The following is a 144,179-nucleotide window of genomic DNA, read 5'->3' as shown; positions in this document are numbered from 1 at the left end:
ACATCACCAAAAGGACTACTCACCATAAAGAACGCGTTCCTGCAGTAAACATACACATATAGGATCAATAAAATTAAAATCAAAATCAAAACACACAAAAAGGATGAAGGGCACACACATCACATAAAACTTACTCATGGTATTTGGTTACAAAATCTTTGCTGAGAACAAGATCCTTTATTTTAATCGCCTCATCAATATATTTGAACCTCGGAGGCTTCAATTTCTCTATAGAGCATCTCAACTTAAAAACCCTCTCACATGCCCTCTTGTTCGAAAATACTTCAACCTCATCCACAGGAGGACGATTAATTGCTGCACTCCTAGTCCTAGTGACACGTGCACACGGCGTAACAAAATCATCATCATCAACATCATATACATCATGTGGAGAGCTAGGTCGAGAGACACTTCCACCATCAGGTCTAGACGCCACATTTGTGTTCAAACCATCTCCAGCCAAAGAACCAGAATTATCTGGAGAGATTTCAATGACACAATCCTCCATAACCACCTCGGAACCCTGGGACTCAAACAGTGACGTACAGCCTTCATGAAGCCCCCCATCAAGACCTAAAAACGTGTAGAAAAAACATGGAAGCACTCAGCACAAAATACAAAAACCAAAAAACATGTATACAGAAAAATAGAATGCAGTCCACTTGTATACAGCTATGCAGCCCACTTTTCTACAACATTGCAGGCCATTTCTCTACATCAATGCAGTCTACTTGTATACAGCAATGCAACCCACTTGTCTACAGCATTGCAGCACACTAGTCTACATTAAATGCAGCACACTTGTCTACATCAATGTAGCCCACATATAAAGAACAATGCAGCCCACATATAAAGAAAAATGCAGCTCACTTGACCATAAGAAGCGGAACCAAGCAGTAGACAAAAAATAAATAAAGGAAGGATAAAGAAGTTCATTAAAACAACCTTTATATGCAAAAATTAGAAGTTATGTTAAATCAAGGCAACACTTCCTCGATGTGAGCCAGCTATAGAGCATGGCCTTTCTAATGTAGCCAATGTGCTCCACCCCAAACTTAGCAACTCGAACACCATCCCAGGTCTGCAAGAATTGAAACATATAGAATCCACAATCATGCCTGCAATAAAAGAATAAAAAACATCAGTTTCATAGAATGAAGAAAAAAAAACTTGAGCAGTATGCTGGAGAAGGGTTGTACAGTACACACCCATTTGGCTGCATTGGGACAATGACATGTTTCAACACAAATCCATCAAGTGTAGGAGGATTTAGCGGCTCATCAGAACTTGAGCTTCCTTCTTTCCATGCACGCTTGATATTTTTAACTATCCTCCTAAAAACCCTGACCGCATTAGGGCTGCCAGGTTTGTTGAGCGAGTCAAGAAATTCAAACCGCCTTTCTTTCACATTTAACGCAACTACAAAATAATGACCAACACCATCCCTCGTATCTGGCGGATCAAAAGTTGCAAAAAGGACCTATTGGAAGCACGAATAAATAAATAAAATTATTATAAGAAGAAAAAAACAAAACACTATAAAAACAAACACACAAAATATAGTTTTCAACACATAAAAAAGTTTCTCACCATATCCTTTTTATCAACACGCTCCTCGGCTTTTGAGGAGAACATCATTTTAACACTCCTGCCTACAGTACCACCATTCCAAATATTTGTCTGCCGAAACAAAACCAAAAATCAAATAGTGCTCAAGCAAATAGGTCATCGCACGAAATCAGAAAAGAAAATCAAAAAATAAAACAAAAATTTCTGCATTCTTAGACAAATATGGTACGGGGCAACCATTCTTGGAGATCGCTTAAACTTATCTACCAGCAAAGAAACCCCAAGATCTACAAGCCTTGTAGTGAGCATCCCTTTATCCCAAAAGGATTGACCAACTTCGCCAATGCTAATATCACCCATCTCAGTTCTAAAAGCAATCATGTCCCTGATTTTTTCATGAAAAACTGAAACATAAGATACTAAAAAAATAACAACAAAGAAAAAGGGGTAAATACCAAAATTAGAAAATACATATGAACAAAACAATTTCTAAAAAACCATACTTCTTCTTCTTGTCCTTCCGAGCCCTCGTAACAACAGCGTACAACTCATTGTATCTTTTCAGAAGAGCTGGATCAATGCTCGACGGTGTCACAACAGGAAGTTCGTCATCTGTAATAAAAAAGATGAAGTTCACTTATCCAAAGAATGAAGTTTAAATATTAAGATAAGGAAATTCTGCTATCTATTCTGAAAATCATAGACAAAAGATCAAGTTTCACTTATCATTAAACATCTAATACAGATACCATAGTAGTTAAACAAAATGAATGAGAAAAACTTCAACTGCATTGTTAAAAAAAACTCTTGCCTTCAGTGTCAGAGTCTTCAGGCTGTTGTTCTTCACAGCTGAGCAAAATATTTTCTTGGATACGTTGCGACAAATTCACCACAACCTCACTGGACTGCCCTTCTGCAGCAACATCAGCATTCTCTGGATTTACAACTGTCTGGTCAACGGCAACGTCCTTAGATACTTCAGCTACATGAGGCTCCAGAACATCGTTGGACACCAGACAAACAGGGGAAGCAACAATACTAACAGCAGGACCGACATTCTCCAGTGGCTTTTCAATGTCAACATCAGAATCTTCATGCCGACTAGTGGGAACAACATCATGGGATCCTTGAGCTACAGAAGGATCTGCACAGTCAACGGCAACCGATGCAGAAGCATCAACACTTCCACCGCCATCAACAGCACAACTGCCCTGATTCAGATCGTGAACTTCCACGTTTTCTTCTCCAACCTGTGGAAAGTTTAAAAAACACACAGTAACAAAAAAATGAGCGTGGGGATAATTAACACAACAACACACAGCACACTTATGTCAAAGACTGCTGACAACATACATAGAACAACTATAGTGCACATATGCAAAACAACTGCAACACACGTGTGTCAAAACAACTACAACTGCAACCCACATATACGTAAAAAGGAACTGCAGTTCACTTTGTCAAGCGCTGCAGTTCAGTTATGTTAAATACTGAAGCTCACGTATGTAAAACAATATGGACCACGCATGCGAAAAGAACTCCAGTTCACTTCTGTCAAACAATGAAGCTCACACATGTAAAACTATTGCAGCTAATATATGTAAATGAAAATGCATATGAGTGAACATAACAACGTACATCAAGTTTATATCAAACAACAAAAAATTAGATTACAACCCACTAACAGAACAAGTAATACACCTATACCTTATCAGCTACAACATCCAGAGGGGACGATGATCAGCCAAGACCTCATCCTTTCCAGAGCCATCGTAGGTCTCTTTGTGCACATCACAAGTAGCAACACCAGTCTACGGGCATAGAACAAACCAAAAACGAGAAATAAGATGGTACCGACCAAAAAAGAAAAAACTTCAACTATGCACAAGCAGTACACACTTTACAACAGTGAAGTACACAAAAAACAATAAAAATGGGAAGCAAACAAATGCAAGTTTAAGAAAAGGGACGCATGGCAGAACAGACATGGCAGAAGTACTTGTACCTAACCAACTCCATCGTCTCTAGTTCCATCAACACCAGAAGATTCCACTCTAGCCTATAACAAAAATACAAAAATAGTGAGGAGCAGTCAACATAATACACCAAAAAGAGGTTCAAAGCCACAAAAAGCATAGAACATACATTGTCAGCACCAACGCCAGCGTCCTGACGAGTCATTGCGTCCAAAATATGCCCATCATCCTTCTCATACCGACCACAATTTTCTTCCTGTGAATGTCTCAATTGAGCATACGAAGACCGAACATTCGTCACTGCAATCTGCAGGCTTTCAATCACGCCACAATCAAAATTGTGAGCAGCAACAATATCTTCATCTCGTGGGCCATGGCCAATAGGGAAAAAACCAGCAACTGTCCTCAACCTGTCACCAAAGGTTGGCAAATCTTTAGTCAACTTCAAAACCTTCAGAAGAAGCTCATCAATCTCCTCGTGGTTTTTGCAGCCAACAAATGTCTGTTTATAAGAGCTTATATTATCAAACATCTGTCGAGCCATGAAACCACGAGTATGCGGCACCTCATCATCACAGGCAGGAAGCTGGCTACAGATAGGCTCATAAAACCTAGCATGAGTGCTAGGCCCCGCATCAGAGCTGCCATGTACAACTGCAATAGGACGGTTGTACACAATATCACCTGACGCCTTCCACTACAAAAAAGACAACAAGCAAAGAGAAGTACACATGTGAGTACTAGAAAAGTTCACATTTATAATGGCTGCACATTTTAAAAAAAAATCTGATATTAAAAAATCAGATGCACTAACCGGCAGCTTCCCAAATTTGTAACTTTCCAAGTAAATCTTTCCCTTCACAAGCACATCCTCATTGTACAACTTCATCAGGTCCTTGGTCGTCAGGTATGACGCACGTGGCGTCAACGTGTGCATGACTGAAAATTTGCGAAGCTTCAAGCAGTCAAGATACATAATCAAGGGGATAATTGCATAACCCTATGCACAATTCTGCTTGCTGCCTTCTGTTTGCCACCTCACCTCAACTGCCTGCAACTCATCAATGACAAGCTGGCAAAAGTCCATCTGAGCCATAGCCGCATAATCCATGTTCTCTACCATTGCAGCAACTCTACCCAAACGAACTGCAGGCCTAGGGCATAGCAAATTATGGTAAAGTATCAAGAAGAACACCTTCACAGCAAGGTCAACAGTCACATAATCATCTTCCTCCACCAACACCTTCAACTTCTCAAGAAAGTCCTTGACACCTATACTTTTTGAACGGTTAAAGCCAAGCTCATCCTTGAGGGCAGTCAACGATTCATCATGATCGCTGGAAGCAGGCATGGGTGCAGTGTGACGTCCCATAGGTAAATAAAAAATGTGATGAACTGCATCACGATTGATTCGAAGAACCCTGCCATTCCCAAAGTCCATTACCATGGTGGCAGGGTCAATCACTCCCATCAGATAGCACATAAGAATACGCGACACATTTTTCTTTACTATCAGATCAAAGACAACACCAAATCCAGCATCCCTAACACGACTACAATGCGCCTCTTTCAACAAAGAAGCAGCCTTGCAAACAGTGGGAAGCAACAACCGTACGGTCTTGTTAAATCGAGAATCATCTCCCTCAGCACCATCTTCAGTTGCATTGCTCTTACTAGACTTCTTCCTCTGTGTAAAGGGAAATGCAGTCCACATTAGAAGACTAGCCATAAAAAAAGAGACATAGAAAACACAGAAAGAATAAAAATGAAGAAAAACAAATGCAGTGCACTTCAACAAACCTTTGGAGCAGCATCCACCTCCTCGCCAGAGTAACCACCAACATCTTTATGGACATCATCACGGGCACGGTTGGGTAGACTCTTAGATGAACCACAGTCTTTGCGTCTACAAGGATGAACACCCTTCACATAATCAGCAAGCAGAAAGTCATCATCATCAGAGTTGGGACCTTCAGTGACATGTAGTCGCTTGCGCTAAGGATCATCATTTCCACCAGCTTCAGCAGTTCTCTTGCCAAGATTCTTCTTCATTCCAGCAACACGTGGACTCCGCCGAGGTGTACCACCTTCCTCAGCAATAGTACTCAGCCTCTTCCTCTGCAAAGAAGGCCGCTTCACCATGTCAAATTTGCCACCCTTGGCACCATCTGCAACTCTCCTCTGCTTCTCCTTCTCCGCAAACTCTTTTGACTCAATTTCAAACCTCAACTTCTTCTTGCTTTGCTTCAACTCATATTGACGAAGCTGTTCTGAGACCATCCAATCCTGTGTAACTTCCTCTGTACCATCAACATACTGCGATTGTGTTTCAGACAAGACGGGACGTCTCTGATCAAAGCTCACACCAACATTACCATCTGCAAAATAATGGTCAATCAATTGAGTAACCTCCTCAAACCCAGGCGCCCCAGCATGGAAAACAGATACTGCGTCAAAATGAAGTTTGACTATGCTCGTTAAAAAGCGCACAAAAAAACAAATGCAATACAGTTAGACATATAAATGCAGTGCTCCAACCATAAGCTCAAAACAAAAAATAATGCATTGTACAAAAAACTTGAATAAAACAACAATGCAGTTCACACATACATATAGTGGAGTTCACATATACAAATAAATGCAATGCTGCATACACTAACTTCACGATTGTTCCCAACAAAATGTCGGACTAGATAAAAGAAGGCAACACCAATTTGTACAACATCAAGCAACCAGCATACACAAAAATAAACAAATCAATCACATACCATAAGGAGGGGCCACACTTATGGGAGAAGATTCAATCGGCGAATTCACTTGATGTCCTCCCTCGACACCATGATCCTTACCACCAGGACAAGGAGAGTCAATTGGTGTATCATTATGAGCACTACAATCACCTACTGGATTCAAAAACAAGCAGAAAACAGAAATTACAAAACATCACATGACAAAATAATGAAAACGAACGCTGGCAACTAACAGAGCATAAACCAATATGCAGGATGAATTAGGAAACTAGATAAACATCAAACAAAATAAACAAAGCCTAAAATAAGCACTCCACATACCGTGAACTCCTCCTCCCACTCTGCTCGGCGAAGACATGGCGTTTGCCTACAGCACAAGGACGAAGTGACAGACATAAGCAACAAAATTGGCGAAAATCTCACGAAACCCTAGATCGACATTGCTACACACGACTATCGACTTCAAAACAAGATAAAATCGACTACTTACGGAAAAATTACACAAGAAAAAAGAGCAGCAGCAACTACGAGAATCACAAAACAAGACGAGGGGACGATCAAGACCGAGGCCAAGCGGAACTTACCAGAAAAAAGGGTGCGGCGATGGAGGCGGGAAGGGGGGGGCGGCGACAGGAACAGACAGGAAAGGGCTGCGAGAGCGCAGCGGCAAGGGCTCGCGGAGCGGATGGCGACGCATAATGCAGCAATAAGGACCTCTTGAGGGTGGCGGGTCCTCGGGCGACGGTATTTGCTGTGGGCGACAACGGTTTTGCTCGAGGGAGAGATGCCTCGGGAGAAGCTGCAAGAGAGGAGAGGGGATTGTTCTCGGTCTCTCTCCCTATCAGCGGAGCGGTGGAATTGCCTAGAAGGGATACGTAGGAGGCCCGCCTGTCACAAAATGGTCACACAAAATGGGGCGGCCCAAAAACGTCCCGGATAAAATAAGCTAGACTACATCAAAACGCACATATTACTCAAGAAAAAAAAAATCAAAACGCACATGATGCAGTTCTCTGTGAAGAATCATGAAGTTCAGACGGTAAAACAAAATAAAATACATACAGTTCGTAAAAAAAGTTAAAATAAAAAACAACACGCACGTTAAGAAAACGTATCCGAAAAAAAGTCTACCTTCAAATAAGTGCCACATAAAAAAAAGTGGCCCCCCCAACCCCCCAACCCCCCCTCTTCCCCTACACCTCCCGTATAGTGCAGTATGCACATGCAAAAAACAAATGCAGTATGCATCACTAGAAAAATGCAGTGCATTTCGTTACGCGATGCAGTACGCTATAGCAATCCAGTTCAATTACGTAGATGAATAAATACACATCATAGAACACAACGATGAAGAAAAACGCGAACACGGAAATAATAAATGCAGCGCAGAAGTATATGAACGTGCAATACAGAACCATAACCAATGCAGTACAATTGTAATTTGCTAAGCAGTGCTGTCCTATACATTGATTTTTTTTTACATCAAAGCAAAAACACGGAAACAAAAATGAGAACTGTACATGCAGTACGGAATGCGTGCACATGCAGTACATAACCCTGATCAATGCATTACACGGATGATTTACTAAAAGCAGTGCACGCCCCGACATTGAAAAAAATACAAAGAAAAGAAATTGACCACTCAGGTGCTACCGGCCCTATCCAGACTCATAATAGGTCTGCGTCCATAGAAGGCGAGTCGTTGTGAGTCACAATGCATGGGGCCGGCCACACATGGGTCCACATGTCAGAGAGCATAGAGCTGCGAGCGCCGTGTATAAGCGCCCAAATAAGTAACCAGAGGAATTCAACCGGTATGCCTCACTGGCGCTTATAAACAGGTCGAGCACGCCTTCCAACGGCGAGGTGGGACTAAACATTAGAGCACACACACAGCACAGCGGGAACCAGCCGTGTTCATAGGCCGACTTGGGCCCAAATGCGTCTCTTCACTACCCGAACACAGGCCCAACAAGGCCGACTAAGAAAAAACCATAAGTTCGAAAAAAAGTGGGGGCCCCCAACCCCCCTTCCCCTACCCCTCCCGTACCATGGACTGCAGTAAGTACAGGCAAAAACAAGATGCAGTACGAGGCAGTAGAAAATGCAGTGCACTTTCTTACACGATGCAGTTCGGTGTAGCAATCCAGTTCTGGATTACCTACATGAATAAATACACGACATAGAACACAGCAAAAAACACCAAGGCCTATATCAAGGACACGCAAAAAACGGTGAAGTACACACATGTAGACACAAGTGCAGTTTTGCGTTGTATGTGATGCAGTGCGGAAATATAAGCAATGCAGTTCTGTTATCACGCATTATACATATATAAAACGTGACAAAATGCCCGTTCGCACAGAAAAGAGGTGGTTAAAAAAATTTACTGATCAAAAATAAAATAAAACCACCTTAAAAAAACCCACGTTCGCATACAACCACCCAATCGGAGCAGTTCCATCGCCACAAGCCCACGATCACAGATGCAAGACCAACCCACGATCTGCACAACCGCATCGTCAGCGAGATCGTGCAGTTCATCTTATGATGCCATCCCACCCCGTGCCCTCCCCTTAAACTCAGACCCCTGCCAAAGGCCTTCTCATCCACAACAACACAAGTATCCATTACGCTGCCACCAAATCACTCCATATCAATGCAAAAGCACCAAGCCCTGCTACCGGCGATGGCGTTCACCGACGAGTACAAGGGGGACAAAGCCGTGGAGGCCCACGGCAACACCAAGTTGCACGTCATCCACACCAACGACAAGAAGCAGATGGCGATCTTCCTCACGCAGTACGAGCGCCACCTCAGCCTCCAGCACCACAAGATCATCGACATTGATCTCGAGTATGACAACGAGCCCGAAGCGATGTAGAAACCCGCCCTCTGCTAGCTCTCCATCGACAGGAATCACCCGATGCTGCTCTTCCAAATGAGCGCCTCTGAAAGGTGCACCGTCTTCGACAACTTCCTCGCCGACCCCAGGTACACCTTTGCAGGCTTCTCCATCGACGGCGACAAAACCAGGCTAGAGCGCGTCAAACAGGAGGTCGCCAACTTTGTCGAAATCTAGAAGGAGTGGAGGGTGCCCGAGGCAATCAAGGTGTTGGACTCCCTTGGAGACGTCTCCGGCATGCTCATCGACAACTACTACAACAACATAGAGAATAAGATCACTGACGACAGGCACATGCGTTGGGCCACCCTGCCTTTGTCCATGAGGCACATCGAGTACGCGACAAAGGATGCCTATGCATCTTGCGAGATATAGAACCGCATCACCCTCACCTAGGACGGCCTTCGCCGTGCAAAGCTCAAGAAGGAGGAGCCCCCCAAGAAGCGCGCCAGGAGCAGCTGGGGATGGGAAGAGCCTAACTAGTGAAGAAGAAGATGGTGCCGGCCAAGAGCCAACAATGCCAGCGTCGTTTTAGAATTATCATCAAATTTGCTTTATGTTGTTTGCTTATGTATCGTTAGTTTGCTTGTGTGCTGAACTTAGTTTGCTTGCCATGCAGAATCACTTGTAATGATGAACTTTGATTATGTTAGATTGCTTTCTGTTCAACTTAGATTGCTGGTGATGAAATTGTCGTACAGAATACCTGTGATAATTTGTTTTCTATTGTTTGCTCATGTATCATTAGATTCGAGTAGTGCACAAAACGAAAATAAGTTGCATTGTGCAAACAGGACACATGGAGTGCAAATTGTATACGAATGCAGGGCAGACTCTCTCAAATGAAGTTTTAACATAACCAACAAAGCAGTGCATGAACCTAAATTTGAAAAAAGAATACATAAGAGCAAAAACACAAAAAAGAAAAACGCAAACACGTAAAAAATCAATGCAGTGCAGGAATATACGAACGTGCAGTACACAACCATAATCAATGCATTACACGTCTGATTTACTAAGCAGTGCACTCCCATACATTGGAAAAAAAGATTACATAATAGCAAAAAACACGGAAACAAAAAATGAGAACTATACATGCAGTACAGAATGCGTGCACATGCAGTACATAACACTGATCAATGCAATGCACGCCCCGACATTGAAAAAAATACCTAAGACAGAAAAATACAAAGAAAAATTAACCACCCAGGTGCTACCGGCCCCAACCAATCTTGTAATAGGTCTGCGCCCACAGAAGGCGAGTCATTTTGAGTCACAATGCATGGGGCCGACCACACATGGGCCCACAGGTCAGAGAGCATAGAGCCGCGAGCTCCGTGTATAAGCACCCAAATAAGTAACAAGAGGAGTTCGGCCGATGTGCCTCGCCAACGCTTATAAACAGGTCGGGCGCGCCTTTCGTGGGCGAGGTGGTACTAAACATTAGGCCGCACACACAGCGCACCGGGAACCAGCCGTGCTCATAGGCTGAATTGGGCCCAAATGCGTCTTCACTACCCGAACACATGGCCAACAAACCAAAGAGAGGCCACTGAAAAAAAATCCTACATACCATACACAAACACAGGCCCAACCACGCGTTCGCAGTTCGTCGTGATATAACAATGCGGTTCGCTATTTTCAAGTAAGCAGTCCTATTGCTTCTCAAATGCATTCGTGTACACTGAATCAGGAACCAATCCACTACCTAACACCAACCACAACATTTATTACTTCCATTGCTCAATTGGTTGCATAAAAACATATCCATTTGTGCTCCAGACTAACACAACTCCTCCCCCCGTTCCTCATTTTCTTCAAATCGTAGATCTAGGGTTCATCCCATCCACAGCTCTTCTCTGGAATTCCACTAAACCCGCCATGGACTGTAAGTGCGGGTGTTTGGCAAGGATGGTGCCGGTAGCGGACACATGCGTGTACGCAAAAGGTCTAGAGCTCACCAACACAAAGTGGCGCTGCATGCTCGGGTGCCTGATGATACCCAACAGGGGGTTTCGTGCGCCATTTCTTCATCGCCTCACAACCGTAGATCTGCAGGAAAGTTGGGTATGTTTTTCCCCTCATAATTTTGGACATAATCTAGCCTGCCGATCCACATCTGAATATATAGTTCAATCAATTTGTTCAGTAGTGTCAACAAAAATACAAAACAGAATTTGTATCGTTGTTCAGATTTGTTAGCTATTAAGACTAGATGCTTCCACCTATCTTTCTTCAGTACCACACCAGGTATCAACACTAGTTAGATCAAAATCCCAACACACGAACAACTAAAAAGGGTCTATAGATAAGCGTCGCAGTTATCTTAACATGCTAGCGAAGTACACTATTACTGACATTGCAGTGCAAGCATGTTGCAGTATAATATATATCCTAGTAAAACTAGGGGTCAATTGCATATATAAGTTTGTTCATACATTGCAACTACTTTAGAAAATAGCAGTCATATATATGTAATTATTTAAGTCCACATAAACAGATCATACTAAGTATAAAAGAAAAACATTTGTTGTTTACTTATAAAATTCTTTTTCCACCCATTCCAATATGCAGAAACTTCCATGCACAATAAAATTTCCTGCCCCGAGTTCAGGGAAGGTTACTTTGGAGATAGAACACAAGAATGGGTATGCAGACATGCGAGCTGACTACCACATCGACTCCGAAGACTGCATCAACATAACTACTGGTTGGAAAGATTTTGTCTCCCAGAATGGCTTTGAGGTCGGAGAAGTGCCCATGGTGTTTTTCTACAAAGAAGAAGACTCCATCAAGTTTACAATATTTGCACTCTAGGCTGTCTAATATGAAGCAACCAATATTTCCAATGCTTTGGTTATGTTGTATGCTTTTAAAATTATGTCCATCAGACAATTTGAATGATGCCTATTTAAAGTATGCAACCTCAACTGCCTCATTTTATCATTCTTTTTAGACAAAGTTGCTGTTGGCAGTAATGCAGTTCTCTCAAACACATAGTGTGGTACTAATAATAAAAAAAAGCAGCTCTCCGAACAGTAACAAGGAAATGCAAATGGTCGAAACTTTGCAGTTAACATATCATGTTCAAAAACAATTCTCATAGTATGTAGTTCAAAATAATTCTTATAATAACTATTCAGCTAACAAAAGCGTATAATGGACCATCCATTCTAATAGCAGAATTGAACATTAACAACACTGCTAATGCAGTACGGAAATGCATATTATGCAGTCATCTGGAACACAGAGTGCAGTTAAACAAAAGGAGAAATCTCATAAGCAGTCATAACCACTGTAATGCAGCTACAACGAAGTACACTACCAAAGAAAATGCAGTGCACTACAACGTATGCCATGACTACAAAAAATAAAATTAAAGCAGTAAAAATATAGACATGTGATAGACTAACAGAGGTGTCAATTTCACTCGCAATTCCATAACTCACCTACAAATTGTACAGCCACTAAACTATAGAAAAATAGCCCCGCAAAAATTTACATGGAAGACACGACAACGGGACGAACAACATCAACTTTCATTTCAAAAATGCGATTAAAAAATGACAATTATACCCACAATACAATGAATTCAAACCTATAGCAACAGTAATTACAATATTCAAACACGCATGGACGAGCAAAATCAAAAAAATTGACAAGAACAAAGGAGCGGACGAAGCTCTCCCACCACAACAATCAAAATAACAAAGAATTGAAAACTAACTCCTAAAAATTTACAAATTATAGAGTGAACGGACCGATTAAAACCAACGCAACCGAAGAATTCCTAGTAAAAAATAACATCCGAGCACAAAAAAATCGCATCTCACGCGAACACGAACGAACAGAGAAAGCTCGTGTTCCTAATCCCTCGATTTGCAAGCACTCTAGTAGATTTTCCTGTAAATTAGAAAGAATAAAGCTAAAATGACATGCAGACACAAACTGAATCATCCCGCAACACACGATTCCACACGGAAAACATGGGCGGAACACCAGAAAATGAAGCAGTTCTCCCGTGAAGCATTGAAGTGCCCAATGTCAAGAACATGAAGTTCGCTTCTGTTGAGCATGCAGTGCGGAAGTTTTATCAGAATAACTATGCTGCTAATATTCGCAGAATAGACCGTCTGTATATATATTATATATTATATATTTATATTTATGACTACTTCTTATATCTTATATATCTCTTATATATATATATATATATATATATATATATATATATATATATATATATATATATATATATATATATATCTTATAAAAAAACAGAGTTGGTGATGATGGTGTGCCTGCCATCCTGCAATATAGGCCGTCCAATTATATAGGTCGTCCGATTATATCTGACGGATAGGAAGGAAAGTATGGCAGTTTTGCAAAAAGATACCCGCACCTCTCTCCACGTTTGCAGATAAGGCCTTCCCTTGTTCATCCTTTTCTCCCACAAGATAAACTACTCATACAAATGCATCTTGATGTTCCGTGCAACGCATGGGCATCTTGCTAGTTCTAAAATTCTTTCCATCATTTGCCACACTACTAGTTGTAGATGAAGAACCTATCCAAGCACAGCGCAATAGAGGAGCGACTCACAATTACAAGGTGATATTCTATTGGATAATGCAAGCTATAACCAATTACTTTTATGGGAACAATAGCAACCAGCAAATTTGAAGGGTAGGTATTATCAAAATTGGAACTACACATGTACTGCTAAGAGATTCAATATACACATTACCAATCGAGGAGGAGTACGATGGTCGCGGTAGCCTCTGTGCATCATGGTCGGCAGCGGGAGTTAGTTCATTGTCCATGATGGTGGTGCTTCTACGCTTGGTGTCGGCTTCTGAGAAGCAAATTTGAGAACGTGGAAGACGGTGTTGGGGAAGAGGCTCCATGTACGACGATGACGATGGACCGGCTCCAGTGCGGCGTACGACGTCGTCGACGAGGCAGATGTGCTGCGGTGGACGAGTGTGCCGAAGTAGAAGGGGAGGAGCACGAAGGCTGTGGTGCCATGGAGAAGTCTATTTTGCGGTGGGGATAGAAAATGGGGAGTATTGAGGTGAACTACTCTGGGTGCCGGGGTGGGGTTGGCTTGGTAGGGTGAACCTGAAGTTACCAAAATAGCCCCTACCAACCAGCATCCGTAGGACTATTCCGAAGGGTATGATGGTAACTTCGCACTGCTCGAATCAGGGTCGCGGGAGATTTTCCTGCCAACCTCAAAATTTTGTAACACTGAACTCCCCATTTGGCGTGTTGGGTGATTGGGCTAAGAAACTAGCGAGTAGTACTAGTGACTACTTGTCGGGGAAACTGATCCACCAACACCTATGGGGACAGGGCCCCTTTCGGTTCGGAGGGGGGCGGAGGATGCACAAAGAGCGGATCGAGGCAGTACACGCGAGCAGTTTTACCCAGCTTCGGGCCGCACGGATGCGTAAAACCCTACTGCTGCTTGTTTGTGTGTATTGAATTCTTGCTCAGGAGCGATGGACGCTGCCAGACTGAGCATGAGAGTGTTCCTGATGTTTCGAATGAGTCGAACCCCTTCTACGTTGCACGTGGGCCTCCTTTTATACTTTCAAGGGGTCACCGACAGGTGGCAACGTAGATTAGAAGGGTAAAAATGGAAAAGGATGCAGTAGGCGCAGCTACCGCTACTGTGGACACAGTGCACCCTACCTAACTCTGACGGCAGGGGACAAGGTCATTTAATGCCTGTCTGAGTTGCCTAAACAGTGCAAAAAGTGACCGTTAGGAGCACCACTGTTTGCCACGATGGCCTTCTCTTCATCTCCGCTTGCCACCACGTACCCCTGGCTGCACGGCCTCCTGCCACATGTGCTTGGGAGAGTCCTAGAGCGACAAGTTAGCAGGTGTGCTGGAGCGCGGGCACGAAGTGGGGGTTTCCCGCGGCAAGCTCCTTGCCGCGGTCGTCGTCTTGTCGTGTTTGGGAGCTTGTCGCTCACCGGGCCTTGCCGGGACGCAGGGCGCGTCGCGGCAAGCTTTCTTGGTATGCCTTGAGTGGCCTTCCCGGCAAGCTCCTCTTGCCGGGGTCTTGTCTCTTCGCGGCAAGATCCTCTTGCCGGGGCCTGGGTTGGCCTTCCCGGCAATCTCCTCTTGCCGGGGCCTTGGTTTGACTTCCCGGCAAGCTCCTCTTGCGGGGGCCTTGGTTTGAGTACTTTGTTCTTGAATGGTCTTCAAGGGAACCACGGAGGGTTTTGGCGGTCACCCGGCAAGCCTTGCCGCGGGGCGCTGCAACTGCCCGTGCACGAGTTCGGGATACTAGGGTACCCCTACTCTAGTACACCGACAGGAGCCCCCGGGCCTGGGCCATACACGGTGCCGAGCGCTGTTGGGCCAGGCCCAAAACAGTGCACGGGCACGCGCGGCCTAGGTCACGCCGCATATCTCTCCGCTCCCACCGCGCACGCCCAGAACGGCACGCGTCAAACGCGGCGTCGTGGTTGACGCGGGCGGCGTGCGCGGGGCTAAGCCCCTCGAGCATGCATCAGGCCACGATGATGGGGACGGTTCACGCCCTCCCCCCTACACGGAGGTAGGCGTGGGGGCGTGGTGCATTTACTGGACGGGGCCGGTGCGCAGTTTTCGGGACGCCCACTCCCTGCGATCACGAGGCGGATGGAGGCCGCCTCATCCGTCGCCTTGGTCCTGCATCCCCGCCACGCGGCTCCCATGCGCTTGGGGTCGCGGACGGTGGAAGTGGGAAACTGGGCCGTCGCGAGCAGAGGCAGCGGGTTGGCCCCGACTCCCTGCTCTTCCCGTGCCTTGATTCGCTGAGCGGGGCGGTCGAGCCCCCACCTCGCTCCTTTATAGAGAGCGGGAGGGGAGCACAGAATCCCGCACTCTCTCATCTCCTCCTTTCTTCAACTTCTGCTCCCCTTTCTCTCATTCGCCATGGAGAAAGGGAACCCAGGTCCTTCATCGGTGGCGGCGAGGGTCGCCGCCAGACAGCGCATCTCTCCCTCTCCCGCGCCCGTGGTGGCAGAGCCAGCCATAAGGGGAAGAGGGAGGGGCGAGGTCGCGGACGAGGTCGAGGACGAGGTCGAGGCGCTCCTTTTGCCCTTTTCTCCTCCTTGACCTGCCTCCTGAAGAGAGGGACAGGAAAGGGATTACGGGCATCTTATCTTTTTAATTTGTAAGCCTTCGGGCCTTAGCTGTATCTAAAACTTGTAATCGTCTCTTTCCTGTTTTTCATCCTCTATGGACTGTACCTGAGTGGGATGTTTTTTAATGAAAAGGGGATGCTTGCCGGGTTATTTGTCTCGCGAGTTGAACCCACGCCAAGGAGCAAATCCTTGGTATCCCTCGGATAGACATTTCATCTCCCGGCAACAGGCCCTGCCGCCTTCCCACGTCGCTCGACATTTCTCACACCTTTGACGGAGGCGGGAACGAGGTGGGTGCGGTCTTCTTGTTTCATCCCTTTGCTGCCGCGACTACGACCAAACTTGGCCCCGGGAACGAGCCCCAAGGCCTAGAGTTGAGGGAGCACGGCAGTTTTCGGGAAGAAACGCGGTTTCGCATTCCCCAGTCCATAAGAGGATGCCTGATGAGGGATGAAAGACTTATCTGATATTGCAGCCCCCGGCAACTCTGGTTTGCCGTGGACGATTCTTGGCACTCGCAGCCCCCAGCGATGCTGGCTTGCCGGGGCCCAGGTGCCGGCACGCCCTTCTTCTCCTTTTCGTCCTCAAGCAGTCTGGCCAGGATATGCGAGCCCTGCGAACGAAAGAGAAGCAAAAGGACGGACACTCGACCTCTAGCGTAGATTAGGCCGTCCGTTTTCTTCTTTTCTTGTCGCTGCCAGTCATGTCATGGGAACACTTTATTAGAGGCACGACAAGTTATTTTTGTAATATAACTCTATCTTAGGCAAAAAATTGCTGTGTTACTTCCTTTACTCGACTCTTGGCTTTGTATGGTTCTGCCCTACGCTTTCTAGGGAAACTTGCCGGTGCAGGCACCCTTGCCGCGAGCGCCGAGTGTGGAACTTCAGCAGCCTGTTGGCGGGGTCGCTACCGACAAGAAACCTTGTCGCAACTAGTTGCAGCTCACTTAGGTTGTTGAGCGGACTCAAAAAAAAGTAAGGGCGCTAGCGGCTCACTTAAGTTGCTGAGCGGACTCGAAGCAAAGTAAGGGCGCTAGCAGCTCACTTAAGTTGTTGAGCGGACTCGAAACAAAGTAAAGGCGCAACTAGCTACGAGTTGGTTCCTCCGCGCACATGTTTTCCATACAAAGCACGGTCGTTCAAGGAAAATAACTCAAAATTTTTAAAAAAACTGATTGCTCAAGCTTTAGCAACTTAGCTTTTCCGTCGTCTGCTTCCCGGCAAGGAGAAACTTTCTTGAACGGCCTGGTCCACACCATTATCTTCTCCTTCCCCCCTGGTAAACCTTGTGGGCGAGGGAACCTTCCTTCTTTTGAGAAAGAAACAGAGAAATAAAGTAATGATATGGAGCCTAGGGCTCGCTATTGCTTACCGGGGTCTGGTGCTGCACAAAGTGTCAGATAACATATGCAAAAAAGGATTATAGCATAAAGAAAAACTGACAAGATGTGCGGGGCACATGAACTTTACTGGTGCACGGGGTCTGCGCCCGGCTTTGTACAAAGGATTACATGCAACAGCGGCAAGACTTGTACAAAAGGTGGTTGCCGGAAAAGCTTCCGGCAACCGCGCCCTACGGGTAAAACTTATGAAGATGTTCAATGTTCCAGGAGTTGCTCACCGGAATGCCATCTTCGGTCTCAAGGCGGACAGCGCCGGGCCTAGTGACTCGTTTCGCCCGATAAGGGCCTTCCCACTTCGGCGTCAACTTGTTGGAATTCTTGGCGGACTGAACACGCCGAAGAACAAGGTTGCCTTCCTCGAAGCTTCTCGCTTTAACTTTGCGGCTATGGTAGCGACGCAAAGCTTGCTAGTAGCGAGTGGCTCGCACAGCAGCCTGAAGACGGTCTTCCTCAAGGAGCAGCGCGTTATCTTGTTGCAGCTGCTCTTGCTCGAGCTCATCATAAGCGAGCACTCGAGGTGACCCGTAAACGAGTTCCATGGGGAGAACTGCCTCCGCTACGTAGATTAGAGCAAAGGGTGTCTGGCCAGTGGCTCGATTTGGTGTCGTTCTGATCAACCAAAGAACCACTAGCAGCTCCTCGATCCAGTTTCTTCCGCACTTGTGCAGCCTGTCGAAAGTTCTGGTCTTGAGGCCTCGCAGCACTTCAGCGTTTGCCCTCTCCGCTTGACCGTTGCTTCTCGGGTGAGCAACAGAAGCGAAGCAGACCTTCGCGCCAAGATCTTGGGCATACTGCATGAAGGTGCGGCTCGTAAATTGCGTGCCGTTGTCGGTGATGATCCTGTTAGGAACCCCGAAACGGCAAACAATCGACCTGAAGAACTTGACTGCTGACTGTGCTGTCACCTTCCTCACTGGTTCCACTTCCGGCCACTTTGTGAACTTGTCGATTGCAACGTACAAGAACTCAAAGCCCCCGACAGCTCGGGGGAAGGGGCCGAGGATGTCGAGCCCCCAGACCGAAAATGGCCAGGATAAAGGGATCGTCTGGAGAGCTTGAGCTGGCTGGTGTATCTGTTTGGAATGGAACTAGCATGCTTCACACTTGGTTACTTGTGCAGTTGCATCCTGGAGGGCTGTCGGCTAGAAGAAGCCTTGTCGGAATGCTTTGCCGGCAAGTGCTCTTGCACCAATGTGGTGACCACATATGCCTCCATGTATCTCTGCCAACAGCTCTTGTCCATCTTCCCGGCGAATGCATTTCAATTTCACACTGTTGAGTCTTATTCTGTACAGTGTGTTGTCGACAAACTTGTACATGCTTGACTGCCGGGCTACCTTTTCAGCTTCTTCTTGCTCTTCGGGAAGCTCTCCTGTCTGAAGGAAACGGACAATCTGCTGCGTCCATGCTGGAGCTTGTGGCTCGACAACAAGGACTAAAGGCGTATCTGTTGCTGCGGGAACATCCACTTCCACGGCAAGAACCTGTGGCTCTGCCGGAGCGTGATATTCCCCGGCAAGCTTGCCGGAGCAAAACTTGTCGGGAGCGTCTGCTTCAACGGAACAAACCAAGAGGTTCACTAGAGCAGACTGCTCCTCAGCACTCTTGGCGTCGATCTTGGGGACCTTCTTGGCGGCGGCTTCGGGAAGCTCTGCCGGAAAGTAGTCACCAGAAACCAACTTCCTCTTCTTATTCTGTCCAGTTGATGGTGTCACGGATGGTTGAGTCAGCTTGAGCACAAAGATCCCTGGTTCCACAGGCAACTTTAGTGCAGCGCACTTTGACAGGCCGTCATCAATATCGTTCTGAGCTCGCGGAACATGTTCCATTTGCAGGCCGTCAAAGTGTTCTTCTAGCTTTCTCACTTCATCAACATAAGCTTCCATCAATGGACTCTGATAGCTTTTGTTTACTTGGCAGACGACCAACTGCGAGTCCCCCCTTACAATGAGTTTCTTGATCCCAAGGTCGGCAGCGATTCTGAGGCCGGCAAGCAAACCCTCATACTCTGCAGTATTGTTCGTTGCTTGATCCTTGGGAAAGTGCATCTGGATTACATACTTGAGGTGCTCTCCGGTGGGTGCGATAAGCAGCACGCCAGCACCGGCGCCTTGGAGCGAGAAGGCACCATCAAAGTACATCAGCCACTCTTTGCTTGTCTCCTTGACGGGGATGCTCGTCTCTGGAATTTCTTCATCTGGAGTTGGCGTCCACTCTGCTATGAACTCTACGAATGCCCTGCTTTGGATCGTTGCAGTGCTCTCAAACTTGAGGCCAAAGCTTGACAGTTCTAATGCCCACTCGACAATCCTGCCTGTTGCTTCTGGATTCTGCAGTATCCTCTTCAGCGGAAAGCGAGTGACAACTGTGATCTCGTGTGCCTGGAAGTAATGGCGCAGCTTTCTCGAGGCCATGAGAAGGCCGAAAAGCAATTTTTGCACACCAGAGTACCTCGACCTAGCCCCCTGGAGAAGGGAGCTGACAAAGTAAACTGGGCGCTGCACCATCTTCTTCTGCACCTCCTTGCATGTCTGCACAGACTCATCTTTGTCGGGACCAGAGCTTGTCGGAGGAGCCCTCTGCTTGTCGCTGGATTCACTTGTCACGGTCGCTGGCTCATCATCCGCCTCCCTCTCTGCTATTAACGCAGCACTAACCACTTGATTGGTTGCCGCTAGGTACAGCAGCAACTTCTCTTGTGGCTTAGGTGCGACAAGTATTGGAGTGGAGGACAGGTACCTCTTCAAGTTCTGCAGCGCATCCTCCGCTTCCGGAGTCCATTTCATTGGACCTGCCATTTTCAATATTTTGAAAAACGGCAGGGCGCGCTCAGCAGACTTAGAGATAAACCTGCTGAGAGCAGCCACGCAATCGGCAAGCCTTCGCACATCCTTGACGCGCTTCGGTGCTTCAATCTGCTTGTTGGCCTTGATCTTGTCGGGGTTGGCTTCAATTCCCAGCTGAGACACAAAGAACCCGAGAAGCTTGCCGGAAGGGACTCCAAACACGCACTTCTCGGGGTTGATCTTGAGGTTGATCCTGCACAGATTTGCAAAAGTTTCTTCTAAGTCTTGGATCAGGGTAGCCTTGTCCTTGCTCTTGACCACTATATCATCCATGTAGGCTTCCACATTTCTGTGTATCTGTGGCTCAAATGCGACGTGGACTACCCTTGCAAATGTTGAACCAGCATTCTTCAACCCAAAGGGCATCCGTACAAAACAGTATGTGCCGCAAGGAGTGATAAATGCGGTTATTTCCTCATCCTCTTCTGCCATGAAGATTTGATGGTATCCCGAATATGCATCAAGAAATGAAAGCAAATCACATCCAGCTGTGGAGTCAACAATCTGGTCAATGCGCGGCAAGGGAAATGGATCTTTGGGACAAGCTTTATTGACATCAGTGAAGTTTATACAAAGCCTCCATTTCCCGTTCGCCTTGCGCACGACTACAGGATTGGCCAACCACGTGGGATGGAGCACTCCTCTGACAAGGCCTGCTGCTTCCAATTTCCTAATCTCTTCTGCAATGAACTCTTGGCGCTCCACTGCCTACTTCCTGACTCTCTGCTTGACGGGCCGCGCATGAGGACAGACGGCAAGGTGGTGCTCAATTACTTTCCTGGGAACACCGGGGATATCAGACGGTTGCCATGCAAACACGTCGACATTCGCCCGCAGGAAATCAATGAGCGTGCTTTCCTATTTGGTATCAAGCGTGGCACTGATGGTGAAGGTACCACCAGTGCCGTCCTCCTTGGCGGACACCTTCTTGGTCTCGGTTGGAGCTGCCATCGTCTTCTTGCACTTGCCGGTGGAGCTCGATGGTGCGTCCTCGACGGTAGCGCAGCACTCCGAAGAGGTGCGCTTGCCGGAGTGGGCATCAGAGCTCTTGCCGGACTTTGTCTTCTTCTTCTCCTCGGGAGCTTCAGCGGCAAGTGTGTTGTGATCAGCTGCGGCTGCTGCTTCCTGGTAGATCTTGTCGGCGCAGATAAGGGCATCCTTCTTGTCGCCGGGGACAGAGATGACACTTATCGGGCCTGGCATCTTCAGTATGTTGTACGCATAGTGAGAGGCTGCCATAAACTTGGCGAGCGCTGGACGGCCAAGGATCCCATTGTAGGGCAATGGAAAATCGGCAACGTCAAATGTGACCCTCTCAGTTCTGAAGTTCAGCTCGGTGCCAAATGTGACCGGCAGCGTGATCTTCCCCTTCGGCTTGCTCCTTCCCGGGTTGATTCCTTGGAATGTGTCGGTCTCTTCGAGCTCGCTGTCAGGGATCTGAAGTTTCTGGAGGACCGCGGAGGATATTAGGTTCAAGCCGGCCCCGCCGTCAACTAGCATCTTCGTGACCTTGAGGTTGCGGATAGTTGGTGAAACCAACATCGGCAAGCACCCGACCGCAGTTACGCGATCAGGGTGATCCTCAATGTCGAAGATGATAGGCGTGCTGGACCATTTCAGAGGCTTGCGTGACTCTATGGATGGCTCTGCTGCATTCACTTCCCGCATCCACTGCTTGAGTTGGCGGTGCCAAGTATGCAGAGAAGCGCCACCGTCAACGCACAGGACCTCTGTAGCTTTCTGAAATTCCTGCTCATCGGCCTCATCATCATCCACGTCTTCGTCATCATCGTCGTCATCTTTATCCTTGTTGCGGCCGCGGGGAGGTCTGTCTCCTTGCCGCTGCTTGGCCTTGCCGCGGCGTCCTCCTCGGCTGGGACGTTTCTTGCCGGATCCACCAGTCCCTTCCTGGGCCTTCTCCTTGTCGCGCCGCTCGTACTCAGCTTTCTGCAGCTCAACGAGCTGCTCGACTTTCCTGCAGTTCTGGAGATCGTGACCCTTGGTGCGGTGAATCTTACAATACTGCTTGCCGGAGCTGTCCTGCTTGTCGGCGGCCGCCACAGGCTGGGCCTCCTTGCCGGAGCCACCAGCTTTAGCTTCCTTGGCGCCACCTCCGTTGCCGGTCTGCTCGACAGCTAGCACTTCCTTGCCCTTTTTCCTTCTGTTGTTCCGCCGCCGGCCTTTCCTTGCCGGGGCGGCATCCTCACTGTCAGATCCTCCTGCTCCTGTATCTTGGGGGGCTCCTGTCGGTGTACTAGAGTAGGGGTACCCTAGTATCCCGAACTCGTGCACGGGCAGTTGCAGCGCCCCGCGGCAAGGCTTGTCGGGTCACCGCCAAAACCCTCCGTGGTTCCCTTGAAGACCATTCAAGAACAAAGTACTCAAACCAAGGCCCCGGCAAGAGGAGCTTGCCGGGAAGTCAAACCAAGGCCCCGGCAAGAGGAGCTTGCCGGGAAGGCCAACCCAGGCCCCAGCAAGAGGATCTTGCCAGGAAGAGACAAGACCCCGACAAGAGGAGCTTGCCGGGAAGGCCACTCAAGGCATACCAAGAAAGCTTGCCGCGACGCGCCCTGCGTCCCAGTAAGGCCCGGTGAGCGACAAGCTCCCAAACACGACAAGACGACGACCGCGGCAAGGAGCTTGCCGCGGGAAACCCCCACTTCGTGCCCACGCTCTAGCACACCTGCTAACGTGTCGCTCTAGGACTCTCCCAGGCACACGTGGCAGGAGGCCGTGCAGCTAGGGGTGCGTGGTGGCAAGCGGAGATGAAGAGAAGGCCATCGTGGCAAACGGTGGCGTTCCTAACGGTCACTTTTTGCACTGTTTAGGCAACTCAGACAGGCATTCAATGACCTTGTCCCCTGCCGTCAGAGTTAGGTAGGGTGCACTGTATCCACAGTAGCGGTAGCTGTACCTACCGCATCCTTTTTCCATTTTTACCCTTCTAGTCTATGTTGCCACCTGTCAGTGACCCCTTGAAAGTATAAAAGGAGGCCCAAGCGCAACGTGGAGAGGGGGAGAGGGGTTCAGCGGGTTCGACTCATTCGAAACATCAGGAACACTCTCATGCTCAGTCTGGCAGCGTCCATCGCTCCTGAGCAAGAATTCAATACACACAAACAAGCAGCAGTAGGGTTTTACGCATCCATGCGGCCCGAAGCTGGGTAAAACTGCTCGCGTGTACTGCCTCGATCCGCTCTTTGTGCATCCTCCGCCCCCCTCCGAACCGAAAGGGGACCTGTCCCCATAGGTGTTGGTGGATCAGTTTCCCCGACATCTCTGGCGTGCCAGGTAGGGGCCGTCGAGGTTGTGCGAACCCGATCCGGCGTGCACGCGAGCTAAATCTTCATCGTCTTCATCGACATGCCACCGAAGAAGAAGGATTCGGAGGCAGCTGTTCCGTCTGCGTCACTTCCACCGCCTCCGGAGCAAACGGGTGGTGGAGTGGACGCCGGCGGAAGAATGGGCGTCGACGAGGGAGCTCTCAGTGCGGCCAAGTCCAAGGACAAGGCGGCACAGACCTCGGCGTCCATGCGCGCACCGCGCCCCTCTCAGGAGGCGCGGGACCAGCAGCGTCATGGCGTTCGCAGCGCCATACGTCCGCTGGGCCAAGATCAAGCTGGTGGTTCTCGTGGCGCTCAAGACCAACATGCACGTCAACATGCTGGCTCGAGCGAAGTACGGTCGCCTGGACAGGGCACTGCTCCTTCTAATGTGGTTAGGAGTCCGAGCACGCCCCACTCCTCGCACCGTTCACCTCCGCCGCCCACCACTCCAGCAGAAGCCTTGGCACGAGCTCAACTGCTCCTAGACTATCCTCCGACGGCGGACAAGACCGACGAATGGAGGGCCACTATCCAGAGCCTCATCGGCTTTGCCAACGGCGACATTGCGCAGCAACCAAGCACCTCGCTGCCGCGGCAGGACATCCGGACGCGAGCCGATGGCAACAAGACCGGGGGAGGTGCGACTTCCATGCACTCTCCACTACGAAGGCCAAAATCACCGACTCACCGGGTCCACCCCAACAGCGGCTCCACCGCGTCGTCGGACCTGCGAGCTCGTCGCGACCAGCGCCAAGTTCTCCATGAACGACAACAAGAAGATGCTCGAACCCGCATCGAGCGCCGAAGAGAAGCACGACCTCAATCCGACAATCGCGCTGGGCCCTCTGTTGACATGCATGCGCCAGGGGAACCAGGCGATCTGCCGTACGCGGTAGGTTGTCCTGCGTTCACCCGTGAGCTGCGGCAAGTCCAGTGGCCCAGCACAAAGAATTTCAAACCAGACGTACCAGAGAAGTACGACGGCAAGACGCATCCGTTGGAGTTTCTCAGCATCTACACCATCGCGGTGCAGGCTGCAGGGGGACGGGACGACAAGATCCTTGCCAACTACTTCCCGCTGGTACTCAAGCCCAACGTTAGGTCCTGGCTCATGCACTTGTCGGACAATTCCATCTCTTCTTGGGCAGATTTATGCCATCAGTTTGTCGGCGCCTTTACAGGCGGCCACAAGCCACATGGCCAAGAGAGCGATCTTCATCTGCTTGCCCAGAAGGAAGGAGAGCCACTGCGCAAGTACATTCAGAGATTCAGCCGTGTACAACACAACATCCCAGACGTCCACCCCGCCGCGATCATCAGCGCGTTCCATCAGAACGTGCGAAACCGAAGGATGAGGGAGGAGATGGCGATGTGTAAGATCAGAGATGTCAGCGAGCTTCACGCCCTGGCCGACAAGTGTGCACGCGCTGAAGAGGGGAGGAGGCTCCCCGGAGAGGATACAGGAGCAGGAGGATCTGACAGTGAGGATGCCGCCCCGGCAAGGAAAGGCCGGCGGCGGAACAACAGAAGGAAAAAGGGCAAGGAAGTGCTAGCTGTCGAGCAGACCGGCAACGGAGGTGGCGCCAAGGAAGCTAAAGCTGGTGGCTCCGGCAAGGAGGCCCAGCCTGTGGCGGCCGCCGACAAGCAGGACAGCTCCGGCAAGCAGTATTGTAAGATTCACCGCACCAAGGGTCACGATCTCCAGAACTGCAAGAAAGTCGAGCAGCTCGTTGAGCTGCAGAAAGCTGAGTACGAGCGGCGCGACAAGGAGAAGGCCCAGGAAGGGACTGGTGGATCCGGCAAGAAACGTCCCGGCCGAGGAGGACGCCGCGGCAAGGCCAAGCAGCGGCAAGGAGACAGACCTCCCCGTGGCCGCAACAAGGATGAAGATGATGACGACAATGATGAAGACGTGGATGATGATGAGGCCGATGAGCAGGAATTTCAGAAAGCTACAGAGGTCCTGTGCGTTGACGGTGGCGCTTCTCTGCATACTTCACACCGCCAACTCAAGCAGTGGATGCGGGAAGTGAATGCAGCAGAGCCATCCATAGAGTCATGCAAGCCTCTGAAATGGTCCAACACGCCTATCATCTTCGACATTGAGGATCACCCTGATCGCGTAACTGCGGTCGGGTGCTTGCCGATGTTGGTTTCACAAACTATCCGCAACCTCAAGGTCACGAAGATGCTAGTTGACGGCGGGTCCGGCTTGAATCTGATCTCCTCCGCGGTTGTTCAGAAACTCCAGATCCCTGACAGCGAGCTCGAGGAGACCGGCACATTCCAAGGAATCAGTCCGGGAAGGAGCAAGCCGAAGGGGAAGATCACGCTGCCGGTCACATTTGGTAGCGAGCTGAATTTCAGAACTGAGAGGGTCACATTTGACGTTGCTGACTTTCCATTGCCCTACAATGGGATCCTTGGCCGTCCGGCGCTCGCCAAGTTTATGGCAGCCTCTCACTATGCATACAACATGCTCAAGATGCCAGGCCCGATAAGTGTCATCTCTGTCCCCGGCGACAAGAAGGATGCCCTTATTTGCGCCGACAAGATCTACCGGGAAGCAGCAGCCGCAGCAGAGCGCAAGACACTTGCCGCTGAAGCTCCCGGAGGGAAGAAGAAGACAAAGTCCGGCAAGAGCTCTGGTGCCCACTCCGGCAAGCGCACCTCTTCGGAGTGCTGCGCTACCGTCGAGGACGCACCATCGAGCTCCACCGGCAAGTGCAAGAAGACGATGGCAGCTCCACCCGAAACCAAGAAGGTGTCCGCCAAGAAGGACGGCACTGGTGGTACCTTCACCATCAGTGCCACGCTTGACCCCAAATAGGAAAGCGCGCTCATTGCTTTCCTGCGGGCGAATGTCGACGTGTTTGCATGGCAACCGTCTGATATCCCCGGTGTTCCCAGGAAAGTAATTGAGCACCACCTTGCCGTCTGTCCTCATGCTCGGCCCGTCAAGAAGAAAGTCAGGAAGCAAGCACTGGAGCGCCAAGAGTTCATTGCAGAAGAGATCAGGAAATTGGAAGCAGCAGGCCTTGTCAGAGGAGTGATCCATCCCACGTGGTTGGCCAATCCTGTAGTCGTGCGCAAGGCGAACGGGAAATGGAGGCTTTGTATAGACTTCACTGATGTCAATAAAGCTTGTCCCAAAGATCCATTTCCCTTGCCGCGCATTGACCAGATTATTGACTCCACAGCTGGATGTGATTTTCTTTCATTTCTTGATGCATACTCAGGATACCATCAAATCTTCATGGCAGAAGAGGATGAGGAAAAAACCGCATTTATCACCCCTTGCGGCACATACTGTTTTGTACGGATGCCCTTTGGGTTGAAGAATGCTGGTTCAACATTTGCAAGGGTAGTCCATGTCGCTTTTGAGCCACAGATACACAGAAATGTGGAAGCCTACATGGATGATATAGTGGTCAAGAGCAAGGACAAGGCTACCCTGATCCAAGATTTAGAAGAAACTTTTGCAAATCTGCGTAGGATCAACCTCAAGCTCAATCCCGAGAAGTGCGTGTTTGGAGTCCCTTCCGGCAAGCTTCTCGGGTTCTTTGTGTCTCAGCGGGGAATTGAAGCCAACCCCGACAAGATCAAGGCCATCGAGCAGATTGAAGCACCGAAGCGCGTCAAGGATGTGCGAAGGCTTGCCGGATGCGTGGCTGCTCTCAGCAGGTTTATCTCTATGTCTGCAGAGCGCGCCTTGTCGTTTTTCAAAATATTGAAAAAGGCAGGTCCAATGAAATGGACTCCGGAAGCGGAGGATGCGCTGCAGGACTTGAAGAGGTACCTGTCCTCCACTCCAATACTTGTCGCACCTAAGCCACAAGAGAAGTTGTTGCTGTACCTAGCTGTTGGAAATATGCCCTAGAGGCAATAATAAAAGTATTATTATTATATTTCCTTGTTCATGATAATTGTCTTTTATTCATGCTATAACTGTGTTATCCGGAAATCGTAATACACGTGTGAATACATAGACCACAATATGTCCCTAGTGAGCCTCTAGTTGACTAGCTCATTGTGATCAACAGATAGTCATGGTTTCCTGGCTATGGACATTGGATGTCGTTGATAACGGGATCACATCATTAGGAGAATGATGTGATGGACAAGACCCAATCCTAAGCCTAGCACAAAGATCGTGTAGTTCGTATGCTAAAGCTTTTCTAATGTCAAGTATCTTTTCCTTAGACCATGAGATTGTGCAACTCCCGGATACCGTAGGAATGCTTTGGGTGTACCAAACGTCACAACGTAACTGGGTGGCTATAAAGGTGCATTACAGGTATCTCCGAAAGTGTCTGTTGGGTTGGCACGAATCGAGACTGGGATTTGTCACTCCGTGTAAGCGGAGAGGTATCTCTGGGCCCACTCGGTAGGACATCATCATAATGTGCACAATGTGACCAAGGGGTTGATCACGGGATGATGTGTTACAGAACGAGTAAAGAGACTTGCCGGTAACGAGATTGAACAAGGTATCGGTATACCGACGATCGAATCTCGGGCAAGTACAATACCGCTAGACAAAGGGAATTGAATACGGGATTGATTAAGTCCTTGACATCGTGGTTCATCCGATGAGATCATCGTGGAACATGTGGGAGCCATCATGGGTATCCAGATCCCGCTGTTGGTTATTCACCGGAGAACGTCTCGGTCATTTCTGCATGTCTCCCGAACCCGTAGGGTCTACACACTTAAGGTTCGATGACGCTAGGGTTATAAAGGAAGTTTGTATGTGGTTACTGAATGTTGTTTGGAGTCCCGGATGAGATCCCGGACGTCACGAGGAGTTCCGGAATGGTCCGGAGGTAAAGATTTATATATGGGAAGTCCTGTTTTGGTCACCGGAAAAGTTTCGGGCGATATCGGTAATGTACCGGGACCACCAGGAGGGTCCCGGGGGTCCACCAAGTGGGGCCACCTGCCCCAGAAGGTTGCGTGGGCCAAGTGTGGGAGGGGACCAGCCCCTAGGAGGGCTGGTGCGCCCCCACAAGGGTGCAAGGCGCAAGGGAGAGTGGGAGGGGGCAAACCCTAGTCCAGATGGGCCTTAAGGCCCATATTGGTGCGCCTCCCTCTCCTCTCCCCCCTTGGCCGCCTCCCCTTTGCCATCTAGGGCTGGCCGCACCCCTTGGGGGTAGGAAACCCTAAAGGGGGCGCAGCCCCCCCCCTTCCCCCTATATATAGATGAGGTTTGGGGCTGCCATAGAGATCAGAACTTCTCCTCTCGTTGGTGCAGCCCTGCCTCTCCTCCTCCTCCTCTCCCATGGTGCTTGGCGAAGCCCTGCGGGATTGCCACGCTCCTCCACCACCACCACGCCGTTGTGCTGCTGTTGGATGGAGTCTTCCTCAACCTCTCCCTCTCTCCTTGCTGGATCAAGGCGTGGGAGACGTCACCGGGCTGTACGTGTGTTGAACGCGGAGGTGCCGTCCGTTCGGCACTTGATCATCGGTGATTTGAATCACGACGAGTACGACTCCATCAACCCCGTTCACTTGAACGCTTCCGCTTAGCGATCTACAAGGGTATGTAGATGCACTCTCCTCTTTCTACTCGTTGCTGGTCTCTCCATAGATAGATCTTGGTGACACGTAGGAAAATTTTGAATTTCTGCTACGTTCCCCAACAGTGGCATCATGAGCTAGGTCTATTGCGTAGATTCTTTGCACGAGTAGAACACAAAGTAGTTGTGGGCGTTGATGTTGTTCAATATGCTTACCGTTACTAGTCCAATCTTGTTTCGACGGTATTGTGGGATGAAGCGGCCCGGACCGACCTTACACGTACTCTTACGTGAGACAGGTTCCACCGATTGACATGCACTTGGTGCATAAGGTGGCTAGCGGGTGCCAGTCTCTCCCACTTTAGTCGGAACGGATTCGATGAAAAGTGCCCTTATGAAGGGTAAATAGCAATTGGCATATCACGTTGTGGTCTTGCGTAGGTAAGAAACGTTCTTGCTAGAAACCCATAGCAGCCACGTAAAACATGCAACAACAATTAGAGGACGTCTAACTTGTTTTTGCAGGGTATGCTATGTGATGTGATATGGCCAAAAGGATGAGATGAATGATATATGTGATGTATGAGATTGATCATGTTCTTGTAATAGGATTCACGACTTGCATGTCGATGAGTATGACAACCGGCAGGAGCCATAGGAGTTGTCTTTATTTATTATTATGACCTGCGTGTCATTGAAGAACGCCATGTAAACTACTTTACTTTATTGCTAAACGCGTTAGTCATAGAAGTAGAAGTAGTCATTGGCGTGACAACTTCATGAAGACACGATGATGGAGATCATGATGATGGAGATCATGGTGTCAAGCCGGTGACAAGATGATCATGGAGCCCCGAAGATGGAGATCAATGGAGCTATATGATATTGGCCATATCATGTCACAACTATATAATTGCATGTGATGTTTATTATGATTATGCATCTTGTTTACTTAGGACGAAGGTAGTAAATAAGATGATCCCTTACAAAATTTCAAGAAGTGTTCTCCCCTAACTGTGCACCGTTGCTACAGTTCGTCGCTTCTAAGCACCACATGATGATCGGGTGTGATGGATTCTTACGTTCACATACAACGGGTGTAAGACAGTTTTACACAGCGAAAACACTTAGGGTTAACTTGACGAGCCTAGCATGTGCAGACATGGCCTCGGAACACGGAGACCGAAAGGTCGAGCATGAGTCGTATAGCAGATACGATCAACATGAAGATGTTCACCGATGATGACTAGTCCGTCTCACGTGATGATCGGACACGGCCTAGTTGACTCGGATCATGTAATCACTTAGATGACCAGAGGGATGTCTATCTGAGTGGGAGTTCATAAGATGAACTTAATTATCTTGAACATAGTCAAAAGACCTTTTTGCAAATTATGTCGTAGCTCGCGCTTTAGTTCTACTGTTTTAGATATGTTCCTAGAGAAAATATAGTTGAAAGTTGACAGTAGCGATTATGCGATCAGTAGAAAGCTTATGTCCTTAATGCACCGCTTAGTGTGCTGAACCCCAAACATCGTTTGTGGATGTTTCAAACATCGAACATACACGTTTTGATAACTACGTGATAGTTCAGTTAAATGGTTTAAGTAGAGGCACCAAAGACGTTTTCGAAACGTCACGGAACATATGAGATGTTTCGAGGGCTGAAATTGGGATTTCAGGCTCGTGCCCACGTCAAGAGGTATAAGACCTCCGACGATTTTCTTAGCCTGCAAACTAAGGAGAGAAGCTCAATCGTTGAGCTTGTGCTCAGATTGTCTGAGTGCAACAATCACTTGAATCGAGTGGGAGTTGATCTTCCAAATGAGATAGTGATGTTTCTCCAAAGTCATTGCCACCAAGCTGCTAGAGCTTCGTGATGAACTATAACATATCAGGGATAGATATGATGATCCTTGAGATATTCGCGATGTTTGACTCCGCGAAAGTAGAAATCAAAAGGGAGCATCAATCGTTGATGGTTAGTAAAACCACTAGTTTCAAGAAGGGCAAGGGCAAGAAGGGATACTTCATGAAACGACAAATCAGCTGCTGCTCTAATGAAGAAACCCGAGGTTGAACCCAAACCCGAGACTAAGTGCTTCTGTAATAAGGGGAACAACCACTGGAGCAGGATTACCCTAGATACTTGGTAGATGAGAAGGCTGGCAAGGTCGATAGAAGTATACATTATGTTAATGTGTATTTTACTAGTACTCCTAGTAGCACCAGGGTATTAGATACCGGTTCAGTTGCTAAGTGTTAGTAACTCGAAATAAAAGCTACGGAATAAACGGAGACTAGCTAAAGGTGAGCTGACGATATGTGTTGGAAGTTTTTCCAAGCTAGATGTGATCAAGCATCGCACGCTCCCTCTACCATCAAGATTAGTATTAAACCTGAATGGTTTATTGAATCTCGATCGTAGTGATACACATTTTCATACCAAAAGATATAAGATAGTAATGATAGTACCACTTACTTGTGGCACTGCCATGTAAGTCATATTGGTATAAAACGCATGAAGAAGCTCCATGTTGATGGATCTTTGGACTCACTCGTTTTGAAAAGTTTGAGACATGCGAACCATGTCTATTGGTGTATATGCATGAAGAAACTCCATGCAAATGGACCGTTTGGACTCACTTGATTTTGAATCACTTGAGATATGCAAATCATACCACATGGGCAAGATGACTGAAAAGCCTCGTTTTCAGTAAGATGGAACAAGATATCAACTTGTTGGAAGTAACACATTTTGATGTGTGCAGTCCAATGAGTGCTGAGGCATGCAATGAATATCGTTATGTTCTTACTTCACAGATGATTCGAGTAGATGCTGAGAATATTTACTTGATGAAACACAAGTCTGAATTATTGAATGGTTCAAATAATTTCAGAGTGAAGTAGAAGATCATTGTGACAAGAGGATAAAATGTCTATGATATGATCATAGAGATGAATATCTAAGTTACGAGTTTTGGCACACAATTAAGACATTGTGGAAATTGTTTCGCAATTAATACCGCCTGGAACACCATAGTGTGATGGTGTGTCCGAACATCATAGTTGCACCCTATTGGATATGGTGCGTACCATGATGTCTCTTATCGAATTACCACTATTGTCCATGGGTTAGGCATTAGAGACAACCACATTCACTTTAAATAGGGCACCACGTAATTCCATTGAGATGACACCGTATGAATTATGGTTTAGAGAAACCTAAGTTGTCGTTTCTTAAAAGTTTGGGGCTGCGACGCTTATATGAAAAAGTTTCAGGTTGATAAGCTCGAACCCAAAGCGGATAAAATGCATCTTCATAGGAAACCCAAAACAGTTGGGTATACCTCCTAATTCAGATCCGAAAGCAATATGGATTGTTTCTTGAATCGGGTCCTTTCTCGAGGAAAAGTTTGTCTCGAAAGAGTTGAGTGGGAGGATGGTGGTGACTTGATGAGGTTATTGAACCATCACTTCAACCAGTGTGTAGCAGGGCACAGGAAGTTGTTCCCGTGGCACCTACACCAATTGAAGTGGAAGCTTATGATATTGATCATGAAGTTTCGGATCAAATCACTGCCGTACCTCCTGGGGTGACAAGGATACGTACTACTTCAGAGTGGTACGGTAATCCTGTCTTGGAAGTCATGTTGCTAGACAACAATGAACCTACGAGCTATGGAGAAGCGATGGTGGGCCCGGATTCCGATAAATGGCTTGAGGCCATAAAATCCGAGAGAGGATCCATGTATGAAAACAAAGTGTAGACTTTGACAGAACGGCTCGATGGTCGTAAGGCTAATGAGTACAGATGGATTTCAAAAGGAAGACGGACAATGATGGTAAATGTCACCATTAAGAAAGCTCGACTTGTCGTTAAGATGTTTCCCGACAAGTTCAAGGAGTTGACTACAATGAGATTTTCTCACTCGTAGCGATGCTAAGAGTCTGTTGGAATTATATTAGCGATTACTGCATTATTTATGAAATCTTGCAGATAGGATGTCAAAACATTGTTTCCTCGACGATTTTATTGAGGAAAGGTTGTATGTGATACAACCGGAAGGTTTTGTCAATCCCGAAAGATGCTAATAAGTATGCAAAGCTCTAGCAATCCTTATAAGGACTGGAGTGAGCATCTCGGAGTTGGAATGTATGCTTTGATGATGATCAAAGATTTTGGATTTGTACAAAGTTTATGAGAAACTTATATTTCCAAAGAAGTGAGTGGGAGCACTATAGAATTTCTGATGAGTATATGTTGTTGACATATTGTTGATCAGAAATGATGTAGAATTTCTAGAAAGCATATAGGGTTATTTGAAAGGTGTTTTTCAATAGAAAACCTGGATTAAGCTACTTGAACATTGAGCATCAAGATCTATAAGGATAGATCAAAATGCTTAATAATACTTTCAAATGAGCACATACCTTGACATGATCTTGAAGGTGTTCAAGATGGACCAGTCAAAGAAGGAGTTCTTGCCTGAGTTGTAAGGTACGAAGTTAAGACTTAAAGCTCGACCACGGCAAAATAGAGAGAAAGGACGAAGGTCGTCCCCTATGCTTAAGACGTAGGCTCTTCAGTATGCTATGCTGTGTACCGCACCTGAAGTGTGCCTTGCCATGAGTCAGTCAAGGGGTACAAGAGTGATCCAAGAATGGCTCACAGGACAGCGGTCAAAGTTATCCTTAGTAACTAGTGGACTAAGGAATTTTCTCGATTATGGAGGTGGTAAAAGAGTTCGTCGTAAAGGTTACGACGATGCAAGCTTGACACCTATCCGAATAGCTCTGAGTAGAGAGACGGATACATATAATGGAGCAATAATTTAGAATAGCTCCAAGTAGAACAGTTGTTTGGAATAGCTCCAAATAGAGCGTGGTAGCTGCATCTAGGAGATGACATACAGATTTGTAAAGCACACACGGATCTGAAAGGTTCAGACCCGTTGACTAAAACCTCTCTCACAAGCAACATGATCAAACATAAAACTCATTGAGTGTTAATCACATAGTGATGTGAACTAGACTACTGACTCTAGTAAACTCTTGGGTATTAGTCACATGGCGATGTGACCTGTGAGTGTTAATCACATGGCGATGTGAACTAGATTATTGACTCTAGTGCAAGTGGGAGACTGTTGGAAATATGCCCTAGAGGCAATAATAAAAGTATTATTATTATATTTCCTTGTTCATGATAATTGTCTTTTATTCATGCTATAACTGTATTATCCGGAAATCGTAATACACGTGTGAATACATAGACCACAATATGTCCCTAGTGAGCCTCTAGTTGACTAGCTCGTTGTGATCAACAGATAGTCATGGTTTCCTGGCTATGGACATTGGATGCCGTTGATAACGGGATCACATCATTAGGAGAATGATGTGATGGACAAGACCCAATCCTAAGCCTAGCACAAAGATCGTGTAGTTCGTATGCTAAAGCTTTTCTAATGTCAAGTATCTTTTCCTTAGACCATGAGATTGTGCAACTCCCGGATACCGTAGGAATGCTTTGGGTGTACCAAACGTCACAACGTAACTGGGTGGCTATAAAGGTGCATTACAGGTATCTCCGAAAGTGTCTGTTGGGTTGGCACGAATCGAGACTGGGATTTGTCACTCCGTGTAAGCGGAGAGGTATCTCTGGGCCCACTCGGTAGGACATCATCATAATGTGCACAATGTGACCAAGGGGTTGATCACGGGATGATGTGTTACGGAACGAGTAAAGAGACTTGCCGGTAACGAGATTGAACAAGGTATCGGTATACCGACGATCGAATCTCGGGCAAGTACAATACCGCTAGACAAAGGGAATTGAATACGGGATTGATTAAGTCCTTGACATCGTGGTTCATCCGATGAGATCATCGTGGAACATGTGGGAGCCATCATGGGTATCCAGATCCCGCTGTTGGTTATTCACCGGAGAACGTCTCGGTCATGTCTGCATGTCTCCCGAACCCGTAGGGTCTACACACTTAAGGTTCGATGACGCTAGGGTTATAAAGGAAGTTTGTATGTGGTTACTGAATGTTGTGCGGAGTCCCGGATGAGATCCCGGACGTCACGAGGAGTTCCGGAATGGTCCGGAGGTAAAGATTTATATATGGGAAGTCCTGTTTTGGTCACCGGAAAAGTTTCAGGCAATATCGGTAATGTACCGGGACCACCGGGAGGGTCCCGGGGGTCCACCAAGTGGGGCCACCTGCCCCAGAAGGTTGCGTGGGCCAAGTGTGGGAGGGGACCAGCCCCTGGGAGGGCTGGTGCGCCCCCACAAGGGTGCAAGGCGCAAGGGAGAGTGGGAGGGGGCAAACCCTAGTCCAGATGGGCCTTAAGGCCCATATTGGTGCGCCTCCCTCTCCTCTCCCCCCTTGGCCGCCTCCCCTTTGCCATCTAGGGCTGGCCGCAGCCCTTGGGGGTGGGAAACCCTAAAGGGGGCGCAGCCCCCCCCTTCCCCCTATATATAGATGAGGTTTGGGGCTGCCATAGAGATCAGAACTTCTCCTCTCGTTGGTGCAGCCCTGCCTCTCCTCCTCCTCCTCTCCCATGGTGCTTGGCGAAGCCCTGCGGGATTGCCACGCTCCTCCACCACCACCACGCCGTTGTGCTGCTATTGGATGGAGTCTTCCTCAACCTCTCCCTCTCTCCTTGCTGGATCAAGGCGTGGGAGACGTCACCGGGCTGTACGTGTGTTGAACGCGGAGGTGCCGTCCGTTCGGCACTTGATCATCGGTGATTTGAATCACGACGAGTACGACTCCATCAACCCCGTTCACTTGAACGCTTCCGCTTAGCGATCTACAAGGGTATGTAGATGCACTCTCCTCTTTCTACTCGTTGCTGGTCTCTCCATAGATAGATCTTGGTGACACGTAGGAAAATTTTGAATTTCTGCTACGTTCCCCAACACTAGCGGCAACCAATCAAGTGGTTAGTGCTGCGTTAGTAGCGGAGAGGAAGGCGGATGATGAGCTAGCAACCGCGACAAGTGAATCCAGCGACAAGCAGAGGGCTTCTCCGACAAGCTCTGGCCCCGAGAAAGTTGAGTCTGCGCAGGCATGCAAGGAGGTGCAGAAGAAGATGGTGCAGCGCCCAGTTTACTTTGTCAGCTCCCTTCTCCAGGGGCTAGGTCGAGGTACTCTGGTGTGCAGAAATTGCTTTTCGGCCTTCTCACGGCCTCGAGAAAGCTGCGCCATTACTTCCAGGCACACGAGATCACAGTTGTCACTCGCTTTCCGCTGAAGAGGATACTGCAAAATCCAGAAGCAACAGGCAGGATTGTCGAGTGGGCTTTGGAACTGTCAAGCTTTGGCCTCAAGTTTGAGAGCACTGCAACGATCCAAAGCAGGGCATTGGCAGAGTTCATAGCAGAGTGGACGCCAACCCCAGACGAAGAAATTCCAGAGACAAGCATCCCAGTCAAGGAGACAAGCAAAGAGTGGCTGATGTACTTTGATGGTGCCTTCTCGCTGCAAGGCGCCGGTGCTGGCGTGCTGCTTATCGCACCCACCGGAGAGCACCTCAAGTACGTAATCCAGATGCACTTTCCCAAGGAGCAAGCAACGAACAATACTGCAGAGTATGAGGGTTTGCTTGCCGGCCTCAGAATCGCAGCCGACCTTGGGATCAAGAAACTCATTGTAAGGGGTGACTCGCAGCTTGTCGTCCGCCAAGTGAACAAGAACTACCAGAGTCCATTGATGGAAGCTTATGTTGATGAAGTGAGAAAGCTAGAAGCACACTTTGACGGCCTGCAAATGGAACACGTTCCACGAGCTCAGAACGATATTGCTGACGGCCTGTCAAAGTGCGCAGCACTAAAGTTGCCTGTGGAACCAGGGATCTTTGTGCTCAAGCTGACTCAACCATCCGTAACACCATCGACTGGACAGAATAAGAAGAGGAAGTTGGTTTCTGGTGACTACTTTCCGGCAGAGCTTCCCGAAGCCGCCGCCAAGAAGGTCCCCAAGATCGACGCCAAGAGTGCTGAGGAGCAGTCTGCTCCGGCGAACCTCTTGGTTTGTACCGTTGAAGCAAACGCTCCCGACAAGTTTTGCTCTGGCAAGCTTGCCGGGGAATATCACGCTCCGGCCGAACCGCAGGTTCTTGCCGTTGAAGCGGATGTTCCCGCAGCAACAGATACGCCTTTAGTCCTTGTTGTCGAGCCACAAGCTCCAGCATGGGCACAGCAGATTGTCCGTTTCCTTCAGACAGGAGAGCTTCCCGAAGAGCAAGAAGAAGCTGAAAGAGTAGCCCGGCAGTCAAGTATGTACAAGTTTGTCGACAACACACTGTATAGAATAAGACTCAACGGTGTGAAATTGAAGTGCATTCGCCGGGAAGATGGACAACAGCTGTTGGCAGAGATACATGGAGGCATATGTGGTCACCACATTGGCGCAAGAGCACTTGCCGGCAAAGCATTCCGCCAAGGCTTCTTCTGGCCGACAGCCCTCCAGGATGCAACTGCACAAGTAACCAAGTGTGAAGCGTGCCAGTTCCATTCCAAACAGATACACCAACCAGCTCAAGCTCTCCAGACGATCCCTTTATCCTGGCCATTTTCGGTCTGGGGGCTCGACATCCTCGGCCCCTTCCCCCGAGCTGTCGGGGGCTTTGAGTTCTTGTACGTTGCAATCGACAAGTTCACAAAGTGGCCGGAAGTGGAACCAGTGAGGAAGGTGACAGCACAGTCAGCAGTCAAGTTCTTCAGGTCGATTGTTTGTCGTTTCGGGATCCCTAACAGGATCATCACCGACAACGGCACACAATTTACGAGCCGCACCTTCATGCAGTACGTCCAAGATCTTGGCGCCAAGGTCTGCTTCGCTTCTGTTGCTCATCCGAGAAGCAACGGTCAAGCGGAGAGGGAAAATGCTGAAGTGCTGCGAGGCCTCAAGACCAGAACTTTCGACAGGCTGCACAAGTGCGGAAGAAACTGGATCGAGCAGCTGCCGGTGGTTCTTTGGTCGATCAGGACGACGCCAAATCGAGCCACTGGCCAGACACCCTTCGCTCTAGTCTACGGAGCGGAGGCAGTTCTCCCCACGGAACTCGTTTACGGGTCGCCTCGAGTGCTCGCTTATGATGAGCTCGAGCGAGAGCAGCTGCGACAAGATGACGCGCTGCTCCTTGAGGAAGACCGTCTCCAGGCTGCTGTGCGAGCCGCTCGCTACCAGCAAGCTTTGCGTCGCTACCATAGCCGCAAAGTTAAAGCCAGGAGCTTCGAGGAAGGCGACCTTGTTCTTCGGCGTGTTCAGTCCGCCAAGAATTCCAACAAGTTGACGCCGAAGTGGGAAGGCCCTTATCGGGTGAAACGAGTCACTAGGCCCGGCGCTATCCGCCTTGAGACCGAAGATGGCATTCCGGTGAGCAACTCCTGGAACATTGAACATCTTCGTAAGTTTTACCCGTAAGGCGCGGTTGCCGGAAGCTTTTCTGGCAACCACCTTTTGTACAAGTCTTGCCGCTGTTGCATGTAATCCTTTGTACAAAGCCGGGCGCAGACCCTGTGCACTAGTAAAGTTCATGTGCCCCGCACATCTTGTCAGTTTTTCTTTATGCTATAATCCTTTTTCGCATATGTTATCTGACACTTTGTGCAGCACTAGACCCCGGTAAGCGATAACGAGCCCAAGGCTCCATATCATTACTTTATGTCTCTCTTTCTTTCTCAAAAGAAGGAAGGTTCCCTCGCCCACAAGGTTTACCGGGGGGGAAGGAGAAGATAATGGTGTGGACTAGGCCGTTCAAGAAAGTTTCTCCTTGCCGGGAAGCAGACGACGGAAAAGCTAAGTTGCTAAAGCTTGAGCAATCAGTTTTTTAAATTTTTGAGTTATTTTCCTTGAACGACCGTGCTTTGTATGGAAAACCTGTGCGCGGAGGAACCAACTCGTAGCTAGTTGCGCCTTTACTTTGTTTCGAGTCCGCTCAACAACTTAAGTGAGCTGCTAGCGCCCTTACTTTGCTTCGAGTCCGCTCAGCAACTTAAGTGAGCCGCTAGTGCCCTTACTTTGTTTCGAGTCCGCTCAACAACCTAAGTGAGCTGCAACTAGTTGCGACAAGGTTGCTTGTCGGTAGCGACCCCGCCAGCAGGCTGCTGAAGTTCCGCACTCGGCGCTTGCGGCAAGGGTGCCTGCACCGGCAAGTTTCCCTAGAAAGCGTAGGGCAGAACCATACAAAGCCAAGATTCGAGTAAAGGAAGTAACACAGCAATTTTTTGCCTAAGATAGAGTTATATTACAAAAATAACTTGTCGCGCCTCTAATAAAATGTTCCCATGACATGACTGGCAGCGACAAGAAAAGAAGAAAACGGACGGCCTAATCTACGCGACCGCCGTCAAGTGTCCGTCCTTTTGCTTCCCTTTCGTTCGCAGGGCTCGCATATCCTGGCCAGACTGCTTGAGGACGCAAAGGAGAAGAAGGGCGTGATGGGTAACGTAGCAGAAATTCAAAATTTTCCTACGCGTATCACCAAGATCTATCTATGGAGAGACCAGCAACGAGTAGAAAGGAGAGTGCATCTACATACCCTTGTAGATCGCTAAGCGGAAGCGTTCAAGTGAACGGGGTTGATGGAGTCGTACTCGTCGTGATTCAGATCACCGATGATCCTAGTGCCGAAGGGACGGCACCTCCGCGTTCAACACACGTACAGCTCGACGATGTCTCCCACGCCTTGATCCAGCAAGGAGAGAGGGAGAGGTCGAGGAAGACTCCATCCAGCAGCAGCACAACGGCGTGGTGGTGATGGAGGAGCGTGGCAATCCTGCAGGGCTTCGCCAAGCACCTACGGGAGAGGAGGAGGTGTCACGGGAGGGAGGGAGGCGCCAAGGGCTCAGGTATGGATGCCCTCCCTCCCCTCCACTATATATAGGGGCAGGGGAGAGGGGGGAGGCGCAGCCTTGCCCCCTCCTCCAAGGAAGGGGTGCGGCTAAGGAGGGGGGAGGAGTCCATCCTCCCCAAGGCACCTCGGAGGTGCCTTCCCCCTTTAGGACTCTCCCCTTTTTCCTTTATCTTGGCGCATGGGCCTCTAGGGGCTGGTGCCCTTGGCCCATGTAGGCCAAGGCGCACCCCCTACAGCCCATGTGGCCCCCGGGGGCAGGTGGCCCCACCCGGTGGGCCCCCGGGACCCTTCCGGTGGTCCCGGTACAATACCGATGACCCCGAAACTTGTCCCGATGGCCGAAACAGGACTTCCTATATATAAATCTTTACCTCCGGACCATTCCAGAACTCCTCGTGACGTCCGGGATCTCATCCGGGACTCCGAACAACATTCGGTAACCACATACAAACTTCCTTTATAACCCTAGCGTCATCGAACCTTAAGTGTGTAGACCCTACGGGTTCGGGAGACATGCAGACATGACCGAGACGTTCTCCGGTCAATAACCAACAGCGGGATCTGGATACCCATGTTGGCTCCCACATGTTCCACGATGATCTCATCGGATGAACCACGATGTCAAGGACTCAATCAATCCTGTATATAATTCCCTTTGTCTAGCGGTATGGTACTTGCCCGAGATTCGGTCGTCGGTATACCGATACCTTGTTCAATCTCGTTACCGGCAAGTCTCTTTACTCGTTCCGTAACACATCATCCCGTGATCAACCCCTTGGTCACATTGTGCACATTATGATGATGTCCTACCGAGTGGGCCCAGAGATACCTCTCCGTTTACACGGAGTGACAAAATCCCAATCTCGATTCGTGCCAACCCAACAGACACTTTCAGAGATACCCGTAGTGTACCTTTATAGCCACCCAGTTACGTTGTGATGTTTGGCACACCCAAAGCACTCCTACGGTATCCGGGAGTTGCACAATCTCATGGTCTAAGGAAATGATACTTGACATTAGAAAAGCTTTAGCATACGAACTACATGATCTTGTGCTAGGCTTAGGATTGGGTCTTGTCCATCACATCATTCTCCTAATGATGTGATCCCGTTATCAATGACATCCAATGTCCATGGTCAGGAAACCGTAACCATCTATTGATTAACGAGCTAGTCAACTAGAGGCTTACTAGGGACATGGTGTTGTCTATGTATCCACACATGTATCTGAGTTTCCTATCAATACAATTCTAGCATGGATAATAAACGATTATCATGAATAAGGAAATATAATAATAATCAATTTATTATTGCCTCTAGGGCATATTTCCAACAGTCTCCCACTTGCACTAGAGTCAATAATCTAGTTCACATCGATATGTGATTAACACTCAAGGTCACATCCCCATGTGACTAACACCCAAAGAGTTTACTAGAGTCAATAATCTAGTTCACATTTACCATGTGATTAACACTCGATGAGTTCTGGGTTTGATCATGTTATGCTTGTGAGAGAGGTTATAGTCAACGGGTCTGAACCTTTCAGATCCGTGTGTGCTTTACAAATCTCTATGTCATCTCCTAGATGCAGCTACCACGTTCTATTTGGAGCTATTCCAAATAACTGTTCTACTTGGAGCTATTCTAAATTATTGCTCCATTATACATATCCGGTATCTCTACTCAGAGCTATCCGGATAGGTGTTAAGCTTGCATCGACGTAACCCTTTACGACGAACTCTTTTACCACCTCCATAATTGAGAAAATTCCTTAGTCCACTAGTTACTAAGGATAACTTTGACCGCTGTCCTGTGATCCATTCATGGATCACTCTTGTACCCCTTGACTAACTCATGGTAAAGCACACTTCAGGTGCGGTACACAGCATAGCATACTGTAGAGCCTATGTCTTAAGCATAGGGGACGACCTTCGTTCCTTTCTCTCTATTCTGCCATGGTCGAGCTTTAAGTCTTAACTTCATACCTTACAACTCAGGCAAGAACTCCTTCTTTGACTGATCTATCTTGAACACCTTCAAGATCACGTCAAGGCATGTGCTCATTTGAAAGTACTATTAAGCGTTTTGATCTATCCTTATAGATCTTGATGCTCAATGTTCAAGTAGCTTAATCCAGGTTTTCCATTGAAAAATACTTTCCAAATAACCCTTTATGCTTTCCAGAAATTCTACGTCATTTCTGATCATTAATATGTCAACAACATATACTCATCAGAAATTCTATAGTGCTCCCACTCACTTCTTTGGAAATACAAGTTTCTCATAAACTTTGTATACACCCAAAATCTTTGATCATCATCAAAGCATACATTCCAACTCCGAGATGCTCACTCCAGTCCTCAGAAGGATTGCTGGAGCTTTGCATACTTATTAGCATATTTCAGGATAGACAAAACCTTCCGGTTGTATCACATACAACCTTTCCTCAAGAATCGTCGAGGAAACAATGTTTTGACATCCTATCTTCAAGATTTCATAAATAATGCAGTAATTGCTAATATAATTCCAACAGACTCTTAGCATCGCTACGAGTGAGAAAGTATCATCGTAGTCAACTCCTTGAACTTGTCGAAAAACATCTTAACGACAAGTCGAGCTTTCTCAATGGTGACACTTACCATCATTGTCTGTCTTCCTTTCAAAATCCATATGTACCTAACAGCCTTACGACCATCAAGTAGTTCTTCCAAAGTCTACACTTTGTTTTCATACATGGATCCTCTCTCGGGTTTTATGGCCTTGAGCCATTTATCGGAATCCGGGCCCACCATCGCTTCTCCATAGCTCGTAGGTTCATTGTTGTCTAGCAACATGACTTCCAAGACAGGATTACGTACCACTCTGAAGTAGTACGCATCCTTGTCATCCTACGAGGTTTGGGAGTGACTTGATCCGAAGTTTCATGATCACTATCATAAGCTTCCACTTCAGTTGGTGTATGTGCCACAGGAACAACTTCCTGTGCCCTGCTACACACTGGTTGAAGTGATGGTTCAATAACCTCATCAAGTCTCCACCATCCTCCCACTCAATTCTTTCGAGAGAAACTTTTCCTCGAGAAAGGACCCGATTCTAGAAACAATCCCTTATTGCTTTCGGATCTGAATTAGGAGGTATACCCAACTGTTTTTGGGTGTCCTATGAAGATGCATTTTATCTGCTTTGGGTTCGAGCTTATCAACCTGAAACCTTTTCACATAAGCGTCGTAGCCCCAAACTTTCAAGAAACGGCAACTTAGGTTTCTCCAAACCATAGTTCATACGGTGTCGTCTCAACGAAATTATGTGGTGCCCTATTTAAAGTGAATGTGGTTGTCTCTAATGCCTAACCCATAAACTATAGTGGTACTTCGATAAGAGACATCATGGTACGCACCATATCCAATAGGGTGCAACTATGATGTTCGGACACACCATCACACTATGGTGTTCCAGGCGGTATTAATTGCGAAACAATTTCCACAATGTCTTAATTGTGTGCCAAAACTCGTAACTCAGATACTCATCTCTATGATCATATCATAGACATTTTATCCTCTTGTCACAATGATCTTCTACTTCACTCTGAAATTACTTGAACCATTCAATAATTCAGACTTGTGTTTCATCAAGTAAATATTCTCAACATCTACTCGAATCATCTGTGAAGTAAGAACATAACGATATTCACTGCATGCCTCAGCACTCATTGGACTGCACACATCAAAATGTGTTGCTTCCAACAAGTTGCTATCTTGTTCCATCTTACTGAAAACGAGGCTTTTCAGTCATCTTGCCCATGTGGTATGATTTGCATGTCCCAAGTGATTCAAAATCAAGTGAGTCAAAACGGTCCATTTGCATGGAGTTTCTTCATGCATATACACCAATAGACATGGTTCGCATGTCTCAAACTTTTCAAAAATGAGTGAGTCCAAAGATCCATCAACATGGAGCTTCTTCATGCGTTTTAAACCAATATGACTTACATGGCAGTGCCACCAGTAAGTGGTACTATCATTACTATCTTTTGGCATGAAAATGTGTATCACTACGATCGAGATTCAATAAACCATTCATTTTAGGTGTAAGACCATTGAAGGTATTATTCAAATAAACAGAGTAACCATTATTCTCCTTAAATGAATAACCGTATTGCGATAGACGTAATCAAATCATGTCTATGCTCAACGCAAACACCAAATAACAATTATTTAGGTTTAACACCAATCTCTTTGGTAGAGGGAGCGTGCGATGTTTGATCATGTCAAGCTTGGAAAAACTTCCAACACATATCGTCAGCTCACCTTTAGCTAGTCTCCGTTTATTCCATAGCCTTTTGTTTCGAGTTACTAACACTTAGCAACTGAACCGGTATCTAATACCCTGGTGCTACTAGGAGTACTAGCAAAGTACACATTAACACAATGTATATCCAATATACTTCTATCGACCTTGCCAGCCTTCTTATCTACCAAGTATCTAGGGTAATTCTGCTCTAGTGGTTGTTCCCCTTATTACAGAAGCACTTAGTCTCGGGTTTGGGTTTTACCTTGGGTTTCTTCACTAGAGCAGCAGCTGATTTGCCGTTTCATGAAGTATCCCTTCTTGCCCTTGCCCTTCTTGAAACTAGTGGTTTCACCAACCATCAACAATTGATGCTCCTTCTTGATTTCTACTTTCGCGGTGTCAAACATTGCGAATATCTCAAGGATCATCATATATGTCCCTGATATATCATAGTTCATCACGAAGCTCTAGCAGCTTGGTGGTAATGACTTCGGAGAACCATCACTATTTTATCTGGAAGTACAACTCCCACTCGATTCAAATGATGGTTGTACTCAGACAATCTGAGCACAAGCTCAACAATTGAGCTTTTCTCCTTAGTTTGCAGGTTAAGAAAGTCATCGGAGGTCTCATACCTCTTGACATGGGCACGAGTCTGAAATCCCAATTTCAGCCCTCAAAACATCTCATATGTTTCGCGATGTTTCAAAAACGTCTTTGGTGCCTCAACTCTAAACCGTTTAACTGAACTATCACGTAGTTATCAAAACGTGTATGTCAGATGTTCGCAACAACCACAGACAACGTTCGAGGTTCAGCACACTGAGCGGTGCATTAAGGACATAAGCCTTCTATGAAGCAATGAGGACAATCCTCAGTTTACGGACCTAGTCCGCATAATTGCTACTATCAACTTTCAACTAATTTTTCTCTAGGAACATATCTAAACAGTAGAACTATAGCGTGAGCTACGACATAATTTGCAAAATCCTTTTGACTATGTTCAGGATAATTAAGTTCATCTTATGAACTCCCACTCAGATAGACATCCCTCTAGTCATCTAAGTGATTACATGATCCGAGTCAAACTAGGCCGTGTCCGATCATCACGTGAGACGGACTAGTCATCATCGGTGAACATCTTCATGTTGATCATATCTTCTATACGACTCATGCTCGACCTTTCGGCCTCCGTGTTCCGAGGCCATGTCTGTACATGCTAGGCTCGTCAAGTTAACCCTAAGTGTTTCGCGTGTGTAAATCTGTCTTACACCCGTTGTATGTGAACGTTAGAATCTAACACCCGATCATCACGTGGTGCTTCGAAACACGAACTGTCGCAACGGTGCACAGTTAGGGGAGAACACTTCTTGAAATTGTTGTAAGGGATCATCTTATTTACTACCGTCGTTCTAAGCAAATAAGATGTATAAACATGATAAACATCACATGCAATCAAATAGTGACATGATATGGCCATCATCACTTTGCTCCTTTTGATCTCCATCTTCGGGGCTCCATGATCATCATCGTCACCGGCATGACACCATGATCTCCTTCATCATGATCTCCATGAAGTTGCCTCGCCAACTATTACTTCTACTACTATGGCTAACGGTTAGCAGTAAAGTAAAGTAATTACATGACGTTTAAGTTGACACGCAGGTCACAAATAAATTAAGACAACTCCTATGGCTCCTGCCGGTTGTCATACTCATCGACATGCAAGTCGTGATTCCTATTACAAGAACATGATCAATCTCATACATCACATATATCATTCATCACATCCTTTTTGGCCATATCACATCACATAACATACCCTGAAAAAACAAGTTAGACGTCCTCTAATTGTTGTTTGCATGTTTTACGTGGCTGCTATGGGTTTCTAGCAAGAACGTTTCTTACCTACGCATGAACCACAACGTGATATGCCAATTGCTATTTACCCTTCATAAGGACCCTTTTCATCGAATCCGATCCGACTAAAGTGGGAGAGACAGACACCCGCCAGCCACCTTATGCAACTAGTGCATGTTTGTCGGTGGAACCGGTCTCACGTAAGCGTACGTGTAAGGTCGGTCCGGGCCGCTTCATCCCACGATGCCGCCGAATCAAGATAAGACTAGTAACGGCAAGCATATTGAACAATATCGACGCCCACAACTACTTTGTGTTCTACTCGTGCAAAGAATCTACGCAATAAACCTAGCTCTGATACCACTGATGGGTAACGTAGCAGAAATTCAAAATTTTCCTACGCGTATCACCAAGATCTATCTATGGAGAGACCAGCAACGAGTAGAAAGGAGAGTGCATCTACATACCCTTGTAGATCGCTAAGCGGAAGCGTTCAAGTGAACGGGGTTGATGGAGTCGTACTCGTCGTGATTCAGATCACCGATGATCCTAGTGCCGAACGGACGGCACCTCCGCGTTCAACACACGTACAGCTCGACGATGTCTCCCACGCCTTGATCCAGCAAGGAGAGAGGGAGAGGTCGAGGAAGACTCCATCCAGCAGCAGCACAACGGCGTGGTGGTGATGGAGGAGCGTGGCAATCCTGCAGGGCTTCGCCAAGCACCTACGGGAGAGGAGGAGGTGTCACGGGAGGGAGGGAGGCGCCAAGGGCTCAGGTATGGATGCGCTCCCTCCCCTCCACTATATATAGGGGCAGGGGAGAGGGGGGAGGCGCAGCCTTGCCCCCTACTCCAAGGAAGGGGTGCGGCTAAGGAGGGGGGAGGAGTCCATCCTCCCCAAGGCACCTCGGAGGTGCCTTCCCCCTTTAGGACTCTCCCCTTTTTCCTTTATCTTGGCGCATGGGCCTCTAGGGGCTGGTGCCCTTGGCCCATGTAGGCCAAGGCACACCCCCTACAGCCCATGTGGCCCCCGGGGGCAGGTGGCCCCACCCGGTGGGCCCCCGGGACCCTTCCGGTGGTCCCGGTACAATACCGATGACCCCGAAACTTGTCCCGATGGCCGAAACAGGACTTCCTATATATAAATCTTTACCTCCGGACCATTCCGGAACTCCTCGTGACGTCCGGGATCTCATCCGGGACTCCGAACAACATTCGGTAACCACATACAAACTTCCTTTATAACCCTAGCGTCATCGAACCTTAAGTGTGTAGACCCTACGGGTTCGGGAGACATGCAGACATGACCGAGACGTTCTCCGGTCAATAACCAACAGCGGGATCTGGATACCCATGTTGGTTCCCACATGTTCCACGATGATCTCATCGGATGAACCACGATGTCAAGGACTCAATCAATCCCGTATACAATTCCCTTTGTCTAGCGGTATGGTACTTGCCCGAGATTCGATCGTCGGTATACCGATACCTTGTTCAATCTCGTTACCGGCAAGTCTCTTTACTCGTTCCGTAACACATCATCCCGTGATCAACCCCTTGGTCACATTGTGCACATTATGATGATGTCCTACCGAGTGGGCCCAGAGATACCTCTCCGTTTACACGGAGTGACAAAATCCCAATCTCGATTCGTGCCAACCCAACAGACACTTTCAGAGATACCCGTAGTGTACCTTTATAGCCACCCAGTTACGTTGTGACGTTTGGCACACCCAAAGCACTCCTACGGTATCCAGGAGTTGCACAATCTCATGGTCTAAGGAAATGATACTTGACATTAGAAAAGCTTTAGCATACGAACTACATGATCTTGTGCTAGGCTTAGGATTGGGTCTTGTCCATCACATCATTCTCCTAATGATGTGATCCCGTTATCAACGACATCCAATGTCCATGGTCAGGAAACCGTAACCATCTATTGATTAACGAGCTAGTCAACTAGAGGCTTACTAGGGACATGGTGTTGTCTATGTATCCACACATGTATCTGAGTTTCCTATCAATACAATTCTAGCATGGATAATAAACGATTATCATGAATAAGGAAATATAATAATAATCAATTTATTATTGCCTCTAGGGCATATTTCCAACAGGGCGCGCCGGCACCTGGGCCCCGGCAAGCCAGTATCGCTGGGGGCTGCGAGTGCCAAGAATCGTCCACGGCAAACCAGAGTTGACGGGGGCTGCAATATCAGATAAGTCTTTCATCCCTCATCATGCATCCTCTTATGGACTGGGGAATGCGAAACCGCGTTTCTTCCCGAAAACTGCCGTGCTCCCTCAACTCTAGGCCCTAGGGCTCGTTCACGGGGCCAAGATTGGTCGTAGTCGCGGCAGCAAAGGGATGAAACGAGGAGACCACACCCACCTTGTTCCCGCCTCCGTCAAAGGCGTGAGAAAGGTCGAGCGGCGTGGGAAAGCGGCAGGGCTTGTTGCCGGGAGATGAAATGTCTGTCCGAGGGATACCAAGGATTTGCTCCTTGGCGTGGGTTCAACTCGCGAGACAAATAACCCGGCAAGCATCCCTTTTTCATTAAAAAAACATCCCACTCAGGTACAGTCCATAGAGGATGAAAAACATGAAAGAGAGGATTACAAGTTTTAGATACAGCTAAGGCCCGAGGGCTTACAAATTAAAAAGATAAGATGCCCGTAATCCCTTTCCTGTCCCTCTCTTCAGGAGGCAGGTCAAGGAGGCGAAAAGGGCAAAAGGAGCGCCTAGGCGAGCTACGGGTGCCAGAAGACACCAAGAGAACATCCCGGGGGTCGCCCGAAGGCTGGACGGCGATGGCGGCGCTGGAAGCGGGGCTCGAAGACGGGGCGGCAGGACATCAGCACGCTGTCGAGGGCACCACGCCCTCGTACTCCGACCTGACGGCCTTGTCGCCAGCCCTCTTCCCCTTCCGCAGCCTCCCTACGCCAGCCGCCCAAGGAGACGACCCGGGGGAGTTCAAGGAGCCGGCGACACGGATGATGGGGTCACCGGTGCCGCGCGAAGCGGCGCCCGACGCCTAGTCGGACCCGCCACCCTGCCGCCCGCTACCCTCATCGTCGCTATCGCTCTCCTCCTCGTCACTCTCGCTCGAGGAGGAGCCTTCGCTGTCGGAGGAGCTGTCCACGCAGCACTTCGCCCGAGTGCCGAAGCACCCGAAGACCTTGACAGAGAGGAGATCGCCCTCCATCAACTTAAAATGGAGGGTAAACCCCTCCATCAGGCTGTGGATACGGGCGAACGTCTTCCACCCTCGATCAAGATACATGACATTAGGGGCTGGGAATACAACGCGGACTCGCGTGCCGCTGATCCCACAGCCCCTCATGTGCAGTCTCAGTGTCTCGGGCGGGTCCAACTCCATCGCGCGCGCAAACAGAGTTGGAAGCCGGAGGCGACGACGAGGCGCCCGATGCAGCTTGACGAAGAACTCGCAAGGGTCGTCCCCTATATGGACCGCCATGGGGGGAGGAGCCGCCGGCGGAGGCGAAGCTGGCGCGCTGCCCCGCCCGCCTCTTCCCCGAGCGCCTCAACCTCGTCCTCGACCTCGTCCGCGACCTCGCCCCCTCCCTCTTCCCCTTATGGCTGGCTCTGCCACCAAGGGCGCAGAAGAGGGAGAGATGCGCTGTCTGGCGGCGACCCTCGCCGCCACCAATGAAGGCCCTGGGTTCCCTTTCTCCATGGCGAATGAGAGAAAGGGGAGCAGAAGCAGAAGAAAGGAGGAGATGAGAGAGTGCGGGTTTCTGTGCTCCCCTCCCGCTCTTTATAAAGGAGCGAGGTGGGGGCTCGGCCGCCCCGCTCAGCGAATCAAGGCACGGGAAGAGCAGGGAGTCGATGCCAACCCGCTGCCTCTGCTCGCGACGGCCCAGTTTCCTACTTCCACCGTCCGCGACCCCAAGCGCATGGGAGCCGCGTGGCGGAGATGCAGAACCAAGGCGACGGATGAGGCGGCCTCGCTCCGCCCCGTGATCGCGGGGAGTGGACGTCCCGAAAACCGCGCACTGGCCCCATCCAGTAAATGCACCATGCCCCCATGCCTACCTCCGTTTAGGGAGGAGGGCGTGAACCGTCCCCATCATCGTGGCCTGACGCATGCTCGAGGGGCTTAGCCCCGCGCACGCCGCCCGCGTCACCCACGACGCTGTGTTTGATGCGTGCCGTTCTGGGCGTGCGCGGTGGGAGCGGAGAGATATGCGGCGTGACCTAGGCCGCGCGTGCCCGTGCACTGTTTTGGGCCTGGCCCAACAGCGCTCGGCACCGTGGATGGCCCAGGCCCGGGGGCTCCTGTCGGTGTACTAGAGTAGGGGTACCCTAGTATCCCGAACTCGTGCACGGGCAGTTGCAGCGCCCCGCGGCAAGGCTTGCCGGGTGACCGCCAAAACCCTCCGTGGTTCCCTTGAAGACCATTCAAGAACAAAGTACTCAAACCAAGGCCCCGGCAAGAGGAGCTTGCCGGGAAGTCGAACCAAGGCCCCGGCAAGAGGAGCTTGCCGGGAAGGCCAACCCAGGCCCCGGCAAGAGGATCTTGCCGGGAAGAGACAAGACCTCGGCAAGAGGAGCTTGCCGGGAAGGCCACTCAAGGCATACCAAGAAAGCTTGCCACGACGCGCCCTGCGTCCCGGCAAGGCCCGGTGAGCGACAAGCTCCCAAACACGACAAGACGACGACCGCGGCAAGGAGCTTGCCGCGGGAAACCCCCACTTCGTGCCCGCGCTCCAGCACACCTGCTAACGTGTCGCTCTAGGACTCTCCCAGGCACACGTGGCAGGAGGCCGTGCAGCTAGGGGTGCGTGGTGGCAAGCGGAGATGAAGAGAAGGCCATCGTGGCAAACGGTGGCGCTCCTAACGGTCACTTTTTGCACTGTTTAGGCAACTCAGACAGGCATTCAATGACCTTGTCCCCTGCCGTCAGAGTTAGGTAGGGTGCACTGTATCCACAGTAGCGGTAGCTGTACCTACCGCATCCTTTTCCATTTTTACCCTTCTAGTCTACGTTGCCACCTGTCGGTGACCCCTTGAAAGTATAAAAGGAGGCCCAAGCGCAACGTGGAGAGGGGGAGAGGGGTTCAGCGGGTTCGACTCATTCGAAACATCAGGAACACTCTCATGCTCAGTCTGGCAGCGTCCATCGCTCCTGAGCAAGAATTCAATACACACAAACAAGCACCAGTAGGGTTTTACGCATCCGTGCGGCCCGAAGCTGGGTAAAACTGCTCGCGTGTACTACCTCGATCCGCTCTTTGTGCATCCTCCGCCCCCCTCCGAACCGAAAGGGGCCCTGTCCCCATAGGTGTTGGTGGATCAGTTTCCCCGACATCTCTGCTGCTTGGCCTTGCCGCGGCGTCCTCCTCGGCCGGGACGTTTCTTGCCGGATCCACCAGTCCCTTCCTGGGCCTTCTCCTTGTCGCGCCGCTCGTACTCAGCTTTCTGCAGCTCAACGAGCTGCTCGACTTTCTTGCAGTTCTGGAGATTGTGACCCTTGGTGCGGTGAATCTTACAATACTGCTTGCCGGAGCTGTCCTGCTTGTCGGCGGCCGCCACAGGCTGGGCCTCCTTGCCGGAGCCACCAGCTTTAGCTTCCTTGGCGCCACCTCCGTTGCCGGTCTGCTCGACAGCTAGCACTTCCTTGCCCTTTTTCCTTCTGTTGTTCCGCCGCCGGCCTTTCCTTGCCGGGGCAGCATCCTCACTGTCAGATCCTCCTGCTCCTGTATCCTCTCCGGGGAGCCTCCTCCCCTCTTCAGCGCGTGCACACTTGTCGGCCAGGGCGTAAAGCTCGCTGATGTCTCTGATCTTACACATCGCCATCTCCTCCCTCATCCTTCGGTTTTGCACGTTCTGATGGAACGCGCTGATGATCGCGGCGGGGTGGACGTCTGGGATGTTGTGTTGTACACCGCTGAATCTCTGAATGTACTTGCGTAGTGGCTCTCCTTCCTTCTGGGCGAGCAGATGAAGATCGCTCTCTTGGCCATGTGGCTTGTGGCCGCCTGTAAAGGCGCCGACAAACTGATGGCATAAATCTGCCCAAGAAGAGATGAAATTGTTCGACAAGTGCATGAGCCAGGACCTGACGTTGGGCTTGAGTACCAGCGGGAAGTAGTTGGCAAGGATCTTGTCGTCCCGTCCCCCGGCAGCCTGCACCGCGATGGTGTAGATGCTGAGAAACTCCGACGGATGCGTCTTGCCGTCGTACTTCTCTGGTACGTCTGGTTTGAAATTCTTTGTGCTGGGCCACTGGACTTGCCGCAGCTCACGGGTGAACACAGGACAACCTACCACGTACGGCAGATCGCCTGGTTCCCCTGGCGCATGCATGTCAACAGAGGGCCAGCGCGCTTGTCGGATTGACGTCGCGCTTCTCTTCGGTGCTCGATGCGGGTTCGAGCGTCTTCTTGTTGTCGTTCATGGAGAACTTGGCGCTGGTCGCGACGAGCTCGCGGGTCCGACGATGCGGTGGAACCGCTGTTGGGGTGGACCCGGTGAGTCGGCGATTTTGGCCTTCGTAGTGGAGAGTGCATGGAAGACGCACCTCCCCCGGTCTTGTTGCCATCGGCTCGCGTCCGGCTGTCCTGCCGCGGCAGCGAGGTGCTTGGTTGCCGCGCAGTGTCGCCGTTGGCGAAGCCGATGAGGCTCTGGATAGTGGCCCTCCATTCGTCGGTCTTGTCCGCCGTCGGAGGATAGTCTAGGAGCAGTTGAGCTCGCGCCAAGGCTTCTGCTGGAGTGGTGGGCGGCGGAGGTGAACGGTGCGAGGAGTGGGGCGTGCTCGGACTCCTAACCACGTTAGAAGGACCAGTGCCTCGTCCAGGCGATCGTACTTCGCTCGAGCCAGCATGTTGATGTGCATGTTGGTCTTGAGCGCCACGATAACCACCAGCTTGATCTTGGCCCAGCGGACGTATGGCGCTGCGAACGCCATGACGCTACTGGTCCCGCGCCTCTTGAGAGGGGCGCGGTGCGCGCATGGACGCCGAGGTCTGTGCCGCCTTGTCCTTGGACTTGGCCGCACTGAGAGCTCCCTCGTCGACGCCTATTCTTCCGCCGGTGTCCACTCCACCACCCGTTTGCTCCGGAGGCGGTGGAAGTGACGCAGACGGAACAACTGCCTCCGAATCCTTCTTCTTCGGTGGCATGTCGATGAAGACGATGAAGATTTAGCTCGCGTGCACGCCGGATCGGGTTCGCACAACCTCGACGCCCCCTACCTGGCGCGCCAGAGATGTCGGGGAAACTGATCCACCAACACCTATGGGGATAGGGCCCCTTTCGGTTCGGAGGGGGGCGGAGGATCCACAAAGAGCGGATCGAGGCAGTACACGCGAGCAGTTTTACCCAGCTTCAGGCCGCACGGATGCGTAAAACCCTACTGCTGCTTGTTTGTGTGTATTGAATTCTTGCTCAGGAGCGATGGACGCTGCCAGACTGAGCATGAGAGTGTTCCTCATGTTTCGAATGAGTCGAACCCCTTGTACGTTGCACGTGGGCCTCCTTTTATACTTTCAAGGGGTCACCGACAGGTGTCAACGTAGATTAGAAGGGTAAAAATGGAAAAGGATGCGGTAGGTGCAGCTACCGCTACTGTGGACATAGTGCACCCTACCTAACTCTGACGGCAGGGGACAAGGTCATTTAATGCTTGTCTAAGTTGCCTAAACAGTGCAAAAAGTGACCGTTAGGAGCGCCACCGTTTGCCACGATGGCCTTCTCTTCATCTCCGCTTGCCACCATGTACCCCTGGCTGCACGGCCTCCTGCCACGTGTGCTTGGGAGAGTCCTAGAGCGACACATTAGCAGGTGTGCTGGAGCGCGGGCACGAAGTGGGGGTTTCCCACGGCAAGCTCCTTGCCGCGGTCGTCGTCTTGTCGTGTTTGGGAGCTTGTCGCTCACCGGGCCTTGCTGGGACGCAGGGCGCGTCGCGGCAAGCTTTCTTGGTATGCCTTGAGTGGCCTTCCCGGCAAGCTCCTCTTGCCGGGGTCTTGTCTCTTCCCGGCAAGATCCTCTTGCCGGGGCCTGGGTTGGCCTTCCTGGCAAGCTCCTCTTGCCGGGGCCTTGGTTTGACTTCCCGGCAAGCTCCTCTTGCCGGGGCCTTGGTTTGAGTACTTTGTTCTTGAATGGTCTTCAAGGGAACCACGGAGGGTTTTGGCGGTCACCCGGCAAGCCTTGCCGCGGGGCGCTGCAACTGCCCGTGCACGAGTTCGGGATACTAGGGTACCCCTACTCTAGTACACCGACACTACTAGTACTCCCTCCATTTTTATTAACTCTGCATATTATGTTTGACCGAAGTCAAACTTCCTAATGTTTGACAAAGTTTATAAAAAATATAAACATTTACCATAACAAATATGTATGATGTGAAAGTACATTCAATAATGAATCTAATGGTAATTATTTTTTTATTATATATGTTAATATTTTTGTTATGAACTTTCTGAGAGTTTACAAAACTTGACTTTCACCAATGCTAATATGTGGACTTAGATAAAAACTGAGGGAGTACACATTTGTTTTCTTAGTTTGTAGTGGAATTAATCATTTGTTGTAATCATGAAATAAATATATTAGGCTACTGACTTCGAATGTAATGGTTTATACAATTCAATAGTTAGAATCATTGTTGAATTCCAAGATGTATACGAGGTCTATAGTACTTCACAATATTCTCAAACTCACATAATCCCAGTCAAATGAAAATCTAAATGCATTTCATAGTTATTACTTGGTAGGATGCAACAAAAGCAACCATTACTCTACATGATCTACTATAAAAGCAACATTTTGAACACATCCCAATTTGTGAATGAAACATGTAGAGAGAGCTTGCGAAGATGGAGCAGATAGGGTAGGAAATATTGTATGTATGTGGGCGAGAGAGTAGGAAGCAAACCAAATGAGAGAGAGAGAGAGAGGAAGAAATTAGGTCCATGAGAAAGATGGAGACATGTAATATACGTGAGATGCGTGTGTGTCGGTGGGAAACGACACCTCTGGGATCACAAGAATCCCTACTACGGTTGCGGGGCGCGAGGTGATGAGAATACCGGGATCAGCAGTTAGTACGAGCACGCGGGTCGTTTACCCAGGTTTGGGCCACGGGGATGCGTAATACCCTAGTCCTGCTTTGATGTGTATATTTGTGTTCTTGAAGTTCTTGAACTAGCTTCAATGGGCGTAACTCATCCAAAAGTCTGAATCCTTCTCCTGGATGCCTTGGGCCTCCTTTTATAGGCAAGGGGGTCGCCACAGTGGCACATAGGAGGTGGCATCGGGGTATTGTGATTAAGCCTATCACTTGCCATTACGGGACAAGGTGCATTTAATGCGCCCCTGACGTGTTCCCTTCACTTCACCGCCGCTTCGTCCTGCCTTGACATGCACCTGGGCCAGCGAGGTGGTCAGTGCCATGTAGACTGGGAGGCTGCTCAGGTGGCGCAGTGGTAGGGCCTTCACGAAGATTTGCATGCCACCACGTAGGCATGCGCTGAGTTGGCCGAGAAGCCTCATGTCGACACGCAGGCGCCTGCCTAGCTGGTGGGCTGGCAGCTGCATGGGAGCGGTGGCAGAAGCTTGGCGGGTAAGGGCCTGGCCGTGGCCTCGCGGACGTCCTCGGCAAGGGCCTTGCCGGGGCCTCGACAAGGGTCTTGCCTTGGCGTTGCGGTCGTCCCCGGCAAGGGTCTTGCCGGAGGTCTTGTGGGTTTCCTCAGCGAGGATCTCGCCAAGGTTCATCGTCTTCTACTCTTCTGATTTGAAGTGTTCCTTGTCTTCACAAAGATCTGCATGCCACCATGGAGGTGCCTCCCGAGCCTATGTCCCAACGCGGTTGGTGATGCTGGAGAAACTGGGGCCCAAGGCTGGCACGCCCTGCTGGTGTCAGGTAGGCTGCCCTGGCAAGGTCCTTGCCGAGGCCGTGGAGGCCGCCCCGACAAGGGTCTTGCCGGGGGGAATCACTTCGACTTCTTGCTCTTCATGCCTCTATCTTGGCGTTGCTTCGATCGTCTCGCGGCTTCGACTCCCTGTCTCTGCCCTGCTTAAGCGTGGTCGTGGGCGCGGCTCTGACTGACCGTGCACAAATAAGGGGTAAAAAGGAGCGCCCCTACTTTAGTGCACCGACAGGAACCTCCGGGCCTGGGCCACACATAAGCGCGACACGTTGTTGGGCCAGGCCCAGAACGGTGCGCAGGCAGGCGGGGCGGTTTTTACCGCAGTAGCTTTCCGTCCTCTGCGCTTCCCCACGACGACCATTGAACGCACGACGTGGGGGTTGTGCGTGACGTGGGGCGCATGCGCGGGGCGGTCGCAGCAGGCATGCGTCATGTTGCAATAAATGGGAAAAGAGGCGGCCCACGTCTTACCCATAAAAAGGAATAACCACGGCGCGTGGCTCATTTACCCTTCCTGCTTTCCCCAATCTCGCCATCGCCTCCCCATCTTCTTCCTCTCCAAGCTCTTGCTTGCTGCTGCTGCGCCCTCCACTTCCTCAAACTCCTCGCTCTTTCCCCAGCTGCCATGGTGCCCAAATCCGGCAAGGTCAAGGGCGTGGCCAAGGACACGAGGGAGAAGGAGACGCCGGAGAGCGAGGCAGCGGCGCGGCGGGCGCAGGCTGCCTATTTCGTCCCATCGTCCGTCAACGCCCTCGAGCTCAGGGACTACTTCAAGCCTTTGTGGGGGGCGGTGATGCTGGCGCACCCTGCCACATGCGCCCTCCCCACTGACTGCAACAGGAGCGGCCAGAAATGGTACCCATTTTTTGTTGACTTCTTCTACTGCGGGCTCTGCCCCCTTTTTCCGACTTCTTCAACGACATCATGCGCACCTTTGGCTTCCACCTGGTGGACCTCACGCCGAATGCCGTGGTGTACATGGCATATTTTGCCCATCTCTGCGAGGGCTTCGCGGGGGTGGTGCCCATCACGGCGCTCTTGCACCATTACTTTTACCCCCGCGTCCAGCCTGGGGGCAGCCTTTCTGGAACCGTTGCCTAGATCCCGAGGAGCCAGGAGAAAGGCGCGTACCCAGAGGGCGCCACAAAAGAGAGATGGGAGGAATGGCGGGCCCGGTGGTGCTGGACTGTGGAGGAGAACCCACTGGAGTTCTGCCGGGGTGTTCGTCGGGAGCCGCTGCTCCGTGATGCGGACTGCAGCGACCTCGACCCCAACGACAAGAAGTTCTCGATCGTCACCACCAGGATTCGCCGTCTCACCGAGGCCGGGCTCACCCTTGAGATGATCGCGGTGGATTTTATCCACCGTCGGATCGCTCCACTACACAAGAAAGGGAGGCCGACCTGGGATTTCAGGAACGCGGCCGACATCTTGAGGCTCAGCACCGGCCTGCAGAACAATCTCACGGTGCTGGGGCACTCCTGGTATTGCCGGAGAGTCTTCTAGCTCAAAGTGTACGTCGACGGCAAGGTGGAGAGGACTGGCAAGGCCGTGAAGTCCAGCAAGATCATCAAGGGGCCCTTGTTCGGGCTGCCGCCGGGAGTGGTCCCGTTGAGCAACAACTCCCGGCAGGCCGAAATCTTGGCCATGATGCAACCCTTCAACGTGCACGGTCTCGACCCGGCCTGGGTCGAGCCCCCGGCATGCGAGGTGGAGGTGTTCTTCGGCAATTTGGTCGAAGAACTCGACCATGACGAACCGCGGCTAATCCAGGACACCACCTAGGAGGAGCTGAACCACATCACCGCCAGGGCGATGGAGGCAGAGCTCGCCCGGCTTGTCGGCGACGCCGGCGGCATGGAGAACGAGGCCGCCGTGGCCACAGAAGAGGAGCAGCTGGGTGAAGCCCGTCAAGGAGGCGGGCGGTGCCAGCACCAAGGCCCCACCTACCGAGGGCATGGGCGAAGAATCGTCCGAGGAGGAGGTCGAGGTCGGCGCCCCCCAATACAAAAAAATACACTTCTGGGATGATACGTGTTTGTCACAGTAGGTCGTGTTTTTTGTCATGCATGTACATCCATGACGATTTTATGACAGAATCAAGATAGTCATACCTGTGCTGTCGTAGAATTGTTCCTTGACATTACCAAAATTATCATCACGGAAGTGTCCACTTCCATGACGATAAATCACGCGTCACAGAAGTGCTGTCGTCAAGGGTGACCGACACATGGCATCCACCGTAACGGAACGCCGTTAAGCTATTGGGTCGGGTTTTGGATTCGATAACCCGTTAACAGCCCCGACCAATGGAGATTTTCCACGTGTAAAATCATCATTGGCTGGAGGGAACACGTGTCAGCTAATCGTTGGGACAGAAGGCGCCTATGATACGTCGACACGTGGCACGGCCCAACAGAGGCCCATTCCTGTGAAAAGGCCGGCCCGTTTGACTTGGTCAAAAGGTGGCAGGCCGGCCCATGGAAAGCCTGTTAACGGCCTGTTCGCATATAGCCCATTTGCAGCCTGCTAACCCAAGGCCCGTTACGCCCTATCCGAATTAGGCCCAGTAGCGTCATTTGGGCCATCCAATATGATTCCAGCCCGTTCTCACTTCTGGCCCATGTATGGCCCATGACGTCTTTCGACGCATATGAGGCCCTTTGTAACTCTGGGCCCATTAACGACCCGTGGTGAAATTAGCCCGTAATGAATAGTGTATCACTTTACACCCATTAATGGCCCGTGGTGAAACTGGCCCGTAATGAATAGTGTATCACTTTATACCCATTAACGGCCCATTATTCCGTTGGGCCGTTTCCAGCCCAAGTTATCTTTCGGCCTTCTGAGGGCCCATTTGTTCATGGGCCCATTTGCACCATTCGGTTACTTTCGGCCCGTTACTGTCATTTTCTGCTTGTGGGGAAAATTCAGCCCGTCTTTATAGTCAGCCCGTTTGTGGACTATTAATCTGTTGGGCCATTTTCATAGCATCACCAAATACAGCCTATTAACGGCCCGTTATGGTCAGCCCATAAAACATACGATTTCCATTAAAGGCCTGTCTATGGCCCATTAAAGGCCCGTACAAGACCCATAAATGAGTCGGCCCTTACAAGGCCCATGGATCCTACGAGACGTAGAAGGCCCATGGATCCGATGACCCGTACATGGCCCATGGATCGTACGGCCCTAGAAGGGCCATGGTCGGGCGAGTTGGCCCCCGTTTGAACAATATAGCATATTCAAATAATTATCCTACTCAATACTATCACCTCTAAAAAACATACACTATACAACAAAGAGACCAAGGCATAGAAACCTAGAATAATCCTACACTATACAATAAAGAAATTACAGCCGATTATACCCACTAGCATTATGGTTCGGCACAGGTGATAATAAAGCATACAAAAACAGCAAATTACATACACTAGGCAAATATAGCTCATACATCATGGATGCGCATCAACTTAACTCCATTTGAACTATAATCTCTTCAAAAAATAGGATTAGCCGGATTCAGATAGCACAAATTTAAGTCTGCAAATGTCGGATATCGGGTTCCGGCAAAACCCTTAAGTTTCGAACTTTGGGGTGCGCACGAAGATCTTCCCCTACCGATCCACGTCCCAACGCCTCGCCGTGAATCTAAGCTACACGATGAACACAAGGGACACAAGGTTATACTAGTTCGGGCCACAGTTGTGGTGTAATACCCTACTCTAGTTTGTGGTGTGGTGGATTGCCTCAGGGGCTGATGATGAACAATACAGAGGAAGAACAGCCTCGCGAGAGGTGTTCTTGAGCTGGCGTGGTGCTCTACTTGGGTGGATATCTCTAGGCTCTAGATGTGGTGATCTCTGGATCCGATCCCCCCTCTTCGGTGGTAGCTATCTCTATTTATAGAGGCCCTGGTCCTCTTCCCAAATATTGAGTGGGAAGGGATCCAACAACGGCCATTTTGAAGGGGAACATCTAGTACAAGTTATCCTGACTAAAGTTGGTCTTCGACTGCCAAAGGCACTGGTGATGACGCCGTTTTGGGCTCCACGGTGACCTCCATCCTGCCGCTCCGCTGGTCTTGGTCTCGTTGCACCGAAATGTTATCCTTTGCTTGATGCCTTGGTACTCCGCTCCTGCGCTTGCCCCCTTTGCACCAAAGAGGAAACGAGGACACTTCGCAGGCTGGAGCCTGCCTGGCGCCCGCCTGGTCTTGATCTTCATGGCTTGCGTCACGAGCACCTCGCGAGGTACACCTGCCTTGATCTCTCGGCCTCCTCGCGAGCCTGCCTGGTGAGGCCGTTTCCTAAGGAAGCCTTGCGTCGTCCGCCCCGCGAGGCTTGGCCCCTCACGAGGGTCCTGAGGTTGAGTTGATGAAGATGGGCCGTGCTGGGCCACCCCTTGAGCCACGCCGCAGGCCTCAGGTAGGCAAGTCTGGGGACCCCCATTCCCAGAACGCCGACAGTAGCCCCCAGGCCCAAGGCGCGCTCGGACTTGGCTTAGCGGCAAAGCAAAAGGGAAAGTGCGGAGCACCGCGGGCCCCAACAGCCTGCGGCCTTGGGCGCCGTGTGGCATTTGATTGGATGTGGGCGTCTCTGCTTCCCCATGCTCCCCCAATATCCGCCTGGCTAGGCGGCCACGAAATTGTACATAGTTATTCTCTCCTTGCTGCCCGTGTGATTCCTATTCCCCTTTCTTCTTTGAGCCTCTATTTCCACCTCCAATCCTTCTTGAGCTCTGCCCCCCTCCCGTTGCCATGGCGCCAACAAAAAAGGAGAAGGGGAAGAAACCCGCGCCTTCGGCCAGCTTGCCTCCGGCAACTGCGCCCGCCGTCGACCGGCCGCTGATACTTAATCTGGAAGCCTTGGACAAGGTCCGCGCCGCCCTCGCCTCCAGCATTAATGAGTGTTGAAGGACGACGGCTTGGCCCGCGTCCCGTGCCTCCTTTGACAGGATCATCACGGAGGTTCGATTCTTCGCTGATGCCCTGTGGGCTGGCTTGGTTCCCCCCTTTTCTGCCTTCTTCAATGCGGTGCTTTCCCACTACCAGATCCATATGATGCATCTCGGTCCCCAATCCATTACTCTTCTTGCTATCTTCGCCTTTGTCTGTGAAGCCATGGTGGGCATTGCCCCTTCCGTTGCTCTCCTGTGCCACTTCTTCTCCCTGTGCCTAACCGAACCATCGCAGTGCTCGGGGTGCGTGAGCTTCCAGGCCGTGCCAGAGACGGCCACCTCAGGGATTGATTTTGGCCTTCCACCTTCCATGTGCGGGTTCCGAGAGCGGTGGCTGTACGTGGATGTCGGGGTGCCCAGCCCCCAGCTCGCGCACCCGACATTGCCTGCTATCCCCAATCCAGGCTGGGGTCACGAGAAGCTCACGAGCCCCCAACTCGCTTTTATCTGGTGCCAATTCAAGAGGTTGAGGACGCTTGGCATGACGGCGCCCCAGGTGGTGAAGGAGTTCCTCCAGTGCTGCATCCCTCCTCTCCAGCGCCACTCCCGTCCGATGTGGACCTTGACTGGGCATCAAGACCGCATGAGGCTCCAGGAGGGGGATCATGCGCCTGAAATGCTAAGTAAGGTGCTGAAAGTCCTGACTGGCGATCCCTCTCCAGGCAGCATCCAACATGGGGGCGGCCTCTTGTATCTCTGCTCAAGCAGGGCTGAGTTCGCGAGGCAGATGCCCCACTTTGAAGAATGGGGGTTGCGCCCAACTAACCTCGTGGGGCCCCGCGAAAATCCCGTCGCCGTGGCTCCTCACCCTATCGCCCACGTCGATCTTGCCTCAGGAGGTGATGTAGGGAGGCAAGCATTGCTGGCGGCTGGGGGATCTGGTGTCGAGATGCTGATGTCGCGCGGGGCTCCCGAGGCATCATCCTCCAAAGCTTGCGAAGCCCGTCCTGAGGCAGTCGCTGCTGAGGGGATGCAACCTGCGGCTCCCGGGGCCGAAGCCCCCGGGGCCCCAGCAGGCCACCGGGAGGTGGCGCCTGCCTGCTCCTCCCGGCCTGGTGCCCCTGAGGCAGGCCACCTTGGCGCTTCGCCGTCCATGCCACACACCGGCCCTCACGTTGAGAGCTTGGGTCATTTCTGCATAGACTACGACGCCCTCCGCAAGAGGAAGGAGCCTTTGAGTGTCAACGAGCGCCCCTGCCGGCCGCTGAAGCATAGGAAGTACTTCGCCATGGATGAGTAAGTCCCTCCTTCTTGTAATTTCTCATTCGCTATTCCCTTCGCTGACTGTGGCCCTTTAGGATCCCTCCTGCCAAACCTGCGGAGACAGATGAGAAGGCACCTCCTCAGGCCTCTCCTCCATCTCTGGACTTGAGCGCCTCGAGCCTGCATGCCGCCCCGACGCGGACTCATCTGGAGAGGCAAGCCGGCCCGCACGGTGCCTCGAGCCCGTGTCCTCGCCGCCTATCCTTTGCGACCTTTCCCGGGACGTGATCAGCTTGCCCCGGGCTCATTCTCTGATCGTTGATGGTGAATGGTTGAAGTCGATCTTCGGCTCTGCTTCTGGTGATGGATCAGCGCCAGGCTGAGTCTTTCGCGGGGCCCGTCCGATGATTGTGGGGTCATCAGTCCCCAGCCCCCTGTCGAGTGGGGATGAACCTCCCGAGGGCCCTCCGGCAGTGCTGGCGGCGGAGGACTACATCGACGATGTGCTTGAACAAGCATGGGAATGCAGCGCCATCCGCCAAGAGTTTCTCCAGAAGGCGACGGATGTGGTGAGCCAGCTCGGTGTAGAGCTCGCGGGCGAGGATGCGCGTCTTGAAACCGAAGGCCTGAGGCTGGCTGAGGAATGGCACAAGCTGAAGGTGGCCGTCAGCCTTGCGCGTCATCAGCGTTATCTCGACAACGCTAAGGCCGAAGCATCTCTGGTGGCCTCGTGGAAGGCCTGCTCCCGAGCCATTGAGGAGGCTCAGGAGGCACACCGACAATGTGAGGTCGTGGAGGAGCGAGCGTGGGAGCTCCAGGCCTGGTGCAATTCCTTGGAGCAGCAAGTGGAGCTGCGCCATGCTGCCCTTGCATCGCTGAAGGGGACGCCCGCCAAAGAGGAGGAGCTGCGGAGGCGCGAGGAAGCACTGACGCTGGAGGCTGCCGAGCGCAACCTGGATCTTGAGCGGTTGGAGACGAGGGAGTTCCTGGTTACCCAGGCGGAGGACGACGTTGGCGCGCGGGAGGTCTGGATCCAAGAAGAGATCCACCCCCGCGTGGCGGAAGCTCGCGCGGGCCTTGAGCGCGAGTACGACAAGAGGTTGGAGCTGATCAAGGCCGAGGCTACGGGCAGGACTGTCGCCCTGAGGACCAAGTTGACTGAAGGTATGCAGCATGCCGGGGCCACCGCAGCCTCCTAGCCGTGGCGCAGGCTGAGTTGGCCTCCTCCCGCGCCGAGTTGCTTCTCCTCCAGCGGAGGGTCGATGACACCGAGTTTGTTGCACGGCGGAACAAAGATGAGATTCGCCAGCGGTAGACGCTGGAGCACATGCATGGCCCCATTCTCCGAACACTCAGGGAAAGGGCCAACACAGCCCTGGGCAATATCTATGACGCGACCGCTGAGCAGCCTCATGTGACCAACTACGCCGGTAATCTCCAGTTCTTCACTGACGTGGTGACACATCTAGAGAATCGCTCCTAGAGGGCTCATCATCTTGTGGAGGAGAGGAGCCGCGGCCTGCTCGCACGGGAATTCTCCCATGTCTTCAGCCATCTTCAAAACATCGACCCCCACTTTGACTTCGACGCGGCCATCGCCCCGGTGCCCGAGGCCATCCGAGGCGACCTGTCACGGTGGGTGGAGGACAACGTGGATGCACTCGTTCGGGCCTTCACCTTTGATGATGACGGGGTGGTTGTCGCTACTGATGAAGGCCACGTGGTGAACGGCGGCAAATACGGCACCAACGACGATCATGGTGAGGCCAGCGACAACGACAGTGGCGCTAGCGACACTTCTGGAGACGATCTAGAGGATGCGGTGAGCGACATGTCTGATTGATCCTGCGCCCCCCTGCTGTTTATCCTGCGCTGAAAAATCTCGGGTGTGGCCCTGAAGGTTGTAAGAGCATTTTGGGAGGGGAAGCCCCTCATGTAAAAAGGATTGTTGTCCACGCGTTATTAAGGACGATGCCGAATGGGCACCCCTATGATGTTACGGGCCCTGCGATGAGTCGGTTGCTGTGATTTTACCTTTATCCTGGGCGAGCCTCGAGTAGGCTTGTGGTGACTTTCCGGGGGGTCCCTCTGGAGACCTATTTGACCACGTGGCGAGAGCCTTGCAGGAGCGGCCGGCCGCGGGACGGCGTGCGCGCGCGTGTTGCACCCAGCCCCGCCCTCGAGGGGCTTGTGAGGGGGAGGCAGCTAGTGCAAATTCCAACTTGGGCAGGAAACAGAAAACGAGAAAGCACGCCAACAAGACAAGACACCCCTCCCCGCATACGCAAACACAAATATAACTTCAACTTAGATCTGGAACGAGAAAGCTTGACCACATAAAAGGAAGCAAAAGCAAAAGGCCACGTCCAGCACCTAGTCTAGTCTTCGACGTCTTCTCACTAGCAAGGAGCTAAGTGCTGCCGCTGGGTGTGGGAGGGAGCCCCCGAGGCCCGAGGGCGGCTCTCCAGAGACTCCGGGGCGTGTACAACCCCAACTCATTATTACATGAGAGTGTCATGGGCGGCGAGCTTCACAGGCACTAGGCCTTCTTCACAGGTACCTGCCTTGCTTCATATCGCCACATGAGGACCTCGCCTTGTGCCACCCTTGACCACCATTGACGGCGACCAGAAACCAAGGATGACGCTAATGGGGAAAAGGGTACACCAGCGGTTCCCCCGACGACCACGGGTCCTCTGCCGGGGGCAGGCTTTCCGGCACCTCCCCAGCAGAGGGCCTACCTCCGAGGAACACCTTGCTCCACGCGCCATGGGGAGGGGCCTGGCTCCCGACCCCTCTCCTGCAGCTCCCAGTGCCCTCCTCCTGAGGGGTGGGAGCCTGCCGCACTGGGGCAGCCTTCCGCTGCAGTGACCTGGACTTCCCGCGACCCATGGTTAGCATAAGCTTGCTCCTGAGGAATTAGCAGCACCTGATAGCTGTTGCCGCCGGTGCGGTCGGCGAGGCTTCCTTGAGGATCCTGAAAGGGCTCGGCTTCTGGTGTCTCTTCCTCCCAGCCTGGCTCCGAGGAACGAGTTGTGGTCTTCTTCCAGTGCGTATTCCCGATCCAGCATGTGGGGCACATAAGCCTCCGGGGTCACCGCCCCGAAAGCTTCGCCGTAGTGCCCCATGCTCCGCGCAGCTTGGCTCGGTGCACCATCTTGGGGGTGATAGGGAGGTGGCCCGCCCGAGCCATAGGCAGCAGTGGGCATGCCCTCGCTCACCACGGGCGGTGGTGGTACAGCTTGGCGCCCGGCGCTGATGGCCGGGCTGGTGTTGACGAAGCCTTGGGGTACGCCTGGGGGCGCGCGGGCATGGATGGGCCCACCGTGTGATCCGCCCGGGGCCTGGGGTGGAAGTTGTATGTAGAATGGAGGTGCCCCTAAAGCAGCGGCATCCAGGAGCTCAACGACGCGCTCTAGCAGCACGTCGTGGCCGCTTTCCTGCAGCCAGCACCGTAGCAGTTCTTGAGCCACCGTGAGAGCGACCTTCATGTTCGCCTTCTCCCGTCGAGTGTGCGGTGCTATGGACGTAGCATGGTTTGAGTCCCTTGCTGCTGATCATACCTGCCACGGGGTGAGGGCAGGGGGCGCTTGACCGCCTCACCCGCGCCCCGCAGTGTTCTGCGGAGCGCGGGATGCCTGAGGCGCGGGGTTGAGATCACCTTGGGCAGGTAGCACAGCGTGCGCAGGCCATGTCGCCCAGCGGTCGGCGTCGGCCGTCGGGTCGCTGGACATGGATGCGACGAGGCAGTGGAACCCAGGTCGGCGGAAAGAGGGTTTCGGCACACCCCTACCTGGCGCGCCAAATGTCGGATATCGGGTTCTGGCAAAACCCTTAAGGTTCGAACTCTGGGGTACGCGCAAAGATCTTCCCCCTACCGATCCACGTCCCAACGCCTTGCCGTGAATCTAAGCTACACGATGAACACAAGGGACACAAGGTTTATACTAGTTCGGGTCACTGTTGTGGTGTAATACCCTACTCTAGTTTCTGGTGCGGTGGATTGCTTCAGGGGCTGATGATGAACAGTACAAAGAAAGAACAGCCTCGCGAGAGGTGTTCTTGAGCTGGCATTGTGCTCTACTTGGGTGGATCTCTCTAGGCTCTAGATGAGGTGATCTCTGGATCCGATCCCCCCTCTTCGGTGGTAGCTATCTCTATTTATAGAGGCCCTGGTCCTCTTCCCAAATATTGAGCGGGAAGGGAGCCAACAACGGCCATTTTGAAGGGGAACATCTTGTACAAGTTATCCTGACTAAAGTTGGTCTTCGACTGCCAAAGGCACTGGCAATGATGCTGTCTTGGGCTCCACGGTGACCTCCATCCTGCCGCTCCGCTGGTCTTGGTCTCGTTGCACCGAAATGGTAACCTTTGCTTGATGCCTCGGTACTCCGCGCCTGTGCTAGCCCCCTTTGCACCAAAGAGGAAACGAGGACACTGCGCAGGCTGGCGCCCGCCTGGTCTCGATCGTCATGGCTTGCATCACGAGCACCTTACGAGGTACCCCTGCCTTGATCGTCATGGCTTGCGTCACGAGCACCTTACGAGGTACCCCTGCCTGGTGAGGCCATTTCCTGAGGAAGACTTGCGTCGCCTGCCCTGCGAGGCTTGGCCCCTCGCGAGTGTCTTGAGCTTGAGTTGATGAAGATGGGCCATGCTGGGCCACCCCTTGAGCCATGCCGTAGGCAGGCAAGTCTGGGGACTCCCGTTCCCAGACTGCCGACAGCAAAATCTCCAATTCCTTCGTGGTTACCTCAGTGTCTTGTTTCATTTTTTTGACTCCTGCATCTAATACCTGCATGTCCAGTCTCAACTTGTTGATTATACGCTGACAATCATGTACACGTTGTCTTGCCACCTCTAGTTGATGCTCGAGAACATCAGCACATTCCAGCTCCAATCCATAATCATTCGGTAACAACCATGACGTACTGCTCGCGTGTCTTTGTGTTGATGTCACTTCATCCTGAAATGTTTCTGTAAGTACACATGACTAGGGCAAAAATATAGTTACAACAGTGAAGCAAGCAAGACACTATTTTGTACTACATGGCAAAACAGGACTAAAAATAAGGTTATACGTCATGAAGCATAAGCAGGTGATATTTTAAAAATTATAAAAAAGAAAGTCTGTGCAGCCTGCATACAGAAATCCCTCTTAGCTCACCAGAGGAGCATGATGTTGGGGCCCAATCGAAAACAGAGACAAGTTACAAATTTAGACAACACATTGCGTATAAGTAAGCAAGCAGTTGGCCATTCTATAGCTCAATTAAAGTCTTAGGGAGCATAATGAATAGCAGAGGGTTTCATACAAACATACTATAGCAGGCAAAACTATGCAATCATTAGCCTAGTATAAACTAGATTGTGAGCCTCATGCAATAAGAGTTGGTTAATAGACTTCAAAGCTTCAGGCACACTTCGGCAGAGTAATTAAATGGTAAGGCCTTTAATTATGTCAACTAATAGTTATACAAGTACCCAACATCAGGCATGATTCTCTGGGTATCTCATTAACTGAGGACAAATAAAGCAATTGAAAAGAGCAAATTAACTATGCCTAAAACAAACAAGGAATTGAACTGTTGAGTTGCATACAGTGACTTACCTTAACAGGTTGAAGCGGCTCAGCACAGCTCCTACTTCTCTTGCAAGGCTCCTTCCTAACATCTTGTACTTGTAAATCCTCAATCTTATCTTCATTGCACCCCCTCTACAAGGTGACACAAACTAGTTACTCGTCTCCTTGGAAGATAAATATGCATACTTTCCAGTCTGTGAACACAAAAGGATGAGATTAAAACAAAACAACACCACATGATGAAACATGCCACATCTCTTGCACTTGCACACAATGAAATGAGGATTTACTATGTCTGCACTATGTAAAAACTAGGTATACCTTCGAACTAGATCTCCAGGTACTCTTGGAGAGCCTACTTTAGTGTACATCCAAACCTTTATGTCACCTATGAGTTAGACAAGGCCCCACTACAGCAACCCTTAGTGTTTAAATCGTTGACAAGCTCTCTTAGAGTGTTAGGTCAAGAACAACAAGTAATCAAAGCAAACAGTCCTAGTATGGCTGGCTGATGCAAACAAGCAATTGAACATATGTGTGAGCAAATCTTACATATCAAGAAAAGAAGCAAAGAAGGAGGCTTAAAGACCATCACTTGACTGACCAGATTTAAGGGGCATTTAAACATCATGTGCAACGTATGAACTAAGATAAACATTGCATATTCCAGATTCTACAATGGAATGCACATGTATTAGGTTATGCCATGTATGATGATGCCTAAATGTACACTATAGCAGGTAGGAGTGATTCATCATTGCACGCACAATTGAATTGCAGGTTAAGGGCCAGTTCGATTCCGCCTTTTCAGGGCTTATTGTCAAAATAAGCCGTAAAAGATGTAAAGAAGTCATTTTTGAGTTATGGGCTTGGGCTTAACTAATTTCGCTTTGGAGGGGTGTGTTTCGGGTAGAACCTCACTAAAAATTGAAGGGAAGGGGAATAGTGAAATGACTCTATTGTCTGCCTATATTACCCTCAAAATGCAACTGCTGACGCCTGTGTCACACCTGACCCTCAAGTAAAAACAAACACGCAAGCGTTCATTGCCCTGCCCGCTTTCATCTCCTCTCCCCTTTCCCTCTACCTCGATCCCCTACCTGCAGCACTAGGGTTCCTCCAGTGAGCCATCGCCACTGGTCCCAGCTGGCCTGGTCCTCGACGATGCTATGTCCAGCTAGGCTACATGGCCAGCGGGTAGGGGCAAATCTCCCTGGTTCCTCCCTCTGGTGCCGCCCCTCATTCTCATGGTCTCCAGCAGTTTCTCCACTGTGGTTCGTCCAATGCACTACTCCGGCGGGCGCTGCACAACTATGGCTGATGCCACACTGCGGCAGAAGGCACCTTATTCCCCCTCCCCTCCTCCCAAGCCATGGCCTTGAGGTGCTGTTGAAGGATGAGCTCATCCAACAAGGTGAGGATCTCCTCTGATTTTTTGCCAAATTTTCATTCTGATTCACTATACGATGAATTGCTACGAGCTGCTTCTGCTGCTGCTATATGATGCATTGCTATGAGCTGCTCCTCATGGTGCTATATGATGAATTGCTCTGAGCTACTGCTGCTATATGATGAATTTCTACGAGCTGCTGCTGCTGTTATATGATGAATTGCTTTGAGCTGCTACTACTATATGATGAGTTGCTATAAGCTACTCATGCTAATGCTATATGATGAATTGCTATGAGCTGCTCCTGCTGCTACTATATGATGAATTGCTATGAGTTTCTCCTGTTGCTGCTATATGATGAATTGCTATGAGATGCTCCTGCTGCTGCTATATGATGAATTGCTATGAGCTTCTCCTGCTGCTGCTATATGATGAATTCTTATGAGCTGCTGCTGGTATATGATGAATTGCAGACTGCTGCTACTGTATGATGAGTTGCTATGAGCTTTTGCTGCTATATGATGCTTTCAGGTGGTGCTGCTATATGATAATAACCAGCCACTTGGACCATCGAATTTCAATAAATAATTGTTCTTCATTTAAATGTGGGTCATGCGTTCTTCATTTAAATTAGGCAATGGGATCTCTATGGAAAACATTGACCAAAGTAGATTGTGCCAAGTAGATGGTATATTTGTATTTGCATTTTGAGCAAATAGTGATGGTCTACTTTCCTATCATATTGATTACTACACTGGGTTCAATTTGTGATGTTTGCGAGTCAAATTAAATTTCATATGGGCAGCAAAATGAAAAAAATATAATGCAATCTAGACTTTCCACTAATCATACCAAAGATAAGCTAAAAACACAATGAAAAGAACTGGTTGGCTTATTACATGGAGCTTATATTCACAGGTGCTTATTTTCTTAGGGTAACTCGTAATAACTATCCCTAAGAAACTTGGCTAATAGAACTGACATACAAATAACATGTCACGATGATTGCAATGGAGGAGTGACGTACCATAGCACACTGTATAGGCTCACCGCTGCCTCTCCTTTTTTTGCGATGTTCCATGAAATTGCCACATACATCTTGTACTTTTTCATTGTGTAACCCTATCTGCAAGTTGACACGGCTAATTTCAGACATCTCTACATGATACTACATTGCATATCCCTTGCGCATATTTAAACCACCAATTAACGATTGTGTGCGTAGCATAAACTAGCCATGACTCTGTATGCTGGACTAGCAGGCACTCTAAGGGAGCCTAATGTAGTGCACTGGAATTCCTACATGCCACCTACGATTTTGTGTAATGTACTGCCCCTGTTCCTAAATATATGTCTTTGAAGAGATTCCAGTATGGACCACATACATATGTATATAGATGCATTTTCGAGTGTAGATTCACTCATTTTGCTCCGTATCTAGCCTATAGTGGAATCTCTAGAAAGACTTATATTTAGGAACGGAGGTACGAGGTAGTATCATGTACGACATCTACATATCTAATTTAGCAGCCAGTAGTAGAAATCATTGTCTGCACAAAGGGATTACTGGTTGAAAATCCTAGCAAAGCACGCTGGCAGGCATAAAACAATACAAGAGAGAGAGGCACTTACAGGATCATAGCAATGCCCCAGTCCAGGATCTTGGTTGGCCAAGCTGTTAGATCTAGAAGAAACATCGTCCTTGTAGTTTTTGCCAGCTGCATAACAGGTAATAGTGACCGGTTAGTATATTTTAAGTACATCGGGCAGGTGATGCTAGACGGGTTTAAAGGTGACAAGTACCTAGGTCGTGTCGGGTGCTTGGCATCTCTCCAGACGGTGGGAATCAGGTTAGAAACGTCAAGGGTGATGATGCTGCACTGGCTGTCGGGGTCCGGTAAGGAGATCTAGAACCGTCGAGTAGGGTGTTTGTGGAGCGGCTCCGGTAGGGTGGACTATGGTGTGGGCGAAGCGGATCTGTGGCTGTGGACGAGGGCGTAGGTGAAGCTGCTCCGGTGGTTGGGTTAAGGATGGTGTCGACAACGCGGATCTGCAGCCGTGGACGGGGCATCGGAAGCTGCTCCGGTGGTCGGGTTAAGGATGGTGTCGATGATGCGGATCTACGGCCGTGGACGGGGCATCAGAAGCTACTCTGGTGGTTGGGTTAAGGATGGTGTCGACAATGCGGATCTGCGACCGTGGACGGGGCGTCAGAAGCTGCTCTGGTAGGTTGGATGAGGGTGCGAGGAAGCGGATCTGAGGCCATGGACTTGTGAGTTGGCAAAGCGGCCCCTGTAGGGCTGAGAATGGTATACATGAAGCTACTCCGGTAGGGTTGACGATGGTGTCGGCGAAGCGGCTCCGGTAGGGTTGAGGAAGGTGTCGGCGAAGCGGCTCTGGTAGGGTTGAGGAAGGTGTCGGCGAAGAGGATCAGAGGCCGTCGACGGGGGCGGTGGTGCGGCGGCTCCGGGGGGTGTGGACGAAGCGTCTCCGATGGGGAGTACGAATGAGCCGCTGCAGATGCGCGGCGGTTGACGAGAGTACCAGCGAAGCAGATCCGACGCCTTGGACAAGGTCGGCACTGAATGGGTTGTGGTATAGTGGTGGATGAGCAGTCTACTTGTTTCTAGGGGAGATTGGAGGGGTAGATGCGGCCGCAGAAGCGGATCCGGCAAGGTGGACGCCGCTGGCAGTGGATGGGCTATGGTACGCCGGTGGATGAGCAGTCTAGGGTTTCGAGAGGGGAGGGGAGAAAGGGCGATGAAGTACGGACGGCGTGATGTAAGATGCTCTGGTGCTGTGAAGTTAGCCATTTTTGCTGGAGGGGGAGAGGAAATGGGGTGCCGTGTAGTGGGGGAAACTGGAAGTTACCAAAGCAGCCCCGACCTATCATGTAGATGAGGGCGGTATTGTAACTGTTGGCTTCCGTGCACCAAGGACAAAAGGGGAATTTCGCATGCTAAAGACTAAGGTGGTGGAAATTTTAGAAGGAGGCGGGAGATTTTGCCGCCCGCGGGATCGTTCATATCCAGTTTCAACTAATTTTGGACCGTGCTAGCGGGAAGGTCATGCTAGACTCTGTACACGGGGCACGCGTCAGCAGTTAATAACTGGTGTGAAGTCCACCCCAAAAAAAAGACAATAACTCGGGATGATGTGCTGATAACTTGGACGTTCACACGGGCGCGGCCAATCGTACGGGTGTAGTGGCACGTTCACAAAAAAGGGATCAACCGCTCAGCCTATGTATTTCTCGTGTAAATAGATAATTTAGTGCCATTGGTTATTTACTTTAAACATAATGCATTGACGTGTCAGTGTAGAGGCGCACAAAAAGAAATGGATATTGTAGTCAGCTACTTAAAGTGTTACCTCATATTATTACATAGCCTCCATTTCATAAATTGCGTACCCGTTGAATTCATATATGAATATTATAGATATTACTTCAAAATAGAAACTTAAATCATCCAAGACTAATAAATTTGAATGCAAGAGTAACAATGGTGCATGTACATGATAGCTACATTGGTTGTTTGAAGAAACATCACTGTAACTTTGGCATGCACAACTGAAAAGGTTTATTTAAATAGAAAAAATGTGATATGTGAGTGTCCAATCTTTATAGCGTTGAATTGATATTGTACCTTTGGCCACGATACAAAGTAGATATTGACTTATGTTCAAGCGATGCACGTCCACGATCGCTAGATAGTGATACGTGAATGAATTGTGCAATCTCTCTCACACGCATACATATCTCATTTCCATGTGGGCATCGGAATCACAGACGCACACTTCGTGTATTTCTCTCCCTCCGTCATGGTTAAATTTGTCTTTCTACCCCATCCTACAAGAGTCTCACACAGAAACACACACGCTCTCTCTGTCTAACACGCCCACCCCTTTAGTTCGGCCAACCACAGCCACTAATGTCTCAAAGTATAATAATGTCTCTCACACATATGCCTAAGGTTAACTCAAGTTCCGGAACCATATGAATACATACAATGGGATTCCAACAGAGCACCTTTTGTTTTGAGATTTCTCTCTCTCTCTCTCTCACACACACACACACACGCACACGCACACACGCCCGCGCACACACACATTGTTTCTCGCTTCATTTTTTCCGGCACTTGCATGCACACACACCGTTTGTTTATCTTCGTGAGGCTTTAAGTATGCCTCGCACAAATGCTATCTACCTATCCCTTAATATAGCTAGATATGTGTCACACAAACTCCTTCTCCCTAGTAGCAAGATGCCCATGCATTGCACGGAACATCAAGATGCATTTGTATGAGAAGTTTATCTTGTGGGAGAAAAGGATGAACGAGGGAATGCCTTAGTTGCAAATGCGGAGAGGGGTGTGGGTATCTTTTTGCAAAATTGCCATAGTTTCCTTCCTATCTGTCGGATATAAATCGGATGACCTATATTGCAGGATCGCAGGAGCACCATCATCACCAACTCTATTTTTTATAAGAGTAGAGATATGTGAGTGTCACTGCCCCCCCACACACCCACACCCACACCAACACACCCACACTTCCCAACACCGAAGGAGTAGGGTGATACCTCGATCTTGATACTAATCTACCGACTGGCTTCTCTCTCAAACATACACACACACACACGACCCGACACCGAAGGAGTAGGGTGGCACATCGCTCTTGATAATAATCTATCTACTCCTCTTTCAAACACACACACACACACACACACTCGCTAGTTGTGCCTCTGTGCCTACCGCGCACACTCTCGATACGTCTTTCTCTCCCCCCCCCAACAATGACAACAGAAGGGTGACAACTCGATCTGATCATAATCTTTCAATTGGTTTCTCTCTCAAGCATTGTGTCTTGGTGCCTCGCTTGGTAGCCCCCTCGATATGTAGACTTCTCGCGCGCGCATAGCGGTAGTGACAATGATGCCGAACCCAGTGTGCCTTATTTTTACTGGCCTCATGTGATAGTTTTCACCCTGTTTTCTGTTAATTAACAAGGCAACCTTTTCTTTGTTACTACTAGTGAATCTAAAATAATTTGGGGCAGACATAAAATATATCACTTCAACCCAATTATCGCAGCAACTATTTTAAAAGAAACTAGCTAGCTGCCCGTGCGTTGCACGGAACATCAAGATGCATTTGTATGAGTAGTTTATCTTGTGAGAGAAAAGGCTAAATGAGGGAAGGCCTTATTTGCGAACATGGAGAAGCGTGTGGGTATATTTTTGCAAAATTGCCATAGTTTCTTTCCTATCCGTTAGATATAAATCTGATGGCCTATATTGCAGGATGGCACGCACACCATCATCACCAACTCTGTTTTCTACTCCCTCCGTTCCAAAATACTCCCTGCGTCCGAAAATACTTGTCATCAAAATGGATAAAAAGAGATGTATCTAAAACTAAAATACGTCTAGATACATTTCCTTTTATCCATTTTGATGACAAGTATTTCCGGACGGAGGGAGTATTTGTCTTTTTAGAGATTTCAACAAGTGACTATGACCGGACCTTACCAACATACTCAAAAAAGTAGTACATAATTTTGATGTTACCCTCTTTTCTTGGCGGTGCAGTGCCATCTGGATACCTCATAAATAAATCGAGGACAAATCTGACCCTTTCCTGAAAAGACATACGGAGCAAAATGATAAATGGAACATCCGTATGTCTACATACACATCCGTATGTGGTAGTCCATTTGAAATCTGAAAAAGACAAATATTTAGGAACGAATGGAGTATAAGAGTAGACATGGAGGTATATCTCTAGCATGGTCTACAACAAAAATGTGCTGGACTGGTTAGCGTCGGATGCTCGCAACGCGATGACATGAGTTCGAATTCTGTCTTTTAACTTTAGATTTTTATTATATATTACTTATTTAATATATACTTCTTTAGCTACTGTACTGACAGTGGAACCCACAGAGTACTTAGAATACAAGATTAAGGATGGACTTGTTTCTTTTAACTTTCTGTATGAAGCTGTAGCCACCCTGCAAGTCATGTGTACATTGTATATGCAATTAACTTTTTATAGAGGGACAATCATACAGGCAATTAACTCAAATGGATCGGATGTCACTCTATTATTTCTAGCATAAGAGCATCTCCAACGGCAGCCGAAAAATTTCCTCCCGCTTCCTTCTGTGGAGGACGACATCAAACGCCAGCGGCATACATTTTTACAACTCTAACCAACTAGATGAAATTCATGCAAACACAGATTGATTTGATATAAGCACGAAGGATTTCGTATAAAAAAGCCGGATCTTCATATAAACATGATGGATTTCATTACATTTACATGAACTAAGCAGTGCCAATCCGAATCTCTTGGTATAATTAATACTCCCTCCATCTGGAAATACTTGTCCTAACCTGCAAAAAAAGGAAATACTTGTCCTAGAAATGGATGTATCGAGACTTATTTTAGTTATAGATACATACAATTTTTCCATTCTTAGAAGAAATATTTCCCGCCACCTTCAGAGGGAGTACATGATCTAAATGGCCGCCTGCGGATCCCTTTGTCTTCCTCATGTCCGTCAGACACTTGTGGGGTCGACGAAGGTCCTCGGAAGAGATTAAGCAGCAAAGGAACCACCTGAATGCGCAGTTGTCGCCTCGGTGGTGGCCTTCATGGGTCCCAAGTGGTGGCCGCCTCCCGTGTTCAACTTCTCCTTGATGATGGCGGCGGACACGAAGAGGCTGGCCACCGAGTCGTCGCTCTCCATGCACCCGGCTTCTGTCTCTGCCTGCATGGCGCTGCCGCAGGCACGGGAAGCGCGGCCATCGCAGACACTGGTGGCACGGCACGACGCGGCAGCAACGACGCCCGTACCGGCGTGCTTGCTGCCGTGCCGGCGTGGAGCAACACGCCACTCCTCATCGAGCTGAACTGGAGCGGCGAGTTGCTGAACCACATGCGTGCTTAGGGCGGCAACTGGCTCCATTGGGCCAAGCGAGGTTGGTGAAGCACCGAGCGGCCTCGCCCATATACGGAGGGCTCGGTGGGCCACCCAGCTGGGTAATATGCCGGAGAACGGCTCCTCGGAAGCCATCAGAAGAGTGGAGAAAATTTTGAAGGAGGAGATGGGGGAGCGGCGGAGGGGTGCGATTCTTGCCCACTGTCTGTCTGGCCTCGTGTAAATAAAGGGCGGACGGTAGGAGCTTGGTCGCTGTCTGGCCTCGTTTAAACTAAGGGCGGATGGGAGGAGCTCGGCCGGTGTTGCGTTTAATTCCGGCCTGCTCATGAACGGACGTGTGGCCAGAGTAGGATTCTCGGTTTGCATGCGGGTTTAACGGAGGGGTTTCATGGAGGCGTCGGGCGTGCAGCGGGCGGCGCAGTACTATTCGATTTGACAACAGTAATGAGTCATGAGTCAAATCACAAAGGCCCTCGCCTCTCGTGAAACCAACCAAGCTAGACTGCCCCGCCCTCTAGCCTTTAAAAAATGTATATACTCCACTTTTTTATAGTAGTAGTATCGATGGATTGCGCCATGGAGCAAAACTTGAAATTAAAAAAAGGTGGTACATATAGAGAGCGCTCGTCGCCAACTTATGCATATAGTACTATTAAAAAGGCTAGTCACAATAATGGTGTCCAGCACAAGTGGACAACCCCCCCCCCCTCAAATAAAACTAAGCACCCTGGAATTCTTTGACAAAACTAAGCACCCTGAAATTCTTTGACAACTAAACTGCTGGCTATATGATGTTGGCCATATATATTGTACGTATATAATGTGAAGAAATGAGTGCTAGTACTATACCAACTAAAAGATGAAATGTAAGAAATACTAGTATGTACATACTGAAGAGTTAAAGTAACGAGAAGAAAGATAACATAGTTCTGCTAGGGGCTCAGCACAACACACCCCTCAAATTAAATTAAGCACACCTGAAATTAAACTTTGCAACTATTCCGGTAGACACTGCATTAGAACCACCATGAGCAACGACACTACCACCTTACTCTGAATCCTCGTCCACATCCTCGACTTCGTCCTTGTCCCTCTTCCTCTTGGCCGATACTTCTTTGCTTGAACCGCACACTTGGCTCTTGTTCTTCATCCAACCCTTGTAGATATTGAAACAAAGGTAGCCATCCATTGCAGCATAGTGGATGTGGTCTATATCTAGTACATTCCGCTTCCATGCATAACGATGAAACGTGTATGGAGGTTTCTCCAGTTTACCGTACGAAGGATGAACCATGGCTCCTGCCAGGGTCAGCATTGAAGGCTGACGAAAGGACACCAGCCATTCTTCTGGAGGTCGATGGGGTTGCATACAACGAGGCCTATCCGACCAAGGACTTCTTTGTCATTCGTAAAGTTTACAATGATGAATTTGACTAGGTTGCTCTCAAGGAAGTTCTTAAAATCCAGGCATTCAACATCGGCATGGCATATGTGGTAGACCAAGCATAAGTCATGCACGCAAACCTAGATCACGGTGGGCTTCTTCCTCTCTTCATCCTTTAAATCCTTGTCTCGTCCCAGGACTGTGGTGTACTCAACATCTAGCCCAGTGACCCACTCATCATCTGAGTTTTCGAACATGCGTCTGAAGCGAGAAAGGCATCCTTTCACCGTCGCGGAAGAACGTGTGTAGACGACGTCGAACTCATCGCAGGTGATGGTTCTAACCTTGTACTCAACGCTGATCATGGAGATTTGGGACGCCATGGATTTGGGAGAAGGGTTAGGATTAGTGGAACTGTCGTAATGTGAAAGGACGTGACGACTAGGAGCGAACCGCCGTAGTATTGAAGGACGTGCGGGGACGAGTAGGAGCAAACTGCCAGCGTGCGAACGCTAGGGTAGTGGCTTTCCATTCTCCCATGATACGGGCTTCAGGGAGCCCTTGGATCTGAGATCGAACGGTTGCATGGCATGATTCTAGACCTATGGGTGAATATCCTATCCTAGAGGGTTATTCTGCAAATTTTCAGCAACTTAGCATGCGACCGTTTGATCTCAGATCCAAGGGCTGCCAGCAGCCCGTATCATGGTTGCGCCTACCACAACCGTCGCGTCGCTCACGCCCTTGGAGATTTAACACGGTGCGTTAGGCTATCTGATGTTGGCATGTCATACATAGTCATCACTTAGTAACTCATACTACAACAAGGTTAGCTATAAGGTTGGCTATAAGTGTATTTTTTTTACTTCTCTCTATCTCTTTCTTCGTATTCCCTCCATCCCATAATATAGGAACGTTTTTGGAACTAGTAGTGCCAAAAACGTTCTTATATTATGGGACACAGGGAGTACTAGTATTTATTGTATTTGCCAAGGAGTGACCTCTTCTAATGAAATGGTGTGCTTATTAGTTTTTTGTTTCTAAGTTTACTTCATTTAATTAGCTATAGACTCAAAATTGTCTTTTCACCTAGGTACACGTGCTTAGCACCGTTTCTTCCTTGGGTCACCAAACTAGTCTCTCTCTTCTTGATTAACTTGCCACATCAGACTTTATGCCTATGTGGCAAGCTTAGCACCTATAGGAGCAAGTAAGTAAAATAGTGCGCTTTACATGGCATTTTTGCATATGTGGAGGAAAGAGAGGCAAGGAAAAAGTGGAGAAGTGGGCTCTCATGCAAGAGCTAGCCTCTACTACATGGTGGAGCATTGGGAGAGGCACCTGTATGGAGGTGTTCAGGAATCGGGAGACTCACGCCAGTCGTAGCACCGCAGTTGATATGATAATGGCAAGTCAAATCATGGGGCCCCACCTGTCCAGTAGTAACTCCCTGTCAAATCACACATCCCTACGTTTGCAGCAGCCTACTCCCTCATCTTCTCGCATCTCTGTCGAACTGACTAGGCGGAACTGCCCCGCCTACCGCGCAAGAAAAGCCCGTGCAGTATACTCCCTCCGTTTAGGTGACCAAGGTGGAGAGGAAAACGAGAGAACTTAATGTTTATTTTCTAAGGCTGGTTGTAATGGTAGTATCATAGCTATATCATGCATGCCAACTAGGCAATTGATGAGGTGTCATAGAATTAAATGAAGAAAGAGAGAGAGTAGAGTACTACTATGTGTCCTACATGGCAATAAATAAAGTACTACATGATACTATAATATATGCTACTAAGTATTATTAATACAGTTTTGCTAGAACTCATCTAGATGAGATATAATTTGGTCTCATTCATCTTTTATAGCTATTGGATGTGATGCTATAAGATGCGTGTGTGCTGAGGTGGGTTGTATTTGTTCTTGTTTTCAAAGTGAATGAGACCAAATTATATCTCATCTAGATGAGTTCTAGGTACTCCCTTATTAATATCATTGCATGCAACGAACTGACCACTGCATGTCATGTTTGATAGTCTCAAGTCATTAAAAGCATACAAGCCCCACATCTCTTATTGGTTGATTCCTCTACTTATGTCAAAAAATAAGAAACAACATGAGAGTTAATGCACCACGCCTATGTGTTTACTATTTGGTTTTCGTAAGATGACTTAATACTCACCTAGACGGAGGGAGTATTCGCTTTGACAGCGGGGGGCGCAGTTCCCGATACAGCTTTAATACAGACGAGGGAGGGAGTAGCGGTTCCCGAATGTTGAACGGCCAATGCATCCTCCTTCAATTAATGCATGAGGGAAGTAATGGGAGGAGGTCCGGGAAAAGAGGCTGCACGATGTGAATGCAACGCAGTTTGCCCTCATTGCCCTCATATAAAGGCGCCCCTCCATTCCAATGCATCTACCACATCGTACGCACCTAAGCATTTGCCTAAGCACCTACACTAAGCGCAAAAGAGCTCACTCCAGACCCATGGCGGCGATGCGCATGAGCGGCCAGCGGCTGTGCCAGATGGTCCATGACGCCGGCCTGCGGTATGGCGCCGAGGATCGTGTCCAGACGGTGTTGGAGACCGGCTGGTGGATGGCCGCCGTTGACGCCAAATACAACTCAGTTGGACCAGATGATCGTTGCCACCAGCAACAAGTTCACCGTCCTCAAGAAGCTCACGGACGACATCTCCGTACTCCTCCAGCCCGCGCGCCCGGGCTCCTCATTGCCTGCCACCCTAATCGGCCTCCATGGCTGGAACCTCTTTCAAGCACTGGTGGCCCTGCGACTGCCCGCTGACGCCATGAAGAATGTCCACCTGGAGGTCGCGCTCTCCGCGAGGCGCCTCGCCCTGCAAGAATTCGTTGACCTACACATCCATGAGTACGAGCAAATTGTGTACATAGGTATCTACAAGGCCAGTGAGGATGCTATGACGTTGGCCTTCTTCAACCGGCTGGAAGCCTTGGATGCCTTTGCTGAGAAGCACCTCGACCTCGCCACAAAAGCCGCCGCTCCTTATCCGCCGGTCAGTGGCCCGGCGCACTAAGTTGAGGAGGAGGAGGTCGTATGTTCATGGATCCATCTTTCTTCTTGCCTTATGTAACCACCACTGCGATTGCATCATCGTGGCCTTAATTATTATTGTGCTATTGCATTCTCATTCCATACTGACATGTGCGATCCCTTTTCTTAATTATATGCATCACTATAACTAGTACTCCATCCGTCATATTTATAAGTTGTGCTTACCTTTTCCATCAACTTCGTGCAATGCGCGGGCATCTTTCTAGAAACACTAGAATATGTCTATATAATCCGTATGTGATAGTCCATTTGAAATCTCTAAAAATACAAATATTTAGGTATGGAGGGAGTAATATATTAGGAGTATATCAAAACAAGAGTGATTTCTTTCAAGTTTGTGAACAAATACTACTATTCTACTACTGTGGATCCGTCGCAACGCACGGGCACATTGCTAGTAAAAGGAAAAGGCCTGCCGCGTTCACGTTGCACCCCTACACGCCCGGGAAGCGGGAGTACTCCATGGCCCATCCGGCACGACACATAGCTTAGGGAAGGCGTGTTGCCTAGCATTTTCACTTTCATGTGGGACCGCCGTTAAGCAAACCGACTATTGGCAAACCGCACCCCGCCCGCCGCCGGGTTAAAAAACAGAAACGAGGGGAAGATCTAGCTATAGCACGGAAGCCAAGAAATTTGGTGTCAGATGGGGCTCGTTCAAAGAGTATGAGCATTCCATACTAGTACTACTCCTACTAGTACCAAGTTTGTACTCCTAATACTATATTACTAGTACTACCACTATACAACTAGTAGGTACGTGCACAGCACAATATGATAGGAACAAAAAAGGGAAGATCTTGTTTTGGGTGATTTATCTTTTTTTCAATCAACGTAGTATGAATAATATGATGTGGGGGGCACCCTTGAAGCTTATGTGGCTTGGTTGCATGGCTATGAAAGGTTAGAGAAAAATAAATAGATAATGTTTTTAGAGTGCACTCCACTAAATAGATATACCTTGGATCCATTGCAACGGACCAGCACATCTATATCTATACCCCCTATATAGTGTGTGAAAAACTTTGAAAGTTGGTCGTTGGATGAAGCCAATCCGACGGTACAAAGATGGCAAATCCGAGAACTACCGGACGTTGGATATCATCCACCAGATTCTGCCACATGTATAATCTAGAAGACTCCATGGTTGAACTTAATTCATGACTAACTTTGCCACAACTAAGCTTAGGCAAAGTTATTAGTTCTTCAAAATGAGAGGCACAAGTTGGCAAGCCTAAGGTAATCTTGCCACATTTTTTGTGTGTATGTCATGTGGGGCCTTAGTGTGGCTTGCCTAAGGTGTGGCTTGAACCAAACACTCATCTAAGTTAATCAAACTTGCCTAACTTTACGTGTGGCAATCTTTGGCAATCTTAGTGGTTGTTTGGTTCCTAGCCACAACTTGCCACACTTTGCCACAACTAACCTTAGGAAAGTTTGACCAAGTTAGGTAGGTGTTTGGTTCTATCCACACCTAAGGCAAAGATTTTTTTATGAGCAGTGAGCCCCACATGTCATAGATTCCCTTAGGCAAGCCAAAGTGTGGCTAACAAAGGGTCTGTTTGGTTCATGACTAACTTTGCCACAACTAAGCTTAGGCAAAGTGTAGCTGCCACAAAAATTGTGGCTAACAAAGGGGTTGTTTGGTTCTAGGACTAGGAGTGCCACACTTTGCCATACAATGTTGCCAAACTTGCCTAAGGTTAGTTCTTCAAAATGAGAGCCACAAGTTGGCAAGCCTAAGGGAATCTTGCCACACTTGTAGTGTGTATGTGATATGGGACCATAGTGTGGCTTGCCTAAGATGTGGCTTGAACCAAACACACACCTAAGTTTGTCAAATTTGCCTAACCTTAGGTGTGGCAAGCTTTGGCAAACTTAGTCTCAAACCAAACAACCCCAAAATGGCCACCACAACTGTGGCAAGATTTGGCAAGAAGTTGACCATGTAACTAGAAAAGTATGGCAAGCCACAAGTGTGACAATGAACCAAACACATGCCTAAGATATTGTGGCATGCCTAAGCTTAGGCGTGGAAACCTTAGGCTGCAAACCAAACAGGCCCAAAGCAACTCAACTAAGGCAAGTGTAGCAAGTGTGGCAAAAATCATGTGGCAATATATGGCAAAGATAGTCACAATTCAAACAGCCCTACTAACCAAACAACCCCTAACCTTAGGCAAGTTTGGCAACATTGTATGATAAAGTGTGGCATTGCTAGGCCTAAAACCAAACAACCCTTGTGTCTGCCACAAAAATTGTGGCTAACAAAATGGGCACCACAAGTGTGGCAAGATTTGGCAAGAAGTTGAGTCTATGACATGTGGACCATGTAGCTAGAGAAGTGTTGCAAGCCACAAGTGTAGCAATGAACCAAACACATGCCTAAGATATTGTGTCATGCCTAAGTTTAGGCGTGGCAACCTTAGGCTGCAAACCAAACATCTATATATCTATACCCCTATATAGTGTGTGAATAACTTTGAAAGTTGGTCATTGGATGAAGCCAATCCGACGGTACAAAGATGGCAAATCCGAGCACTATTTGCTGTTCGATATGATCTACATTCCACCAGATTTTGCCACATGTAGAATCTAGAAAACTCCACATGTAGAAGCATAATGCACAAACCACCAGAATCTCATGCGTGCAATGCTCATGTACCTTACTAGTACTACTTGGTAGTAGTAAGAAACAATTTCTAGTTTTGGCACGAGCTCGTACTGCGGGAGCACCACAAGGCCTGCCGCAGGAGTTACAGTTCCCTCTCGGGGCCCACGGGACCGAACTTCATAGGCTTAGTGCCTGGTCTATGAGTCAATGACATGCGAACCATAAATGCGGCTGGCCCACATGACATTCTCATGGTGGTGGCGTGGTTCGCGACTCACTCGTTCGAGATGAACCGGCCGGTGGTGGCGTGGCCATGGAGAGGGTGCCACAGCTGGGCGTCGGGGCGTTACGAGGCGTAGATGACCACACCTGGGGGTACTACCTGTAGTACAGAAGTACTCCAGCTTAGGATTGATGCTCGGGACGAAATGTGTCACAGCCGCTGGATGAAAATTCGATGGTGCGGGAGTACGGATCGGAGCACAGCAGCAGAGCAGGTAAACCGCGTCCAATCGGGTGTGTCTGTGGTAGAAAGTTGATGGTCACCGCAGTTCAGCTGGCCCGCATGTCATGCACACAAAGGCTGAGGAGCGGTGGTGCCGAGAGGGATGAGGGGCACGTCGGGGGGATGAGGATCCCCTGACGCGAACATCCTACCATTCTGTCAGTGACATGTGGGACCGACAAGCGTGGGTCCCACCTATCAACGAAGGAAAGGCAGGGCAAGGCAGTGATAGCCACGTCAGAGGATCCATGTCCATGTTGGGGGACATCGTGCCGTGGGTTGGAGCGTCGTCATGGGAATCGTGTGTGGGTGTGGCAATGGTAGAAACAAGAAACGTGATGGTCGCCGTGGTTCAACTTCCATGGACAAGCTGTCATGTCTGCTGACACATGTATATCAAAACTAGAGTGTTTATATTTCAAGCACGTGAACAAGTATTATTCTACTACTTTGGATCCATTGCAACGCACGGGCCAACACATTGGTAGTAGTAGTGTCTATCTCTATCTCTGGAGGCCTTCCCCCGTTCATCCTTTTCTCTCACAAGATAAACTACTCATACAAATGCATCTTGATGTTCCGTGGAAAGCACGAGGATGTTTCCTTGGGGGTCTCCCCAGCGCAGCGTGGCCGTAGTTGCAAGTTGTCGCCCCTTGAGATGCCAACATTGAGGGGCACTCGGATTTCCTCCGATGAGCAGGTAAGATGAGTTTGATCATGTAGTAAATGCATTTTAAAGACTACTTCCGTGTCCATTTCCTAATTCTCCCCCTGCCCATTGTTTCACAGGTTAGGCTCGGTGAGAGTGGAGATTGGCTTGCATATGTACGGGAGGGTACCAACATCAATTTGCACAACATTTACAATGGTGACACCATTCCCGTAGAACCTTTGTCCAACATTGGGATCAACCATGCAACGGGCCACCACATGAATTGGTATGATGGAACCACGGTGAGATTGAATAAGATAGGATGAACCTTGCACATGGTGGTCAAAGGCGGACCATCCTGTCTGCGGCCGATTTGTTTCCTTACGAGTATGAAGACGTTGTGCTCCTTTCTAACCGCATCTTCGCGGTGACAAATCAGGGGACTTATTTTGTATGGGACACATCCTACGATATACTCCCTCTCTCCCAGTTTATTTGTTTTGAATCTTTTCATTTTATAAGTTTCAAATTCAAATTTAGAGCTCCCCATCACATGTTGAGATTACAATGTCCATTAAATCGTTGCGTGCATGTATAGTAAAGAAATAAATCTCGAGTTTGGCACGAGTTCGTGTAGCGGTAGCACCACAAGCCCTGGCGCAAGAGTTACATTTCCCTCTCAGGGCCGTCGAGTGTCACATCCCTAGCCTTGCTATGCAGTTGTACTAGCTTGTTGCTGCATCATGTTTAAAATTTCATTTAAACCTGAAATGGGGATTGTTCAAACCCTAGCACCAGATCTAAATCAAATAGGTTCAACCTAAAATAATTTTCAATAAACCCAAAATGCTCCTTAGAAAAGTTCATGATTTTTGTTAAAGGTGAAAACCTCTGCCAAAAATGATGCACATATTTCTAGGCCATTCTGGATTTTTGAATTAAATCATTACTTATTTGCATTTGGGCATTTAAATACTATAAAATATTTTAAATGCTCAAATAATCCCAAACTGAAATGTTTACTGTAGGGTATATTTCCAACAATGGTCATGAGTACTTGCTTGATTTTTGGGATTGATTTAGTATTTTTAGAAAGCCACAAAGATTACAGAGTAATAGAAAAACTTAAATAAAAGAGAGAGAGAGAGAGAGAGAATTACCTGGCTAACTTACCTGTTCAGCCCAGCTCTGTAGCTGGCTGGCCCAGCTGGCGGCCCAGCCCACCAAGCCACCCCCTCCCTGTCGTCTTCCTCCCTGCCAGGAGGACGGGCGCGTGCCCGACGCGCGCGCACCACTGTGCGGCCACCTCCACCCTGCTTGGTTGCGTCCTCGACGCTCTGGACGTCTCCAACGACGCCATGCACCTCCCTGCCTCTCTCCCTCACTCTTCTTCACTCATCCCCCTCCTCTGCTCTCTCCCCGCACGTGCCCGAGCGCAGCCGACGCCGCCGACGAGCACCACCACGGCCACAGCCACCCCCTCGCTCCCTCTCCGCATCCCTGAGCTTCGCACCGACCCTGTGGAGCTACACACCCGATGCACGCGACCAGAGGAGGCCCCAGTCGACCGGAGCATCGCCGTCTTCATCTCCGGTGCCGGAGATCACCGCCGTCAATTCTCCGTCGCAGAAGCTTCCCCGAGCCCGCCGAGCTTCTCTTCCGACCCCTAGTGAGCTCCTCCGTTTTCCCCCTCACTCCCCGTGCCCTAATATGTGCGCTAGCCACCGCCCCACGAGTCCCGAGCGCCGCCGTCCGCCATGGCCGATGAGGTCCTCGCTCCTGAGCACCTTCGCTCGGTCCAGTGGCACCAGTGTGCTCCTAGAGCTCCCAGGAATCCGCCTCGCCGCTTAGTTCGCTCGTCAGCCAAGCGCAGCGCCTCACCCCTGCTAAGCCGAACTCCTGCGGCCGCAACCAAGCTCGCCGCCGTCGACTCCAGCCACCCCAGGCCCGGAGACCCCCACCATCCGACGCGCCATCGTGCCAGCTCTCCGCAGGGCCAAAGGGCGCACCGAATGGTGCACCGTAGGCGAAACCCGAGCCCCTCTAGTGTGCCTCCGCCGCGTTTTGGTCGCCGCCGGCAGAACTCCGGTGACGCTGACGTGGCAGTCTCTTTAGCCGCTAATGACCACTCTAAACACCCCCTTGAGCCACTGCCATGTGGGCCCCCAAGCCTAATTAGGTTAGTTTAGTTTTTCTGTTAGATTAGTGCTAATACCGTGGACCCCATGTGTCGGCTCTGACCTTGGCCTAGTCAGCGTTGACCGGGCCCACTTGCCATCCACCCAAACCAGCCCTGAGACACTGACGTGTGGGTCCCAGCCGTCAGGTTTGACCTGGATTGGCGTTGTTGACCTGCTGACGTCATGCAGTCATCATGCTGACACAGAATTTGTTTCTGGGATTTTAATAAATCAGAAATGATTTATTATTTTTAGAAAATGCCCTAAACTTCAAAAATTCATAGTAATTCAACCGTAACTCCAAATAAGATAAATTATATATGAAAAATGATCAGAAAAATCCAGTCTATCCATTTGCACCATTTTCATGCATGTTAGGACAACTTATAGCTGCTGTTTAGGACAAATCATATGAATGACATTTAAACCTTCACATATGGAGTTTGAATTTGAACCTAGGGTTCAAACCAACCCCATTTAACCTGCTGCTAGATGCATTAGCTCAAACCACAGCATATTGCCATGTCATGATCATGCATCATATTGTTGCATTGCATTGATTGTGTTCTTCTTTGTTTGCCGGTATTTGTCCCCTCTCGATAGACGTGTACCGACGATGTGATCGATGACACCGATGAAGAACTATACTATCTTCAGAAGTGCCAGGCAAGCAAAACCCCCTTGTTCATTCCGATACAATCCCACTCTCTCGCTCCTGCTCTCTTTTACTGCATTAGGACAACAACGATTCAACTGTTACTTGCTGCGGTAGCTGAACCCCTTTATCCTCTGCATGACCTGTCATTTCCACAGTAAAAAGATGAAACCCACTAGCATGAGTAGGAGTTGTTTGAGCCCTGATGTGCGTACTCATTCATGCTTGTTTTTCATGCCTGCTATTGCTTAGAGTTGAGTCAGGTCTAATTCATCGGGGATGAATTGGAGGTGTGTAAACATGTCCTACTGTGTGAGCTAAGTGTGTGAACACGATTTGGTAAAGGTAGCGGTGAGAGGCCATGTAGGAGTACATGGTGGGTTGTCTCATTGAAGCCGTCCTCAGGAACTGAGTTCTGTGTTTGTGATCCATGAACAGCTACTACCACACATTGGGATCCTTAATTGACTCTCTCGACTTATTAACCGACTCGATCTCGGTCCAGGAGTTGCAACTAGTTTCTGGTGTTTGTAGGTAGTGTTAGTAGACTACCAAGTGGCACCCGGTACAGGTGGGCTTGGGACAGACTAGGCACAGTGGCCCGGTGTACCAAGTGGCACCCGGATGGTGGACTTGGGAACCCTGCACACATCGTTTGGGGCCGTGAGCGACACCCCGGCCGGATCTCCTTGCGGATGGAACCCGAATAGGCGATAAACCTGGACGAGAGACTTGTGTGGTTAGTCAGGTCGTGGCCGACACCCTCGCTGGGCTTCCGCTTAAAAGTTGTCGAGTACATGTCGTGTAAACGGCGGTAAGTGGTGGGAGCGTGTGTGAAGAAGTACACCCCTGCAGGGTTAATATGATCTATTTGAATAGCCGTGTCCGCGGTAAAGGACTTCTGGGTTGCCTGTACAGTTCATAGATAACTTGAAGTGGATACTCTAAAATACGCAAGATAAGCGTGAGTGCTATGGATGGCATTCTCGTAGGGAGACGGGAGTGGATCCATAGTGGTGTATTGATATGGTGAATATGTGGACTCGTGTGCGCCACCTCAAAAGAGTTACTTGCAGTCATAGTTCAGGATAGCCACCGAGTCAAAGCTGGCTTGCTGCAGTTAAACCCCACCACCCCTTTGTTGATACTGATGTATATGTAGTTAGTTCTGATGTAAGTCTTGCTGGGTACATTTGTACTCACGTTTGCCTATTTTATGTTTTTGCAAAGAGACTTACGTCTCACTAGTAGTTCTGCGTGGACTTCGAAGTTTAGCTTGTTACCTTAGCTACGATCTTGTGCCCTCGGCAGGATCTGGTAGATAGTCAGGCTTCTTAGCCTTTTTCATTTGTAGATGTCTGTACTGAGACATGTTAAGCTTCCGCTTGTGCTTGATTTGTGTGCTCTAAATGTTGGGTCATGAGACCCATGTTTGTAATATCTCGCTCCTCGGAGCCTATTGATTAAATACTTGAGTTGTAGAGTCATGTTGTGATGCCATGTTGTATTTGCACATATAGAGCATATTGTGTGTATGTTATTGAAATGCTTGGTATGTGTGGGATCTGACTATCTAGTTGTTTATCCTTAGTAGCCTCTCTTACCGGGAAATGTCTCCTAGTGCTTCCACTAAGCCATGGTAGCTTGCTACTGCTCCGGAACACTTAGGCTGGCCGGCATGTGTCCTTCTTCATTCCTATGTCTGTCCCCTCGGGGAAATGTCACGCGATGAATACCGGAGTCCTGTTAGCCCGCTACAGCCCGGTTCACCGGAGTCTTGCTAGGCCAGTGCTACAGCCTGGATTCACTCGCTGATGACCGACACGTTCGATGCTGGGTCATGGATGCCTGTCCCTATAAGTTAGTGCCACTTTGGGTTCACGACTAGCCATGTCAGCCCGGGCTCCTTGTCATATGGATGCTAGCGACACTATCATATACGTGAGTCAAAAGGCGCAAACGGTCCCGGGCAAGGTAAGGCGACACCCGTGGGGATACCGTGCGTGAGGCCGCAAAGTGATATGAGGTGTTACATGCTAGATCGATGTGGCATTGAGTCGGGGTCCTGACATCGAGACTGAGCTTCAGTGCCTTAGTACACCTACCTTTGAGTCAATAACATGTGGACCCGATAGGTGACTGGTCCACATGTAATGCTCCCGAAGGCAGAGGGGCAGTGGGGCCAAGAGGGGCGAGCCGCAGGTCGGGGGACGCATGATGTAATGGGTTCGAGCGGCGTCGTGGGAATCGCGTGTGGCTGTGGTAGAAACTTGATGCTCGCCCCATTTTAGGTGGCCCACATGTCATGCACACAAAGATAGAGGGGCGATGCGGCCGAGAGGGGTGAGGCACACGTCGGGGGACGTGGTGCCGTGGGTTGGAGAGGCGTCGTGGGAATCGCGAGATGAAACGTGATGGTCGCCATAGTTGAACTTCCATGGACATGCTGTCATGTCTATGGACACATGCACTGCATACCGATCACTGGAAGGAGTAGCAGAGAAAGCTATATATGCGGATAAATAGTTCCTTATAGTCAAGAGGACCCATGCTACTACTCTGTTCCAAAGACATGCACACCATCGAAATAGTCCATCTATATCAATATACACCGAGAGGGAATAAATTTTTTTTACAAGAGAGGAATATTTCATCCATCCATAATGCCCTCCTGCTAGTGCAGCCTTTTCTTCTTCTTCTTCTTCTTCTTCTTCTTCTTCTTCTTCTGCTGCTGCTGCTGCTTCTTCTTCTTCTTGTTCTCATTTTCTAAGGGAGACGGCTACGCAACAAGCTCTTTGGACCTTGCAGCTATCTCGAAACTCACACGGGCATCGAGGGCAGCATATTTTATCCGCTCGTACGTCAAGGGATAATTCTCCCATCCAGACGACCTTAATGCCACCGTCTTGTCACCCTTCTGAAGATTTGTACCGAGCACAAAATTTGCTACGTCGAATAGGGATGGTGTCTATTTATCACAATCTTCTATAGGAATTTTGATTCTGGTTTGTAGGCCAGTGATGCTTTTCAAATCAAGGTTGTACGGCTCCAGCTTCTGTTTGTCCCCTTCGATGGCTGCCCCACAGAAGTATACATCCTCCCGAGACAAGAAATCGTGAAGCTCACCTGGTATTGAGGGCGAGTGTATGATGTGGTATACCAAAACATCATCTTCCAGGCACAGTTGAAGGACGGCGGCGCGTTGGATCTTCCCAGGGGCACACTCCGTGTACTCTGCGTCGAGACTGATGACCCTCGTCTCTACCTTTTCGAGGGAGTTGGATACATTGCTGATCCACTGCCGAACAACCCTTGGGTGGATGCAGACGGTGGCAACTATGCTCATCAAGCCTTCGACGAGGACATGTTGGATGCTAAAAACCTGCATCTCGATCTCTTTCGCCATTTGGAACCGCTGGAACGGAGGGCTATGGTTTGGAGAATTAGAATTAGATGGCTAGTCTAACTGAAGTAGTAGATGATTATTTAAAGAGGTTAAAACAATGTGAATGCAGTGGGGTTTGGATGCAAATGAAGATGAAGGGGAGGTGAAGAAGCCGATGAAAATCGGTTCCTGATGGAGAAGTAAATGGGAGAAGTGGCGTGCATGCAGTTGATTAGACATCTAGGTAGACTAAACGAAAAGGCTATGTGGGTAGACTGATGAGTCGTACCTGTTCGTGTACGTGCCCATCCTTCCTGATAGGTGGGACCTATGCAAACAGATAAAAAAATGTGTCGTAGCTGGTTCAGATGGATATTGGCGCGTGAGTGGGAGACACAACAATCTCTGGTTAAGGAATACTCCCTCCGTTTAGGTGAGTAAGTCACCTTATGAAAATCAGGTTTTCCCAAGACCTTTAGGCGTGGAGCATTAACTTCCTGCTCGATCCCCTCCCAGCCTCTTTAGCCAGCGTTCTCTTCCTCTGCTGCCGCATTCTACCTTTCCGTTTTTCCTCTTCTCAAGTGTGGAACTATCTGCATGCCGTCCTTGATGCACCAGAACAGCCACTGCATGCATCACGGCAGGGCATTGATTGGGCATGCATGAGAATTTGGTTCTGCTTGCAATATGGATGATACCTGAACGATCAAGTGAACAGGCATGCTAGCACGGGAGACCTATTTCCACTACACAATACTGGGGTACTCATGTTCCTACTAGTAGTAGTAGTAGTAGTACAACTGTGGTACACTTGATGGTCAAAATACTATTCATCCGGTCCTCACAGTGAAGTGACAACACCCTGCGTGTGACACTAGTCCAGGCGGCGTGTTCGGGTTACCAAAGACAGCCTCACCCTGTGCACTGTGCAGTCTGTCACCGCCGCTATACAGCACATTGGCGCCTTGCCTCGTCTCCCTCTTGCATCCCATAGCACCACTCCATCTCCATCTCCTTCTCCGTCTCCGTCTCCATCTCACTGTGCCCCCGTGTACCATCGCCTCACTCGCCTCCCCTAGTACCACTATTCCCTTGCTAGCCGCTCTAGCACCGACAGCCTTCTCCCCTGTAAATCAAGCCCCCCAAAACCCCCACCTTCCAAACTCCACCGTGGCCAAACGCGAACTGCGCAGCATCCATATGAGCCGCGATTGGAGCAATCTCCCCAGTGACATCCTCGACCTCTTTTGTTCGTGTATGGATATTTTGAGCGCCCTGCGGCTGGCTGCATGCTCGAGGGACATGCACACGGCCATCATCGAAGCGAGGCCTAAGCTTTTCAAGACACCCTACTTGCTGCTATCTGGTCTTGCGAGATTGACTCACCATGATACAGAGGCGTACATGATGCCCCTCGACTTCAATCCAATCTCCATTAGCCGAAACTTCTTTGCAGGTATGTAGTGGGTCGCCGTACATCATTTCCCTCGACTTCGATCCGATCACCAACACCCAAAACTTCTTGGCAGGTATGTACTGGGTCGCCATGAACTCCCACTGGATAGCTGCCTTCAGTGAAGACGGTAAAAAGTTGGTGCTCATGAACTTCTAGACGTCCCATGAGCTTATCCTTCCTCCGTTGGATTATATAGAGTATTACCATCTCAGTCGAAGTCATCTAGATTACCATGTCAGTTGGACGGACCTTGTTTTGCAGACGATTGTAATCTGCCAAGTGCCCACACGACATGCAAATTACGCAGACTTCAAGCTAATTGCCTTGTTCGACCATGGACTCGCCTATATTTACGGCAGTGCCTTCTTTCGCTGGAGACAACTCAACTCAACTCGACCAAGGAGCCGCTTCCTCAGGCTTCACCTCCACCGCCGAGCTTGATCGCCCCGAGCCTACGCGCCACCCTCGGTGCGAGTTCGGCTGGAGAGGTAGGCCGGCCTGCGGCATGCCTTGAGCCTGCGGGCACGCCACTCCTCCTTCGCGAGCTCTCCCTGGGCACAACTTGCTTGCCCTGGGCTCCTCTGCTGATCATAGGCGGCGAGTGGTTGAAGTCGATCTATTAGCGCCGGATCATCGGGTGCCTATTAGCGCCGGATCACCACACTAGTGAGATCGTGCTCGCTCGCCGGCAAGTCGCCAATCAGCACCTCGTGAGTTGCCAGGCTAAGGAAGAGGCGTTGTGTCTGCGCGCTAGGAAACGGCCGCGCACCAGGGCACTCATGGCGCGCCGCAAGCGCTCCTGCGAGCATCATGGCTTTTATTAGGAATAATTTAGTTCCGTAAGGCGATCTCATTAGTTTTGGGACAGAAATGATAAATCTCAAATGTTCGGGAATTATTAGTGTCCTTAATTAAGTATGTAAAAGGAAAAGTGTGGAAACCTTGTGTATCCGTACGCATTTTGTAAGTACGTGCATATAGCACAAATTAACTATATATCACACTACACTTCTCTCTATATATATACTTGCAGAGTATGCTACTACTATTACCTATGTATGTGCAGATGCACATTTTAACATTACGATGTGGTACACCACTAGTCAAGCTTGTGAAACATTCAATGCAAAAGAAATGCAAAAATGCTTGCTTGATTCTTTACTTTTAGCTTCCTTCTCTATGGTTATTTATCTGTCGTACTTTGTAGGGAGTATCTCATTGGTCGGGAAGGCATGCAAATTCCCTGCATCAAATTTTTGCCTAACAAGTTGTTCCGTGCAATTGGAATTCCATCTTGAGTACTACTACTAGGAGTACTACGGGCCAGTTCTTTTAGGCTTCTAGATTAGTAATCCCATAACTACTACCTCCATCATGGTTTATTGGTCCCATTGTAATCTGTGTCAAATTTTGACCATAAATTTAACTAATGAAATGTTTATGCATTTCACCAAAAATTATATAATTTTTGTTGACATGCACTAACATTTTATCAGTTAAATCTTTGGTCAAAATTTAGCACAAATTACAATGGTGACTAATAAACTAGGACGGAGGTAGTAGTTTAGAAGCCCAAATGAATGAGTGAGGAACCTTATGTTACTCTCCACTATGACTATTGTTATGGGAAAAGCTGGGGAAGAGACGGCTTATTTTTAAGCGGCCAAAAGAATTGTCCCTAGGAGTAGTAGCTAGGGTTACTAGGAGTAGTAGCTAGGGACTGAGTGTGTGAGATGAACATGACAAACTAAATGCAGAGAGATGAAATGCAAAAAAGATAGAGGGATGTGATGGTTGCTTGTCGGTTTATTTTACCAAGCCACTTATTACTGGGAGTGGTGGGTTTTTGTGATCTGACGGCTTTACTGCTGCGACACGAGCAGGGTGAGATTCCTGTGCAGCATTGCCCTCTACACTAGTAAAACCTCCGTCGTTGTTTATTAGTCCCCCATGTAATTTGACTAAAGATGTAAATGACAAAATGTTAGTGCATGTCAACAAAAACTATATCGTTGGATTCGTATTTGAACATAGTTTTCAATGATATAATTTTTGGTGACATACATGATCATTTATCGTAATATATATTAAGGTGCCCATGCGTTGCATGGAACAGTGAAATGCATTGATCGGGGAATTGTTTATTTTGACGAAGTATGTGGGGTCATCTCATGTGTGACGAGTATCGATAGGTTTCTTCGGATATTATTTCTTCTCTAGAGCTCACAAACATCCGGGTGAATAGTAAATGTAGGATAAATAGATAAAAGGTATCTTTTGCAAACAAAAGCATTCAACTGTTTAACCTGCATCCAAAACTTGTGAAGAAATAACACTTATTGTGTTTTGCAAGAAATGATCTTTAAGAATTAATTTTTGAGTACCTATTTTGTATATTTTTTCTAGACCACCATGAATGTAAATCAGGATGACTTGGAAGGGGGTAGAGAGATGTAAGAAATGGTTCATCATAAGTCTTTCACCATTACTATAGCAAAAATTCTCAATTAATCTCATAAATGGAAAGCGAGAACTCTAATGGAGCAAAAGCATATATGAAAGATTCTAGACTGAACCATAAATGGATACACTTCTAGTCAAGTGTGATACTCTAATAGAGCAAGATCATGCATAGAAGGTTCTACAGTATATAATAAGAAGTCTCCACATGCTTAGAGAGCGGATTACATTTAGCGAAGACTAATGCTGAATAGTTGACATAGTAATGCATATGACTAGGTGAACCTCCTTGGAGTCCACGTGCATCATTGTGGGGTGCAAACCATACCACGCGTCTTCCAGGTCCACATTGCAGGAACGGAGCAGCTCGGCACAGTCCGAGTCAGTGTGATGGAGGTGGCATTGGCGCCCTCGTACTTCAGAGGGCAGTAACAGTGAGCACGCACCCGTACACCGTCCTTGTGTTAGCATCCGTGACATTGCCCCTAATGCACACTACAGAGATGGGGAGGCGCCTGCGCGGGCCTTGCTGGTGCCCACGGCCAAGAGGAATACGATGCCGTCCTCCTCGTGACTAGCAGGCGCCGGTGATCCTACAACGACTCCGGCACGGCGAACGGGTAGAATGTCTCGTACTTGATGTTCACCGCCACGGGCCAGTAGTGATTGACAGACGGTGCTGTGAGGTGATGCACGAACCTCGTCGGCGAGCCCTCAAACGATAGCGCGCACTCATAGCAGTAGCAGGGCACGCGTGCGCGCATCTGGAACTATGCTCCGCCAGTGAGTGCTTGTCGACGTACCTCTCGCAGCCGAAACTCTTGTAGACGCAGGGCACCTTGCAGGCATCGACCAGGTCGTCCATGAAACGGGAGTGGCTATAGGGGATGTTGCGTCTGTCTAATGGACTATAGGACGGAGTGGCTCTAGGGGACGTTGCGCCCGCCGAATGGAGCGCAGGAGGTAGTGGCTGTAGTGGACGTTGTGCCCCTGAATGGAGCGCATGAGTAGCACAAGAAGGAGTAGATGGTGTCCTTACTAGAACTCCCTAGTCCTCCCTAGATAAAAAAGCAGAGTTGGTGATGATGGTGTGCCTGGCATCCTGCAATATAGGCCATTCGATCTATATATGACAGATAGGAAGGAAACTATGGCAATTTTGCAAAAAGATACCCACACCCCTCTCCGCATTTGCAAATAAGGCCTTGCCTCGTTCATCCTTATCTCCCACAACCTCATTGCTGAGCAATTAAAAAAGGAAGTCTCTGGAACAATCTGGCATGGTGGCCACTGCCGGCGCCGTTCATCCCCATGCCTCCAGCCAGCCCGACCACCAGTCACCACCAAACCCCACTCCTCCTCACCCGATCTCTCATCTTTCTCGAGATATCATTTTTTCGATGAAATTCACGAAATACCATTTTTCCGATGAAATTATCAAGATATAATTAGTTTTTACACATGGGATTACTCATGCATGGGTCAATCACAACAGGTTTTTCGTATAAAAAATGCATCTTGATGTTCCGTGCAATGCACGGGCATCTTGCTAGTTTGCATATAAATCCAAACACCACGTAGACACATTCTTTGACCATTTTACAACTGTGTTAGTGTCATTCTTAGTGGTCAGCCGGTGCAAGTTATAGCCTCGGGTGTTTTAGCCTTTTTTAGAAATGATATCTGGCGATTGTTCACCACGAGCTCAATCCTGGTGAATCCCACATAACCGTCAGATTTCCATCCAACGGTGGCCTGTTTTTAAGCCATAGTATTTGACAAAACCACCACCCTTACACATGTACAGTAAGTATGTCGCGGGCGTTTGCCACTGCCATGTCTCCCAGCAAACATTTGTCGGGGATTGGAATTAGCACCGATGGTGTTTCGTAGTCGTTCCATGCTCGGGCATTGAAGTTTGTAACTATTTTAGAATATACTACTCCTCCGGTGCTAGTAGTAGAGCAGAGTCCTACTCCACTATATGCAAACTAGGGCCTATATAGTAGTAGGTACTATAGGGAGTACTAGTACTATGATCACTCAAGCAAGTTGTCTGGCATCGATATGACCCTACGCTATTGGGATGTGTCTCGTAAGTCAAGCGGCATGCTGTTGTCATCATCACCTGTCCACTTCCCACAGCACATATTCGCTTCTCCATCTTCATCCACACATAATCATCCAATCTTCCATCCCCGCTAAGGCACCTCCCCCCTCTTCCGAAACCCAATCACTAACAATGGTAGAACCAAGCAATGTTCGCCGAAAGAGTGGTTGGAATTCGCTCCCCACAAAGGTAATCAAGCTCATTCTTTCGCGTGTGGACAATCTCAGTACCGTGCCGCTCGCCGCGTGCTCGTTTGGGCTGTACAGTTTACTCAAAGCCCTCAGGCCAGAGCTTTTTAAGCCATCTCCTTGCTTGCTGATGCCGCCTGATCTTCAGAAATGGCATGTCACGCAGCATAACGAACGTATGGTGGCGAGCATCAACCCCCTCAACTGCGATCCGATCCCTATCACCCTCAACTACATTAACGGTATGTACTGGGTCAGCATGAACACGTCTTGGATGGTGCTCATTGACGGTCGCTGTAGCTTGTCGGGGAAAGGAACACCTATGGCATCACAGGAATCCCTTCTATGGTTGGCGCGAAGAGGAGCTGCACGAAGAGCAGGTCTAGCGATTAGCACGAGGGGATTTTTACCCAGGTTCGGGCCGCACTGGTGCGTAAAACCCTAGTCCTGCTTGTGTGTATATTAGTGTTCTTGAGCTCTTGAACTAGCTGCGGTGTATCCCCACTCCAAAAAAGTCTGAATCCTCTCCCAATACGCCTCGGGCCTCCTTTTATATGTCAAAGGGGTTGCCACAGCGGCACACAGGAGGTGGAAAGCAAACTATAGTGTATGAGCTTATCGCTCGGCAACGTAGGACAAACGCATTTAATGCGCTGCCTACGTGCCCCCTTAGTTTATCGGGGATGGAAACAGAAGTTGTCCCATCCGTCGCCGCCCCTCCTTGCCTTGACAAGCGTCCAGGCTGACGAGGCATGCAGTGCCACGCTGGCTAGCTAGCTACTGTGTTAGCATGGTGGTATAGCCTCCATGAAGATCTGCATGCCGCTACGCAGGCGCCTGCTTAGTTGGCAAGCTGGTCGTCACACTAGAGTGGTGGTGAGGTGGCAAATCCTTTTTGGCCGCGGGCCTGGACGCGGCCCCGCAATCCTCCCCGGCAAGGTTTGTCGGGGGCCTCCTGGTCGTCCTCGGCAAGGGTCTTGCTGGGGGGTCTTCGTATTCTGGTCCCGTGTGGGCCTGCAGGGCATCAGTCTTCACAAAGATCTGCATTCTACTATGCATGGGTTCCCAAGTCTTGGTCTTGACGCTGTCGATGGTGTCAAAACTCTCAGCCTCAAGGGAGCTGGCCTTGCTGGTGCTTTGCAGGTTGCCCCGGCAAGGAGCTTGCTGGGGCTACGATAGCAGTCTCGGCAAGGATGTTGCCGAGGGAAGTCCAGCTTGTCCTCTGCTCTTTGTTCATTGTCTTGAGTGATGTCTTGATAGTCTGGTGTTTTGTCTTCTGCTGCCCCGCCAGGCCCTATCGCAGGTGTGGCTATGACTGCCCGTGCACGAGTACAGGGTACATAAGAGCCCGTACTTTTGTACACCGACAGGAGCCCCCAGGCCTGGGCAACAGATAAGCGCAAAGCGTAGTTGGGCCAGGCTCAAAGCAGTGCGCGGGCACGGGTGGCAGAGACTTAACTTCCATGATCTTCTCGCTAGTTGTGCTTCCCCATGATCCGCGTTGAGGGCGTGACACGGGGGTCGTGCGTGGGACGGCCGCAACACGCCTGCGTCACTTCATAGTAAATGGTAAAGGGGTGGCCCGCGCCTTCCCCATACAAAGAGGAATCCGCAGGGGCGCCACTCATTTACCCTCTGCGCCCTTCCCAATCTAGGAAACATCGTTCCCCTCTCCTTCCTCGAGTGCAAACCAGAGCTTCTTGCTTCCGCTTCGCCGCCGCCGCGCTCTCATTGCTTCCTGACCCCCGCCTTTTCTTAGCCACCATGGCGCCCAAGGCAAGCAAAGTTAAGGGGGCGGCCAAGGCCGCCGAGGGGAAAGAGATGCCAGAGAGCGAGCCGGTGAATCTGCGGAACAAGTTCGCCCTCTTCATCCCAACGGTTGACGCGCTCGTCCTCAGGGAAAAATTCATGCCCCTATGGGGGAGAGAGACGTCAGGGTATCCCGCCACGTAAATCATCTGGGCTCGCTTCGCCAAGCCCGGGTCAGATAGATATCCTTTCTTCGTCGACTACTTCTCCTGCTGGCTCTGCCCCCCTTTCTCCGACTTCTTCAACGACATCATGCACACCTACGGCTTCAACCTCTTGGATTTTACACCAAATGTCGTGGCGTGCATGGCTTTCTTCGCCCATCTCTGCGAGGGCTTCGCCGGGGTGCAACCCAACACGATGCTCTTCCACCACTACTTCATCCCACGCATCTAGACGGGGGGCGCCATCACCGGCTGTGTCACTTGGATCCCAAGGGCTCATAGCAAGGGCGTGTACCGAGAGGGTTCCACCAAGGACAAGTGGCAGGAATGGCGGGTCCAGTTGTGCTGGATCGAGGAGAAGGATCCGCAGGAGTTCTGCCAGGTCCGTCAGAAACCGCTGCTTCGTGGCGACGACTGGTCAAGCTCGGCGCCGACGACGGGAAACTCACGATCGCCACCACCAGGATCCCCCGCCTCACTTCAGCCGGGCTCACGCTGGAGATGATCAGGGCCGATTTCATCCGCCGCTGTGTCTCTCCTCTGCACAACAAGGGAGGCTGGCCTGAGACTACAAGAACGCGACTGACATCATTAGGCTTCGCCCCCACCTGAATTACAATTTCACAATGATTCAGCACACGCATATCTGCCAGCGGCTCTTTCAGCTCAAGTTTGATGAGACCGGCGAGGCCGAGAAGTACGGCAAGGCCCTAAGACTAGCAAGGTGGACAAGCCATTCTAGTGGCCAGCGGGGGTGGTCCCGTTGAGCAATAACTCTTGCCTGACCACCTCTATCATCTCCATGATGTCGGTGTCCAACGCGCACGGCCTCAACCTGACCTGGGTCGAGCCAGAAGTAGAGATAGTGTAGGAGTTCTTCGACAATCTGTCGGAAGGATACATCCGTTCCGAGCCACAGCTCATCCGCCCCACATCAAGGAGGAGATGGAGTACATCGCCACCAGGTTGGAGGAGGCGGCACTCATCGAGGAGGCCGGCAGCCTTGGTGCCGTGGAGGACGAGGCTGGGGAGGCCGAAGAGGAGAAGAAGCTCGCCAATTGGGCGGAGTCTGTGGGGGGGGGGCAACGACACCAGTGCCAGGGCTCCCCTTGTCGAAGAAACGACCGAGGAGGCGGCCGAGGGAGCGTCCGAGGAGGCATCTGAGGCAGACGAGCCCTCAGCCCCGAAGAAATGTGTCCTGCGGTGGGATGGCTCCGGCGATCCTGTTGGCTCCGGCAAGGCCACGCAGCGGCAAGGGGCTCAGGCGCAACCCATGCGCCAGACGAGGCGCGCAGCTGCAGAAGTGGTGGAGAAAGCCGTGGCACCGAAGAAAGCAGCAGCCGCTGCATCCTCCTCGAGAAAACACACCGCCTCCTCCTCTTCAACCAAGCGTCCAAGGACCCCGTCTCCTCCTTCCCTTACGGGCACCATCCCGGTGGCAGAATACGATCTTGGGTCTTTCAGCCCGAGGAGGAAGAGGAGGGCAGAGGAGGAGGATGAGTGAGCACTTTGCCTCCCCATCCATTCTCTGATCCTTCATCTGGATTGCATCATCTTGATTTGATCTCATCTTTGCAGGGACGCGGAGATGCTAGCTTAGAGGGTGGCAAAGAGAGCCAGGTCCCCGACGGGCAACGAGCCTTGGCGAGCACTCCACGCGCGCCGGGGATGATCTTCATCAGCCCGAAGACCAACCCCCAGCATAGCCCCCACTCGAGCCCTCAGCGTAAGTCTATTACTTACTTCTCACTGGCGGGCATTGGAGCGTGTATCCTTGTTGCTGACCAAGCCAGATTCATAGGAGGAGAGCAGCGGTAGGAGGGGCCACTAAGGGTTACCCCTGACACACTGCCCCTTCAACCACGCCAACCAGAGGGGTCTCCCCGGCAAGGGCATCCACTGATGAGCCCAAGTGCATGGAGGAGGAGGTGGTGAGCACAGACGCTGGCGACCCTGTCCCGGCAACGGATGTTGCCGGGGAGGGGGACGCTTTCTCTCCACTTGTCGCAGGTCAGCTCTTTCCCACCGCTCCTTGCCGTTGTTGCCATGATTTTCTCTCTTTTCTTGTCTTGAATTTTTGGTTTTGGCCCTGCCTTAGTATCCCTTTTGGTCTCCAGATCCTCCCCTGATGGACCAGTCAGATGTCGATGTTGTGATCAAGGAGACCACCAAGGACTCCGAGGCTGGGGCCGCCAACACTGTCACTGAGGAGGCCGCCAAGGGATCCGTCGAGGAGGCCAGCAAGGCTGCTGCCGAGGAGGCCGCCAAGGGGCCTGCCGGGAAGGCCGACAAGGCCGCTGCTGAGGAGGCCACCAAAGGGCTTGCCAGGGAGACCGACGAGGCCACCACCGGGGAGGCCGCCAAGGAGCCTACCAGGGAGTAGGTGGTCGATGACCAACCCTAACCCGAGAATGTATTTGAAGGTAGGTGTAACATCCCTAGCTTCTGGTTCTGTCTGGTGTTTTACATCTTGTTGCATCATCTTTAAATTCTATTTAAGTTGAAATGGGGATTGATCAAACCCTAGCACCAGATCAAATCAAATAGGTTCAACATCAAATCATTTTCAATGAAACCAAAATTCCCTTTGAAAATGTGCATAATTTTTGATAAAGGTGAAAACCTCTGCAAAAAATGATGAACATATTTTTAGGCCATTCTGGATTTCTGAATTAATTCATACTATATTTGAATTGGAGCATTTAAATACTATTAATATTTTTAAATGCACCAACAATTTTTGATCTAGTTGAGGGCCTCTAGAATAACTATTTTAGTGCCCACAACTATTTTTAGAATTTTTAAACGTGATTTGGTTTGAAAACCAAATTAAAACAAATCTGGAAAATAGAAAATCAGAACAAAATTAGAAAACGGAGAGGGAGCGATGCTCACTTGGGCCTCACCTGTGCTAGCCCAGCCCACCTGGCTCGGTGCCAGTCATCCCTAACCTCTGCCAGTAGGCAGAGGCAAGACAGCGCACGCGCGCGCAAGGCGCCACGCCTCCTCCCTTCTCGCCTGCCTCACCGAGGCGCCTCGAAGCCCCTTCTCGGCGCCGCTCTGGACCCCCTGACCCCCTCACTCTTCCCCTTCATCTCTCCCTCGCCTCTCCCTTTTGCACACGCGACCGCCACCGTAGCTTCCATGCCCTGAGCCACCTCCTTGCCTCCCCGACGCATCCATCGGCCCCGCCGCGTCGCCCAGAAGCTCTCTGCCAACGAACACGATGCTGGAAGCCTGTATCGTCGTCCCCAACCTCGTTTCGAAGCTTCAGCCGCCGGAGAACGTCGCCGTAGATTCGCTGACCCCGGCTCATCCCCGAGCTTGCTGACCACCTCATCTCCCATGTCACACCCAATATGCGACCCTATCCAAGAGGAACTCGAAGGTCCCACCAAGGATAGACCCGCCTATTGAAACGCTTTTGCGAGGTGGATATCATTACATCAACATTACATAATAGATGGGGATACATACAAGGCATACAAATGCCGCACAAATACATCAATACATCATACATAAGAGCACCATCCGACTACGAATGAAACACAAACAGAAACTCAAACAACATCCACCCTGCTAGCCTAGGCTGCCGACCTGGAACCTATCCCCTGACCAAGAAGAAGCAGAAGAAGAACTCCAAAACCAACAAACATCGCTCTCGCGTCATGAACATCGCATAACCTGTACCTGCCACTGTTGTTGTAGTAATCTGTGAGCCACGAGGGCTCAGCAATCCCATTACCATTAGTATGAAGACTAGCAAAGCTTAAAGGGTATGGAAAGGATAAGTGGTGAGGTTGCAGCAGCGACTAAGCAAGTATGGTGGCTAACATACACATATAAGAGCGAGAAGAGAACAAACGGAACGGTCGTGAAGCTAGCAACGATCAAGAGGTGATCCAGAACTCCTACCTACGTCCAACATAACCCAAAACCGTGTTCACTTCCCGGACTCCGCCGAGAAGAGACCATCATGGCTACACACGCGGTTGATGCGTTTTAGTTAAGTCAAGTGTCAAGTTCTCTACAACCGGATATTAACAAATTCCCATCTGTCACATAACCGCGGGCACGGCTCTCGAGAATTTATACCATGTAGGGGTGTCCCAATTTAGTCCATCACAAGCTCTCACGGTCAACGAAGGATATTCCTTCTCCCAAGAAGACCCGATCAGTCTTGGAATCCCGGTTTACAAGACATTTCGACAATGGTAAAACAAGACCAGCAAAGCCGCCCAATGTGTCAACAATCCCGATAGGAGTCGCACGTATCTCGTTCTCAGGGCACACCAGATAAGCGAAGCATACAGGTACCAACGTAACCCAAGTTACCAAGGGACGGTCCCGCACGGTGCTCTAGTTTGGACCAACACTTAGACAAGCATTGGCCCGGGGGGGGCTAAAATAAAGATGGCCCTTGGGTTAATTACTCCCAAGGGAAAAGTATAGGTGGTAGGCAAATGGTAAAACCAATGTTGGGCCTTGCTGGAGGAGTTTTATTCAAGGCGAACTGTCAAGGGGGTCCCATAAATCACCAAACCGCGTTAGGGACGCAAAATCCGGGAACATAATACAGATATGATGGAAACCAGGGTGGCAAGAGTGGAAGAAAACACCAGGCATAAGGCCAAGCCTTCCACCCTTTACCAAGTATATAGATGCATTAATAATATAAGAGATATTGTGATATCCCAACATAAACATAATCCAACATGGAGCAATCTTCAACTTCACCTGCAACTAACAACGCTATAAGAGGGGCTGAGCAAAAGCGGTAACAAAGCCAAGCAACGGTTTGCTAGGAAGGGTGAAAAGGTTAGAGGCTGACATGGCATTTGGGAGGCTTAAAGAGCAAGTGATAGGTAGCGCAGCATAGCGATAGAACGAAGCAACCAACATAGCAATGATAGTAGTGAGATCCAGGGTGATGGTCATCTTGCCTGAAATCCCACTAGGAAGAAGAACGAGTCCATGAAGAAGATGAACGCATGAAGCTGAACCAAGCATAGACGAACGAATCCTCACGATCGCAACGAAACATGAACTATCAAGAAGAAGCACACAACAAGGTAAACACACCACACATATACATGACATGATGCACAACCAAGCATGACGCATGACAAAGCTACATGAAGCTACTCATGGCAAGAGATGATGCAAACAATAACAACACATCAAAGCAAGTTTAAATGAGGCCGGAAACAACATATAACAAATCCGGTAAGTCCTCATATGCAAATTTATAAATTGGTCCAGAACTGAATAAACCTTATGTTCAAGTTGTTAAACAGCAAGTTAATATGCACCAAGATGATCTACACGAAATTCTAGTCAAGTAACATTTAAAGTTCGTTTAATTCGGAGCTACGGCCTAGAAGATATGAGCAAAACAAGTTAAACATGGCATTGATACAAAAAACATTCAAACATCAAGCAACCACATTCAAAACATGGATGCAACAAGGTAATATGAAACTACATGCAATTCTAAGCAAGTTTGATATGGAGCACACTCAAAATGGAGCAACAGTTCAACACATACACTCTATACAAGTTTAAAGGACAAGCTGTCCAAAACAGCAAATAGGCATCTTACAAGCATCAAAACAATATGCTACACCATCTCAACATAAGAACAAAAGGCATGGACATGATGTACTGGTAAAGCATGAAAAAACATGTACATGAGCTATCTCCAGAAATCAATAGAACATGCTCAAAAGGACATGGCAAGATTGCAAATAATAACAGTTTACAGACTTAGCTGAAATAACACCAGGTTGCAATGTTTAGAGCTATCAAACAGCATGCTACAGGAACTTAACATGGAAAATAAAGGCATGGCATGCTAATACTAAAGACAGAGAACAAAACTCCCTTACTGAACTACTTCTAAAGATCAACAAAAAATATGGTAGCATCCATGCAAACATGGCAAATGATATGACAGATTCAGAATAACAGTACATGGCAGGAACAACGATAAGTAGGCATGTTAATGAGCTTGTACCACTCACCACAGAGCAATACATGGCATGATAAGGTGACAAACAGTAAGATGACATGATTATGAAGCTAAGCATGGCAACAACATGATCATAGGGTGCATGGATCACTAGCAAAACACATGGCAAAACTGAACATAATGTTAACAGGCTGACAACATAATTATTTAGCAATTTGAGAGCAAGATTACAACAAGCTACAGCAGGCTATAAATGCAACCAGGGGCATGGATGGATATAGCATGACATGAATAACAAATCATCCTTAGTGAAAATCTCCAGATTATGTATAGAATGTCTTGTAGCAGCAGGTTTGCATAGCATCATGATATAGCAGATTCAGCCTAGCAAAACAATAGCAGCAAGTACCCTACTTCACGAGCTCGATGCACTCACTACAAGACTCACAAAAATACATGGATTGCACCATAATAAATATGGCATGATGTATCTCCAAACTCATGTAGACATCAAGCTCATAAGATGCACACACAAAATGCAATGAAAAAGACAAATCACCAAGTTCTGTTAACAGACAGCAGTTAACATCATATAGCACTCTTCCAACGATGATAAGGGCATCAAGATGGACTCAAACAAGCATGGAACAATGTAATGAAATGTAGAGCATTTCTCGGTGAACATTTTGACATATCATGCATGCAAAATAGTGCAGTATGCATGGAGTTATGATGCGATGAACAGGACACCAGAATGTAGGAAATCCGGGACTTGGAGAAAATTTCACCTCGCAGAAAACTGGACGGGGAGGAGCAGGACGAGGAGATCTGGGACGGGGGCCGCGTTTGGTTGGATGGATGGGTGGATGGCGTGGAACTGGGACGGAGTCGTGAAGATCTGGGGACCGGAACTCCGGCGAGGCCGTGGCAACAGGAGCGAGCGGGAGGTGGCCGGAGAAAGCCGGGGGGCGCCAGATCCGGGGTCGGCGAGTGTCGGGGCAGGCGCCTGGGACGCTGGCGACGAAGGGCAGCCGGCGATCGAGCTCGAGGCTGCCCGAGGCGGAGCTGGCAGCGGTTGTGCACAACGGAGATAGCGGCGCGCAGCGGCCGGGCACGGCGCCGTCGTGCGGAGGCGTGGCGGAAACCCGTGGGCGGCGGCGCAGAGCTGGGCTCGGCGGAGCGCATCGGCGAGCGGGCAGACGGCCATGCGGCGGGGCGCTGCGAGGGGAGGCACTCAAGCGCAGGCGAGCAGGAGGCCAGGGCGCGGGGAGCGGGAGGCAGGCCCCGATGGGCTTTCTAGGGCCCGATCTGTGTCCTGGCGGGTCACGGTGGGGGAAGCCGGTTGGGGAGGCGAGGTGGCGATGTGGCGGGACATGAGAGGTGGAGGGCGTCCGCTGCGGCGGCGCAGGTGGCGGTGCAATGGCTCAGGCGGCGACAAGTGGCGGGGCAGGATCGGCCGGGCGCTGAAAACGAGGAGTAGGAGGTGGGAGGAGGCTGGGAGATGATTGGGGCACGGAAATTTAGGAGGAGGGGTAGGTAGCTGCCCAAAATGGAAGGGGAGGTGGTTTAAATAGGAAACAAGGGGCTAGGATTAGGGTTAGGAGGGGGTTTCTGGACCCTCCGATCGCGATCGGACGGTTCCGGACGCGAGGAGGGGTAGGCTGGGCCTAGGTAGGCTGCGGGGAGAGAAGAGAGGGAGACCCGACACAGCGTTTCGGAGACCGAAACGTCCGATAAAATACCGGCAACGGTGCCGCTACATGATTGACGGTTGGGCTATCAAACGGGCTCCGAATGCGACGAAACTTGACAGGCGCTCTGTCTACACTATAATAAGACCGCATGCCAAGTTTCCACCCATTCCGAGAACATTTTTTGCCCATTCACGAAACGAGGTAAAAGGGGGCGCTGGAGGACATATGAGTGTCGGGTTGCAAAACGGACAACGGGGAAAATGCTCAGATGCATGAAACGAACACGTATGTAATGCAATGCACATGATGACATGGCAAAATGCAACACACAAGCAAATGACATGGCAACGACGGCGAATAACTGGCGGACACCTGGCGCATCGAATCTGGGGCATTACAACTCTCCTCCACTAACAAGAGATCTCATCCCGAGATCTTAGGACCTAGACGGAAGGGAAAAGAGGGATGAAGTGAAATAAGGACAAAAGAGAATAAGCAAAGAATCGAGAGCACTCGAGAAGAAGAGAGGAATGACGAGAATGACGAGAATCGAAAGCTCACGGAATCAGATAGACTCTGAAACCACTCCGGTTAGAACGAGATAAGAAACGGATAAGACTGAAAGGATTTAGGCAGCAGTCCGGCTGAAACATGGAGGAATAGAACAGGAGCTTGAGAGGATGGAATGATACTTGATCAAGACATGACACAAAACCTCCGGAAATAATTGAAAGATTTGAATGAAAAGCACGGAGAATAAAATGACAACTTGTGCCACGAATGAAATTGAACGCATCTTTAGAAGGAAGGTTGGAATGGAGTTGTTGAGAAAATCAACAACGAAAGAATAAGCTTGTTGTGGACTTATCAAAAACAACTCAAAACTTGAGGTGAAATTATACCACAACCAAAAGTCTGAATAGCTGAGCAGAACGAAGAAAATGCAGAACTTCACTTCAGAAGAATACGGAGAATTAATTGCACTTCGAGACGCAAGAGGAAAAGATACTTGAACTCCACCAACAAATCTTGATGAACACTTGAAAGAATGAATTAAATCATGAAGAACCACCATGAAAAACTTCAGTGACAAAGGGATGGTGAGATAGAATGAAGGATGAAAGAATAAGATTAAAGCTTGCGGTGACTTAGATGGAGGTTCCGACGAAATGGCCGAGGAAATTTGAACTCCAGAAAAGAAAAGATGGAAACACTTGGAACTAGAATTTATTCACCAAGAACAAACTCCGAAGGAAGGGATTAATCACTTGGAGGAAATAAGAATAAGATTTATTGTATGCTTATCCTTCATCAAATTAAATTGATGAAAAGCAATGGATTTTGCATACTACTTATTCTTCTTGAAAAGGATTAAGGGGTATAGCACAAAACTTGAGAAAGTTTTCATGAACCACCGATTGGATTGTAAAGAACGAATGGATATATGTGAAAAGAACGGAAATAAATCTTGAACGAACCACCGTAAGAAATGACAATGAACGAAGAAAGAGAAAGAATCGCCAGCAAGAATTAGAGCAATCACGAAGATACTTGAGGGAATTTAGAGAAAAGAGAACGAAGAGATCGCGAACTGATTGAATAATACTTGAACTAAGCACTGGAAGAAATATTGAGACGACTGAAGGGGCACAGACATAGAATAATTGGAGAACGAATTCGAAAACTTAGAACGAAGAAATATTCTGAAAAGATGGCCTCCGGATGATTGATACGGAAAACAACTCCTAAAATAGTCCGGATGGATGAAAAGAATATCTGAAAAATAGAATAATTCGCAAGGATAACATGAAGCTAGAACCACAAAACTTCGAGAGAACAAACAAGATTTAGAGGAAAAACTCTTCTTCGATCTTCAAATGACGACGAGAAACACCACCAAAATTATTAACGCACTCCGGGGAACGAAAAGAGGAGAGGTTGAGGCAACAATGAAAATTATTTGAAATTGATATTGGAAAAGATCTGACTGATGAAATTCATTCTTACGTCAAACTTCGAAAAGGATTTGAGAATAGCTTGGGAAATTAGAAGAGTCAAGTAAGATCCTGGGAAAAGACCTGTGGGTTAGGGCCCATTGAAGAGAAAAACACCGTTGGAAAGGGATGTTGAACAAATAGATGATACACTGGAAGAATTGAAATATTTGAATGAGGTGACAACCTCGAATTAATTGGAACACAGACGAATCTCCCGAGATGTCTTCCGAACTCCGGAATGATTGAATGGCGAGAGGCAAACGAGCAAGGAGAACACTTGATCCAAGGAAAAGAATGTGATCAACCTGAAAAACTTGAATTGCGTGCACCGAAAAAAGAAAGGGATGAAGAATGACGAATGAGACGAGAATTCACCGGTTAAAATAATGGAGGGAAGACTGAAGAGGCTCTGCATGAATGAAATTGATGCTCGAATAGAGGCTCAGACTCCTGGAATAAAAGGGTGGGAGGGCGGGAAAACAAGACAACTTGGAACCGGGAAGCTACGAATAACTTGCAGAGAAAAACACCGGTTGAAATCATTGAGGAAAGAAAGCAAAGACTTCGAACGAGTAGGATGGATACTTGATTACGGACTCCGCCTCCAAGAAGAAAAGGGGTGGGAGGGTGGGAAAAAGAAAACAACTGACGATTGAACTCAAAGATGAAGAGGCTCGAGTCAACTTGACGAGAAATGCACCGGATGAAAAGAGCTGAGAACCAACGAACGGAAAACTAACCGTGTGATCCTAAAGAAAAATTTGAAGGGGGGAGAGGAGTGACTCAAAACACCTACGTCAAGATTCCTCACCAGAGTGACGAAGGGCTAAGGAGTAAAAAGAATTCCTACTCTCCGATATAACTAGACTCAGAAATAGTTTTCTTCTAGACTCGACAACGGCCAAACTACACGATCAATCAAGGGGGGATCCTAAGGTCGGTCGAGGCTCTGATACCAACTTGTCACGCCCAATATGCGACCCTATCCAAGAGGAACTCAAAGGTCCCAACAAGGATAGACCCACATATTGAAACGCTTTTGCAAGGTGGATATCATTACATCAACATTACATAATAGATGGGGATACATACAAGGCATACAAATGCCGCAAGAATACATCAATACATCATACATAAGAGCACCATCCGACTACGGATGAAACACAAACAGAAACTCAAACAACATCCATCCTGCTAGCCCAGGGTGCCGACCTGGAACCTATCCCCTGATCGAAGAAGAAGCAGAAGAAGAACTCCAAAACCAACAAACATCGCTCTCGCGTCATGAACATCGCATAACCTGTACCTGCAACTGTTGTTGTAGTAATCTGTGAGTCACGAGGGATCAGCAATCCCATTACAATTGGTATCAAGACTAGCAAAGCTTAAAGGGTATGGAAAGGATAAGTGGTGAGGTTGCAGCAGCGACTAAGCAAGTATGGTGGCTAACATACGCATATAAGAGCGAGAAGAGAACAAACGGAACGACCGTGAAGCTAGCAATGATCAAGAGGTGATCCTGAACTCCTACCTACGTCAAACATAACCCAAAACTGTGTTCACTTCCCGGACTCTGCCGAGAAGAGACCATCACGGCTACACACGCGATTGATGTGTTTTAGTTAAGTCAAGTGTCAAGTTCTCTACAACCGGATATTAACAAATTCCCATCTGCCACATAACCGCGGGCATGGCTCTCGAAAGTTTATACCCTGCAGGGGTGTCCCAACTTAGCCCATCACAAGCTCTCACGGTCAACGAAGGATATTCCTTCTCCCAGGACGACCCGATCAGTCTCGGAATCCCGGTTTACAAGACATTTCGACAATGGTAAAACAAGACCAGCAAAGCCGCACGATTTGTCGACAATCCCGATAGGAGTCGCATGTATCTCATTCTCAGGACACACCGGATAAGCGAAGCATACAGGTACTGACGTAACCCAAGTTGCCAAGGGATGGTCCTGCACGGTGCTCTAGATTGGACCAACACTTAGACAAGCATTGGCCCGAGGGGGGATAAAATAAAGATGACCCTTGGGTTAATTACTCCCAAGGGAAAAGTATAGGTGGTAGGCAAATGGTAAAACCAATGTTGGGCCTTGCTGGAGGAGTTTTATTCAAGGCGAACTGTCAAGGGGGTCCCATAAATCACCCAACTGCATTAGGGACGCAAAATCCAGGAACATAATACCGATATGACGGAAACCAGGGCGGCAAGAGTGGAACAAAACACCAGGCATAATGCCGAGCCTTCCACCCTTTACCAAGTATATAGATGCATTAATAATATAAGAGATATTGTGATATCCCAACATAAACATAATCCAACATGGAGCAATCTTCAACTTCACCTGCAACTAACAACGCTATAAGAGGAGCTGAGCAAAAGCGGTAACAAAGCCAAGCAACGGTTTGCTAGGAAGGGTGAAAAGGCTAGAGGCTAACATGTCATTTGGGAGGCTTAAAGAGCAAGTGATAGGTAGCGTAGCATAGCGATAGAATGAAGCAACTAGCATACCAATGATAGTAGTGAGATCTAGGGTGACGGTCATCTTGCCTGAAATCCCGCTAGGAAGAAGAACGAGTCCATGAAGAAGACGAACGGATGAAGTCGAACTAAGCGTAGACGAACGAATCCTCACAATCGCAACGAAATAGGAACTATCGAGAAGAAGCACACAACAAGGTAAACTACTCATGGCAAGAGATGATGCAAACAAGAACAACACATCAAAGCAAGTTTAAATGAGGCCGGAAACAGCATATAACAAATCAGGTAAGTCCTCATATGCAAATTTAGTAATTGTTCCAGAACTGAATAAACCTTATGTTCAAGTTGTTAAACAGCAAGTTAAGATGCACCAAGATGATCTACACGAAATTCTAGTCAAGTTACATATAAAGTTCGTTTAATTCGGAGCTACGGCCATTGATGCACCAAGATGATCGAAACATGGCATTGATGCGAAAAGCATTCAAACATCAAGCAACCACACTCAAAACATGGATGCAACAAGGTAATATGAAACTACATGCAATTCTAAGCAAGTTTCATATGGAGCACACTCAAAACGGAGCAACGGTTCAACACATACACTATACAAGTTTAAAGAACAAGTTGTCCAAAACAGCAACTAGGCATCTTACAAGCATCAAAACAATATCCTACACCATTTCAACCTAAGAACAAAAGGCATGGACATGATGTACAGGTAAAGCATGACAAAACATGAACACTGAGCTATCTCCAGAAATCACTAGAACATGCTCAAAAGGACATGGCAAAATTGCAAATAATAGCATTTTACAGACTAAGCTGAAATAACATCAGGTTGAAATGTTTAGAGCTATCAAACAACATGCTACAGGAACTTAACATGGCAAACAAATGCATGGAATGCTAATAATAAAGACAAAGAACAAAACTCCCTTACTGAACTAATTCTAAAGATCAACAGAAAAGATGGTAGCATCCATGCAAACATGGCAAATGATATGACAGATTCAGAATAACAGTACATGGCAGGAACAACGATAAGTAGGCATGTTGGTGAGCTTGTACCACTCACCAAACAACAATACATGGCATTATAAGGTGACTAAAAGTAAGATGACATGATTGTGAAGCTAATCATGGCAAGAACAAGATCATAGGGTGCATGGATCACTAGCAAAACACAAGGCAAAATTGAACTTAATGTTAACAAGATGACAACATCATTATTTAGCAATTTGAGAGCAAGATTACAAGAAGCTACATCAGGCTATAAATTCATGCAGGGGCATGGACGGATAGAGCATGACATTAATAACAAATCATCCTTAGTGAACATCTCCAGATTATGTATAGAATGACTTGTAGTAGCAGGTTTGCATAGCATCATGATATAGTAGATTCAGCCTAGCAAAACAGTAACAGCAAGTACCCTACTTCACGAGCTCGATGCACTCACTAAAAGACTCACAAAAATACATTGATTTCACCACAGTAAAGATGGCATGATGTAGCTCTAAACTCATGTAGACATCAAGCTCATAAGATGCACACACAAAATGCAATGAAAAAGACAAATCGCCAAGTTCTGTTAATAGACAGCAGTTAACATCATATAGCACTCTTGCAACGATGATAAGGGCATCAAGATGAACACAAACAAGCATGGCACAATGGAATGAAATGTAGACCATCTCTCAGTGAACATTCTGACATATTATGCACGCAAAACGGAGCAGTATCCATGGAGTTATGATGTGATGAATAGGACACCGGAATGTAGGAAAATTTCACCTCGCAGAAAACTGGACGGAGAGGAGCAGGACGAGGAGATCCGGGATGGGGGCCGTGTTTGGTTGGATGGATGGGTGGATGGCGTGGAACCGGGACGGAGTCGTGCAGATCTTGTGACCGGAACTCTGGCGAGGCCGTGGCGACCGAAGCAAGCGGGAGGTGGCCGGAAGAGGCCGGGAGGCGCCAGATCCGGGGCCGGCGAGTGTTGAGGCAGACACTGGGGACGCCGATGACGAAGGGCAGCCGACGACGGAGGTCGAGGATGCCGAGGCGGAGCTGGCAGCAGCGGTGCACAACGGAGACGGCGGCGCACAGCGGCCGGGCACGACGCCGTCGTGCGGAGGCGGGGCGGAGACCCGCGGGCGGCGGCGCAGAGCTGGGCTCGGCGGTGCCTATCGGCGAGCGGGCGGACGGCCACGCGGCGGGGCGCTGCGAGGGGAGGCGCTCGGGAGCAGGCGAGCCGGAGGCCAGGGCGCGGGGAGCGGGAGGCGGGCCCCGATGGGCTTTCCAGGGCCCGATCTGGGTCCTGGCGGGCCACGGTGGGGAAACCCGGTTGGGGAGGCAAGGTGGCGACGTGGCGGGACATGAGAGGTGGAGGGTGTCCGCTGCGGCGGCGCAGGTGGCGGCACGATGGCTCAGGCGGTGACAAGTGGTGGGGCGGGGTCGGTCGGGCACTGAAAACGAGGAGAAGGAGGTGGGAGGCGGCTGGCAGATGATTGGGGGCACGGAAATTTATGAGGAGGGGTAGGTAGCTGCCCAAAATGGAAGGGGAGGTGGTTTAAATAGGAAAAGGGGGCTAGGATTGGGGTTAGGAAGGGGTTTCTGGACCCTCCGATCGCGATCAGACGGTTCCGGACGTGAGGAGGGGTAGGCTGGGCCTAGGTGGGCTGCGGGGAGGGAAGAGAGGGAAACCCGACACAGCGTTTCGGAGACGGAAATGTCCGATAAAATACCGGCAACGGTGCCGCTACAGGATTGACGGTTGGGCTATCAAATGGGCTCCGAATGCGACGAAACATGACAGGCGCTCTGTCTACACAATAATAAGACCGCATGCCAAGTTTCGACCCATTCCGAGAACATTTTTCGGCCACTCACGAAACGAGGTAAAAGTGGGCGCCGGAGGACATAGGAGTGTCGGATTGCAAAACGGACAACTGGGAAAATGCTCGGATGCATGAAACGAACACGTATGCAATGCAATGCACACGATGACATGGCAAAATGCAACACACAAGCAAATGACATGGCAACGACGGCGAATAACTGGCGGACACCTGGCGCATCGGATCCGGGGGTTACAGCCCTCGTTGTGAGCTCCACTGCGTTTCCCCTCTCTCCTTTTGCTCGCCCCCCGCACCGTAGCGCCAAACCCGACGCCGACCGAACTCCGACCACCGTGGATGACCTCGTCGCGCCCAACTCCAGCCACCCCAGCTGCTTCCTCTTGCTGCACTAAATGCGGGAGAGCTCCAGCTCCCCGCGGGTGCCCTCCGCCGCTCGTTTGGGCGCCGGGAGAGCGAACCCGAGCCCTCCCCGTGCCTGTTGCAACCGGCGACGAGCCGCCGGCTGGTTAGGCCCTGTTGACCAGGGGTTTGACCTTCCCTAGGTCGCTGACAAGTGGGCCCTGCCCCAGCTAATCCTAGATTAGTTTTTAATTAAGTTTAATTAACCCAACCGAACTTTTTAGTTAGTAGTGGTTTAACACTAATTAATTTAGGTTAGTTAGTTAGTCACTGATGTGTGGACCCCAGACATCAGGTTTGACCTGGACCGGTCTGTTGACCTGTTGACGTCACAACGACGTCATGCTGACATAGTTAACCTTTTTCTAGATTTATTCTTGTTCTAAAAATTCCATAAAGTGTTATAAACTTCCAAAATTCATATAAATTCAACTGTAACTCAGAATGAAATAATTTATATATGAAAAATGATTAGAAAAATCCAATCTATCCATATGTACCATTTTCTTGTACGTTAGAAAAATTATAGCTGCTGTTTAGGACAAATCATATGAATGGCATTTAAATAATCACATGTGGAGTTTGAATTTGAACCTAGGGTTCAAACCAACTCCATTTAACCCGTTCCTAGTTGCATTAGCTCAAATCACAGCATATTGCCATGTCATGTTCATGCATCATATTGTTCATTGCATTGATTGGGTTCTTCCTTGTTTGCCAGTGTTTGTCCCCTCTTAGTAGACGACATACCGACGATGAGATCAATGACACCGATGAAGAGCTATACTATCTTCAGAAGTGCCAGGCAAGCAAAACCCCCTTGTTCATTCCGATACGTTCCCACTATCTCGCTCCTGCTCTCTGTTACTTAATTAGGACAACAATGATTCAACTGTTACATGCTGCGGTAGTTGAACCCCTTTCCTCTACATGACCTGTCATTGCCACAGTAAATAGATGAAACCCACTAGCATGAGTAGGAGTTGTTTGAGCCCTGATGTTCCTACTCATTCAAGCTTGTTTGTCATGCCTGCTATTGCTTACAGTTGTGTCAGGTCTGATTCATCGGGGATGAATTGGAATGTGGTGAACATGTCCTACTGTTGAGAGCTAAGTGTGTGAACATGATTTGGTAAAGGTAGCGATGAGAGGCCATGTAGGAGTACATGGTGGGTTGTCTCATTGAAACCGTCCTCAGGAACTGAGTTCTGTGTTTGTGATCCATGAACAATTACTACCACACATTGGGTTCCGATAACTCCACCCCTCTCGACTTATTAATCAACATGATCTCTGTCCAGGAGTTGCAACTAGTTTCTAGTGTTTGTAGGTAGTGTTAGTAGTCTACCAAGTGGCACCTGGTACAGGTGGGCTTGGGACAGACTAGGCACAGTGTCCCGGTGTACCAAGTGGCACCCGGATGGTGGGCTTGGGAACCCTCCACACATTGTTTGGGGTCGTGAGCGACACCCCGTCCGGATCTCCTTGCGGATGGAACCCGAATAGGCGATAAACCTGGACGAGAGACTTGTGTGGTTAGTCAGGTCGTGGCCGACTCCCTCGCCAGGCTTCCACTTGAAGGTCGCCGAGATACACGACGTGTACATGGTGGTAAGTGGCGAGAGCGTGTGTGAAGAAGTACACCCCTGCAGGGTTAATATGATCTATTCGAATAGCCGTGTCCACGGTAAAGGACTTCTGGGTTGCCTGTACAGTTCATAGACAAGTGAAAGTGGATACTCTAAAATGCGCAAGATAAGCGTGAGTGCTATGGATGGCGTTCTCGTAGAAAGACGGGAGCGGATCCATAGTGGTGTATTGATATGGTGAATATGTGGACTCATGTGCGCCACCTCAAAAGAGTTACTTGCAGTCGTAGTTCAGGATAGCCACCGGGTCAAAGCTGGCTTGCTGCAGTTAAACCCCACCATCCCCTTTGTTGATATTGATTCATATGTAGTTAGTTCTGATGTAAGTCTTGCAGGGTACATTTGTACTCACGTTTTCCTATTTTATGTTTTTGCAGAGAGACTTCAGTCTCGCTAGTAGTTCCGTGTGGACTTCGACGTTTAGCTTGATACCTCAGCTACGATCTTGTGCCCTCGGCAGGATCTTGTAGATAGTCAGGCTTCTCAGCCTTTTTCATTTGTAGATGTCTGTACTTAGATATGTTAAGCTTCCGCTTGTGCTTTGACTTGTGTGCTCTGAGTGTTGGGTCATGAGACGCATGTTTGTAACATCTCGCTCCTCGGAGCCTATTGAATAAAATACTTGAGTTGTAGAGTCATGTTGTGATGCCATGTTGTATTTGCACATATCGAGCATATTGTGTGTATGTTATTAAAATGCTTGGTACGTGTGGGATCTGACTATCTAGTTGTTTAACCTTGGTAGCCTCTCTTACCGGGAAATGTCTCCTAGTGCTTCCACTGAGCCATGGTAGCTTGCTACTGCTCCGAAACACTTAGGCTGGCCGGCATGTGTCCTTCTTCGTTCCTGTGTCTGTCCCTTCGGGGAAATGTCATGCGGTGTTTACCAGAGTCCTGTTAGCCCGCTACAGCCCGGTTTACCGGAGTCCTGCTAGCCCATTTGCTACAGCCCGGATTCACTCGCTGATGACCGACACGTTTGTTGCTGGGTCATGTATGCATGTCCCTGTAAGTTAGTGCCACTTTGGGTTCACGACTAGCCATGTCAGCCCGGGCTCCTTGTCATATGGATGCTAGCGACACTATCATATACGTGTGCCAAAAGGCTCAAATGGTCCCGGGCCTGGTAAGGCGACACCCGTGGGAATACCGTGCGTGAGGCCGCAAAGTGATATGAGGTGTTACATGCTAGACCAGCGTGCCATTGAGTCGGGGTCCTGACAGTTTTGGTATCAGAGCTTGACTGCCTGTAGGATTACCAAGCCAAACTGGTCGAAGTTGAGTCTAGAAATTCTTTAGTTATATAAGGGAATTGATTGTGGATGGGAACGTAAGGCTCTTTTTACTCCTTTACCTCATGCCCTTCTGATCTGAGTCATCTTATCTTTCCTACGGGGTTAAGGAACTAATCTTCCTCTTCTTTCTATCAGTATCACGTGTTACTAACCCGTAGACTTGTAGGATTGATGGATTCAAGCCTCAGTTTAGGTGCTACTACTTCCGTGTATTCATAGCTGGCCTCAGATTCTTGATATTGTGATGATCGAGTGGTTATGCCACCATTTGCAGGATGTCTCAAATCTTTTCGAGAATTTACAGCCGTTATGCTATCTGAGTCATCACATGTTTCTAAATAGTCTGATGCATTTGCAAATCCCTTCTTTTTGTTCCGATGTCTTTTAGGCCAGGTTAACCACACTAAACTGCTGAGTTGAGGTACTCTGTTGCCTCGACATATATGTTGGAGCTAGTATTATGACACTAGGTGTCTTAGAGGATCACCAGGTAATCTAGCCATGTTTTGTGTTCCCAGTGTGATGATTCTGGCCATAATTCTCGAAAGCATCCTGTGATGCTACGTAGTAGTAGGTATTCTACTCCTGGGTTTCTGAACCTGAGATTCACCCTACTTATTTCATGTTGATAGTGTTTGCTAGTTCCTTTAGGTTATTAGTAACCTTTGCGATAGTCCTCGAGGCCGTGGTATTTCCTTCTTCCAAATACTATGAACCATTCTTGGTAGAAGTTCTTTGAACCGATAGATCACAACCACAGTGCTCTTGATGAGTACTCGATTCTATGTCCATATTCTGCCAGTTCTACCTTCTCTGCATGGGTTATCCAGAAGAAACTTGTTGAACTTGGTTCGACATGCTAACCTATGCCTCCACAACTCAGAAAATCATATGTTCTTTTGAGTTGTCCCTCTTTAGTTGTATTCTGATATTTGTCTTTCAATTGATAGTAAGGAGTAGTTGTGCAGTCGTGTTCATCGATGCCTATTACTCTCTGGTCCGTCAAGCCATTCTATTTTGGAATGACTAGGAGAAACAAACTCCAGTACCTCATCCATATCTAGGATTGGGTCAAAGCAGTTGTGTTCCGCAAATCAAAATGCTAATCTAGCTCTTGTTCTGTTCTACCCTGGAGTATTACCATATTTATATCAAGAATATCATGGAAATTGCACACCATTATTTGAACTCTTGATACAGTGATACTTCTCGCCCTCATTATTCATTTCTCGGCTCCCGTGTTGTTGCAACCAGAATGCCGACAAGTGCATCGTGATGTGTGAAATCTATACCTCTAGCAACTCCGTTGCTTGGTAGTTAAATGGACAATAACCTCATTCTAGCGTGTTGATCATTGAATCGTCATCCTAAGGTTGATTGTGCTACCTAGTCCCTATTTCCGGTGCACTCTTCAGTCGGTGAATTAGGATTTTGTCAATCCCTTGCTCATTTGATCATATCGTCTTGCCCTGAAAAGCAAGATTGTTCTCGAGCTTAGTAACATATCGGTGGTTCGTGATTTTCTGAATATCTTCTCGGAAGTATCACCAGGTCGTCACCTGACCGCTATGTTGAGTTCGTGATCAAGTTGGTTTATTCCTGTAAACCACCCCTTCTCCAAGAGTCTGTGTTGGGTACCCCTAAGCTAGTTGGTTAAGCTCAACAACAACTTGGAGAGTTGGAAGATGGAAGCTTGTCCGATTTAGTTCATTTAAAGGGATATCTTGTATGTGCGTTGAAGAAAGGTGATATCTTCATTGATTGATCCTCACGATCAATTGCTGGACCTATCGTCCTAACCAAAACTTTTATTTGAGTGTGGGCTATCATCAAATCAAATCAGAACCAACGATACCCATAATGTTTCCTTACTCGTGGTTGATTCCTCGAGCATACACCGTTATATCTTTTGGGTCTGACCAATGCTATCACCTTGTTCCCATAGTTGTGGGATTTCACCCACATGGAAGCCTGGATGGATTGTTGTTGAGCCCATCGACAACATGCCTATCTTATCCATGACCTTGTTGGACATTAAGCTAGTGTTGGAAACTTTGTAAGCAATGCCTTCATGTTCCGTTCATGAAGCTTATGATTGGATGGACGAAGTGACTTCCTCGAATTCATGTGCATTCTATGCAAGTTGCCACCATGAATTCGAGAAAGTCAATGTTGCTTCCTCTGGAATCATCCCAAGTCAGTCATGCATGTGCGAAGTATACTTTGGTTTGTGAGATTATCTACCTCCATTCTATATGTATCCCTAGCACGCCAAGCCACCGATTGATTTGTTCAACATAAAGGAGTCTGTTCTAAAGTGTTAATCCTTTAGACTTCCGCGCGGAGACTTCGATGACATTAATTATGGTTCCCCACCAGAACTCGGTAGTGTTTTTGTTGTAAGACTACTATGTGGTCATGCATGTCTTGGACAGCATGTTCACATGTATGTAGCAGAACCAGCTCATGTTTTGGAGCTTGCTATCGTAGTTCATTTCTCGAGAATCTCGCAACGTCATCTCGTCGGTTTGTGTTGCAAACTTTCTTTTCCAGACATGTTGTCTAAAATATTCAGTTACCAACCAGATCTGAATCTCAAGCAGAAATGATGGTTGGAACCTTTCCAAGATCTATGGTGTAGTCCCGACAAGGTTGATGTTCTGGCCGATACACCTAGCCGGAAGATCTATCTTTGTAGTATCTTGATTGAGCAAGTTGACCATCTTCTCCATGAGGATTTCGAGTGACTTTTCTAGAAGTGTTCCTTATAAATCCTTTCTCTTCCGAAGTCCGGCCTATACTTGATGGCCACATTAATGCTTTAAGTATGACTGTGGTATGTAGAACATCAAGGAGAACATTAGAAGCGGAGTGCTAAATGTTTCTCCGTCAATCCTCCAGATTTTGATCCCTTGGCCTCGCTAAGGTCAAATCTGAGGAGATGTTATCTTCCTTTGCATCTGCATCCTCCGTCACTATTCATCACACTAGTATGTTGTGGCCAGGATCCTTGGCACGGATGCTGGTAAGACCTTGATGAATATGGAAATGCTGAAGTTCTTGAGAGCACGCTCAGTCACTGGGTTATATTCTCGGTATCAATTGGAATGTGCCTCCCGTTTACTGAGTTGTTCTGTAACCATAGTTTCCTTTCCGATCTGAGTATGCCATTCCTTCGCACTCCGCCAAACGATCGTTTGTGATTGTCTTATGCTGGTATAAAGGGTTTCAACGATCTTTGTATCAAAAGTAATTCTTTTCTCCACTTAAGGGAAAATTCTACGAGTCACCTCCTCTAAGATGTCTCGTTATGGTATCATGGAAATTCAACTCCTCGCTATGTTGACAACTGTTCACCACCTTCTTAAGTGTGAAAATTGTTGTCTACCTGGTGAACCTCCATCATCTATTCCACGCCATTCCTCTGTGCTTCGTGTCTCAGCTCGAGAGATGTTGCGATGTCTCATTCCGTGAGTTAATCCTGAGTTGTTCGATCTTCGAGAAGATCGATCCTTCTAGAGTCTCCTTCTCCTCTCGTTGTCATGTTGGCTGGAGTTCTCATAGCAAGACATCGAGACAAAGATGGTGATCGAATCGATGTTCTTATGAAGTGCAACCTGGATCTTGTAGATTATGCTAGCTTTGTGTCCCCTCTGCCTTCTTACCTCACGTCTTTGAATCTCGGGACGAGATTCTTGCTTAGTGGGGGTGAGTTGTCACATCCCTAGCTTCTGGTACTATCTGGTGTTTTGCATCTTGTTGCATCATGTTTAAATTCTATTTAAGTTGAAATGGGGACTGATCAAACCCTAGCACTAGATCAAATCAAATAGGTTCAACATAAAATCATTTTCAATGAACCCAAAATGCCCTTTGAAAATGTTCATAATTTTTTATAAAGGTGAAAACCTCTGCCAAATATGATGAACATATTTTTAGGCCATTCTGGATTTCTGAGTTAATTCATACTGTATTTGAATTGGAGCATTTAAATAATATTAATATTTTTAAATGCCCCAACAAATTTGGATCTAGTTGAGGGCCTCTGGAATAACTATTTTAGTGCCCATAACTATTTTCAGATTTTTTAAAATTGATTTGGTTTGAAAACCAAATTAAAACAAATCTGCAAAATAGAAAATCAGTACAAAATTAGAAAACGGAGAGGGAGCGATGCTCATCCGGGCCTCACCTGTGCTGGCCCAGCCCACCTAGCTCGGTGCCAGTCATCCCTAACCTCTGCCAGTAGGCAGAGGCAGGAGAGCGCACGCGCGCGCGAGGCACCACGCCTCCTCCCTGCTCGCTTGCCTCACCGAGGCGCCTCGAAGCCCCTCCTCAGCGCCGCTCTCGACCCCCTGACCCCCTCACTCTTCCCCTTCATCTCTCCCTCGCCTCTCCCTCTCGCCACTGCCGCGCCCTGAGCCACCTTCTTGCCTCCCCGATGCATCCATCGGCCCCGCCGCGTCACCCTGAAGCTCTCCGCCAATGAACACGATGCCGGAAGCCCGTGTCGTCGTCCCCGACCTCGTTTCGAAGCTTCGGCCGCCGGAGATCGTCGTCATTGATTCGCTGATCCCGTCCCATCCCCGAGCTCGTAGACCACCTCATCTCCCTCACTGTGAGCTCCACTGTGTTTCCCCTCTCTCCTTTTGCTCGCCCCTGCACCGTAGCGCCAAACCCGACCCCGGCCGAACTCCGGCCGTCGCGGATGACCTCGCCGGGCCCAACTCCGGCCACCCTAGTTGCTGCCGCTTGCTGCACTGGATGCGGGAGAGCTCCATCTCCCGCGGGTGCCCTCCACCGCTCGCTTGGGCGCCGGGAGAGCGAACCCGAGCCCTCCGCCGCGCCTGTTGCCGCCGGCGACGAGCCGCCGGCTGGTTAGGCCCTATTGACCAGGGGTTTGACCTCCCTTGGGTCGCTGACAAGTGGGCCCTGGCCCAGCTAACCCTAGATTAGTTTTTAATTAAGTTCAATTAACCCAACTGACATTTTCAGTTAGTAGTGGTTTAACATTAATTGACCTCCCCAGGGTCGCTGACAAGTGGGCCCACACGTCAGGTTTGACCTGGACCGGTTTGTTGACCTGCTGACGTCAAACAACGTCATGCTGACGCACTTAACCTTTTCTGGATTTATTCTTATTCTGGAAATTCCAGAAAATGTTATAAACTTCCAAAATTCATATAAATTCAACCGTAACTCAGAATGAAATAATTTATATATGAAAAATGATCAAAAAATCCAATCTATCAATCTGTACCATTCTCATGCATGTTAGAACAAATTATAGCTGCTGTTTAGGACAAATCATATGAATGGCATTTAAATAATCACATGTGGAGTTTGAATTTGATCCTAGGGTTCAAACCAACTCCATTTAACCTGTTGCTAGTTGCATTAGCTCAAATCGCAGCATATTTCCATGTCATGTTCATGCATCATATTGTGCATTGCATTGATTGGGTTCTTCCTTGTTTGTCGGTGTTTGTCCCCTCTCAGTAGATGACGTACCGACGATGAGTTCGATGACACCTATGAAGAGCTATACTATCTTCAGAAGAGCTAGGCAAGCAAAACCCCTTTGTTCATTCCGATACAATCCCACTCTCTCGCTCCTGCTCTCTGTTACTTCATTAGGACAACAATGATTCAACTGTTACATGCTGCGGTAGTTGAACCCCTTTCCTCTGCATGACCTGTCATTGCCACAGTAAATAGATGAAACCCACTAGCATGAGTAGGAGTTGTTTGAGCCCTGATGTGCCTACTCATTCATGCTTGTTTGTCATGCCTGCTATTGCTTAGAGTTGTGTCAGGTCTGATTCATCGGGGATGAATTGGAATGTGGTGAACATGTCCTACTGTTGAGAGCTAAGTGTGTGAACACGATTTGGTAAAGGTAGGGATGAGAGGCCATGTAGGAGTACATGGTGGGTTGTCTCATTGAAGCCGTCCTCAGGAACTGAGTTCTGTGTTTGTGATCCTGAACAGTTACTACCACACATTGGGTTCCGGTAACTCGATCCCTCTCGACTTATTAATCAACATGATCTCTGTCCAGGAGTTGCAACTAGTTTCTGGTGTTTGTAGGTAGTGTTAGTAGTCTACCAAGTGGCACCCGGTACAGGTGGGCTTGGGACAGACTAGGCATAGTGGCTCGGTGTACCAAGTGGCACCCGGATGGTGGGCTTGGGAACCCTGCACACATCGTTTGGGGCCGTGAGCGACACCCCGGCCGGATCTCCTTGCGGATGGAACCCGAATAGGCGATAAACCTAGACGAGAGACTTGTGTGGTTAGTTAGGTCGTGGCCGACTCCCTCGACAGGCTTCCGCTTGAAGGTTGCCGAGATACACGATGTGTACATGGTGGTAAATGGCGAGAGCGGGTGTGAAGAAGTACACCCCTGCAGGGTTAATATGATCTATTCGAATAGTCGTGTCTGTGGTAAAGGACTTCTGGGATGCCTGTACAATTCATAGATATGTGAAAGTGGATACTCTAAAATGTGCAAGATAAGCATGAGTGTTATGGATGGCGTTCTCGTAGGAAGACGGGAGTGGATCCATAGTGGTGTATTGATATGGTGAATATGTGGACTCGTGTGCGCCACCTCAAAAGAGTTACTTGCAGTCGTAGTTCAGGATAGCCACCGGGCCAAAGCTGGCTTGCTGCAGTTAAACCCCACCACCCCCTTTGTTGAGAATGATGCATATGTAGTTAGTTCTGATGTAAGTCTTGCCGGGTACATTTGTACTCACGTTTTCCTATTTTATGTTTTTGCAGAGAGACTTCATCTCGCTAGTAGTTCCATGTGGACTTCGACGTTTAGCTTGTTACCTCAGCTACGATCTTGTGCCCTCGGCAGGATCTTGTAGATAGTTAGGCTTCTCAGCCTTTTTCATTTGTAGATGTCTGTACTCAGATATGTTAAGCTTCCACTTGTGCTATGACTTGTGTGCTCTGAATGTTGGGTCATGAGACCCATGTTTGTAACATCTCGCTCCTCGGAGCCTATTGAATAAAATACTTGAGTTGTAGAGTCATGTTCTGATGCCATGTTGTATTTGCACATTGAGTTGTAGAGTCATGTTGTGATGTCATGTTGTATTTGCACATATCGAGCATATTGTGTGTATGTTATTGAAATGCTTGGTATGTGTGGGATCTGACTATCTAGTTGTTTAACCTTGGAAGCCTCTCTTACCGGTAAATGTCTCCTAGTGCTTTCACTGAGCCATGGTAGCTTGCTACTGCTCCGGAACACATAGGCTGGCTGGCATCTGTCCTTCTTCGTAACTGTGTCTGTCCCTTCGAGGAAATGTCACGCGGTGTTTACCGGAGTCCCGTTAGCCCGCTACAGCCCGGTTTACTAGAGTCCCGCTAGCCCAGTTGCTACAGCCCGGATTCACTCGCTGATGACCGACACGTTCGTTGCTAGGTCATGTATGCATGTCCTTGTAAGTTAGTGCCACTTTGGGTTCAAGACTAGCCATGTCAGCCCGGGGTCCTCGTCATATGGATGCTAGTGACACTATCATATACGTGTGCCAAAAGGCACAAACGGTCCCGGGCCTGGTAAGGAGACACCCGTGGGAATACCGCGCGTGAAGCCATGAAGTGATATGAGGTGTTACATGCTAGAACAGCGTGCCATTGAGTCGGGGTCCTGACAATAGGCGACGATCTGTTCGTCAGCCTCCCAGGGACGGCAAGCACTGGAGCACCAGCCAAAGGGGAGGTGTTTGACGACGAAGTCCTCACCGCTGCCGGGCTCCAGGTTGTTGATGAACCGAGTACCAGGAGCAACAACACCAAGGAAGATTAACTGCTCCAGGCCATGAGCGCTAACTTCCAGAAGCTCCAGGCACTCTACCGCGCCCGCCAGGACAAAGTGGACTCTGGGATGGCAGCCGTGGACAAGGCAGAGGGAGACTTTCGGGAGCATGTTGCTCAGATGCAAGTCTGGTTCGCCGAGGCCCGGGAGGATCTGAAGCCACCCAGATCCAGCTGGACAAGTGTCAGTGAGAACTCCTCCTGAAGCAGGCTGACTTCAACAAGGCCCAAGAGGTGGCGAAGGCCAAGGCCGTCAAGGATGAATCTGACCAGATGCAACACCGCATCTTGCTGGACACCCAAGAAGAGGACTTGGTCGCCCGTGAAGCGACACTTTCCGCCAAGCTTCGCGCCAAGGACGAAGAAGTTGAAAGGCTTGTCGTGTAGCAGACCCAGGATCTGAAGCAGGGGCACAACGAAGCACTTAACATTCTAACCCTGGACCATGCCGGCAAGCTGAAGGAGGCCGTTGACGAAGCAAAGGCCGTAGAGGCCGCATAGGTTGAGTTGGCCGGCAAGGTGGAGAAGCTGGAGTTGGAGCTGGAGGAGATGAAGAAGGAGATCGTGACACTGAAGGACAATAGGGACAAGACCGTCTGCACCTTGTCGGACTTGCAGGTCACCATCTCCGACAAGACCAAACTGCTCACTGATGCCAACAACTCCATTGCCGATCTGAAGCTGAAACTGGAGATTCTGGAGAAGACGCTTTCGGAGACCAGGGCCCGCAAAAAGACCCTGATCCAGGATCTCGTGAACAAGAGGCAGTTGCTACATGATGCCGCCGTCACCATTAATGAGCTTGTGGCTGGCACGAAGCTCTGGACCAGCCGCCTCGTGGATGTTGCGAAGAGGCTCACCACACAGCTGTGTGTCATGGGCAAGCCAAACTTTAGGTTCTCCCATGAAGTGAACATGACTGACAATGCTAGGATGACCCTGTTCTTTGAGGGCTTCTTCGATGCCCTAAAGCTACTCCACTCCAAAAGGGCAACTTATCTGGCCGAGGAGCCCCAGAAGCTATGCTGGGGTGCCTTGACCAAGGTGCTCACCAAGGTGGCATACTAGAACCCCAGCATAGACTTTGCTGACGCTCTTGAGAGCTTGCCGGAGGGGGCGGACCTCGAGGCGCTCGAGGAGCGCATCGAGCCCATCATCAGCTGCATCAGCGGAGTCAAGAGGCTAGAGGGCCAGTGTCGGTATTAACTGCCCCATCTCTTGTTGCCGTTGCAAGTTCGCACCCAAGACAATTTTATCTTAAGTTAGAACCGCGGCAATCACTGATGTAATATAACCTTCACTATGCTTTAAATTGAATACATATTATTTACCTGTCCGATTTCTCTCTGTATGTACTACACCCTATGCTTAGTTGGATAGGCTTGTCGGCACGTTAACCCTTGCCGTGGGCGCTTTGAAGGACAGATCCTTAGCAGCCTGCTTGGAGGCGTCGCTGTTGGGCAAGCCACCTTGCCGTTCCTAGCGCATCCACTTGCGCTGTTGAGCGGACTCGAAATAGAACAAGGGCGTAGCCAATAGTGGCAGGGTTCCTTCGCATGCAGGTTTTCCATACAAAAACCGAGACCATTCGATGGAAATAACCTCACACAAAGGAAATTACTCAAAGTTTTAGCGTGACTTAGCTTTTTGTTACTGTTCGAATCGTCGTTGCGGCTGCATACGACGCCGCTCCCCTGGCTTCTCGTATCAGGGTGGCGTGGACGATCTTGATCCCCTCCGCCAGCAGTGTCTACCATGTCGCCCATCCATGCTGGCATGGGCGGGGCGGCTCCAGATGAACAGACCACAATGATCATCTTCTTCTTCGTAGCCATGGCGATGAAGAAACTGTTGCACTAACTGCTAGACCAGATTCAACTAACTCCCCCTACCTGGCGTGCCAAAGATGTCGTGGTAAACGAACACCTATGGTCTCACAAGAATCCCTTCTACAGTTGGCGGGGAGAGGAGCTACACGAAGAGCAGGTCTAGTGATCAGTGCGAGGGGATTTTTACCCAGGTTCGGGCCACACTGGTGCGTAAAACCCTAGTCCTGCTTGTGTGTATATTAGTGTTCTCGAGCTCTTGAACTAGCTGCGGTGCATGCCCAATCCAAAAAAGTCTGAATCCTCTCCCAGTCCGCATCAGCCCTCCTTTTAAATGTCAAAGGGGTTGCCACAGTGGCACACATGAGGTGGAAAGCAAACTACAGTGTATGAGCTTATCACTCGGCAAAGTAGGACAAACCCATTTAATGCGCTGCCTACGTGCCCCCTTTATCAGGGATGGTATCAGAAGTTGTCCCATCCATCGTCGCCCCTCCTTGCCTTGGCACGCATCCAGGCTGACGAGGCATGCAGTGCCACATGGGCTAGCTAGCTGCTGTGTTGGTGCGGTGGTAGAGCCTCCACGAAGATTTGCATGCCGCCACGCAGGCGCCTGCTTAGTTGGCAAGCTGGTTGTCACACTAGAGTGGTGGTGAGGTGGAAAATCCTTGTTGGGGCAATCATCCCTGGCAAGGTTTGCCAGGGGCCTTGTGGTCGTCCCCTGCAAGGGTCTTGCTGGGGGTCTTCGTCTTCTGGTCCCATGTGGGCCTGCAGGCCATCGGTCTTCACAAAGATCTGCATGCTACTATGCATGTGTTCCCAAGTATTGGTCTTGACGCTGTCGATGGTGTCAGAACTCTCAGCCTCAAGGGTGATGGCCTTGCTGGTGCTTCGCAGGTTGGCCCCGCAAGGAGCTTGCCGGGGCAACACAAGCCGTCTCAGCAAGGATGTTGCCTCGGGAAGTCTAGCTTGTCCTCTTCTCTTTGTTCATTGTCTTGAGTGTTGTCTTGATGGTCTGGTGTTTTGTCTTCTGCTGCCCCGCCAGGCCCTACCGCAGGTGTGGCTACGACTACCCATGCACAAGTAAGGGGTACAGAAGAGCTCGTACTTTTGTACATCGACATAGCTAGATGCTCATGGAAGTCTATTCCTGGCGATTGATCCCCATTCCTTCAATTAACACTGCAGTGCTTTGGCACCGCGGCCCAGAATAATCGGAATCTTATAGTAGCAAACATGATACCGAGTTTGATTTGCTCATGGTTGTTATCTGCCAAGTGCCCACAAGATCTATGAATTATAAAGACTTCAGGCTAATTGCATTCTTCAACTGCGGTCTCGCCTATCTGACAGGTCACTGCGGTAAGTGGATAAATCTGCACGTCCATCACAGGATCATACATCCTCCATGGTTCTCTGATGCCATTGAACAGAAGCGCTTCATTTACATTGTGGACTCCTTCTATGGCTGGACGTATTGCTGGCTGTCGGTGTACTAGAGTAGGGGTACCCTAGTATCCCGAGCTTGTGCACGGGCAGTCGCAGCACCCCGCGGCAAGGCTTGCCGGGTGACCGCCAAGGTCCTCCATGGTTCCTTTGGAGCCATTCAAGAACAAAGTATTCAAGCCAAGGAGACAAGGCCCCGGCAAGAGGAGCTTGCCGGGAAGGCCAACCAAGGCATCTCAAGGAACTTTCCGCGACGCGCCACGCGTCCCGGCAAGGCCCGGTGAGCGACAAGCTTCCGGACGCGACAAGACAACGACCGCGGCAAGGCGCTTGCCGCGGCAAGCTACCACTCTATACCCGCGCTCCAGCACATCCACCAACGTGTCGCCCTGGGGCCTTTCCAGGCGCGCGTGGCAAGAGGCTGTGCAGCCAGCGGTGCGCAGTGGCAAGCGACGCTGACAAGACTGCCATCGTGGCGAGCGGTGGCGTCCCTGACGGTCCCTTTTTGCACTATTTGGGCGACGCAGACGGGCATTTAATGCCTTTGTCCCCTGCCGTCAGGGTTAGGTATGATACACTGTACAGGTAGTTGTACCAACCGCAATTCCTTTTCCATTTTTACCCTTGTCTACGTTGCCACCTGTCGGAGACCCCTTTAGCATATAAAAGGAGGCCCATGCGCAACGTAGAGGGGGGTTGGAAGGCAGAAAAACACTCACGCTCGGTCTCGTTAGCAGCTAGTGTGTACTGTAGCACTCAGCGCTCCCGAGCAAAAACCCAATATACTCAGACATGCAGCAGTAGGAGTGTTATCTCTCCGGAGAGCTCCGAAGCTGGGTAAACTGCTTGTGTGCTTCGCCTTGATCCGCTCTTCGTGCGATCTCCGCCCCCCGCCGAACCGAAAGGGGCACGGTCCGCCGGTCCCATAGGTGTTCGTGGATCAGTTTCCCCGACATCTTTGGCGCGCCAGGTAGGGGGCGTCGAGGTTGTGTGAACCTGATCCGGCGTTCACACGAGCTAGATCTTCATTTTCTTCATCGACATGCCACCGAAGAAGAAGGCTTCAGCGGCAACTGTTCCGTCCACGTCGATCCCACCACCACCGGAGCAAACGAGTGGTGGGGTAGACACCGGTGGAAGAGCGGACATTGACGAGGGAGCTCACAGTGCTACCAGGTCCAAGGACAAGGCTGCGCAGACCTTGGCGTCCGTACATGCACCGCGCCCATCTCAGGAAGCGCAGGACCGACAGCGTCATGGTATTCGCAGTGCCATACGTTTGTTGGACCAAGATCGAGCTGGTGGATCTCGGGGTGCTCAAGACCGGCATGCACGCCAACATGCTGGCACGAGCGAGACACGATCGCCTAGACGGGATACTGCTCCTTCTAACATAGTTAGAAGTCCGAGCATATCCTCCTCCTTGCACCGTTCGCCACTGCCGCCCACCACTCCAGCAGAAGCTTTGGCGCGAGCTCAACTGCTCCTGGATTACCCTCCAACAGCAGACAAGATCGACGGATGGAGGGCCACCATTCAGAGTCTCATCGGCTTCGCCAACGGCGACACTCCGCGGCAGCCGAGTACATCGCTGCCGCGGCAGGACTACCAGGCACGAGCCGATGGCGACAAAACCGGTGGGGGTGCAACCACCATGCACTCTCCACCCCGAAGGCCAAGATCGCCGACTCGCCGGATCCACCTCGACAGCGACTCCACCGCATCATCAGATCCACGAGCTCGTCGCGATCAGCGCCAAGTTCTTCACGAACGACAGCAAGAAGACGCTCGTACTCGCATCGAGCGCCGAAGAGAAGCGCAGCGTCAATCGGACCAGCGCGCTGGGCCCTCTGTTGACATGCATGCGCCGGGGGAACCAGGCGATTTGCTGTACGCGTTAGGTTGCCCTGCGTTCACTCGTGAGCTGCGGCAAGTCCAGTGGACCAGCACGAAGAATTTCAAGCCAGACGTACCAGAGAAGTATGATGGCAAGTCGCATCCGTCGGAGTTCCTCAGCATCTACACCATCACGGTGCAATCTGCCGGGGGGCAGGACGACAAGATCCTGGCCAACTACTTCCTGCTGGTACTCAAGCCCAATGTCAGATCCTGGCTCATGCACTTGCCGGACAACTCCATATCATCCTAGGCAGACCTATGCCATCAGTTTGTCGGCGCCTTTACAGGCGGCCACAAGCCTCATGGCCAAGAGAGCGACCTTCATCTGCTCGCCCAGAAGGAAGGAGAGCCCCTGCGCAAGTACATTCAGAGATTCAGCCGCGTACAGCACAACATCCCAGATGTCCACACTGCCACGGTAATCAGTGCGTTCCATCAGAACGTGCGAAACTGCAGGATGCGGGAGGAGATGGCGATGTGCAAGATCAGAGGCGTCAGTGAGCTATATGCCCTGGCCGACAAGTGTGCACGTGCCGAGGAAGGGAGGAAACTCCCCGGAGAGAATACAGGAGCAGGAGGATCTGATAGTGAGGAGACTGCCCCGGCAAAGAAAAACCGGCGGCGGGACAACAAGAAAAAGAAAGGCAAAGATGTGCTAGTCGTTGAGCAGTCCAGCAAAGGAGGTGGCGCCAAGAAAGCCAAAGCTGGTAGCTCCGACGAAGGGATTGCCGCAGGCACAAACTACCAGGCTGTGGCGGTCGCCGACAAGCAGGACGGCACCAACAAGCAGTACTGCAAGATCCACCGCACCAAGGGTCATGACCTCCAGAGCTGCAAGAAGGTCGAGCAGCTTGTCGAGCAGCAAAAGGCTGAATATGAGTGACGCAACAAGGAGAAAGCCCAGGAAGGTGCTGGAGGAGCCGGCAAGAAACGCCCCGGCCAAGGAGGACGCCGCGGCAAGGCCAAGTAGCGGCAAGGAGACAGACCTCCCCGCGGCCGCGACAAGGATGAAGATGACGACGACGATGAAGATATGGATGATGACGAGACCGATGAGCAGGAATTCCAGAAAGCCACAGACGTCCTGTGCGTTGACGGCGGTGCTTCTCTGCATACTTCACACCGCCACCTCAAGCAGTGGGTGCGGGAAGTCAATGCGGCAGAACCACCCGTCGAGTCATGCAAGCCTCTGAAATGGTCCAGCACGCCTATCATCTTTGATATTGAGGACCACCCTGATCACATAACTGCGGTCGGGTGCTTGCCGATGTTGGTTTCACCAACTATCCGCAACCTCAAGGTCACTAAGATGCTAGTTGACGGCGGGGCCGGCTTGAACCTGATCTCCTCCACGGTACTCCAGAAACTCCAGATCCCTGATGGCGAGCTCGAAGAGACCGGCACATTCCAAGGAATCAATCCGGGAAGGAGCAAGCCGAAGGGAAAGATCACGTTGCCGGTGACATTTGGCAGCGAGTTGAACTTCAGGACTGAGAGGGTCACTTTTGACGTTGCTGACTTTCCATTGCCTTACAATGGGTACTCGGCCGTCCAGCACTCGCCAAATTCATGGCAGCCTCTCACTATGCATACAACATGCTAAAGATGCCAGGCCCGATAAGTGTCATCTCTGTCCCTGGCGACAAGAAGGATGCTCTTATCTGTGCCGACAAGATCTACCGGGAAGCAGCAGCCGCAGCAGATCGCAAGTCACTTGCCGTTGAAGCTCCCGGGGCGAAGAAGAAGACCAAGTCCGGCAAGAGTTCTGATGCCCACTCTGGCAAGCGCACCTCTTCGGAGTGCTGCGCTACCGTCGAGGACGCACCATCGAGCTCCACCGGCAAGTGTAAGAAGACAATGGCAGCTCCACCAGAGACCAAGAAGGTGTCCGCCAAGGAGGATGGCACTGGTGGTACTTTCACCATCAGTGCCACTCTCGACCCTAAATAGGAAAGCGCGCTCGTTGCTTTCCTGCGGGTGAATGTCGACGTATTTGCGTGGCAACCGTCTGACATGCCCGGTGTTCCCAGGAAAGTAATCGAGCACCATCTTGCCGTCTGTCCTCATGCGCGGCCCGTCAAGCAGAAAGTCAGGAAGCAGGCAGTGGAGCGCCAAGAATTCATCGCAGAAGAAATCAAGAAATTGGAAGCAGCAGGCCTTGTCAGAGGAGTGCTCCATCCTACGTGGTTGGCCAACCCTGTAGTCGTGCACAAGGCAAACGGGAAATGGAGGCTTTGTATCGACTTTACCGATGTCAATAAAGCTTGTCCCAAAGACCCATTTCCCTTGCCGCGCATCGACCAGATTGTTGACTCCACGGCCGGATGTGACTTGCTTTCATTTCTTGATGCATACTCAGGATACCATCAGATCTTCATGGCAGAAGAGGATGAGGAGAAGACCGCATTCATCACCCCATGTGGCACATACTGTTTCATACGGATGCCTTTCGGTTTAAAGAATGCTGGTTCAACATTTGCAAGGGTAGTCCATGACGCTTTTGAGCCGCAAATACATAGAAATGTGGAAGCCTACATGGATGACATAGTGGTCAAGAGCAAGGACAAGGCGACTCTGATTCAAGATTTAGACGAAACCTTTGCAAATCTGCGCAAGATCAACCTCAAGCTTAACCCCGAAAAGTGTGTGTTTGGAGTCCCCTCCGGCAAGCTTCTCGGGTTCTTCGTGTCTCAGCGGGGAATTGAAGCCAATCCCGACAAGATCAAGGCCATTGAGCAGATTGAAGCACCAAAGCGCGTCAAGGATGTGCGAAGACTTGTCGGTTGCGTAGCTGCTCTCAGCAGGTTTATCTCTAGGTCTGCTGAGCGCGCCCTGCCATTTTTCAAAATATTGAAAAAGGCGGGACCAATGAAATGGACTCCGGAAGCGGAGGCTGTGCTGCAGGACTTAAAGAGATACCTGTCCTCCACTCCAACACTTGTCGCACCTAAGCCACAAGAGAAGTTGCTGCTATATATAGCGGCAACCAATCAAGTGGTTAGTGTTGCGTTAGTAGCGGAGAGGGAGGCGGATGATGAGCTAGCAACCACGGCAGATGCATCCAGCGACAAGCAGGGGACTTCACCGGCAAGTTCTGGTCCCGACAAAGATGGATCTGCGCAGGCACGTGAGAAGATGCAGAAAAGAATGGTGCAGCGCCCAGTTTACTTTGTCAGTTCCCTTCTGCAGGGGGCTAGATCAAGGTACTCTGGTGTGCAGAAATTGCTTTTCGGCCTTCTCATGGCCTCGAGAAAGCTGCGCCATTACTTCCAAGCACATGAGATCACAGTTGTCACTCATTTTCCGCTGAAGAGGATACTGCAAAATCCAGAAGCAACAGGCAGGATTGTCGAGTGGGCACTGGAACTGCCAAGCTTTGGCCTCAAGTTTGAGAGCACTTCAACTATCCAAAGCAGAGCATTGGCGGAGTTCATAGCAGAATGGACGCCAACACAAGATGAAGAAATTCCAGAAACGAGCATCCCCGTCAAGGAAGCAAGCAAAGAGTGGCTGATGTACTTTGATGGTGCCTTCTCGCTGCAAGGCGCCGGTGCGGGCGTGCTACTTGTTGCACCCACCGGAGAGCACCTCAAGTACGTAGTCCAGATGCACTTTCCCAAGGAGCAAGCAACGAACAATACCGCAGAGTATGAAGGTTTGCTTGCCGGTCTCAGGATCGCGGCAGACCTTGGGATCAAGAAGCTCATTGTCAGGGGTGACTCACAACTTGTCATCCGCCAAGTGAACAAGAATTATCAAAGTCCGTTGATGGAAGCTTACGTTGATGAAGTGAGAAAGCTAGAAGAGCACTTTGACGGCCTACGGATGGAACATGTTCCAAGAGCTCAGAACGACATTGTCGATGGCCTGTCGAAGTGCGCCGCACTTAAGTTACCTGTGGAACTAGGGATCTTTGTGCTCAGACTGACTCAATCGTCTGTAACGCCATCAACTGGACAGAGCAAGAAGAGGAAGTTGATTTCTGGTGACTATTTTTTGGCAGAGCTCCCCGAAGCCACCGCCAAGAAGGCCCTCAAGATCAACACCAAGGGTGCTGAGGAGCAGTCTGCTCCGGCAAGCCCTAGGGTTTGTTCCGTTGAAGCAGACGCTCCCGACAAGTTTTGCTCCGGCAAGCTTGCCGGGGAACGTCAAGCTCCGGCTGAGCCGCAGGTTCTCGCCGTAGAAGCGGATGTTCCCACAGCAGCAGATGTGCCTTTAGTTCTTGTTGTCGACCCGCAAGCTCCAGCATGGGCACATTAGATTGTCCGTTTCCTTCAGACAGGAGAACTTCCCGAAGAGCAAGAAGAAGCGGAAAGAGTAGCCCGGCAGTCAAGTATGTACCAGTTTATCGACAACACACTGTACAGAAGAAGACTCAACGGCGTGAAATTGAAGTGTATTCCCCGGGAAGACGGACAAAAGCTGTTGGCAGAGATACATGGAGGCATATGTGGTCACCACATTGGCGCAAGAGCACTTGCCGGCAAAGCGTTCCGGCAAGGTTTCTTTTGGCCGAGAGCCCTCCAGGATGCAACTGCACAAGTAACCAAGTGTGAAGCGTGCCAGTTCCGTTCCAAACAGATACACCAGCCAGCTCAAGCTCTCCAGACGATCCCTTTATCCTGGCCATTTTCGGTCTGGGGGCTCGACATCCTCGGCCCCTTTCCCCGAGCTGTCGGGGGCTTTGAGTACTTGTATGTTGCAATCGACAAGTTCACAAAGTGGCCGGAAGTGGAAGCAGTGAGGAAGGTGACAGCACAGTCAGCAGTCAAGTTCTTCAGGTCGATTGTTTGCCGCTTCGGGATCCCTAATAGGATCATCACCGACAACGGGCACGCAATTCACGAGCCGCACCTTCATGCAGTACGTCCAAGACCTTGGCGCCAAGGTCTGCTTCGCTTCTGTTGCTCATCCGAGAAGTAATGGTCAAGCGGAGAGGGCAAATGCTGAAGTGCTGCACGGGCTCAAGACCAGGACTTTCGACAGGCTGCGCAAGTGCGGAAAGAACTGGATTGAGGAGCTGCCGGTGGTTCTTTGGTCGATCAGGACGACGCCAAATCGAGCCACTGGCCAGACACCTTTCGCTCTAGTCTATGGAGCAGAGGCAGTTCTCCCCACGGAACTCGTATACGGGTCACCTCGAGTGCTCGCTTATGATGAGCTTGAGCAAGAGCAGTTGCGACAAGATGATGCGCTGCTCCTTGAGGAGGACCGTCTTCAGGCCACTGTACGAGCTGCTCGATACCAGCAAGCTTTGCGCCGCTACCATAGCCGCAAAGTTAATGCCAGAAGTCTCGAGGAAGGCGACCTTGTTCTTCAGCGTGTTCAGTCCGCCAAGAATTCCAACAAGTTGATGCCGAAGTGGGAAGGCCCTTACCGGGTGAAACAAGTCACTAGGCCTGGCGCTGTCCGCCTTGAGACCGAAGATGGCATTCCGGTGAGCAACTCCTGGAACATTGAGCATCTTCGTAAGTTTTACCCGTAGGGCGCGGTTACCGGAACCTGTTCCGGCAACCACCTTTTGTACAAGTCTTGCCGATGTTGCATGTAATCCTTTGTACGAAGCCGGGCGCAGACCCCGTGCATAAGTAAAGCTCATGTGCTCCGCACATCTTGTCAATTTCATGCTTTTTACTTTGCATGCGTTATCTGACACTTTGTGCAGCACCTACCCCCGGTAAGCAATAACGATCCGTAAGGCTCCATATCTTTATTTTCTCTTCTTTCTCATTCTCGAGGAAAGGAAGGATCCCTCGCCCACAAGTTTGCCGGGGGGAAAGGAGAAGATAATGGTGTGGACCAGGCGTCGTTCAAGGAAGTTTCGCCTTACCGGAAAGCAAACGGCAGAAAAGCTAAGTTGCCAAAGTTTGAGAAATCAGTTTTAATTTTTAAGTTATCTTCCTCGAACGACCGTGCTTTGTATGGAAAACCTGTGCGCGGAGGAACCAACTCGTAGCTAGTTGCGCCCTTACTTTGTTTCGAGTCCGCTCAACAACTTAAGTGAGCTGCGACTAGTTGCGACAAGGTTTCTTGTCGGAAGCGGCACCGCCAGCAGGCTGCTGACGTCCCGCACTCAGCGCTCGCGGCCCAGGTGCCTGCACCGACAAGTTCCCTAAAAGCGTAGGGAAAAAACATACAAAGGAAGGAATCAAGTAAAGTAAATAACATAGCAATCGCTACCCAAAATAGAGTCATATTACAATATAGCTTGTCGTAGCTCTAACAGATTGTTCTCATAACATGACCAGCAGCGACAAGAAAAAGAGAAAACGGGCGGCCTAATCTATGCGATCGCCCTCAACCCTCTTGATCCCACTCACCTTGTCCACAATGGGTGCAACAAGGGCCTTGAGCGCTTCCAGATCAGCATCCGGCGGCAAGGTCTTGAGGACGTTGGTGAGGTTGAGGCCTGGGTTGCGGAAGGCCACCTTCACCAGCACCTTTTGAAGAGCTCCCGCGCAGATCTTGCGCGACTCGTCGGCCAGCTGCTTTGGGATCTCCTCCCGGAGTCGCTGGAGGGCCGTCGCCACACCTTTGAAGAACAAGCTGAGCTTGGCGCCGGGTTGGAGGTGCTCATCGGAGGAATACCCGAGATCCTCCATCCCCAGCTGCGCCAGCTCCCCGTCGATGGCTGCGGCAACATCCACGAGACCCTCGGTCCAGTGCTCCACATTCTCCCTAAAAGCATTCTGGGCGGCAGCGGCATTCGCCAGCAGCGCCTCGTCGGCCTTGATCTTCTCCTTCAAGGCCACCTCCTTCTCCCTGGCGCCGTCCAGCGTCTTGGTCAAAGTGGTCAGCTTCAATTCAAGATCTGCGTTGGAGTCCTTGGCGGCGCTAAGATCCTTGCTCCTCTCGGCGAGACGACCCTGCAGCTCGCCATGAGCGGCGGCGTCCTTCTCGCGCTCACGCTTGAGCGCAGCAAGCTCCTCGCCGCTCGCCTTGAGATCGGCCTCCAGTTGCGCCATCTTCGTCTCCAGCTCCTTCTTGGCGGCCTCGGCAGCTGCGGCAGCATCCTCTGCTTCCTTGAGAGCCCCGCCAAATGTTTGCTCGCGCGCGGCAAGCTCCTCCTCGTGGCTGTCAAGGTTGACCTTGCACTGCGCTAACTCACCTTCCTGCGTAGATAGCTTCTCGGCAACGAGCCGCTGTTGCTCTTCAACTTCAGCCTTCTCGAGGAGGAAGGCTTTCCGCTCCTCGGCGACTTGCTCCCGCTCCTCTGCCAGGGACCGGAGAGCTTCCTGGTTGAAGCCCCGGAGCTCCTCCGCGCGCTTCTCGATGTCCACTCCTGCCTTCGCGACAAGCACTTATCGGGATACCAGCTTGGCCTGTCGGTCGCGGTAGAGCGACAACAGCTTCCGCAGCAGCCGCTCCTCCTCACGCTCGTCGCTGCTGCTGCTTGGCGCGTCGACCAGCATCAGCCCAGCGGAGGCGAGCACCTCTCCATCCAAGATCTCTCCTTCGACCGGTGCCCTGGATCTTGACGCCCAGGGGAGCTTGATGAAGATGCCGTCACCGGCCTTCAAATAGGCGCCGGGCTGGGGCTCTTTGGAGCCTGGCACTGCAGCAGCGACGGAGGGATCGGCGGTCGGCGTAGCACCTGACGCTCCTGCGGCCTCGGGGCTGTCAGTGCGATCGCCGGATCCCTCGCCATCTTCTACGGCGGCAGCTTTGGCGGCCTCTTCGCCGGCGGGATCATCAGCGCCACCTTCTCCTTCGGTGGCAACGGCGTCGTCGGTATTGCTGCGCGCGTTCTCCTCGCCGGCGACCTCGGTTCCCATCGGCTCCGTGGCAGATGGATCTGATGAACGAAAAAAGGAGAAAAGTCAAGCAAATATCCAAAAAGAAAATCAGAAGAAGAAGAACCCAAGGGAAGTTTTCAAGCAAGAGGATTACCTGTACTAGGATCTGCAGTCATGGTCTCAACCACCGGAGGGTCGCTGGTGCTGTCCCTTGCCGGAGAACCGTTCCTTGCCGGAGAATTCTCCCTTGCCGGAGAACGCTCCCTTGCTGGGGAATCCTCCCTTGGCGGTGTAGCCGAAGCAGATGGCATTTCAGGAGCGGCTTCCGGGCACTCCTGGTGAGGCTCCTCTGCTCCTACACAAACCAACAGTCAGATATCAGCAAAGAAAGAGCACCCATGCGCGCCTGACAGCAGGAAGTAAACCATATACTTACGCTGGGGGCTGTGCTGGGGGCTGCTTTGAGGAATGGTTGTCGGGTCCGGCAAGGTGGTCTCGGACACGCCCCCTGCTGTCGCGGTGGGTTCGTCCTCGATGACAATCACCGGGACCTTGGCTTTCTTCACCGCTCTCTGGGCCAGAGTCCTGAAAAGGAATGGGTTTGGAGTAAAGCAAATCAGATACAAGACAAAACAACAAGAATTGAAGAACTACAAGTACAGCAAAGAATCTTACTCTTCTTCTTCCTCGTCGGAGCTGAGCACGGAGAGATCGAAGTCCGGCTCGCCTCCGGTACAACGAAGCGGAGGAGTAGGTTCCCTTGTCCGCTTGGAAGGAGCAGTAGCGGTGGACCGGGAAGACCCCGCTCCAGTTGTCGCAGCGGCGTGAGGCGCTCCCGCGGCAACAGTGCTTGCCGCGGTAGAGCGTGTCGCGCGGCACGGTGGCTGTTGACTCGTCTGCCGCCCCGCTACGTCCCCGGCCTTGCGGAGACGCCTTCTTGGTGGAGCTGGGGGCTCCGCTTGTGGCGAGCTGGCTGAAGGTGGGGAGGAGGAGGAGCCGATCTTCAACGAGTGGCTCGCGCCCTCGGCGGGCTCGCAGGACTCAGCTTCAGGCCCGATAAGCTCTTCCTCGCCGGCAAGCTCCTCTCGCTCGACAAGGCTTGCCGCCTCTGCTGCCTCTGCCTCCTCCACGGTGAATCCGAACTCGCCCGAGGCAGCAGCTGCCGCCGCCTCTTCCAGCCTAGTGGCGATGCGCTGCATCTCCGCATCGGTGGTGTCGCGAGTAAGGCTCTTCTATTCATTGGAGCGGACCGGCACTTCTACCAAGCCGTCAAAGAACTCCCGCACGACGTCATCTGCAGGCTCTTGCCAAGTTGGGACAATTCCATGCGAATCGCACAGCGGCATCATTGCACGGATGCGGTCGAGCGAGGAGTTGTTGCACAGCGGAACGACACCCCTCAGCAACATGAACGCTTCAGGATGTTGAGGACCGCGCTTGAACAGTTCCAGGATCATCGCGCCCAGTTCCAGGACAGTGAAGTTGAAGTTGAGGCCCGGGTGCAGCCTCATGATATCCGCCGCGTTCTGGAACTCCCAGGCGGGTCTCCTCCTCTCCTGCAGGGGGGCGATGCGGCGGCGAAGAAAATCTGCGCCAACGGCGCCTACGGTGAGCCGGCAAGCCTGAGGCGTAGGATCCGGGTGACGGCAATCTTCAGCCTATCGTCTTCCGGGGCCACGTTGCTCCAATCGTTGCCGCGCGCTACTGGGGCTTGGCGCTGGGCGGTAAATGGCTGCGGGTTCTCCTCGACAATCCAGGACCATTCTGCTCTCCATTCCTCCCACTTGCTGCAGAGCTCTCCCTCCAGATAAGCTTCCTTCTTGCCAGCTCTCGAGATCCAGGCGATTCCGCCGGATAAAGGCTCCCCTCTCTCAACTCGGGGCATAAAGAAGTGGCGGAAAAGAGCTACGTTTGGAAAGACTCCGACAAAGTTTTCGCAGAGATGTGCGAAAACTTCCATGGTCAGAATAGCATTGGGGGTGAAGTCAAGGAGGCGAAACCCGTAGGTGTTCATGATATCGCAGAAAAATTCAGAGAAAGGCGGGCAGAGCCCGCAGTAGAAGAACAGCGCGAAGAAAGGGTATCCATTCGGAGCCAGTTCCGAAGCGGCAGCTGGGAGTACCTTCGTACGTGGATGCGCTCGCGTCTCCGTCGACCAGAAGAGGTAGTAGTACTCTCTCAGCTCCTTCGCGGCGAGCTGGGGGGGAAAGATTGCCCGCTCCTTTCGCAGCGCCGTGAGCTGCTGCACCTCGGCCGACTTCACGACCTTCCCCTTCTCGGCTTTCGGAGCCATGGCGGAGGTGGTGGGGGAGATCGACGACGTAGGTGATGCTGGTGGCGATGGGGGGCGGAGCGCTGCTCTCTTTCAGCTTTGGGAAGAAGGGGGGAGCGGCGGAGATTTCTGAGATTGGAGTAGCAACCGGCGAGATGGGCGAACTGCCCCTGTTTCCCCTGCTTATAAAGAGGGAGGGGGCGGGTGTTCCGTCTTTCCGAATAAAGAAACCACCCACGATCTCTCCCACGACGCCGCATTCGACGCGTGCCGTTCGGGGAAGGTGCGGTGGATACGGAGTAAGATACGGCGTAACCCAGGCCGCGCGTGCCAGTGCCCTGTTTTGGGCCTGGCCAAATAGCGCTCGGCGCCATGTGTGGCCCAGGCCCGGGGGCTCCTGTCGGTGTAGTAGAGTAGGGGTACCCTAGTATCCTGAGCTTGTGCACGGGCAGTCGCAGCACCCCGCGGCAAGGCTTGCCGGGTGACGGCCAAGGTCCTCCGTGGTTCCTTTGGAGCCATTCAAGAACAAAGTATTCAAGCCAAGGAGACAAGGCCCCGGCAAGAGGAGCTTGCCGGGAAGGCCAATCAAGGCATCTCAAGGAAGTTGTCGTGACACGCCACGCGTCCCGGCAAGGCCCGGTGAGTGACAAGCTTCCAGACACGACAAGACAACGACCGCGGCAAGGCGCTTGCCGCGGCAAGCTACCACTCTGTACCCGCGCTCCAGCACATCCACCAACGTGTCGCCCTGGGGCCTTTCCAGGCGCACGTGGCAAGAGGCTGTGCAGCCAGCGGTGCGTAGTGGCAAGCGACACTGACAAGACTGCCATCGTGGCGAGCGGTGGCGTCCCTGACGGTCCCTTTTTGCACTATTTGGGCAACGCAGACGGGCATTTAATGCCTTTGTCCCCTGCCGTCAGGGTTAGGTATGATACACTGTACAGGTAGTTGTACCAACTGCAATTCCTTTTCCATTTTTACCCTTGTGTACATTGCCACCTGTCGGAGACCCCTTTAGCATATAAAAGGAGGCCCATGCGCAACGTAGAGGGGGGTTGGAAGGCAGAAAAACACTTACGCTCGGTCTCGTTAGCAGCTAATGTGTACTGTAGCACTCAGCGCTCCCGAGCAAGAACTCAATATACTCAGACACGCAACAGTAGGAGTGTTATCTCTCCGGAGAGCTCCGAAGCTGGGTAAACTGCTCGTGTGCTTTGCCTCGATCCGCTCTTCGTGCGATCTCCTCCCCCCGCCAAACCGAAAGGGGCACGGTCCGCCGGTCCCATAGGTGTTCGTGGATCAGTTTCCCCGACACTGGCCTACTCCAGTCATCACTACTAATGGCTATTACAGCAGTATGTTACTTTCCTATGATATCATGATGGCTTGCTTATATTATTGTCAAGATTTACTGAAAAAATATTCATGCTCATAACATGTTGTTCTTAAGATTGACTACAGTACGAGTCCTTTTTGATTTGACTCCAACTTGATATAATGTTGTAGGCCACCTGGTGTCCCTACCCTTCCTAATCCCAGAACCTTTCAAAGAAAAGCGGCATCATAGTTGTAGCTGGTTCCTGGCTCGATCAGACAACGACGAACGATGATGATCATTTGCATGCACTGGATGTGTTGTTTAGTGGAACACAATCACGGTCAATACAAGGTCTTTGAGCAGCATCCTAGCTTCTCTGGGCCTTTAGGAATTTTTGACTGGAGGTTGGTAAGTAGCCTTGGTACATGCTCTCTATTTCTCGGACTGAATTATCCGATTAAGCAGGAGATAACCGACGGCAAGGATCATGATGGCAGCACGGTTTCGTTCATTAGGCAAAACTGTCTGTACACAGCGTACCATGCGTCTCTCCATGCACCATACCCTGATATGTGCCGCACCACTCTGTAGCACAAAGTAGGAGAGAGGGTCGCAAGTACCAGACTTCGACCTACTGGCTGGAGTTTCCCCCGTAAGGCACCCATCTGGTTCAAGCCGTCAACCAATCTCCATAGCTTAATAAATAGTAACGCCTAACTGAGCGAGTTAGTTAGATGCATACACTTGGTGTAGTAGGATCTTTATTTACTTTGATGCATACACTTGTTCTTTTTTGTTAGCCCTTTTGTAATGATGGCTGATGTTTGGTTTGGAAGAGTGAGTTGTGTCTTTACTCTTCTGGCCTGCTTACTGCTTCTGTTGCACCCCCAACCCTGGTTGTTGCTGCTGCTATTTTCGATGTGCAATCAGTAGTTATTTCGTCTGTTGGTTGAATAAATGTGTTATTAGAACTACAAACACAATGTTTTGGAACTTGTTGCATGGTCCGATCCTTTAGTGCCCTGTACATAAGCCTAGCAATAGTTTGGACTGAAACTTAGTTTTTGGATTGATTTTTGATTTGGTTTAAATAGGTTTGGTCTCTACTGGTTTGAGATGGAAACCAATTTGGCTTGGTTTGGGTTGTGCTTAAGAATGTACTGGATAGGTTTGGGTTGGGTTCGGATTTCTCAGTTCAAAATAAGTGCAAACTATGGTTTGAGACCATGTCAATCGACTAGTCTGAGCCATCGGTTCCCCGTCTACCAAACTTCCTAGATGCCATCGAACTTTGCTACTGCTTCCCACACACGCTTCAAGATGATTCACGTACATACGTATTCTATACATGGCAAGACGTGTAGTGTGGCTATATAATCGATCAACCTACTTGTGTGCTAGATTCCTTGGGCTAGCTTTCCACTTATTCATGTTTGCTCTCGGGAGGATCCAAGCTTTATTACTTTAAATCGAACAGCCGCTGGGGCCGACCGGAGGCCGTCCTCGCCATGTCTGATATAATTCATGACGTGCCTTCTCATATGGCTTTGTCCATGGTTTCAACCTGTGGGTTCAATCCAAAAGTTGGAAACCATTTGGACTGGGTTGGATGAACAGCATATATAGTTCGGATTAGTCTAGATTCTAGCTGAAAATATCTGGGTTGGTTTGGTTTGGATGTGCGGCGTGTATTCCTATCGTAGCAATTTCCAAAGGTGGAAGTGATAAGCATGGAGTGTCGAACCCACAAGGAGCTAAAGGTAAGATCAATATTCTCTCGAGTCCTATCTGCCACTGATATGACTCTATGTACACCGAGCATTTACTTCCAAATAGAAATGAGAAATAAGACTATGTTGTGGGTATGATGATAAGTTTGCATGGTATTGGAGAGCTAAAATATAAAAGTAGGTGATGTTATCATAAAGTTAGAATATATTACTTAAGTATTATAAATAGTGAGTGTGGAATAATGATGGGTCGTTGTGCGTAATTGTCCTAGGCAATTGTTAACAAGATCGGTAGTCGTCATTGCAATTTCATATGAGGGAGAGGCATAAGCTAACATACTTTCTATTCTTGGATCACATGCACTTATGATTGGAACTCTAGCAAGCATCTGCAACTACTAAAGATCAATAAGGTAAAACCCCAACCATAGCATTAAAGTATCAAGTCCCCTTTATCTCACATGCAACAACCCCCTTACTCGGGTTTATGCTTCTGTCACTCAAGCAAACCACTATAAGCGAATCATGAACGTATTGCAACACCCTACAGCAGGAACCCCTCACGCTTGTGCGACACAGAGGGCACCATAGGACAGCACCAATAATACAACATGAAACTCAAACCAATCTAGATCATCAATCTACCCAAAGACAAAGGAAATCTACTC

This window comes from Triticum dicoccoides, chromosome 4B (assembly GCF_002162155.2).
Source record: "Triticum dicoccoides isolate Atlit2015 ecotype Zavitan chromosome 4B, WEW_v2.0, whole genome shotgun sequence".
Classification (NCBI taxonomy): Eukaryota; Viridiplantae; Streptophyta; class Magnoliopsida; order Poales; family Poaceae; genus Triticum; species Triticum dicoccoides.
Note: the sequence above shows the minus strand (reverse complement) of the source record.